The following is a 144,179-nucleotide window of genomic DNA, read 5'->3' on the forward strand; positions in this document are numbered from 1 at the left end:
ACTTCTTTCATTTGAATGAATTGTGTATGTTTTCAATTTTACAGCATTTGAAAATTAAGTTAAAATGGTTTCAAAACAGTATCCTGATTCAACTTTGACAGATATACCGGTCTGTGATCCACTTAACATCCTGTGATCTTAACTATTAGTCAAAAATAATTAATAATTTCTGCTTTTTTTTTTAACTAAAAAATGAGGTATAATTCCATACAAATGAGGTTTGTTGACCATGAATTGCAAAAAGAACTGTAAAACTAGTGGAAAAGAGTTGGTTTTAGTGGCGCATATAGCCTACTGGTGGTACTGAAGAAAAAGCATCGAAAAAAGGGACAAAATAGTTTTTTAAAAAGCGTCAAAAGTACAGAAAAGAAACGACATAAAAAGTGTTTTGATCAATTTTGACCCGGGAAGTCAAGTTCACGGTCGACAGGAAGACAACACAAGGGTTAATAGAATTGGTAGCAGTTTTGGTTGGTTAAATTGTTCTTTCAAAATATCAACATCTACACTGAAGACCACAGACATTGTTTTATTTCTAAACGTTCAGCCCTCTATAATATTACTCATCTTGAATTAAAAAAAAAAGAACTAGCTTGCAGCATTTGAGCGAATGAACTCGAGGGGACTACGTGGATGATTTTGTCCCAGAGCCAGTCTTCCAAACATGGTGCACCTTTTTATATACCTCCTGGGGCCAAAGACACAAAACGGATACCACATGAATCCAAATAAATATTCTTTTAATAGTGCTCTCAGCCAACATGGCAACAAAATGTCTATCCCATCAGTGTCCAAGTTTCCATTATTGTGAAACAGCCCAGGCTGGAGAACTCCAGGATGTTAAGCATCACACACAGCAGGGACATGACTAACAGGAACTACTTGTTTTGATGGAGAATGTGGAGTGTTTCATGAGATATAATGAAGTCAATGGCATGTGTTTGTGTATATACAGTATATACACTTACCCAAAGGATTATTAGGAACGCCATACTAATACCGTGTTTGACCCCCTTTCGCCTTCACAACTGCCATAATTCTTCGTGGCATTGATTCAACAAGGTGCTGGAAACATTCTTTAGAAATGTCGGCCCATATTGAGAGGATAGCATCCCCCACACCATTACACCATCACCACCACCAGCCTGCCCAGTGGTAACAAGGCACGACGGCTCCATGTTCTCATTCTGTTTACGCCAAATTCTGACTCTACCATCTGAATGTCTCAACAGAAATCGAGACTCATCAGACCAGGCAACGTTTCTCCAGTCTTCAACTGTCCAATTTTGGTGAGCTCGTGCAAATTGTAGCCTCATTTTCCTATTTTAAAATAGGCTACTTGTCTTAAATGTGCAGTAAAGGGAGGATTCTGATAGTTAGTGTAGGCGGAGCATTTGGGCCCCGGTCGCTACGCACACACTATACGCACTGCGCTCAGCGGGTCGATGAAAGATGAGAAAAGTCTCTCTGCATGTTCTGCAGCGGTAGTTTAGTTTGCTGTCACATTACTCGACCCCGTATTTGTGAATGCAGATATCTGAAGTGAAAGTTCTGTCACAAAACTATGGTTTTGCGTGTCATTGCACATTTTGAAGTGGGTACATGGAAATCCTGAAGATTTCTTAATAGGTAGGGTGATATCAGGTAAAATGGGCCATCAGGTAAAATGGGCCATTTAAGGTTTGGGGGTCCCAGCCCCTCTGGAATTTAGAGCCAATGACTGCAAAGGATTTCAAACTGTTGTCTTAACTGTACTTGACAAGTAACAGGTGATTTGATTGGTTTATGGTTGCTATGGTGGGCGGGGCAATAATTCAAATCAAGACTTCACCAGAAAGCTGCATGGTGAGTAGCCTGGCATACCAAATCTAACTAAACTATTATAAGGATGATAAATCTATATAAAAAAAACATGCACATAAAAAAACTATGCTTAATATCTGTCTTGATGGCATCAATCAGAAACAATGTTGTTAGTTTGGTATATGAACATATTTAAAAAAAAAACAATGTTTTTCTTGGCGGCCCAATTTACCTTAACCCACTGAGGTAAAATGGGCAACATGGTTTCAGCTAAAATGGGCCATCATCTGTGTCACTCACAAACATACATACACGTGTTTGAGTGAGTGAGTGAGTGAGTGTATGTGTACATACGTGCGTACACACACACTCACACACACACACACACACACACACACACACACACACACAACACACAAAACAAAAAACACACACACACACACACACACACACACACACACACACACACACACACACCATGACCTCCCCAACAGTAATAATGGTAGTAGATATTGTTGTGTTTTCATCACACACAAACATATCAGTTATCAATTTTGAACGTGAATTTGCACATTTCGTTCTAAATGTGTTGTTCACACACACACACACATACACACACACACACACACACACACACACACACACACACACACACACACACACACACACACACACACACACCACTGACATCAGTTCACTGATCTATGCTGTTCCATAATGGACTTTTTTTAATTGCACATTTGAATATGTGGGTTTCCACCCAAAATGTGTTTTTTTTTAATGGCACATATGAATGTTTGTTTAATGCAATTTAAATGTTATGTGGCTGTATAAGCAACTGTGTTTTAAAATTAATATTGATGATAAATTACTATTTCCCTTTGTAGTTTGACTGGCCCATTTTACCTGAACAGCTGGCCCATTTTACCTGAAACTGCTCATGCAAAAAAAGTTGGCACAGCTGATGTTTCAAGAACTGTAGGGCCTAAATAATTATATTTTATTACATAATTTCAACAAAACATTATCAAAAACAGTCATTAGTAATCATAAAAACACAAGGAAAAGGCATATATGGTATTGTATTATTGTCCCAAACTATTTACCAAAAAGTGGCCCAATTTACCTGATATCACCTATACTGCGTATACCTGCATATCATGTAGACTAAACCACTGATGTACATGCTTATACAGTATATATACACAGCACTGTATAGAGCCCATTGAGCTGGTGTTGACAGTTGGAATGACTAATAAAGAAACTACACAAACACACACACGCCTACACACAGACACATCCTATTCATCATTCTAGCTCTTGGGAAAAACACTGAGCACTAAAAATCTCTTATTTTGAGACGTGAATGCATCCCAACACCCATGCTCTCGGTGTAATCTGATCTACAACTGGGAAATAAATTGTTCCATGGTTTCAGATTCTGACAACAGCGATATAATGATGCAGCAACCCCGCCTACTCCCCTCCATCAGCAATTATTCTAAATCATATTAGTCACCAGCCAGTGACATTTATACTCCGCATTATTGTATCACTTAACAATTTCTGCACCATTAGGAGATCCAGTGCCAGTGGTAGCGTTTGGATTATATGGGTTATATATGTCCAAATTTACAAAAAGTAACACTTCTAAAAAAGGAGTGCATAAGACACACATTAAGAACAAACTGCAAAATGATTTAATAATTAATAGTAAGTTATAGTTCATGTATTAAACTTGTATACTATCTCAAAATCAAATCAAAAAGTCCCAGTTTGTAAATTCATCTTTTAGACATAAGTTTATTTGAAGTCCCAGGCTATAAAATATATTGTAGTGGGACCCAAAAACACACAGAACTTGGACACACACACACACACACACACACACACACACACACACACACACACACACACACACACACACACACACACACACACACACACACACACTTATTAGGAGAGAGATAGAGAGTGAGCGCTCCCTTCTTCGGTTTCCCGTGTGTACGTGTGTGTGTGTGAGTGTGTGTGTGTGTGTGTGTGTGTGTGTGTGTGTGTGTGTGCGCGTGTTTGTGTGTGTGTGTGCATGTCAGAGTGTGTGTGCGGATGGTTCAGCAGTGAGTCTCCAGCTGCTGAGCGGAGCGGAGTGGAGCGCACTGCTCGGCGGACTCGTCCCCCTCGTTACGGCGGGTTTCCTCTACACCTTTTCCCGTGAAGGAGACTCTTTGGACCGCAGGACGCAGAAACATGGAGGCACAGCGCGGCCCTTTATCTATCCGGGGAGCCGTATCTTTCTTGCTCTTCACTGTGCTGCTGGAGAACGGGACTCTCGGTGAGTTGCGCATTTCCTAAACTTTTAACAAGGCTGTGTTTGTTCATCGCTGCGAGCCCACTTGCACTCCTCTCTCAGTCTCTGGCTCAGTCGCACTGTTATTTGGACCAAAACGTGGACTGTGTAGTTGTAACGGGCCTGGGAAACGTGAGCGCAGAGCCGAGACGCAGCCAGGACAACAGGTGACTCACCCGGCAGCGGCTGATCCACCGCTCCGCTCCGCTCCGCTTCACTGTTCCGCGGCGCGCTCCCACGCTAGATTACCTGCTGCTGACAAGTGCTGTTCCACACAGACTATACACGGGAAATGTCTTTCCCACGTAGAGGCAAACCTTTTCATCCCCAACCCCATAACATGTTACCCTCCATAACATCTGATCAGATTGGACAACTTCATGGTTCTATTAGGCCTATAGGTGGAATCTTTTTCACCAATCTTTTCATTTTTCAGTGCAAAGCTCAATTTGAACATGATTTCTTTTAAAAGTCCTTTCTAAAAACGTTATATCAAATGTTTATATTAAGTGCAAAATCATTTCCTTGTAAAGCTATATTGTCCTGCATCTCCAGTGTCTTCTGCTGAACTTCTTACACACATGACAAATGCACTTGTCTTGTGCATCATTTTATACAATTGTCCTTATATTTGAAAAAAAAAATAAATAAAAAAATAAAATAATAATAATAATATATGTATATATATATACATATATTATTATTATTACATATATATACATACATTATTATTATTATTATTATTATTATTATTATTAATGTCCCATGTTGGCTAGTTCCTCAGTTCCTGCGTGATCATAGTGAAAAAGGGTTCTTCGGGGCAATGTTGTTTAAGTCTCCTTTTCTCACTTTCCCTCCCCTTCACTGTAGTCTCATGTGTTACCAATGGCAAGTTAAGAGACTTGGCCACTTTCCATCTGTCATACCAAACACCTGGGTGGATTGAACACAACGTGACTATGACAAGCACAGTTCTGCCTTTATTTGCTTTGGACACACACATCATGTCTCCATTCTCCTTCCCTTCTCCCCTTTTATTCTTCCCCCTCTCTCTCTTCTGTTTGTTTCCTGCCCTCCTCCCACGGTGGGGACCTATTTTGAACCTGGAAATCCCACATACCAGAAGGGCTGTGTGGCCCTGTTGCATTGTATGTATCACAAATAGACATGCACACCAACACACATGAAGAAGACGTGCACAAACATCCACCAGCATGCCCCCATGCTGCCCATCTATTACACATTAAAACACGCGCTCCCTGTCCCTCTGCCTTCTCCAGAGCAGCTCGGCCGGAGGAAGCTGCTCCCCACTCTCCCAGCACCGAGTAGCCTGACGTTGGTTATCCAAACACCAGGCCGGACTCTGTTGTTTTTTTTTTTATCTTTTCCTTCTTTGTTTGCTTTCAATTGATGCCGATAACCATCCGCTCAGTGGGCTGTCACAGGAAGGTTCCTTTTTCCTTCCTTTCCAGGGAATCTTAGTGTCTGGGCAGAGGCCACCGGGTGCTTGTACATTCCCCACCCCTCCTGCTGAGCCAAGATAGGGTCGGACACAAGCTGTTGTGAAGGTGGCAATCAAAAATCTAGGCTGAAAGGGGAACAGGAGGCTGTTTGAAAGCGGAACCGTATAAATATAACAGTTTATACACAGAGATTGTCTTTTGGGGCGATTCATTGACTTACAGTATGTGTGTTATTGAAGCTGTTTGAGAGAGCCATTCTTACTGTGGGAGATAGTTTGAGCGTGTGGCGCCTGTTCATGCCCGAACTTTGTACACTCTGACTTTATTTTGGCTTCAGTGTGCAGAAGAGGAGAGGAGGGAAGGGTCACCCACTTTAACCTCAGTGAAGTGTCTCACTTTGATTTTGACCATATTAGTCGACTTCCCCTCTCGACTCGCTTCACTGACTCCCGGGTCAAAAAGAAGAAGAGTGGATGGAGGTGGCGGAGGGGGAGAGGGAACCAGAGAAAGTCAAGGGAGGAAGATAAAGGAGTGAGGAATGAGAGGATTATGGGCAGGTTGAAGGGAGGTGGATGAAGAGGGAGTTGAGGTGGAGGATAACTTTCAGGGGCAGAGGCAGAGAGCTGAGCCCCCTGCTGCTGCAGTCATGTAGCCCTGCGCAGCCTCTTGCCAGTTAGTAAGTAGGCGTAAGTAGGAGCACACAGTAAGTCAGTAGTAGGCTATACAATGGGGGTTCAGGTCCATAATTGTATTTTGAGGTTGTACCAGAATAGGTTTACATGGTTCAATTTTCAAAAAACACCATATTTTTGTTGTACTGCACATTGCTGCAGCTCCTCTTTTCACCCTGTGTGTTGAGCTCTCTGTTTTAGCTACAGAGTGAGACATCTCACTTCTGTTCCATCTTTGTTGGAGTTGCACATGCGCAGTAGCTAGGTAAGGACTACTAGCCAGTCAGAAGCAGAGTATGAGGGCGTGCCACGCTAGCAGCTAGGCGAGCATTATAACGTGTGTTACAAAGTGACCCACGTTGAAGTAGAGTCTGGACTACAATAGAGCTGTTTGGAGCAGTTTGGGAACAGTGTTTTCTGCTGGAGATGGTAAGTCCCTTTGGGGGGCTTTGGGCTTTTTCACTTTGTAAACCTATAACGTGCACAAAAAAGATATATAACACTATAAAGGAAAAGGAAAAAGCCAAAAAGCATAATATGAGCACTTTAATTAAGTGTATTGTTGGTTAAATCATCGCTTCCCTTTATGTTGGTGGCTTTAGTCTATATTGTGTCCATTTTTATTTTAAAAATTGCATTTTTTGTTTTTAATAATTAGCTAACCTACTCTTTCAAAAAAGGTTTGACAATGAAGAAGTGTTTATGCTCCTTATGATCTTAGCCAAAATGTTGTTAGGGTAAACAGTTTAATTTTTTGCCAAATAAATAAATGAAAAGTATGATGAAACTGGCAATGCTCTGTACTAAAAAGATGCCGAATTGAATTGAAAGAACCGAACCGTGCATAACGTGTACTCCTTTCTCTAGTTCATCTTATCAGTTTTAACTCAAACACACACACTTTGTCCATTAAAACGACGGTGGCAGCAACATCAGCTGTGTATGGAGGAGATGAATCAGCTGATTAATGGTGACAGCGAGGCAAAGACATCAGCAGCTGTCGATTCATTTCATTAGTTAAGAGTACTCTCAGTCCCTCAAGGATTTCGCGATGTCGCCATGGCAACAATTCACGCAAATTCAACCAATCTCCGTGAATTTGGTGCGACTCGCAATGTTGACCAATCACCGCAACCTTTCCGCAAAGTTGACCAATAACCGGAGTTTCCCGCAACTTCAACCAATCCCAGCAGTACCACGTGCCAGACTTTGTATCGGTATGTGACTCTGAGAGCAAATGACCAAGCGCGAGTGAGAACGGGTTGACGTCACACACGTACGCCGCCAAATTAATTTCCCTGTTTCTGATATGAAGACGAGACGTGTGTGTCTCGAACATCTCACATTTACCAACAAAACGTACAGCGAAAGAGCGTGCAAACCATTTCAGACCGTCCTGCCAACCTGCATACATTATAACATCAATGTACGCTGTAACAATCAATCCTCAATCCTGTTGATTCTCTGTAGGATTGCTCAGTTCCCCCCCCCGCGAATGACGCTCACACACACACACACACAAATACACACGGTGGACGCAGGAAAAACCGGAGATGAGACGTACACGATGACCTAAATTGAGGACAGCTACGCTCGTGCAATGATAAGTTAAAGTCCAATAAGTACTTTATTAAACCGTATGAATGTGTGTCCCAGGCAAGGATAGGAAATGAATGTAAAGATCAACAAGCCACTGACACATATGTAAAAATTTGATTAATTCAATCAATTATTAGTTTTTGTCTTAAATCCACCAGCCATTTTCATCTTATACCAACTTCAACATTTGCAGAATTCTGAGCCTTTTTGGTAAGGTTCCTAGGAAAACTCAGGCCAGGATAGTTTTATTCTCAATAAACAAGTTTACCTTTTTATTTTTAAAGAACTATACAACAACAAAAAAATCGCAATTTCACTGTCTCTCGCAATTTCATTGCAACAAAAATACAAAAGACATCGCAACTGTGATCTAAATTTTTTACAAAAGCTCCCGAAAAATCAGGCATTTTGGGCCGCAACAATCAACAATCCTGGAGGGACTGGAAAATGGAGCAGCAGTAAAACAGTACCATGCCAGCAGCCGCTTTGCTGTCACTCAACATTTCGGTGTTGAAAACTTTCAGTATTTAAACATGTTTTACAATGTCGATGAATAGAAAATAATTAGTTGGATTTTGATGTCTCCGCGGGCTCTTTGGAGTTAATTATAGAGTACGAGACCCCCTGTATTCCGCATCCCGAAACAACTCCACAATTCAGATCGTGATTCAGATATCGTTAAATCCTGGTTGACGTCACTTTATCCCTACCGAGCCTTGGCCACTTTCAACCAGGCAGAAGAGCACATACACATAATAATATATAACACATTATGTATAGGCCCATCACTCCTAGTGAAGAGGGACACTGACCTATACTACGCCAGCCTGCTGTGCAGATGTTTGACTTCTTTCAGTCACATTTGAGCAGTGTGGGGATTGGGGAAGTCTTTCCTGTACAGGGGTGATAAACTGCAGTCCAGTTTCCTGTCTCTCCTCCCATCCACTGTGAGCTCACATCCTCGGTGGATTTCTAAACCACTGAGGATGGGGGGGGGGGGGAGGGGGAGTTTTAATGCTGATAAACATAATTCTGCTTTACATAAGCTCCAGAAAACTAAGTTTGCATTGGAATTTGCTTTTGCGTTTCAGGACATATATTTCCTATTGTTCAGATGATGTTAGAGTACAGTGGATGTGATGAATAATGATTTTCATGTTACAGGCAAGGAGGAGAAAATGTCTGTAGGCCTACGCCGGCCTAAATATTTCAGGTTAAGATACACATACAGTACGTAGGAACAGTTTGACATTTTGGGAAATATGCTAATTCAGAGTTTTAGGAGAAGATTGATTCCACTCTCGGACATGCGTTTGGTGTCAATCTTCTCATCTAATGCTCGGCAACGGTTTAGAGTTATACATGGTTATGGTTTATTGATATTTTGAAGAGTGTCCGATCCACAGCGTCCACAGTGATAGGAAACTTTAATCGCTTCAAGTGCTTTTTTGTCACTTTGTAAAGTAGACACTTGTCTTCACCTCCTTTGGTGCTAAAAAGTGAAACATAGTATTTATCGAGGCTATTCATTGGTCTGCCAGCCAGCCAGAAGCAGCCACAGTAGCATGCAGTGACAGGAACACACAAAAAATCTCACATTTCAATTACAGCCCCTTCGAGGAGCCATCAGGAGCACAGTAAATGACAGACCACACTTTCCTCCTCCACTTTCCTGTGGCACACTGAGGTCACTTGTGTTTTCATACTATAATTCCTGCACAGGGACTTGCAGCAGGAAAAAGTGCAGTCGTAATAAAAGAGAAAGTCAAAGCGCTTTAGCAGCTGGAACAATGAGCCACATGCCACCACAGACCAGGCACACTTAGCCTTTAACTTTCTGCCCCAGCACAAGCTGCTGCAACTTCAAAGTAAAGGGCGTAAAGCTGCAGCCTCGAACTGTCAGATCGACAGTTACCTACTTTTTTTTTTTTGTCTTGGATTACCCTTTGAAACGAATGTCCCTTCTTCTCAGTGTCATAACTCAGTCGCATTTACTGGAATCAGCAGAACATTTCGCACGATAGCAGATTCTCATAGAAATGCCAAGTATTGATATCCCTGAACACACTGTCTACTATTCACGAACAAATATCTGCTGTGGTAAAAAAACCTGTAGACATATAGGTGGAAACAACCAAAACAACAACAACAACAACAGCAGTACACATGTCGTTAGCACTGTAATGGATGACAAGCTGACCCCTGAGCCTCATTTGGATGCTGTGTGTAGAAAAGCCCATCAGCCCATGCATTTTTACTGTAAGCGTCAAATTCATAATGAAAATCTGTTATTCCTGTTATTGAGTCAGTCCTCACATTCCCTGTCAGCCGGTTACTTACACAAAAAAATAGAAACAGATTGCAGCTCATCGTCAAAGTGTGCAGCAGAGTTATGAATGGCCTTCCTCGTGTGAACAGGGTTATCATCAGAATCAGAATCAGATTTATTGGCCAAGTATACTTACATACGCAAGGAATTTGACTTCGGTAGGTGTTAACTCTGTATACATAGACAAATAGTAATATAGACACATACTGTACAATAGAGACAACAATATACATATTATATAGGCACATATCAACATAATATACAAAATACAAATATACAAATAAGACATAATATCAAGACAAGTACACATGGAGTGGGATGTATAGTGCAAAAAGTAATAGTGCAAAGTATTGTGCAAGATGCATATTGGAATTATAAGAATGTAATGTGTAGAGAAGTGGGTGAGTGGCCAAAGTGGGGATGATTGGGTTAGGGTTAGGGTTACTGCCCCCTAAGAAGGCTCAGTCGGTCCTGGCTGTTCATAGCCAGCCAGTCCGCCCAAGGAGTTCAAGTTGCTTTGGTCTGGCTGTACTCGGGTGACCAGATGAGAATGGGTAAAATTTGGGACGAGACGGGGTCCATGAATTTAAAAACTCTGCACCAAAGTGATTTATTATTTTTATTGGCTGCCTGCACGTGCACTTTCCCTGGCCTCATGGCTGCGACTTGCGCTCTCTTCATTTACTCTATAACATAAAAAGGGGACTAAACGGTTGTATTTTTTGTAATTAACCTTTGGTTAAGTATTTCAACTCCAGACTGTGGTGTCCCTCAGCTGTGATGCCACCCCGTTGTCTCCGGGGGGATGGGGGCTTTTATTTTGGAGACGAGGAGGACTTTCGGAACGTTTCGGAAGTGGGTCGCAGGCAGAGCGCCCCGGACCATCTGCCGGACCGGGAGCTGGCTGCAGGACGACTCAATCACCATGAACAGTTTCTAATGTTCTATCAGACTAGAACTACTCCAGAGTCTGCTCTTGAGACTTTGCTCAAATTTTTGGGACAATTAGGGCAGGATTCGGGATTCGGGACAACTGCTTGGATTTCGGGACTGTCCTGAATTTGTCTGGTCACCCTAGGCTGCAGATACAATCTGCAAAGATGCAGGACAAATAGACTGAAGAACTCTTCTGTCCCTGCTGCCATTTCAAAAACCAAAAAAATCTACTATAAAGATCTATTAGTTGTATTTATTGCTTATTGTTTGTCTGATGGTTATGTGGTTACTGCTGGCTGTGCAACAAATTTCCCTGCAGGGATCCTTGATGTGCTGTTAATGAGTAATCAGTCATCACAACGGTGCAATAAAGATGAATCAACACCGTAATGGAATGACTGAGCTCAATGACTGCACAGTGCAACTCATTCACATGCATTCAGTCTGCTGCACTAAATCAGCAGGTTTTATTGGTCTCTGAGGTTGGGTGGGCGTTACACTCTGTCCTGCCCCACACTAGACTCTGTGTGACGGAATGTGTCTTGAAAGTATATTAACTGCTTTGTGCGCACAAAGACACACATCCACTCGTAGGAACACACAGTACACTTCAGCAGCGTAGTCTTTGAGAAGAATGCATAGAGATTGTGTAGCGATTGACGACATGAGGGAGGCTAATGAGAATTCATGCGAGTCAGACCTTCTCTGGTCGGCTTTCACAGTTCAGCTCTGGAGACATGCTCAATTGATTTAGCGATAGCACAGACTGCACTGCGTGCAGTTGTTTTGTCTCTGTCTTGGATGTCAGACGTGCGAGGGCTGCTGTTGTGTTTAGGCCTTCATCGTGGTGAAGTGGCTATATGTCGGATCAGACCTCCTCTGTCCTAACTCTATCTGTAGAGAGTCTTTTAAGGATATGTGGGCATGTTCTTTATCCGCATCTTTGTTATCTGAACGCTTTAATTGAACCGTTTGACTCCGATGATAATAACTAAAGTCATCTCTGTACAATGTACTGCCAGTCAGCTGACTAAAACCAAACTCGGTTAGTTCCGTCTATGGCAACCAGTAATGGAGCGTAGCGTTAGTTTAGAGTTGTGTTTGTGTTAACTGATGTCAACGGTTGTTGCTTCATTCATGCTTCACAATCACTGGCTCATTCACCGGCTCTGTTGCTATCAGCTGACAAGTCATGTCCAGTCGCGTCCATGCTATTGTACGGCATTGGCCATTAAACAGTAACTTGACACTTCTCATAATTACTCTGCTGATAAGCTCCCTCCACCACCTCACAACTAAGATTGATGATTATATCATGTAGTTGATGTTAATAATGTAATATTTCCTTGATCACAGTGTTGTTTGTGCTTTAATCACTAATCCTGCAATACAGGAATGTGTCTGAAATACACTTAAATTGTACTTACTAACACTGTAAGTTAGTAAGTACAATTTATTTATAGAGTGCTTTTCCCAGATAAAAATCACAAAGTGCTTAAACACACAAATGATAGATATTAAAATGTACACAAAGTAATACATAACAGATAAAGTGCAGACAGGTTAACCAAAAGCCAGTTTAATAAGGTAGGTCATTTAGGGATTTTTCAAAGAATCCCCAGAAACAGCAGAGAGTAAGGTAAGGTAGGAGGCAGAGTGTTCCAAAGTCTCGGTGCTACTGACTGGAAAGCTCGATCACCAAGGGGCCCTTAGCCGGGTGGAGGACAGTTAATAGAAGTTACATATTAGACCTTAGAGGACGCGCTGTCAGATAAGGCTGCAGTAGGTCGGCCACATATGCAGGTGACTGGAACTTCTTTTCATCTAGTGGTTGTTTTTGTTGTTTTAACAGCAATTTACTGGTGAAGTAAGTTATTGTTAAAGTTATTTTTAGTAAAAAAAAAATTAAAAATCATTTCATTTTGACCATACGGCCTTAGCAATAAACAAGCCGTTGTTGCAAACACCATTTCCCACAAGGCCAAGACCTTCACCGTTTAAATGCTACAGCTTAACAGACTGAGGTCCAGTAAGTGGGTAGATATGGAGGGCCGCACTGTTACATGATGGATAAGAGAGAAGCAGTTGTAACTCACAGTGATGTCTAATTTAAAAAAGAAATAACAGCGAGGCAGCAATGTGCTGGGAACATTTAATTTGACCTTTTTGGATGTTAATGTTAATTAATTGTTCCAAATCACACAGGTTCACATCGAAGTAGCTAGTGCTGTAGATAGTCGTCGATTTTAAGAACCAGAAGCAGTAACTCTGCTGCTCATTTCAACAAGAGGTGTAGGAAAAGCTGATATACTGTACAAAGTACAGAGCTGGAAGGAATTCAGTGTACTGCTCAGTGAAGCTGAACCAGGGCAGACGCTGAAGGAGGGTTTCTTCAGCTCTGAAACCACCCTTCTGCACCACAGCGCCTGGATACACACAGAGATCCAACCACCTTATTTGAACCAAAAAAAGCCAAATGGGGGACCTTCCTTTTTAGACGCATAAAGAGGGATATTTAAGCTGTGTAATCTTCAGCCTAACACAGGTTAACATGGATTACCTGGGTTTCTTACACAGCCTTACTAGGCCATAAATCAGGGGGTTTGGAGTCAGAGAGGCAGGTCTGAACAGGTCACGGAGCCCACGGAGATCACAGAGGCTAAGGGGAATGCCGGGTTAAGATTGTACTGATTGTTGATTGCTGATTGTACTACACTACCAGCCAGCCACTGTACCACATGCAATACCTTCCAACCAAACACGGTGATGATATCAAACAGTGTAACTGTATCTGTGGGGATGAGTAGTTCTTTAATATCAGGCTCAGGAACATAAATGCTGATTTGAGCTATAACCTGTTAAATGTGAACAGAAACGATCCAGTAAATGTGAAACAAGGTCAGTGTGTGCCTGTCTATAATTAGCCTTGTTTGTCATGTTTTTGGGGAGCTTGTGAATCATTTATCGGATGGATTTGACTTTCACGGTTGACAGATTTGTACATTCACCTCTTATTTCCAGGAAGTCACAGCCTCACTCCACATCCTGTCTTTAATGAGTTTAAAAAAAAGATGGGAAGAGATGGGATTTATTAATTCTTTCAGGAAATCCCTTTGCATAGTTGTATTTGAAGGTTTTTTGTCCGTGAGGTTTTGGGTTATGTATCTAAAGTGGTTTGATGTAAGAAGTGACTGTACCTTGGCTCAGCCTGCCTATTGATTCAGCTGTGGTTGTCTGTGTTGGTGGGTCACTGTGGTTTCCTTTGGCCAATCCAGCACATTTGAGGTGGTTGATGTCATCCCCTGCAGTGCATCCCGTTGGAGATCTTTCATTGGTTGTGGTTGTCTGTGTTGACAGTTGTGTGAAGTATGGTATGTATTTCACAGTGCCGTGTGTACCAGGTTCAATCTTTCCCTTTATTTATTTGCAGCAGGAATTGTCACTGATTTGTAGAGCAAGTTGCACAAAACTTCCAACCAATAAGCAACTTTGTGTATAACTTAGGTAACACAGCTAAAAGCTTGGGACTTGGACTTGAATCAGAATGAAGTCACTAAAAGGAAGTTGTGAGACTTGACTTGTCTGAAAGACTTTTCAGGTCCAATATGTCATATATTTACTGTGATAAATCCAAAAATGACCCCAATGCGTCATCAGATATGAACGAAAAACCTATTTCCTTATAAGAATGAATTTATTCAATACATCTCACAGTTATGTAATACTTGCAATGATAGTGTACAATGAAGAAAGGTCCCAAAACATATGTAGTGTCCCAAAAGGAAAGGATCATCCTCTGAAAAGAATGAATGTGCTAATCATGTTTAATGACAATGGCTTCATTAGATTTTGTTGTTTCCTGTGCATCACCTGAAATATTACAAGCCAGTCTCACGGCAGTCCGTGAAATGGTCACGTTATTTAATCTATTGATTCGTGTACACAGGCACGTTTTTCTCGTTTTTTTTTTTTGTGGTGGCCAGAACGGAAATGTAACTAATGTATTTCAATGGGAAGCATATTTCGTGATCACAGCACGACTACGGTAGCGAGTAGTATGAAATGCCGAAAGATCCGCGTAAGGAGGTTGGTTGGGGTGGTGGATGGGTCAAACAGCATAGGACTGTCCTGGCCAGGACACTGTTGAAAAAGAGATTTTTAATCTCAATGAGTCTCTTCCTGATTAAATAAAGGTAAAATAAAAATAAAAAAAATTAAACTTTCACCCCGGAGACCAGGGATCGTGGCCCGCGCGTGGCCTTTTGTTTCCCCGTTGTTGTGTTCCTAATCACAACCGTCACGTTGCTTCATCATCTGGGGACCATGCATATCCACAACACATTTCATTGTTGCTTGCTGTGAACCAAAGACCAACACTGCCATTGTTTTGTGCTGCAACATTGAAAAGTTACCAAACCCATGGGCGTACTATTGGTGTCATGTAGCAGTTCCATCAATACATGTGTTTGATGACTATTTGTTGCGTAATTTATTCATTAACCTACCAACATTGTTCTGCTTCAAGCCAGAGCGTGAATTCTGCACACTCCGAGAGCTGCCATTAGAGGTTGCATGTTTTCAGTGTGAAGCCAACCTGATGGCGATGTTTCTGTCTTCTGCAGGTATGCCCCCTTTTATAGGTCGGGAGCAGCTTTGTAAGTTCTGCGATGTGGAGCCTTCCTCCTGCAATGGTACGGGAACCTGCACGACCAACTGCTCCATCACATCCATCTGTGTGGAATACAACGAGGTCTGTGTCTCTATCTGGTAGGTACCTGAGCGCACAGAGCTGCCTTTGGCTCTTACATATCATTTACTAGATAATTATAGATAGCTTCAATGTATACAATTTGAATCATTACATTACATTACATTACATTCATCTGTCTGTCTTTCTGTCTGTCTGTCTCTTAGGAGGAAGAATGAGACCGGCTTTTCCATTGAAACTCTGTGTCATGACCCGTCCGTGCCTCTCTATGGAGTTCTGCTGGATGACTACAACAGCTCCACCTGTGTGATGAAGGAGAAGAACACGACGAGCGGGATGGCTCACTTCTGCTCCTGTAACTATGAGGAGTGTAACGACAACCTCTTATTCTCCCCCAGTGAGTACAGTGCATATATAGGGGTCACTTTTAGTGATGAACTCCCAGAGAATTATCTCTGCGGTTCCCCTCGGCTCTACTGAGCATTGAAGCATCTTTCAGCTGTGTTCTGGGCAAGTCTCTCTGCTCTCATCAGTCTCCAACTACAGCAGGAAGATATTTTATATATTTTCATTTAAAAAAAAAAGAAAGAAGAGAAGCTTAGTAATTTCCTAAAATGCTGGCAACTGTAGGTTTTGTTAAAAGTGAGTCAAACAGGAGGAAATACCATCTTTGTTGAGGACTATTTTCAGCGATGGATGAATCCACATGTGGTGCTGTTGTGAGTATTAGTGTCAGCAGGATGGTGTGTGTGTGTGTGTGTGTGTGTGTGTGTGTGTGTGTGTGTGTGTGTGTGTGTGTGTGTGTGTGTGTGTGTGTGTGTGTGTGTGTTTATGGTGATGAAAGAACAGCAGAGGCTCACTGCTGGTTTTTATGATCCATCAGCTGTGATACACACACAAAACTTGTTAGGAGATACACTCACAGCTGGTTTGGGCCTTTTTGTGAGATTTGTTACCAATAAGAACCATATATATTATGCCAGCCTCATCCTTTGAAGACATGTTTGTCTAGGTACGGCTGCTCTGAATATATTTGATGTGACCGCTACGGGAAGCAATTAGACAAATCAGCCCCGAAAAAACATTATTCAAAGGGAAAAGATTGTGCGTTGAACCCCCCTGTTGTTTGCAAAGGTATGCTGTGTGCAAAGGTACAATGTGTTTTTAGTACAGCGTCGCTGCTGATTGGGTAGCACTTCTTACACACCCACCAGATGAGAGAAAACTTACTTCAAAGCCCATTGCACATTGTTGCACGTTGTTGCACGTTGTTGCACGTTGTTGCACGTTGTTGCACGTTGTTTTCAATGAAACATGTCATTCGGATACTGTAGCAAAACGGTGCACACTGTCTTCAGATTGAACATTCCCCGGGTCATCTGTTGACAGCTGGACAGGGTGAAGGCTGTTTTATGCTTCCGCGTCCACACCATAGCTTTTACGGCGTCGTGACCATTTCGGAGTTCTGCGTCGGGGTTAAATGCGTTTCTTTGCATCGCGGTGCATTTCACCGCCAGGACGCTATAGGGGTTGTGTGGTTTCCGGAGGGTCAATCGCGAAACTCTTTGTTTACTTGTGCGTTGGTGTGTGCCTCGAGCCGGCGTGCGTGTGTGTGTGTGTGCGTGTGTGGGGAGTGGGTGCTAGAGCGAGGGAGAAAGTGAGAGAGTGACGCCGATTAGCTTCGGAGCTAATCGGCGTCGATTAGCTCCGATTAGCTTCGGAGCGAGTTGTGACTCTAGAGAGAAACAAAGGGTCTCCCCTGTGCTTTCTGACCAAGGTGGTAAATCTGCAGCAGGAAAAGTTAACCCTCTCCTTGATTTCATGTTGTTTATGGAGAAGGAGAACCAGGAAATGAGTCGGGGGGGAAATGCAATGCTACCAAGCCACGGCCGAGCAACGTGCTGTGACAGTTTGTCTAAATCCGTTTTGTTTTGTTCTTTTCTAAATGGGGTGCCAGCCAGGTCTCTCTCCTGACATCTAAGATAAGATGGTTCAAGGTTTAGGTCAGTTGTATTTTGTATGTTTAGTTTTGGGATCTAGATCAAACCACACAAGCGCGCACATATAAAAATGTACACCCTATACACATTAAACAACGAAAACATAAACCCAACAAAACACAATGCACATTCCAAGGTTCAAAACAAAGATCATACATATTAACAACCAAAGGTAAGCCAAGCACAAAGGAAGTGTATCGTCCAAATGTCCAAAAATAGAAATCCAAAATAGAGCAATCCACAAAGAAAATCCAACAAAAGAAATCCGCCTCAGGTTTTCTTTAGTACTTAGTTCAGTTTTAGAGCACAACAAGTAATTGGTCAGTTCCAATACAGTCTTGAAGTCTGCTCGTGGTGCACAGCAATAAACACAAATAAAGACACTTTCAAGGTAAAGTAAAAAGGTTTGTTGACTTACAACGTTTATACCAGTCAGTCAGTCAAGTAGTCAGTGCAGTCAGTCCGTGAATCCAGTCCGGAGTTTAGCAGGAGTTTTGGGTGAAGACTGCTGTCGGTGAGCTGCTGAGAGGTGAAAGTGAAGTGATCCGGAGTTTTAAGGTAGGCCGTTCGTTGATGAGCTGTCAGTGGCGAACAACGTTTTTAAGGGATTAAAACGACCTTAACTGAATCTGCCGCGCAACTGAGCTGTAGCTCCGCTGACCCTGTACACTGCTTCCCCTCCGACACGTTCCACTCAATCCCGCAACCAGGAAGTGCTCTCTGTCTCCTCCCTCTCAAAAACACCGGGGCTCATCATCTGTTTAAGGGGCGGTCCCACTGCACAGCTGATTGAAACTTTTAAAGTTGTCACACTCCCTCCCCCCTGAAAGAAGCCGCATCCTTGGAAGGCAATCTCCAGATGCAGTGTCTACACATCTTTACTTCGTAGAAAAGCCTGGGAAGTCTCCCTCATCGCTTTCCTCTTCAAAGATATCAAGGATCCGTCGACGTTGTTCTCTGTCCATTTCCTCAGCCGTGGGATAGCATGGCTTGAGTTGGGCCACGTTAACAACACGTAGATCTTCTCCTGTATCTTCCAAAACTACATCATAGTTTAAGGGGCCTGTTTTTCTGGTGACTCGATAAGGACCTTTCCACCGTGGTGCTAGTTTTGCTGAAAACGACTTATCAGCCTTTGAGTAAGGGTGAGTACGGATCCAGACACGATCTCTGTCAGAGAAATCACTGTCTCTCCTTCCTTTGTCATAGTTCTTCTTTTGCCTTTGTCTTGCCTTATCCAGGTTGCTGTTTACGAATTTCCTGAACTCCGCTATCTGGCTCGCAGTAGCATATGCAGGTGCATCAGGGTCACAGAGCTGTGGCTTGAGCTCATCATCCAAGGGGCCTTTCAGAAGATGTCCAATGTTGAGCTCTGCAGGTGTGACTCCTGTAGACTCATGTACTGCTGAGTTCAATGCAAAGCGGAATTCTGGTAAGTATTTGTCCCAGTTCTTGTGGTTTTCCTCCACGTATGAAGCGATCATGGCCTTCACATTTCGATTAATCCTCTCTGTCAGGTTAGTTTGAGGATGATAAGACGGACTGATGACGGTGCGGGCCTTGGTCAGAGAGGATGTAAGTTGGCACACCCCAGTGAGTCAGAATCTCCTTTCGCAGGATTTGGGAAACTGTCTCTGCTGTTGCCTTGCGAAGGGGAAACATTTCCACCCATCTGGTGTAATAGTCCACAAAGACAATGAGGTAGAGGTTGCCGTTGGAGCTTCGAGGGAAAGGTCCCATGAGGTCAACTCCCAACATCTCCCAAGGTTCATTTACCAGAGTTTGTTGCAGTTTTCCAGGAGGTTTCCGGGTCTCAGGTTTGTGCAGCTGGCAAATATGGCAACATTTCACATGTTCTCTGACATCTATGCTCATCTTAGGCCAGTATACAAGGGCTTGCAACCTCTTATACGTTTTGTATCTCCCAAAATGACCAGACAAAGGATCATCATGATAATAATGGAGAAGCTGTGGGCGGAGTGATGATGGCACATATACTTGGTAGAGTGTTTTGTGAGGTAATTGCACCACTCTGTAAACCTTGTCCTCCAAAACAGTAAACTTGGTTGTCGGATTTTTCATCACTTCTCCCGTTTCCATGATTTTATCATACAGGTTTTGGATGACTGAATCCTCCTGCTGGGCTTTCCAAATATCCTCATCGGTTACTTGAAGGTTTTTAGCGGTGTCCCTCTTGGATCGCAGCACTGCTGCACAAGTGGCATGTTGGTGTTGGTGGTCAAGAAGGGGAGCTCTTGACAGCGCATCCTGCACTGTATTATATTTTCCTTTGCGGTATTCAACAGTAAAGGAGAACTCCTGGAGGCGGAGTGCCCACCGGATCAGCCGAGTGCTGGGCTTTTGGGTTTTAAAAACCCAAACAAGAGAAGAATGGTCCGTAACAACTGTAAAGTGCCTGCCCTCCAAGTAATACCTCCATTTCTCCAGGACCCAGACGACAGAAAGGCATTCCTGCTCCGTTGTGGAGTAGTTTCTCTCGGCCGGATTCAGAGTACGGCTGGCGAAGGCGAGGACTTGTTCTGCACCCAATCCAGTCTGTTGAGTCAAGACAGCCCCCAAGCCGACGTCACTGGCATCAGTGTAAACAACTAATTGAAGGTTGAAGTCAGGATGTCCCAGGACTGGTGGAGAAACCAGATGTTGTTTTAGGGCCTCAAACGCTGACTGACATGGAGGGGTCCAAATGTACTTGGCTCCTTTCCTTTTAAGAGCGTTGAGTGGTTCGGTCAATTGTGAGAATTGGGGCACAAAGCGATGATACCATCCAGCCATCCCAAGAAATCTTTGCAGTTCTTTGAGGTTCTGAGGAACAGGGTAATCCTGTACTGCGTTTGTCTTCTCTGTGTCAACTTCAACTCCAGCAGAGGAGACGATATGGCCCAAAAACTTCAACGAGGTCTGGAAGAACTGACTCTTTTTCATGTTCACGGTCAGGTTAGCCTCTCTTAGCTTGTCCATCACTGCCTGTATGTCCTGGTTGTGCTGCTGAACTGTATTGGAGTAGATAATGATGTCGTCCAAATACACAAAACAGGTTTTTCCCCCCAGGTCCCCAAGAACCAGTTCCATCAGCCGTTGGAAGGTGGCTGGGGCGTTTTTGAGTCCGAATGGCATTACCCTGAACTGGTAGAGGCCAAAGGGACAGATGAAAGCAGTTTTTTCTTTGCTGTCCGTATCCATCTGAACCTGCCAGTAACCGCTATTGAGGTCCAAGGTAGTGAACACCACAGCTCCAGCCAGCGACTCCAAAATTTCTTGGATGTTAGGTAATGGATAAGCATCGGTGTGAGTTGCTGCATTCATTTTCCTATAGTCCACACAGAATCTTAGTTTTGGGTCATTTTTCTTAGGTACCAAGACGACTGGAGCAGCATACGGAGAGAATGATGGCTCGATGATGCCTTTGTCCAACATGTCCTCTACATGCTCTTTGATTACTTGAAGTTTTGTTGGTGATACACGATAGGGCTTCTGTTTGATAGGCACTTCATGGGTAAGAAAAATTGTGTGTGAGAACACGAGTGCATCCCAGTGTTTCTGAACAGACGTCTGAGTTTTCCTGTAGCTGACACAACAACTGATTTTTCCCAAATTCATCCAGATGAGCATTGTTGCAGGCGGTCTGTAGGAGGTCATGGCAGGGTGGCAGAGGAACCAGGTCCACAGGAGCCACAGCAGAGAAGAAGGCAAGCTGCGAAGGAAGAACCGCATTAAGTCCTGCTGCAGAGTCTCTCAAAAACTGGTATTGCTGCTTTTTGTTGGATTTAAACCAGTAGCGGTGCTCAGAGACGTCAAACTGTAGGCCGGAAATGAATATGAAGTCCAGTCCCACAACTGCAGTGAAAGCAAGGCTGCGAGCAGGCAAGATGACACAAGGTAAGGCCACTGGGTGTAACTGCAAGGTGAGGTTCATTTCACACCAACCTAAATGTTGTCTTCCTTCTCCATCTGCAAGGTACAAGGGCCCTCTAGTCCAAGGCTTTAGTACGTCCTGCTGTCTTTTGATTCCTGACCACACATTTTCATTTATCAGGGTGTACGATAAACCAGTGTCGAGGATAGCGGTTCCCTTCCATGGACCAATGTTCAAGGGAACCCTCAACTGACAAGGAAGCAGGCTACCAAGTGGGGATGAGGAGGTGTTTCCAAATGTAGCGTCTCCCAGGTAACCTGAGTGTGTGAGGGAACCCAGTGTGGAATGACCATCTTGGCCATGAGTAGTTTTTGCAGCTTGCTGTTGTGAAGGTCTAGAAGAAGCTCTGTTACAGGTCCACTGCGGACAGGAAGCTGGTGCATGACTTTCTTTGCAGCGCCAACAGTACACAAGGGAGGGTCGGTTTTGGCTGGGTTGGTTTGTTCGGACAGGATTTTCTCTGGTGTTAAGAGACCGGGCAGCAGATTCAGAGGTAGCAGGCTTGGGGGTTTTCCCCAATAAGTTCTTTTTCTGTTCATATTGCAGCTGGTTTTACGTGCTCCTTCTCAAGTTGCTGACCAAGGCGGACAAGTGCGTTGACAGAGGTGACTCTGCTACTTCTCAGCTGGCTGGCCAGTTGGGGGTTAATGTTTTTCAGAATCATTTTTAGGATTTCTTCTTCCTCAATTTGTGGTTTCCAGCGTTTGCACAGTGACTGGTACATGTAGGCAAAATCTCGGATGCTTTCACCATCCCCTTGAACTCTGTTGCGCACCCTCTCTGCCAGTTCATCCTCATAGTCCTCTGACAGGAAGGCAGCACGGAACTGGTGTTGAAATTCCTTCCATGTGTGGATTTTATGGCGGCCCACATCCCACCAATCTCGTGCAGTTCCATGAAGTACATTACGCAGGGTGGCAAGGAGTTCCTCATCTGTGAGCGGTGTGAGAGCAAGGAAATCGTCACACCTTTCCAGGTATTGGAGCGGGTCAGGTGCATCATTCAGTCCCCCAAATGTCGGAAATTGTAGCTTTACAGGGCTCTTACCCATGACTCTGTTTTTTACCTCTCCGTGAATGGTGGATCCACCTGGTGACCCAAAATTGACATCGGCCATGCCAGGATGTACGGTGGATTGCAATCTGGGGCGTTGTGAAATGAGCAGGGGCTTTTCCCCTTGTAGACCCTCAGAGGAGGATTGCCCACTTGCAGGGGTAATGGTGGTGGTAACTTTGGATGCTGTCAATTCCTCAGACAGTGAATGTATGGTGTTTCTGCAGTGGGACAGCCCCTCCTGCAGATGGGCTACTGCACCAGACATCGGGGTGAGAACGGAGAAAAGATCCTTCAGCAGGTCAGTATGATAGTTTTTTAGTCTCCAGCCAAGGGATGCATTGAATTGTGATTGCAGATATTCAAGCCGTTTATCCACATGCTTGATAATCTCCTTTTGTTGTTCCTGAAATAGGTCTGTCAGTGCTTTGGTTTCTTGTTTAGTATGATTTGTAATGTCTTTTATCATTTGCGCCATGTTCCCTTTTAGTTCCTGCCGGTGGTGACGGTGTTCCTCCACAATTTCCTGAAGGTGTTGCCTAATCCCATCGCCAGGATATGTCTCCTTTAAGGCGGAAGTTTCAGGCTGAGGTCCTCCATGACACTCGTCTGTTTGGACGGCTCTTTGTGGAGCTAAGGGCTGAGCAAGCTCAGAAAAAAAAGTGAGGTCCATGTCCAACAGAGAATATGTTGTAGGAGGTAACTCCTCTGCAGGCATGCCCTTGGCCATTTCCAGTGGTGACTCTGCTGATCCTCCTTCCATTTTACTCCACCATGACTCTGAGTCAGCGGCCATTTTGTTTGGATTTTTGTACCAGAAAATAAAAAAGGTTGTATCTTCACAACGGTTGTGGTTTTATTTTGTTGAGTTATTTGGTTTGTCATTCAATGGTAATTTTCAAGTCCCATCTGGGGTGCCACTTTTATGTGACAGTTTGTCTAAATCCGTTTTGTTTTGTTCTTTTCTAAATGGGGTGCCAGCCAGGTCTCTCTCCTGACATCTAAGATAAGATGGTTCAAGGTTTAGGTCAGTTGTATTTTGTATGTTTAGTTTTGGGATCTAGATCAAACCACACAAGCGCGCACATATAAAAATGTACACCCTATACACATTAAACAACGAAAACATAAACCCAACAAAACACAATGCACATTCCAAGGTTCAAATCAAAGATCATATAATTAACACAAAGGTAAGCCAAGCACAAGAAAGAAGTGTATCGTCCAAATGTCCAAAAATGAGAAATCCAAAATAGAGCAATCCACAAAAGAAAATCCAACAAAAAGAAATCTGCCTCAGGTTTTCTTTAGTACTTAGTTCAGTTTTAGAGCACAACAAGTAATTGGTCAGTTCCAATACAGTCTTGAAGTCTGCTCGTGGTGCACAGCAATAAACACAAATAAAGACACTTTCAAGGTAAAGTAAAAAGGTTTGTTGACTTACAACGTTTATACCAGTCAGTCAGTCAAGTAGTCAGTGCAGTCAGTCCGTGAATCCAGTCCGAGTTTAGCAGGAGTTTTGGGTGAAGACTGCTGTCGGTGAGCTGCTGAGAGGTGAAAGTGAAGTGATCCGGTTTTAAGGTAGGCCGTTCGTTGATGAGCTGTCAGTGGCGAACAACGCGTTTTAAAGGGATTAAAACGACCTTAACTGAATCTGCCGCGCAACTGAGCTGTAGCTCCGCTGACCCTGTACACTGCTTCCCCTCCGACACGTTCCACTCAATCCCGCAACCAGGAAGTGCTCTCTGTCTCCTCCCTCTCAAAAACACCGGGGCTCATCATCTGTTTAAGGGGCGGTCCCACTGCACAGCTGATTGAAACTTTTAAAGTTGTCACAGTGCGTCGCCGCGACGTGTGGTTACATTTTTCGAGAGGTGCACGTCAGGCTACGGCGTAGGGTCCGGCGAAGGTTTGTGTCTCCACACCTACGCACGTAGCAACGGCATAGATTTTTCGCAGAAGTATAAAAGAGCCTTTAGGGTAGTAGAATACATCTCTAACCCTTCCTCAACTGTAAATGATGAGACGAGTGCTGGCGTTTGCTGTTCTTTGCCCCTCCATTTCCTGCTGCTCTCTATAATGGAGTAAGTCGTTATTCCCCTCTTTACTGTCATCTTCTCACCCCCCTCCCCTTCGGCCTTGTTCTCTGACTTTCTCTCCAACCACCGACAGGGAAACTGTTTTACGTGTTTTGGCACGTAAAACTGTGCTTTTCAGAAGTTGTTGCTGGTTTTAGGACTTATTTAGAACACTGTGTTGTGGAATGACTGGATGTTGCACCGTCATCACAAACAGGAAATGGAAACGTGGTCTTTTGCATCACATGTAAACATGAGTCGGGGAATCCTCAGTGTGGTCGCAGACATGCAGCTGGGTGCGTACTGCGCTGTGATTGGCTGGCGCCCCTCACTGCTCAGAAGAAAATGTGGGTGTCTGTCTCAGCCTGTGTGTGTGTGTGTGTGTGTGTGTCTGGAGAGCTCAGACATATGGTTTCCTGTCTGTGTTTAACTCAAATCAGAAACATCTCCAGCCCACAGTGAACCGCCCAGAGACACAGAGCAGCGCTGTAGGGAATGACAGTGAGGTAGACTCAGTCTGCTGCTACGGGCCAGCTCATGGATTCTCTTCTTATGTGCCAGAATCATTAAAGGCGATTGGATTGCTCTTTTTCCCACCTCACTGACTAAACGGTAACTTTTATCTGCTGTATACTGCATAAAACCTCCCACGTAGTCAAGTGTCGAGACTGACAATCCTTCACCTGAATGAGCTCTTTTAAACCGGCTGAAATGTCCACAGATAAGACCTTTTGACCTGAATTCACTTCCATTGCTCTTTTTTCTCAATGGTAGTTATATTTTATACTGATTACCTATGTACATACATAACCCTAACCCATATTAGAAACATCTACCAATATAATATTTCAGTAGAACACCACTAACTATGACCTTTGTGGTAAAACAAATATGACGGTTCATTTATTGACATTCTACAACACAGGGTTACACAGCCAGATGCAGTTCTATTACTTTTATGCTACTGTAGAAGAGCTAGTCTTACTGATGGAGTGTGGAGTATGAGACAGCAGACTGGCACTTAACTAAAATTGCAAAAGTATTATCATCACAATATACTACTTAAAGTGCTCATATTATGCTCATTTTCAGGTCCATACTTGTATTTAGAGGTTGTACTAGAATAGGTTTATGTGGTTTAATTTTCAGAAAACACCTTATATTTGTTGTACTGCACATTGCTGCAGCTCCTCTTTTCACCCTGTGTGTTGAGCTCTCTGTTTTAGCTACAGAGTGAGGTATCTCACTTCTGTACCATCTTTGTTGGAGTCGCACATGCTCAGTACCTAGGTAAGCACTGCTAGCCAGTCAGTTGCAGAGCATGACGGAGTGCCACGCTAGCAGCTAGGCGAGCATTATAACGTGTGTTACAAAGTGACGAGCGTTTGTCTCTGAAGTAAAGTCTGGACTACAATAGAGCTGTTTGGAGCAGTTTGGGAACAGTGTTTTCTGTTGGAGATGGTAAGTCCCTTTGGGTTGGACTTTGGGCTTTTTCACTTTGTAAACCTATAGCATGCACAAAAATATATATAATACAATAAAGGAAAGGGGAAAAGCCAAAAAGCATAATATGAGCACTTTAAAGTAAAAGTACTCATTATGCAGAATGAAAATACAGGTCTAAGGTCGAGAGTGTTTTCATGCGTTCGTCACGTAGCAGACAAGATTAAAGTCCTGATTGGCCCATCGAAATGCCTCAGAAATTGGACAATCCAAGAAGGTCGATGCCGGCCTGGGTCGGAGGGAAGGATGATCTCATAGCAAAGACAGATAATGCGCAATCGCAGTGATGATTCACGGGATTGACCTGGTTGATACTATAAACGGCGATTGTCGTGTGATGGTCAGGTATGACAATTTTGCCAAAAAGTGAACATGACGAGCTTTATAAAGGCAGATGTCATGACAGGGCTGTTGTATTGGATTGCATTTGATTGTACAGGTGTACATTTCTTTGGAAATGGATCTTTGGGAGAATTTTTTGCATTCCAGAGAAGACAAAGCAAGAGCATGCATGTTGCTTTCTACTCATCATATATCTAATAAAGGGGACACTGAGTGTATGGTGGATAACTACCTAGCCCAAGCCTGGTTCCAGACCCTTGAATTACGACCCACATCTGGAATTTGTTCAGATAGGTCTGGTGTTGTTCACATCGATGACTGTAAAGCAGGCAACCAATCAGAGCTTTATAGGTGGGATCATTTGGCTAGCAACCTGCCTACCCATAAACATGAAATATTGTGGCAGAAAAACAGCCACAGAAAAGGCAACAAGCAAGGAGGATATTAACGCAGCTAGTCAGCTGATGCAGCACTCTGATCTTCCTGTTATTGATCCCTACAGTGACCAATACGCATGAGACAACGCCATTCTGCATCATTATAACGGGAAGACGTAACGTAACAGGCAAGCCCGGGAGCGGAAACCCTAATACTAAATCTGACAAGTTCAGTAGCTCCATCAAAAGAGTAGTTTGTGTAAAAAATAATACACACACACACACACACAGAGCACTGAGGGTCAGGGTTGTGGTTCCTTCCTCCCATTGAGGACATATGCAGCAGGAAGTCCCTATTTGTTTATTGGAGCACTGCCATGGCTTATTCCTCCACAAATGCCTCACATTGTTCTCCCCCAGCATTGCATTCTTATGACGTGCCTGTAATAGTGGTGTGCATGTGGTTTACTGCTTGAGAGTCACACTCATGGATTCTTATGTATGTGTTTGAGTGAGTGTTTGTGTATTCAAACGTGTGCTACAAATGTCATAGTGAGGGAGCGGACATTGTGACTCCCCAGCTGCAAACACTAACAGGGCTGGTTGGTTTAATGGGCAGCTGAGTGGAGGCCTGTTAGAGGTTTGTCAGATAGGGAGATGAGTGCTCTGTTGTCACTGGCAACGTGATAAAATAGTAGATCAGAGCTTCTGTTTATCTTCGTCTCAAAGGGCGACGCACAGGTGTGTCTGGATGCTCTCATGCAGCTGTTGGAAAAGCTGTCATAAACCCACGGCAACGGTACACTACCTGCACAGCAGCAAGCAGTAATCAGTATGCAACGACTATAGATTTTGTTGTTATGATTATTGTCTAAAAAATAATCAAGGTTTCATGATTATCACAATTATTATGCATTAATTAATTCCACTGCTAAATTACATGAACACTCTAGATTTGAATGTGTTATTTATTGCTGCCTTTTGAAACAGAGATAACACAGTAACAGTTTTGAATGTTTTGAAAATGATTATATGATCAATCATCAACCTTTTTATTTAAATTCATCTGAAAAGATTAAAGAATAGAGGTGATAGAGTCACACCACAAACAAAGGCCAAGTTGGAAACAACAGTGCTGTCCTTCTTAAGAAGAAGTTGGCCCTTTGTGGGTCCTGCTAGCTTGTGTTTCTAAAAGTTGGAGGAGCTGCTAGACAAGATGCACCTGTCACAGGGAGATGAGCCAATAAATGTGATGGAGAGATCTCTTTGCAGCCTTATGTCCCATATGAGATGAAGAGAAGTAAGTCAGTAACGTTAAAGTGGTAGCGTCAGTGACATGTTTTAAGTAACGTAATGCTATCGTCAGCTCGCTCACTATAGTCGGCTTCTGACTCGTTAGCTGTTAACTGTAACGTTACCGTTATAAACAGGCTAACGTTAGCTAACAGTCAATACTCGCGGTAGATGAAAAGTAGATGAAAAGATTGTGGTTTGGGTTAACGGTCCCATGGCATGAAAATTTCACTTTATGAGGTTTTTTAACATTAATATGCGTTCCCCCAGCCTGTCTATGGTCCCCCAGTGGCTAGAAATGGCGATAGGTGTAAACCGAGCCCTGGGTATCCTGCTCGGTCTTTGAGAAAATGAAAGCTCAGATGGGCCAATCTGGAATCTGGAAAGGGGAGGTAACCTTGCTCCTTATGACCTCATAAGGAGTAAGGTTACCTCCCCTTTCTCTGCTTTGCCCGCCCAGAGTATTTGGCCCACCCATGAGAGAGAGAGAGACATCATGGCTTTCAAACAAGCAAAGTGGCAGTTGGTCAAGGCCACACCCCCACCCTCCACCTTGCCCCCCCTCTCTCCTCCTCAATAGCTACAGTCACAGAAATGGCACATCCTAAGGAAAGCTCATTGTGGGACTGGCTCTAGTGGCTGTAATTCTGCACCAAGGCTGAATTTTGGGAAAGAGACTTCAGATACAGTATTAGGGGACCACTAAGGCCTATATAAAAGCATCCAAAGAGCACCATGTCATGGGACCTTTAAAACAGTTTCCCCTAGTCTTCTTCCGGGACACAAACTCTGTTCCCCGAATGAAGGCCCTTTGCCCCTTCGCGCTCTGCACAACAATTACAAGAAGCAGTTGCTGGTTATTCACTTTTTACATCATCAAGGAGGCAGGTGACCACATCTACTCTGAATGACTCCATAAAATCACACTGGAAGAGGATTCTGACGAAGACAAAGACTGCTTCCCAAGTCTTTTATCTGATATCTCCTCGCTTGAGCCAGAAGTAATTCTGGCCCCCTTTTTGAAGGCTGTCTCAAAGCTCTTATTCCTGCCACAAGGATAGATGGGGGAGGATAGAGGATGGAGGATGGAAGAGTGAGGATGGAGGATAGAGGATGGAGGAGTGAGGGTGGAGGACGGAGGACGGAGGACGGAGGACGGAGGACGGAGGAAGGAGGAAGGAGGATGGAGGAGTGAGGATGGAGGGGTGAGGATGGAGGAGCGAGGACGGAGGATGGATGAGTGAGGATGGAGGGGTGAGGATGGAGGAGTGAGGATGGAGGAGCGAGGATGGAGGATGGAGGAGCAAGGATGGAGGATGGAGGATGGAGGATGGAGGATGGAGGAGCGAGGATGGATCTAGATATAGATGGGATCCATGTGCTCTCACTCTGACAGGCTCTGTGACAGAGCACTTGTTTGTAATTAAGATCCTGTACAGATGATTGAGAGCAGACTAATGCCACATCTCAGACAGTGTCAGATACACATTTGGCGCTTGTGAACTAGTTTCAGTGGGACGGGAGGCATTGATATTAAATACCGCCTTGTCATAATAACATGCTATTTGTTTTAGTGCTATATTTACAGCTGTGCTCTTGTGAAAGTCCGTTTTATATTCTTTGAGGCACGCTATGTGAGGAATGAGAAGAAGGTAGAACTAATTCATGTCTGACATGGATTCCTTTCCTGGTACAGTCTGCGTTTTTGCACAGATGTCCCTGATCTCCTCCAACTCACTTCATGGGTTATTGTGATCTAGTCCTCATAATGAATGAAATCTTCCGCATGACATTTAGTGGGGATTTTTGAAGTCAGGGGGGTGTTTCTATTTTGATGATAAAGAAGAAGAACAAGAGATAAAAATAAAAAAGGGAAAAATGATTAGTATGACTTCTTAATGCAGCCAACCAAGAGGAAGAGGAAAATATGTGGAGCGATAGTGGAAAAAGTGTCTCTGTGCACGTTCCAAGATCTGTATTTTTGTATTCTTATTTCTTTTATAGTTCCTCCTTAACTGTGGAATCTTGGCTTGCTTTCAGTGAGTACACCAGTCTTTCAGTCACATAGTTTGCTATATAGAGAAAAGACTCAACTCTTAGGTGCATGAGGAGGGAAACAAGAAGGCCAGGTGAGGCACTGAGATGGGGCGAGGAAGTAGATAAGCAGCTTTATCAGGCAGTTTGGGTTGTAAAGGCAGCACAGTTACCATAACAAGTAAATAGTGAGTGTGATATTCAATTTTAGTCAGTGTCACCACCCTCCACGCCCCACCATTACACGATGCCCGCCTGGATAAAGGGAGATTTGTATACATTTATGCGAGGGGAAAAATGGGGAAAAAATGAAAAACTTTTTTAATACAAGGTCATGTCGTGACATGTAACACATACATAATGCAAACATAACTTAAACCTGGGAGCCCTTTTGTGTGCTTCACAACGATAAACTGGAATTTAACGGCAAATATTTACAAATTTAATTTAAAGTTACCTAAACCCTGCACAAACAGATTATTTGACAGTTATGGTGAACATTGATGACCAATAAACATTCATGGATTTAGGCTTTTCACAGAGCTGACATCCATCTGCTACGTGTTGTAAAGGTGATACGTATGTATATCTTTGATAGTAGAAGGCAGTGATTTCCAGTTTTGTATTGCTGTTACAGAAAATGATAATTGACCAAATGTGCTTTTCCTGAATGGGATTAGAAGCTCACCTTGTGTGGTGCTTCTGGTGATCTGACTGCTGTTGTTGCGTTGGATTCTGAATGAGTTAAAGGTGCCCTGCCACACGTATTTCATTACTTTGTGGTAATGTCTGAAGTTCTACCATGGACTCTTTAACATTTGTTGTGGAAAAAAATGCCTTGGTTACCTTGTTTCAAGCCATTCTAGCGTGGTATAAAAAGCCTGCTGGAAGACTCAGCTCGATTTGTGCCAGTTCTCATTGATATTCAACGAGCTAAGCTGCTTGACTCTGATTGGCTAACAGCTAGCCAATGGGAGCCTGGCTATCAGCATCCTTTACCCAGCGCAACTGGGCGAGCTCATGAATAGTAATGAGCTCAGGCAACACCACGTCAGACTGCCCAGCTTTTGTAATTGGCCTGATTTCTCAGCGTATTTCCTTTCAGTGGCTAGAGCTGACAGAGGAGGTAGCAGTTCACTTTCACATTCACGACATAACACAAAACACATATGGACCTAACAGATTTCAAAAAATACAAGGAAAAACGGTTTTGTGTGTCAGGGCACCTTTTAAAGGAGGAGCGGTGTTATGGAGACTGTTGTAGACCAGGCAGATGTTTTTGTATTAGATTATAGCTTTGTCTGCTATACAATGGATCAAAGTAAACACCTGATTGTCTTCGGCCAAATGCTAAAGGTAGCGTAGGGTGTGTTAGCATTCTGCTGGCTCCTTCCCCCACTCCGTTAACTTTTCTGTCCCCGTGTAGTTTCACAGCACTTCTGACACCATGTCGTGTTTGCAATGAAACAAACTGTGTGTGACTCTTTATTAGATCACAGCTCTGTAGGAACATGTTACTGTTCCCCATGGATGCACCCAGCCCATGATGCACTGCATATTCCAACCTGGTTCCTGTTGATACCAAAGCCTTCCTATTGTCAATTGTCAAAGATATAACATATTATGTACCATGCAATAATACCGTATACCACGTGCTGAAAATTTTTATTTGAAATTAATAAGTATTAGAAACATGTTGAAATTGTCTGGCAGCTCTAAATGCTGATGTGTTAACTGAAGAATCCATCCAAACTGGGCCCTGAGAAATGCTTTTACTTTCCTCATAATGTAAACACACTTAAAACTCTTCTTAATATTTGGTTGTAAGAGCTCGATGACTGACTGCATGAGAAATCAAAGCGCCACGAGGTCAGTCGTGGAGCTAGCGTTAACAGCTGGTGAACGCCACGTGTCAGCATCAGAAGTTTATTATATTTAGAAAGATGCAAGGAGAATTCACAACGCACTTCAGGAAAACGTGCAAAAATGTGAATCTGATTGATGTATTTAAATTATGCCATTGAGTAATTAACAAAATTATCATTTATCAATTATTATTATTACATCAGAAAGTAACCACTATGGCTTTAGTTAAATGAGAATGTTTGATCAAGTCAACATGAATAATGCTATTTAAATACTCATTACAATTGTTTTTCTGGCGCAGAATACAAACTGGCACAGTGAAGTGTGCTTCAACCTCCTCAGTGTTTAGAATTGCTTCCATCTATTCACCCATCAGCTGTTTCCAACATGAAATCATGTCTGGCTCTTTCATTTTCCAAAGAAAACTGTTCCTTTTTAATATCCAACTCACAACTTTGTTATTCACCAAACAGTGTGAGGATCCAAGTAATTAGCAATGGTCCCCTGATGGTTAGACATAAGAGTGTGAGTCAGAGATGGCAGCGTTTGAAATCCCAGCATACATACACATCCTGAAACACAACACACACACACACACACACACACACACACACACACACACACACACACACACACACACACACACACACACGTGTACAGTAATTGCATCCTGGAGGCAAGGATCTCTCTATTAGTTGGAATGATGTGTCAAACCTCCATGAGCACTGCATGAGAACACTCTGGCATACTGATTGGAAAAGGCAACATGAGTCAGATTAGCAGCTTGTCTTGGCACCGTCTGATTGGTTGTTACTAGCTTGAATGAAGACACTCGTGCACTCTAATCATGGCAGAAATACAGCAAGGAAATAAACGTAAAACCTCAAAAACCTCCAAGCAATCTTAAAAGACTTAAAGCATGCACACATGTACAGAATCATGGAATTCAAGTAGTAGTGTCTGACTGTCTGGTAGTTATTACCAGACTTTAAAGTCTGTGTTCGGTAGCATTGATTCATTTCATCTGCGAATTTGCCCAAAGCTATTTCAGAAAGATATACTGCTTTACACACACACACACACACACACACACACAAACTATGTCAATCAGACTTACAGTTAGTGTAATCATATGAATGTTACGACATGATATAAAGCCATATAACAGTAGTTCAAGGATTTCAATACTAGCAACGTTAACTGCACTAATTAGAAGTCCAAAGACACCTTGTGTATATCTTCATAACTTTATCTTTTTTATCAAGTGCATGTGTCTTTATCAAGAATAACATGTGTGTGATTTAGTGTCTCCTTCCTCATAATGTCAATAACCCAATTAAATACTTCTAAGTCGCATTACCTTTCCAGCTAAAAGGCTGTTGCTACTTTTACAATACATTGACACTACAGCAGTATGCACAACACTGGACCGGACATGCACGAACATGCTTGTGTCATTGTCATATAAGCATTAGGTAAATGGTAAATGTGGTAAGGAAAATATGAAATATTTGGAGTGGAAAATAGGAAAAAGATGAATCCTCCCACTTAGCAGCCAATTGGATGGGTGTTGTATCACTACCGTTAATATGAGGCAATATGGCCATATTACTCAGTGGGCTGTTATCATCCATGGGTAAGTTGGATCACCCATCCATGTCAATTTTCAAAGCTTAGAGCTTAAAATGACTTAGTGTGAAGAGCGACAATACATACATAAGTTAAGTTCCTTAGGTAACTTTCTTAACTAATGGAAATGGAATTTTTTTGAACCCAAAACACAATCTTTTACTGAAGTAGTTTTGTTGCCTAAACCTAACCAAGTAACGTTAATTTTAGTTTGAATTCACGGGACTCCCTGAGCAGAAAGTAACGCCAAGGGGTCCTGAATGCAAAATAGATGCGTGGTGGTGCGACTTCTTCAAGGGTCAGACCAGCTCCTTCAGCCAGCCTATGTGGCAGCTTCGCTCAGGAGGTTTCCCCTGAGCGACTGAGTGAGAAACTCTTTGAAAAGGTGCCCAGCTAGAGCAGAGCAGTCCGGCCAGGCCCAAAATCAGGCAAACAGGCTCTCCACTGTTTTCTCCCCGCCGCTGGAACTCTGGTGGTTGGCTGCCGTTTTGTCCGAGCTGGCAGTCCGAGTCAAAGGAGGTAGTTAATGCTATAGCTCATGAAGCCGTAAAGGCTACTCATACCAGAGGACAAAGTCAGCTCCCTGCTGAGATCACAATCCTAAAGATACACACACTGTATAAATAGTGGCAGGGAATTGCAGTGTGCTTGCTGCTGCTGCTGCTACTGCATGCAGCACAGCAAACCTACAAATTAGTTGTTCTCCAAATACCTGCCTTTACACCACCACCTTCGCTTTTAGTTAGTTTTCTGTGGAAATGGTGGATTTCTGAAGAGGAAGAGGAAGATGTATGGATGCTAGATACAGCATGACATAAAGGGAATCCAAAACGTTAGAGTTGTGAAGCAGTCGCCGCAAACGCAACATATTTGTCGGCGAGGTTAGCGCTGATCATGATCGTTCATCAAAAATTTAAAATATATTACAAATTCTGACATAGTAGCTGCTTTAGAAGTGTTCGCCAAACCTGCTGTCACCACCAGTAGGTGTCAGGTGTCATCCAATCAAACAGGACCCAAATCTGAAGGATTGTAAATTTGAATTTGGCTAATACATGCTACAGATTTAATAGCCATGTTCTAGGAACAGAGTTGTTTTGTTGAAAGTTTAAATTCACATACAATTGCTATAAGCACCTGCCGCTCTCTTCCTAAGCAGTTAAACTTTGAAACATACTGTAGATTTCAACCAACTTGTAAATACTCTGGTTAACCCTAACCAACCTAAGCTACGCTACCGCTACGCTACTTTTCACTTCGCTTCAATGGAAGGCTAGATGGCAGCAGTCACAGCGGAGTTTGCATTCACTTTTAACAGTCCCAAAATGACCACTATCCTACTCTTGTTCTTTAACAGTTCTTTATCCCCATGTTGGCTGTTACAAAATGCCTGTCTTATAGTTTCAGATAGGCAGGGCCAACCCTGAAAACCACCGAAAAACAAATGGGATGACAGCAAAATCCTGACCCATGTTTGCAGCTTTCACCACAATCTGCACACGCTACATTACAAATCTCCATGGCTGACTCAGTCATAATTTCACAAGCAGTTTAGCTCTTCGATGGTTGAATTCTATAACCTAATTGTAGCTAAATAAAATCCGGGTATGTCATAAATACTGTTGGGTTTACCCTCCGTATTTTGCTGATTGTGCATAGTGTATCCCATAGTAAAAATCTTGTATTTAATCCAACATCAGTTGTCTCATTTGATTTCTTTTCAGTGTTTTTTTGTCCCTGATGAGACTCTTGGTCTTACGCCATATACTCTCCACCTTTTTGTATTCATCTCATCTTCTGTCTGCTTTTTCAGTTGTGGATCCAGCTCCGGATGATCCCTTGGTGTCGGTGATTCTGGTGAGCCTGCTTCCCCTGCTGGTGATGGGCGTTGTGGTTGTGGGAATGTTCTTCTGGTACCGAGCCTACCGACGACGCCTGAACCAAGAATGGGAGAGCAGCAAAAAGAAGCGCAAGCCAAAAGCTGGTGGGCTGGACTGCAGTGATGCCTGCGCCATCATGATGGATGACGATCGCTCCGACAGCAGCTCGACGCATGCCAACAGCCTGAACCACAACACTGAGCCACTGCCTATAGAGCTGGATCTGCTGGTACAGACCTAGTGGTATTTCCGAGTTGTTTTGTGGAGCAATTCTTCTCTAAGCCACCCTGACTAATATCCTACCTTTTTGATCCTGTCTCAGGTGGGAAAGGGTCGCTTTGCCCAGGTATACAAGGCCAAGCTGAAGCAGACCACCTCGGATCAGTTTGAAACAGTAGCTGTGAAGATATTCCCGTATGAGGAGTACGCGTCCTGGAAGAACGAGAAGGACATCTTCTCCAACACAGATCTCCGACACGAGAACGTCCTCCACTTCCTGACAGCTGAGGAGAGGAAGGTGGAGAAACAGTACTGGCTCATCACTGCCTACCACCACAGAGGAAATCTACAGGTGAGACGGCTACTGTCGTGTAACCCAGCATGAGAGGACCAGTATTACTCCATGTTATGAATTGCTGTGGTGAAGGACATATTCAGAGCCTTGACTGAAGTAAAGGTATCAATACCCCACTTTAAACATATTCCATTACAAGGAAAAGTCCTGCATTGACAATGTTACTTATGTCAAAAATATAATAAGATAAATGTCCTATGTGTCTGCTATACATATCATTATTTCTCAAACAGGATTTTACTGTTGTAATTGGAGAGCTGGAGCTCTTTTTTTTTTTTTTTAATGGATTCATCCGCAAGTTTGCTCTCCATTAATCAATTGAGTCTTTGGCTTGTAAAAATAGAGAAAATAGTAAGAAATGTCTTAGCAATTACCCAGAGCCAAATGTGACACCTTCACAATGTTTTTGTCCAACCAACAGTCCAAACCTCTATATTATTACCAATACATTAGTCTCGCATCTCAGACCTTCCTCCACAGCACCGCAGAGGAAGGTCTGGCTAGTCCACATCATTCCGGCATGGGAGAAAAACGTGCTCTGGTGTCCTGGCATTTCTTTAAACCGATCACAATCATCTTGGGTGGTGCTAAGCGCCGGACAGAACAACGGTGCCGCTGCTAAATAGTCTCGGGAAGGAACTAGTTTTGGTGGAACGTGTGTACGTTCAAAAGTTGTTTTAGTCGTGCGAGAGAAAACTCTGATTGGACAGATAGTCTAGCTAGCTGTGTGGATTTACCCTGCAGAGATCTGAGGAGCAGTTAACCATAGTCCTCACAAATCCACCGGAGGTTAGAACACCAACACACAGACAGAGGAAGGAGACGGATATCTGGCGGAATTTCCGACGGCACTGGAACAATCCCAGAAATGAATCGTCGTAACATTATTACCGTATTAACATTATTACAAAACATTAACATTATTAACATTATTACTAATACATTAACATTATCAAAAGAAAAGCAGCAAATCTGGAACCATTAACATGACTTAAACTCATTTGTACTTGTACATTTTCATGTTTTGTTTGCAAAAAATCTTAATTTTGTAAAGTCCCTAATAACTAAATCTGTCAGATAAATGTAGTGAAGTAAAAAAAAAAGTACAATATTTCCTTCTGAGATGTAGTGGAGTACAAGCAGATGAAAAGCACCGCAAATGTGTACTAAAGTACAGTACAGTACAGAACTTCGTTACATTCCACCACAGTTGGTAGTCTTTTTTTTTTTTATATTCATACATTTTAAATTCGCAATTTGACCAATCCCATCATCCCTCGGCCCACCAGGAGCACCTGACGCATCATGTGATCAGCTGGGAGGAGCTGCAGGTGATGAGCATGTCTCTGGCCCGGGGTGTCGCCCACCTCCACAGTGACCGCCTCCTCTGTGGACGCCTTAAGGTAGGACTGTGTGACTATGTGACAACGTAGCAGACAAAGCATCACATCTATGGAAGGGTTGATGTTGTCCAGTTCAGAGGACGAGGCACTGAAGGACCTCACTCAGTGTTGGAAATAAGATATTCAGATTTTTTTTCCTGATTTTTAGTGCATTCATTTGGAATGGTAAACAGTTAGTTTTACCGGAACTACTTATTAGGTGTCCTGTATCACGTATGTTTTCAATGGACACCCTGCAGCCAATCAGAATCGAGTGTTCACCCAGACCACGATATAAACAGTATTTATTTTATGTTTAATGTTTAGTTTGGATAAAAAGTCTAAAGCCTTAATGACTGTTAATATGGCATTTCTTTATGTATAATGTGCTCTTTTTAAAATGTAATTAGTTCTTTTGACCCCCATACTTGTACTGTGCCTAAAGGTGCCCATAGTCCATCGAGACCTGAAGAGCTCCAACATCCTGGTGAAGAACGACCTGACGCTGTGCCTCTGTGACTTTGGCCTAGGACTCCGTTTAGACAGCACTCTGTCTGTGGATGACCTGGCCAACAGTGGACAGGTCAGATTAAAAGTCTTTTTTTAATGACTTTTTCTTATTTATTGTGTGAGTTAATAGTCTTCCTTTTCATAGATTGTTTTATCCAGAGACTGAGTTGAAAGAGCACATTTGCTCTTTTGGATTTCAACTTCAACCTTCAGACTTCTAGTTCGGAATGGCAGCAAACGACCTAAAGAGTACCAGACTATCTACTGCAACTTGTCCACAGTAATCATTTATGACCTAAGACTAAATGGCTAAATGGAAATGTGGTTATGTTTTGTTATGTTATGTTTTTAAATATACAGTATATCGGATTTTTAAATCACCAAATAAAGTCAATATCACTGATGGCTTGTGGGAGGGAATTCTAGAGGGGGGGGGGGGCTGCACAGCTGAAGGCTCTGGACCCCATGGAAGATGGCCGTGCAGGAGGAGAGATGAGGAGCATGGAGGAGGAAGAACGGAGAGTACTATGCAGTGTTTGATAAGGGGAGCAGTGCGGTTGCTGAAAGACAGGGGGTTGATTATCCGGGCAGCTGCATTCTGGACCAGTTGAAGTTTATGGAGGAGTTTGAGTGGGATGACCAGAGAGGAGAGAATTGCAGTAATCTAAACGGGATTTTACCGATGTAGCGGTTCAAGCCTTTTGACTCGATATCCTCTCCTAAGCCCAACGTGTGGGCCAATGTGTGCTTACACTACGAATAAAAGCCAAAATATAAATTTTAAAGCGGGTTCAGGTGTAGGTGTGAAGCACACTGCCACTTTATTGCAACGAATAAAAGCAACTTCAGAGTTTAGATCGTGACCTACACGTTAAGAAAACCTAACCTAAGTAAACCATTGCAGAGATGTGACCTTCAGCTGTTACAGGTTCAGAATGTGAGTACAGAAGTTACTGACCAGATTTGACCATAACAGTATTTGCTCAGGTGTCATGTATTTATGTTTTTTTTTTTATAATTTGTGGAGAGGTGGAACAAGCATGTCTAGCTGGAGGAGCATAACCTTATTAGTCTTGAGTTGGGACATGACTTAGGACTTGTTGGTCCTTGCTCGCTACTTTTACCTACTTTATATACAGTAAAGTACATTGGTTTTCATTCAAGGCGTAAGTAAAAGTTCCTATAAAGGGCACTCAATTACAGTTCTCGGTGAATACGTAGTTACTTTGCCCTGTTTTACACCTGTTTGAAAAGAAAGTGTATTAACTCTCTTTGTTTGCCCTCAAAGTATGAGTATATGAGCTGACTGTGTGGGTCTGTGGGTTTTGTTGGCTGAAGAAGGGATGAACGGAGACGTGAAGGCTTTGTTGTGACATGCAAGCTCCCTAAAGGCAGCTCTCAGCTCTTTCTCAATCTCTCTCTCAGTCTGTCTGAGTGACCATCCTAATACTAATTTATGACTGATCATTTACTGGCTCTGAATGCAGCAGGGACAGGTGACAGGGAGTGTTGACTAACTTATAAAACAGACACCTGTGAAGCCTCTACTCACACAAACGCACACATGCGAACACACAGAGAGATACTGGCTATGACTCAGCGCACCACCACCTGCCACCCCCTCAGTCTCTTCCTGGTCAGCAGCAGAACGTACACAGAGATTCTCTGCAGTTGTTCTCCGTGGCATTGCTTCATCCATTCAAATGTTCAAATTATGATCTGTGGCCGTCACCTTGTTTTCCATTTACGACTGGAAATTCCCAGCTAGTATGTTGTAATTATAACCTCCGTGAGCATTCATGTGGTCCACCTGTATAAAACCTGTGAAGAAACATGGGCATCTGCAAAATGTTCTTTGTTCTGCATAAAAAAAACGAGTTCGGCATGCAACAGGATATATTAATGGCAGCAATATTTTCGCAAATATAAGCCAGAAAGCTTGTTCACCTTCACAAAGGTGCTGAAGAGTTCATTGAGGGTTATTAAAGTAGGGGTAAAAGTGACGCTGTTTCCTACTTTCCTGATTCTGATATGCCATCATTAGTCACAGATTCCTGGTTAGATAATGTTGATAAAACCCAGCAGAATTCCCGCACCAGTATGCAAATCAAAACTGATACATGCACTAACATTACTCATAACGTTGCAACACATCATCAGCTGACTCCTGTGGTATGCGAGCAGCATCTGATTACTTCAGACTTGACAAAATCAAAAAAGACTTGTACTCGACTTGCAACACCAATAACTCGTGACTTTGCTTGAACTTCAGCCTTTTGATTTTAAAGGACTTTATAGCCTCCCTAAGCCCAAAGTGGGGTCAAGTGCAACCAATCACAAGCCAGAAAATGGAAGAGGGTCAACATCACGCTCCTCTAGGCTCATAGAGGGTTTGATGTGTGAGTGATGTGCCAGAGTAAGATTGTGTGTGTGTGTGTGTGTGTGTGTTAACCCCTCCTGTTATGTCTGTACTGCAGGTGGGTACGGCGCGGTACATGGCTCCGGAGGTGCTGGAGGCCCGGCTAAATCTCGAGAACACAGAGTCCTTCAAACAGACCGACATTTACTCCATGGCCCTTGTGCTTTGGGAAATGACGTCGAGGTGTGAAGCTATTGGAGGTCAGTGCACACACTCACACACATCCACAAACGCACACATTCAGTAATTACATGTATTATGTCATGTAACACACACGCACACACTAACATAGAGAACAAAACAAATCCTGCTGAGGTGAAGTGTCAACCACTGAGAAGACTCAACAGTGACAACTTAAGTCATGGGTTTCAGGTTATCACAAGTTCAGTAGGCAGTCCGATTGGCCGGTAGTGATGACATCATGCTGGAGTTCATCAGTCCTCACATGTAGCAGCATGTAAAGGCGTGTATCACATCTGCCATGTAATCTGCTTAGCCTCTTCTTCTGTTGGTACTTCTTCCGTTACCTTCCACTCTCTGTGTGTTGCCGTTAACAAAAGCCCTACGCTTCAGGAAAGAAACTTCAAGCTACATGCTAAAAACAGCAAGTTTTGAAGTAAATGTGGATGATGCAAAAAGGCAGGCCTGCTTGGTCCTTTCAGGGAATGATTGTAAAGATTTACAAATAATATTTGTATGGTATTTACTATCTAACTGGGAAATTTTGGGGCCGATCGGTGGGATTGCTGCGGACGAAGTATACATGACAACACACTGGTAAGAGCCAATTATGTTTAACCATTTATCCAGCTAATTTTACAACTGGAAAATTGCCAGATCGCCCACAATCTTTCCTGCCCGCCTCAGCATCCTGGAGAGACGGCAGATTGCAGCCAATCACCTTCTGAGCAGAGCGGATGATAGGCTGCAGTCTGCACTCTTCCTTAGCAGTGGCAGCAGCGTACCAGATGCTGCTAGAGGAGATGAGGATGGACCCAGTGATGTTAGTGTAAAAGTGCCCCATCATTGTCTTTGACGGGTTTAACTTCTTCAGCTGCCGCAGGAAGTACATCCTCTGCTGGGCTTTTTTTTGATGAGGGAGCTGATGTTCAGCTCCCACTTGAGGTCCTGGGAGATGATGCGTCCTTACGAAAACCCACCACCATCTCCACTTTCTTCAGAGCGTTTAGTTCCAAGTTGTTCTGACTGCACCACATCACCAGGTGGTCAATCGTGCACCTCTAGGCGGACTTATCCCTACCAGAAATAAGTCTAATGAGGGTGGTGCGGCCCGCGGACTTCAGGAGCTTGACGGACTGGTTACTGGAGGTGCAGCTGTTGGTGTACAGGGAGAAGAGCAGAGGGGAAAGGACGCGGCCTTGAGGGGAACCAGTGCTGAAGGTCAGAGACGTGTTTCCCCAGCTTCATGTGCTGCTTCCTGTCAGACAGGAAGTCTGTTATCCACCTGCAGAGGTGGAGTCAGGCTCTGCCACTGGGTCAGCTTGTCCTGCAGCAGAGCCGGGAGGATGGTGTCGAAGGCAGAGCTAAAGTCCACACACAGGATCCTGACGTAGGATCCTGAGGAGTCCAGGTGCCGGAGGGTGAAATGAATGTTGACTGCGTTGTCCAGTAGTGGTTCTGTGAGGGTTTTGAGGTGAGCCAGAAGGCGCTCAAAAGACTTCATAACCACTGAGGTCAGGGTGATGGGTCTGTAGTCATTCAGTCCTGGGATCCTTGTTTTTAGGGAACAGGGATGATGGTGAAGGACTTGAAGCAGGCTTCAGTGAGGTGTTTAAGATGTCTGTGAATACAAGACAGACGATCAGCACAGTGCTTCAACGCCTCTTCCTTCAGCAGCTGTCTGAGTTTGGCTGTGTAGCAGGGCTTGTCATTGTTGTACCTCAGTGTGGTACGTGATGGTACAAAGCTGCCCTCACAGAAGCTGATGTATGATGTCAAAGCCTCTGTGTACTCATCCACACTGTTGGTGGCAGTCTTGAAAACATCCGCTACAGCTTCACTGGTCCGCTTGTTAGATGTCCTCACGACAGGTATAAAAAGTTAGTATTTTTGTCTGTAAATCAGTTTTAATTTTTGCCTGTAAATCAGGCCAACCAAAAAGTCCCTCTCCATGGCTTCTCCAAACTTCGCCCATGCCTGATGCTTCTCCAGACGTTCCCAGTTCACCCCCACTACACGTTTGGGCTTACCAGGTCTGTCCAGAGTCTTCCCCTATACCACCTGACCCACCTTGAACATGGTGTTTGTCATAGACAATCCATGACTAGCACAGAATTATAACAACAGCAACCACTCGGGTTCAGATCAGGGAGGCCGTTCCTCCCAATCAGGCATCTCCTGGTGTCTCCATCCATTCTTTTCATCCTAATTATCATACATGATTTGTGCACACTGTAATCTGAGAGTCCGTATACATCTACTGCCTACTGTCTGTGACCTACATAGCGCAGACAGGAGGTTCAGGCTACTATTTCCTGCGGGTTTGTGTGTCAACAGGGAGTCTGATGGTCATGTCTGTCGGACTGGATCTCGACCTCAGCTTCAGGTCTGCAGCAGGAATCTTAGGAATGTCTGATATGTAAGGGAGACAATCTAAACTCTGCTGTTGCCCTTCTTTGGGTAGGAAACCAGGGAGAGATAGAGAACAGCAGTGGATACTGTACCTGTTTCAGCTGGGTGTGTGTGTGTGTGTGTGTGTGTGTGTGTGTGTGTGTGTGTGTGTGTGTGTGTGTGTGTGTGTGTGTGTGTGTGTGTGTGTGTGTGTGTGTGTGTGTGTGTGTGTGTGTGTGTGTGTGTGTGTGTGTGTGCGTGTGTGTGGGAGGGACTGTACCCAGCTGAACTTGAGCTTCCCCTAAGTGATAAGTATTACAAGGCAGGTGTGTATTACGAAATCAACAAACACATAAACAGTGCATTTTAGGAGCCCACCCAGGGACCACAAGGCACAGCCTATTTTGTTTATACATACAGAATATTAAATTTGTACAGAAGATTATAGATTGAATATTAAATTTTTTTTCACATGTGAAATAAAAAGTGGCAGCACTACTAAATGATGGTACAGTATTTCCTTGCGTTGCCGCAGCAGAGGGATAAACCTCTAAAAAAACACTTGCAACTAAGTTACATGTGACTGCCAGGATAAAGATACCAACTTGAATTTACACAGCCAAACTATGGAGACTGTGGACTTTTTTTAAAGAGCATTCCTGCTACAAAGGAATTGTTTCTGTCAGTCTAGAGAGCGGAATGATTGTAGCAATGAATAACTCTTTCCCAATATGGTGTGAAAGTATTTAATTAAGATAATGTTGAAGAATCTAAAACCTAAATCTTTCAACTCTAAAACTAAGTCTAAACCCTCAAACAATCTTTTGGGCTGAACAAAATGTCTTAACTTTCCAGAAACGTCCTCAGTCTATAAATTACATGGATGGAAGTACACGCACACAAACTCCACTACGCGCCTGAAAGTAGAGAGCGAGTCTCTTTGGTCCACTTCATTACCTCTGCCCAGTGTGCTTTTCTAGACAGTCTGAGACATTTAGAATGAGACAGTCACATTCCAACGTGCATGAGTTTGTCTGCGTGTCTATTTCAGAGAGAGAGGTACATAGAAACAGAGCACGAAAGAGGGAGGTATTACACAAACACCCACATCTAGTCCTGTTTCTGCTGCATGTCTCAATATGTGTGTGTGTGTGTGTGTGTGTTTTCTGTCTCTACCCCAACAACAGGGGGCAGCATGGTGGATAGAAATACTACCCTGCATTGGCACTGTTGTTGTGGTCAGTTATAGTACATTCTCTGTGTGTCTCTGAGCATTTTAAATAAGCCTGCAGGGCGCGGCAGGGCCGGCATGTTCTGTTTCAGCTGAGGGTTCTGCAGGGTAATGGAGCGGGGCAAAGAGTTTGCAACGTGCCAGGCAAAAGACTTCTTTGCCTTTGACAACAGCTGGTGAGGGGATGATCGTTAAACCCTAATGGGGCAAGGGCAGATGCTGACTGCCTTATGCCATACGCACAGACAATGATATTGATCCTTCATCTCGTGTGTACTAGAAAGCAAATACATTTATTTCCCAGCCTTTTTTTTTTTTTTACAAGAACAATGCAAATAATCAGCTTCAGTATATACGAGTCATTGTAAACTAAGTGGCTAATATGTTGCCTCTTGGCCTGATGTGAAATGATGTATTTAAAAAAAACAATGACACAGACAACATGTTCTATCAGAACAGAACAAGGCAAGTGAAGGAAAGCAAAAAAAAATGAAGAGGGACGGCTCGGCCGCAGCCTCGGGAGGGCGAAAAGTCCGCAACTCCAATCGTAACCGCAAGGCTTCAAGCGGCGAGCTTTGTAACGATCAATAGTATACAGTTCCAACTATAGCTAATGCTAACGTTACCACAGATGGTAGATGAACTGCTTAAAGTGATGGTTCGGAGTAATTTCACCCTAGGGTCCTGTGCACCATGACCTCGAGCCAAACACCCCCCCCCCCAGAAGCTTTTTTCACCCACAACACTTGCCTGCTGGCTTCTTCTCTCTGCTGCTGCTGTTGCTGCTGCTACCGCAGTAAGACGAGTGCTTAGGGACCGTCTACAAATTACAACACCGAAAAGAGATACAACAAAAATATTTATTAAATTCCCTTTTTTTTTTTTTAAGTAAGTGCTGTAGTATAACTAGCAGGAGACAAGCTATAATTGAGGTAAGTTTGGAGACATTACCTTATTTAATCATTAAATTTATAAATATTTTTGTTGTATCTCTTTTCGGTGTTGTAATTTGTAGATGTCCCTAAGCACTTGTCTTACTGCGGTAGCAGCAGCAGCAGCAACAGAGAGCAGAAGCCAGCAGGCAAGTGTTATTTACATAAACTTCTGGTGTACTTACAAACTTTCCAATCCATTGTTTTATGAGTGCATAACTTATTTGTACTAGTGTAGAAGTTTGGTATCATTTTGGGCATTATTAGTGGGGTAACTTACGAGATACATCACTGGATCCATTAGCCCCTGCGCTAAGCTATTCAGCTGATAACGCTACTCTACGCTAACTCTCCCAATGTTCGACCCAGGTGAAAAAAGCTTCTGGGGGGTTGTTTGGCTCGAGGTCATGGTGCAAAGGACCCTAGGGTGAAATTACTCCGAACCATCACTTTAATACCTTGGCCAGGGGCCACCCCGAGGTCACAGGTGACTTTGTTGAAATAAATACTCGACCTGCGCAAGCGCGATACAGAATATGTTCAGTGTTAAGCCCTGCCTCTGGCGGTCAGTAAGGATGAAATAGGACAGGGGTGACAACATACAGCATGCAGATAGTATGCATGATAGCTGATTGCTTATCACCCAAATTTGAGGAAATATTAAGCCTCATCAAACACCACTCGCAGTATTATATAACAGCACCCTGAGGTGCTAGCCACAAACCTGCCACAGCAACTCAGCCCACAACTATCTCTGGAGATGGGCCAGTGCTTGGTTTGGACAGAGAGAGGATTTGTTTTGATGAGAGGGTGGCAGTGTTGTGCCTGAACGCGTTCATTGAACTCGTTGATATTTTGGGGCGAACGTGAACTGAACATACTCTATTACTGCCTGATTAACGTTACTGTGAACTCGTTCATTCTGGTGTCCGTGAACGGAACGCAGCGTCGGTGAGGATGCCAAAAATCGTACATTTCTGTGCAAACTTTGCCCGCCGGCTTTCAAAAAGAAAATTCCTTCACTTCATTCCCATCCACAGCAAACCTGAAACGGCACGTTGTACTGATTGGATATGAAGATGCAATCTGACGCATGGTTTCAGTGTTAAAACTGATAAAAATAATTGCTGTCTGTGGTTCTATACGGGCTGTGGCAATCATTTTGAAAAATAATAGCTCGCGGCAACGTATGGGGAAAAAAGAACTATGAACTAGTTCATTTTTGGAACTGTGAACCTATGCTGCGTTCCAGACACAGTTTTTAGCTCGTAAGTTACGACTTCAAGTCACGACTCACGAGTTGGTAGCGTTCCAGGCAAAGTCACCACAAACCCTTCTAGCTAGCGGCTACCTTACGTTGACGTTAGCTATCTAGGTTACTTTACGTTGCCTATTTATGTCTATTTATTTCTACTTATCACTGTTAATAAACGGCGTCTGTACAGCATCAACGGGGGTCGCCATTGTTGTTTATGTGTGTGTGACGTCAAAAACTGTAACTGGGAGTACAACCATCTGGTACCAGTTCACGGGGAGTAAGTTACGAGTTTGACTGCCGTTCCAGGGCACTTTCACGGGTAGAAGGTTGTGAAAACACGAGTTACGGTTTGCCTGGAACGCAGCATTAGTTCAACATTTTGAAGTATGAACTATGAACTGAACTAGGTCATTTTAAGATTTGTGAACTGAACTTTGAACTAGTTCATGTAGAAAGTGAACTTTCCCGACACTGGAGGGTGGGCTCCTTAGTTTGTGCAGTTTCACTTCTACTTCTTATGATGTAACTTTTTTGATCGTATCCGTGTGGGATCGGTCTCTGTTATTGGACTGGCGAGAGTCTGAGGTCTCTTAAGCGGCAAACATAGAGCTGTGTTTCTTTCGAGATAGCAGATCCCAGACAGTGTAGTCAGCCTCCGAGGTTTCTGCGAACCTCCAGGCCACAAAGGTTTCAGACGGATAATCTGAAAAGGAAACTGTCGTAAACCGCTTCCCAACCCTTAGATTGAATGCACCAGGCCTTTAACCATGGGCCCCCAGACAGTGAAGGCTCTGGTTGCAGTCTCTTGTGAAATATGTTCTCAAACCACACGCGAAATTCTTCTCATAGCTTTCAAAAGTCCAGAGCCGTTCAGGGGAAGGGCAGCGTTCTCGTACAGACTGCTGCGATGGTCTCTCGGTCTGTCTACTTCATGTCCCAGATACGATTCAGAAATATGAGGACTATTTTTTATTACAGCATGAAATGACACCTTTTCCCACTACAGTCATGTCTTGGACCTTTTCGAAAGTGCTCCACCTCTTTTTTTAATTTCTGTTTTCAACTTTCTCCTTTTAGGTCAGCTCGCTCTCTCCGCTGTTCTGTAGTTCAGCTGTGTCCAGTCCAGAAAAATGTGCGGTATTTATTCCAGCTCTGCGGCAGGAGATCTAAACAGCAGAGAACTGAACGCATTACCAGCCCTGGCATAAACAACCTCCAAGGGAATGGGCCGGGCCCGGCTGGGTCCTGTTTTAAAAAAAAAATAAAAATAAATAAAATTAAACGGGGGAAGTACCACAAGTCAAAAACAGGAAGTGTGGGCCTGTAGAGTCAGCTTCTTTCCTCGCAGTCCCAATCCCAGACCTCCAACTTCCTGTCTGGGGGGGGTTCAACTCCAACCTTCCTACTTCCTTTGTTTGAGGACACAGCGGCAGAGACCGCGGGGGGGGGGGTGCTTGATTTACATTAAACCACTGCAGCCTTTCCTAGATTTCATCATACCATTCTGCTAATTAAAATGTACATATGCTATTTAAATTAATATCTGCAGCTGCCGGAGCCAGATAATGGGCAGTTGGAAGACTGCGGAAAAAAATAACCTCAACACAAAGGGCAATTTAGTAGCTTTGGGTTCTTTGATCATATCACGTGATCCTAATCAGGAGGTGGAGTACGTTCAGTTGTCATGGAATTGAAGATAAATGCATACACGTCCTTAAAGTGCATAGATAAAAGCGGAAATTCAAATATCTACATTTGAGTGTAAACTCTGCCCTCCGTATTTACTTTTGCTACACCTATCAGGCTTTACATTCTCACAATGCAGATTCAGTTTACAGTACTGTAACAGTGGAAGATTTAGCACTTCAAGCGTAATCATTTTTGAAACAATGGGTCCTTGATTTCAGACAGGTCGGACTGATCTCATGAAGTATGTATGACACGGCAATTCGTATGCCATTTTGGCGTGTTACCCCAAGTGAAGGAGTTCAAATACCTTGGGGTCTTGTTCGCGAGTGAGGGGACAATGGAGCGGGAGATTGGTCGGAGAATCGGCGCAGCGGGTGCGGTACTACGTTCAATTTATCGCACCGTTGTGACGAAAAGAGAGTGGAGCCAGAAGGCAAAGCTCTCGATCTACCGGTCAGTTTTCGTTCCTACCCTCGCCTGTGGCCATGAAGGCTGGGTCATGACCGAAAGAACGAGATGGATGGATTTTGGCGTGTTATCAAGACGCATAATCGCTTTTTGGCGTGTTTATCAACACCGTTCGGCCGCCATTTACCTACATTACGTGTGAAATTTCGGCGTAGCGAGTAGTATGAAAGGACGTAAGTCCGCAGAGGGACGTAGGCCGGGGTGGCGGATGGGTAAAACAGGACTTTCACCCAGGAGAGCTTGGATTGCGTCCCGCGTGTGGCGTTTTTCAACCTTTTGTCAAGCGTTTTTCAAGCGTTTTTCAAGCGTTTTTTATTTTTTATTTATTTCTTTTTTTAAGCCTTCCCCAATGTTTCTTTCCTAAACCCAACCGTTTGTTTTCCTAACCGTGTGACGTTGGTCACCATCGTGCTTTTGTCGTGTTTTTGTCGCGTTTGTCGTTTTTTTTTTTTTTTTGTTACTAAAGCCTTTCCCCAATGTTCTTTTCCTAAACCCAACCTTTTGTTCTCGCTAAAGTACAGTACGGCACGTTCTCGCGATATTGTCATTGTTGTACCTAGTGGTACAACAATGACAATATTGCGTTTATGTTATGTTTAGGTTTACATCCGCTGTATACAGCGTCGACATACACGGGGATAGCTCAAAATGCGTACAGATAACACGCCACTTGGCTTTAGGAAAGTGCCGTGTATGTTTACGCCAAGTCATGATCCCACGTTGGACAGGTAGAAAAAAGCAGCTACGGATATCTAGCGCACGACTGCTAGCTGAGTTATACCTAATGTTATCTCCATAAAGAGGACTTTTTTTTAGGATTGTATAAGGAGTCTTAAATATAGGCTGGATACACGACATGCTAGAGGACAGGCTAAAGTGGTATTTATGCTTCTGCAGGTGCTCTACGTAAGTGGCCTGAGGTTTATACTTGTGTGTGCGTAGATCTCTTTAAGAGAATAGCAGAGCCGGCATTTGTGTGTGTGTGGAGTGTGTGGTGGAGCGAGTGAGAGAGGGGTTAGTTTCAGAGCGAGTAGTGACTCTAGAGTCATAGTGAGAGAAACCTAGTGCCTCCCCCATTCTTTCTCACCACTTTCATGGTTTTGACGTTACCCTCTCTCTTTTTCCTGCTAGTCTCTCCAACACGAAATACTAAACATGACAAAATGACAGATTGGTACAGTACGTCCGGGAAGTGTTGCAAATAACCGAAACATCACGTGGCATAAGAGAGGATACTTTCTGCAGCTGATGATGATGATGATGATGATGTGCAGTCCATATCTGATCCAGTGGTTGTGCTTGTGTTTGCAGAGGTGAAGGACTACGAGCCTGCGTACGGCTCTAAAGTGCGAGAGCACCCCTGTGTGGAGAGCATGAAGGACAACGTGCTGAGAGACAGAGGAAGACCAGAGATCCCCGACACCTGGCTCAGGCATCAGGTCAGACACGCTCTGAGCGGCTATATTGAAATGACATTTCCATACTGCTCACACAGATACTAACTGTAGCATGGATACGCACCATTATTGATCTTTTTCTAGGAAATGTGTATTTATTTTTTTAGGGCGCATACGTTCCACAGTAGTTTTGTAAACATGATGGAGGCCGATGAGAAAATGTTGCTCAGCGTAGGCTGCTGAATGGACAGTTCACATTCAGTCAGGCAGGCTCACCACTTCGATGGCTCTTTAATGCCTGCGCTGCCCTCTGGTGTTCTCAAACGGACGTTGCAGCTATAACGTTCGTATTTGATTTGAATCGCTTGGCAGCCATATTATTTTTACCCGAACGAAGCACAGAAAAGGCAGAGGAAAGGCAGCTATCGAATACATGCTGAGATAAATGGTTTAGACTTTCTTTAGATTCATCTTAATATCTATTCAATGCATGAACATACTTCAATTCCAACCAAAAATCACTTATGCTAATTTGTACATAATACATTAAATGATACATTATTCTGACCGCATTAATATTCAACTCCATGTTGATTATTACACCCTGACACCCTTGAACACTGTTGTAATATCATACAAATGTGTCTGTCACTTCCAAAGAAACATCTGCATGTACTGTATTTCACTTTCTGTTTGGGACATTTGTTCCAGCAAAGAGGGTGAACTTAACACATTGTGAAATCAATGGTAACTGTATGCTGGGGATACATACTGTATGTTGTTGGTAAAATGCAGCCAACAAACTCAAATTAAATTGCGTAATAGAATGATTAGCACAGGAGCAGAACAAGGCTGTCATATCATGTTTTGTTTTTTACACATTGTTCACACATCGGGACGGCTGTGGGTCAGGAGGCCGAGCGGTCGTCCACTAATCAGGATGTTCGATCCCTGGCCCCCGCAGTATACGTGTTGAAGTATCCTTGGGCAAGATATTGAACCCCAAATTGCTCCCAATGCTGCGCCATTGGTGTATGAAAAACGTATTGCTTCATATGAGCAGTAGCCACCTTGCATGGTAGCCTCTGCCATCACTGTGTGTGTGTGGAGGAGGAGGATGATGATGATGATGATGATGATGGTCATGATCATGCAGAAAAGGCTAGGTTGTTCTTATTACTATTTATTGCCTGGATTTGTATTTCTTATTACTGTTTGTATGCAGTTGGTTTTAGTCTTATTATTGATTGGACTGGATTAGATTTGTAGTGATTGGTTGTAGTTTTATTTTGGATGGTACTTGTTGCTCAGATTTGATTAGTGACCGATGACAGTTTTTATATATGTGTGGATTTATGTGGATTTTGTTAATTTTGCACTAGCCTTTATGATGGGAAACTGACACTTTAACTATGGAATGTAGGACTTTAATTATTTTAAGTTACGTGAATGTATGGTTGTATTTCATGTGCTTATTACTAGGGCTGCTCCCTCTTAGTCGACTAATCGGTCGTTTTGGTGTTAGTTAACTTAGATTTCTTTAGTCGATTAGTCATGTTTTATGCTTTTTTTTTTCATGCTGAATGACTTATTTCCAAGAAACGTACGAGCACACCTCTGGTAAACACAAGAATTAAAGTGGTGCTTTTGCATGACTCTTTGCGGAGAAACTCCGATTTACAGATCGGTCGATTAAATCAACTAATCGATTAGTCGAAACAATTGAATGAGTGTTAGTCGACTAAGAATTTCTTCAATCGTGCACAGCCCTACTTATTATTCAGTGGCCCACTTCATATGGATCTCCTTATTTTGTTGTCTTTTGTTGTGCTGTGTTTCTTATTGTGTTGTCTTGGCATGTACGCCTTGCTGCACCACACATTGCTCCTCAGGGACAACATCAATAAAGTTGAGTGCCAGTGCCAACATGGACCAACAGAGGACTTTTGTAGTATCGGTGGTTATGTGTAAATGGTCATATTGCATTAAAATAACTTGAGAATGGTTGTGAATATGCTACCTTTATGCACACAGTGCAGTGCATGGTATTTGGTATGGAGTCTAACATCACTGCTCTCTGCCTACAGGGCGTGGCGGTGATCTGTGCGACCATCATGGAATGCTGGGACCACGACCCAGAGGCCCGACTCACCGCCCACTGCGTCGCCGAACGCATCTCCGAGTTGGAGGACGAGATGGACAAGCTGTCCAGCCGCAGCTCCTCGGCAGAGAAGATCCCTGCGGAGCTGAAGATCCCGATAGAGGTGGAGATCCCGGGAGAGGAGGTGAAAATCACAGAAATACAGGACATCATAGCTGTGGACTGCTCCGTGAGCGATGAGAAGTGAGACCAAGTTTTACATCTCCGTGGACTCTGTGGGAGATTTTTCTGCTTTGATGAAATTGAAGACTCGGCCGTGGTGTTCTGGAGCTGAGCTCCTGCATCCAAAGACTTTGAATTGAGTCCCTGGGTCATATCATATTCTAGCCCAGCAAAGTGGGTCTCTGGGTGAGGCTTTTGGTCTTCACCGCTTCTAAAATGTAACAAATTGCCTTAATCAGCTAAAGAGCCAAAAAGTTAACTGGAAGCTTCCAAAGATGTGCTGAACATGGAGACAGTATTTCGTTAATAGTCAAACAGGCTCTCTAAGTCACTGTCTTTATGAGAAATGAACAGGGCAATAACTATTAAACCAAAGACATTTGATGTGCACTTTACAATGTGATACTTATGCATTACAGACTTTTGTTCATGCAGTCTAACATTTTGGAGTTAGGGGCAGTTTGTACCAAAAGTGTCTTTGTGTGTCCCACTTTGAGCCAAAGTGTCAGCAGAGATATTGCCTTAACACTAATGATGCTGTGGACTTCATCCTTGCCAGCAGGAATCCAAAGGAATGTATGAGTGTGTGTGTGTGTGTGTGTGTGTGTGTGTGTGTGTGTGTGTGTGTGTGTGTGTGTGTGTGTGTGTGTGTGTGTGTGTGTGTGTGTGTGTGTGTGTGTGTGTGTGTGTGTGTGTGTGTGTGTTTTACCCAGCTATACTCAAACCTTGTTTGCCAGATGAACAAGCACAATGTACATAGAGACAATAACTGTACATAAGAGACTAATCAACCAACAAGGGAATGTAATCCAACTACTTATCTTTCAATATCGACAGGGAACTGAGGAGTGTGCCAAAGTTGTTTTTTTACCCTGCCTTACATACAGTTTGTGTCATTTGTAAAATATTGTAAATCTTATATGAATTAAAGATATTTCTGCATTCTATATGAAGCTGTTATTTTCTCATTGTGTGAATGCTGATTTACCATCATACACAGTATTGTTATCCGATCCTTCCGTACAATTTTCGGTCACCTCCTACTTCTACTTCTACTTCAAACCATTGAAATATCAAAATGTTCAGCTCAACATTTGCGCTTGTATTCAACTTTTCTCCACTATTTATACTTTTTAAAATATTAAGCTTTTTTCTTTTTTACATTGAAAGTCAATGGAGCAATCTTTAAAGGTCCCATGACATGCTGCTCTTTGGATGCTTTTATATAGACCTTAGTGGTCCCCTAATACTGTATCTGAAGTCTCTTTTATATAGACCTTAGTGGTCCCCTAATACTGTATCTGAAGTCTCTTTTATATAGACCTTAGTGGTCCCCTAATACTGTATCTGAAGTCTCTTTTATATAGACCTTAGTGGTCCCCTAAATACGAAGTCTCTTTTATATAGACCTTAGTGGTCCCCTAATACTGTATCTGAAGTCTCTTTTATATAGACCTTAGTGGTCCCCTAATACTGTATCTGAAGTCTCTTTCCCAAAATTCAGCCTTGGTGCAGAATTACAGCCACTAGAGCCAGTCCCACAATGAGCTTTCCTTAGAATGTGCCATTTCTGTGTCTGTAGCTTTTGAGGAGGAGCGATGACCTCATAAGGAGAAGATTCCAGATCGGCCCATCTGAGCTTTAATTTTCTCAAAGGCAGAGCAGGATACCCAGGGCTCGGTTTACACCTATCACCATTTCTAGCCACTGGGGGACCATAGACAGGCTGGGGGAACTCATATTATTGTTAAAAAACCTCATAAAGTGAAATTTCCATGCCATTGGACCTTTAGGACACCACACTGTCTACATTCAATCCCTGACTGATTTCCCTACAGAGCCTCTCACCCTGTCTCTTAGGAGCAGCGAGCTCCCTTTAATCTCTTTTAACGTGCGCACGGAGTTAGTTATTACCTGTAGTCTTCTCACATAGGCTATGGACTAGTGTCTCTCATAGACCGTAGATATTTATTTTCTTTTACCTATCGACTACTTGTTATTGCTTCGTTTCTCTGATTATCTTGTCACTAGGTGTTTACCTAGTGATATTTATACTAAATATTCAGAATAAGTTGTACGGGGCTTATAATGTCACTAGAAAACAATGTATCCTAGCGGAATCAAGACATCATCACCGGTTTGTCTTAAACAAGTAGCCTTTCCGGGTAAAGAAATACATTTGATTTCACGTAGGAATCTGTTAAAAAAAAAAAAAAGATTTCAGGACCCAAAACCTGGAAGGGGAGGAAGGATGTTGGGCCCCGGCGTCGAAGGACCAAGTTGTAAGGATAATTATTGATCAAAGAATGGACAAAATCACTGGAGTTCTCTTAAAGTTCTTTTACTTGCAAGTAGAGTCCGTTTTCACAGCACCTCAAGTACAGAAAAATGAGTGTTCACAATGGTGGCTTTTTATAGGAGTTGGGAGTCAAGTTAGTTATTCAGTTCATGCGATCAGTAGCTTTTCTTCTTATCTTATTAAGGTGGTGTGGACTAGTCCCAACCGGCCCCCTGCAGGGACCTCAGGCACAAAAATTGACACACTTTTTGCCAGCACGGGTCCCTATAACTCTAATAACATACACCACACCTTCAAAAACCTTATACGCGTTCCCTGAATTTAGCCGAATCTATAGGCCACGCCCATTTCCACCTATCATTTTGAACTGCAGCTCATTTCGGACCAAACTAGAGAGTAGTAAACAAGCCTGACCGAAAACAGAACAGGCATCCTAAATCCGACCTGAGCTCGACGCAGTAAATGTAAACTGAAGCACTGAGTTTGCTGCTGTGAGACAGCTGTCAGAAAGAGACAGACATATTTTCACTAAAAAGAACTCGAACAGCATAATTGGTATTAAAAATAGGCCTAACAAAAGATTACAGCTGTTTAGAATTCTAAAATAAAAACACGGGTTTCAACTTTTCAACTGAGACGGCACTGCATGTCTCCTTTATTATTTAATACACAGTCAAAATAATTCATACAGAATTCAACACTTCCTCTCCCCCTTCACAATAAAAGCTACGGGCAGATACCCTCTATGAATTAACATCCTCTGAACATTACACTGAAAGGTTGCACACATAAAATGCCTTACAACAGTTTACTTAACTTTTCATTTGGTCACTGCTCCCCTGAGGGATGGGTTAAATGCAGAGAATGAATTTCGCTACACGTATGTGTAAGTGACAATAAAGTACCTTTACTTACCTGATTACATTTTATTTAAATGTGACAATTTCATTCACTTGAAAACATGATTTTATTTAGAAATGTTTTAAAACAGCCTACCTTAGTTTATTCAATGTTTGTTAATATAATTATTTTTTCAAATAAAATGATTTTAATATGAGTCTTGAAAAAGAGGGGGTTGTCTTATAATCAGGGTTATCTTATATTCTGGTCAATGTGATATACGTTTATTTCACTTTTATTGTTAACTGGGTCAGGAAAGTAGTAAAAACGACCACGAGGTCACGGCCTTTTTAATGGTTGTTGCAGTTGTGTTTAGCCGACAAAAGGTGACTGTCAGCCGTGTACAGAGTAAGTAAAGTTTATTTGTATAGCACCTTTCACAGATAAAAATCACAAAGTTCTTCACAGTAAAATGTAATACAATACAACAAATTAAAATACAAGAAAATTGAAATACAAATAGAAAACAACCATAAAAACCCTTTGACTTACTAAAAGCCTGCTTGAATAGCAGAGTCTTCAATTGCTTTTTAAAAGATTCGACAGAATTCACACAACGCAGAGAGGGAGGGGAGTCATTCCACAGCCTAGGAGCCACTGCTTGGAATGACCGGTCCCCTCTAGTTTTCAAACAAGTGCGGGGGAACCACTAACAGCCTCTGACCCAATGACCTCAGACTACGGGTGGGGGTATGAAGCTGTATCAAGTCAGAGATGTAGGGAGGAACTTGACCGTGCAGGGCTCTAAAAGTAAGGACCAGGATTTTAAATTGAATTCTATACTAGACTGGTAACCAGTGAAGTGAGGCTAAAACAGGTGCGATGTGTGCTCTTTTGTTAATGTGAGTTAAAAGACTTGCAGCAGAGATGGTAAAATGGTCTCGGAAAAGTGTTTTGGTGGAACATTTGAACCTCGCCAAAAGAAAACTCCACATACAATATTAAATGAAGTTAACTGTTCACAAAATACAGTAATGTGAGCTATTTAAATTAGCTGGATAAATCAATAAACGTAATTGTAGAAGTGTATCTCAGTGTGTAGTTTCGTCCATAGAAATTCCCACCAGTCGGCCCCAAATCGTCCCAGTTAGATAGTAAATGACATAAACATAATCTGGGTATATCTTTACAATCATTGCCCGAGAGAACCAAGCAGGCCACTCTTATTGCACGATCCAAATTTTCCTCAAAACTCGCCATTTTCAGCGTTTAGCTTGCTAGCTCAAACAAGAGTTTGAGAACGGCAACACGCAGAGAGCGGAAGACGATGGACATCCTGCAATTCAGGCAATTATCCGGGAAATGTACTTCCGTTGACCCAGACTAAGCTAACATTGACATTGTGGGATGTTGGGTTAAGTCTTCTAAATCTGGCAATCCGCGTTAGCTTTGAGTCTGGGCAGAAGGGGCCGCGGGCAGACGACTTGGACTACAGTAACCATTTTAAACACTGAATGTCAGTATTACCTATGCTCCTTTAAGGAATCTTAAGAGTTACTTTGTTCACGATATGTCCTTTAGCTTACTCCCACATAAAACAAACTTAAAAGGACCGCCTTTTTTCACCTGCATAACATTGCAAAAAATCTGGCTCTTAAAAAGATGCAGAAAATCAGCCATGCATTTTATACTGAATTATTGCAATTTTTTTATCATCCGGCTGCCCCAATAAGTCACTTAAGACTCTCCAGTTGATCCAGAATCAAGGGCGTAGGTTTGCATATGGACTGTAGGGACATGTCCCTACCAATATTTTTGGAGGACAGAATCGTATACTACGTTAGCTTCAGTGTAACCTAATAGCTTCACTTAATGTGGAGGAACTAGTAGCTTAGCTCTCTACGCTTTCCAAGTAGCTTGCCTTGGTAAGCGATAGGACTAGGGGTGTCCCCGACTAAGAACGTACATAGTCAAATCAGATTAGTCAGGTTTTGACTGATCGTCGAATCGGGAGGGGCTGCGATAAGGTTGTGTGTAGAGCTCCTTTTGCATGAAAACATGCAACCGATTATGACACAGACATAAAAAGGTGGGGCTGTGAATTTTCACTGGTCTCACGACTGGATTACGATTATCCTGTCAACGATCCGATATCCCGATGCATCGCGATGCGTCACCTATCATCATTATATATTACTGCACATGGTTTTCATCATCAAATTCAAGCAGTCCGATGTATATGAACTCCCCTTTTTTATTGTATCTGCTCTTAAAAAGGACACTTCCTTAATATAACAGTCTGAACACAGCAGACATACTAGATTTTTAAATGAAAATGAGAATAAAGTTGCAAAAATGATAATTCTTATATAATGAAACATATTGCAATTGCAGTATCTGGGAAAATATTGAAAATTTGATTTTTTTTTCAAATCGTTTGCAGGAGATTTCATCGATCTTACAGGATTCCTACAAAGACAGTCTACAGTCTACCATCACAACCTGAGGCACATTAACACCTTTAAATATCTCCTATCATACACGACGGCACGTCATATCATCCTTTTTTGATTTGCAGGGACCGGTATAGCTCATAGTGTAACGTTAGCGTAATTATCGGTACTCGTGGACCTAACGTTACCATTTCCCACAGTCAGTGAATATAGCGTGTTGTGCACAGAGTAGGCTACAGTGTTATATTTGAGATGAACTTCTATCTGAGGAATAAACAGTTGTAAATATCAGCTTTAACATACTGTAATGAATAAATGGTTATAACAGTCAGCTAAAAGTATGGTTGAAACAGATAATGCGATAAACAGTAACAGATAAATTGTGGGGCTGCTAAACAAGTACCGTGGTCTCTGCCGTGATGTGTCGGGCTGACGATAAGACATCTATGGGCTGAAGTGGAGACGGAGGTGGGTCAGTTGAACAGGTGGCTGTCGCAGGGCTGTGGCTCTCTGCCGTGTCACGCTGATGCTCAGGTCCTGGATGATGCTAGGCTGGTTAAAGTCGTCGAGGTGGGACAGCTGAACTAGTAAGTTAGTGGCTGTTCGCTTACTGTCCTCTCCGCTAGTAACGTTTACGTTATTCATATTCCCCGCCGTCGCCAGGCTCCTTGCTTGCGAGCCGACTTTTGAAAAAAGTCTAAACGTTACATAGTTGGTATGTTTTTCGGAAGTACAATGTCTCTGCTATCCTTTTCTTTTTAATCCCTTGGCTTTGCTGCGCCAACATTTTTAAAGTGCCCATATTATGCTCATTTTCAGGTTCATAATTGTGTTTAGGAGGTTGTACCAGAATAGGTTTACATGGTTTAATTTTCCAAAAAAATATTTTTCTTGTACTGCACATTGCTGTAGCTCCTCTTTTCACCCTGTGTGTTGAGCTCTCTGTTTCAGCTACAGAGTGAGGCATCTCACTTCCGTTCCATCTTTGTTGGGAGTCGCACATGCTCAGTAGCTAGGTAAGGACTACTAGCCAGTCAGAAGCAGACTATGAGGGCATGGCACGCTAACAGCTAGGCGAGCATTATAACGTGTGTTACAAAGTGACGCACGTTTGTCTCTGAAGTAAAGGCTGGACTACAACAGAGCTGTTTGGAGCAGTTTCTGTTGGAGATGGTAAGTCCCTTTGGGCTGGACTTTTTCACTTTGTAAACCTATTACATGCACACAAAAAGATATATAACACAATAAAGGAAAGGGAAAAAGCCAAACAGCATAATATGAGCACTTTAAACAATGTTTGTGGTCTATTCTGTTGGTTAGTCAGCGATAACGCCTCGCTCTTGCATTTGGCCCTCCGCCGTGTTTAGCACGTATGCGACGAATGACGTCAGTCAGACAGCCGTCAAGCCAAAAATAAGCCGCGAAAGGAAAATCAACAAGCAACAGCAGTAGGCTATTAATAATGGATTATGGTCTGTCACTGCTTCGATGCAGAATCGTACGCTTCGCGATGCATCGTCAAAAAATAATTAATTTCGACACCCTAAAAAAAAAAAGAGCAGCTTCTTATTGTGTAAGTGTCGCAGGGGTGTAGAAGATGAATTGAAAGAGTTTATGGAGCGCTCGCGTGTCACTCAAGCAGTCAGCTGATGACACGCGCCCCCCCGGTGACGAGAAGCGGAGCGCACAGAGCAAAAGTCTGCTGTCCTGCAGCGCGTGCTCTATACTTCTTTTACAATCCTATTGTCATGTTTACTCTGCCACCAACGCAAACATTGCCTTGTTGCCGGTCTGGTGTGCAGGATTTGGCGATCACTGGGACGGACGGATCATGTCGTGGGCTGCGCGCTGGATCGCAGCTGTGCTCCCGTATATCGGCCGGTGGCACGCAACTCGGCATCTTACGTTGGATCATCTTTTACTATTTCAAAGTGCACCCACATTTTAAATTTTCTTTCCTCTGACATTTTCAGTTAAAAAAGGTTTAAATCCCTGCCGCCGAGATGCTCCTCCATCCATCACGGATCATGGAAAGTTGGACTTAAATCGGTTATGGGGCAGTCGGATTTATTCACACACACACACACACTTTAAAAAGATTTATTAATAGCTTCTTTCTTTGCACACTTTTATTTACTGCATTATATGTTGATATTTATATCTTAATATGCTGTATATTAACTAACTGGGAGAAAACGGGTAGTTAGATGTAAAATCCGACATTGAGCACCCCCAAATAGCCAAAAAGGCATGATCCTCATTTCATAACGCCTCTGCGAAGATTCGACTGTGAGATTGGCAATTGGCTATTTGGGGTCACCCCCTAAATATGAAAATGTGATTAACACGTTATCTTTGTTTATAAACAAACTGACTGAGCTGCTAGTCTGACTGGCCAGCCCGGTCTCACGGCAGCTCGTGTTATGTCAACGTTATTTTAATCCATTGATACGTGTTCACGGAGACGTTTTTGTCAGTTTTTACGTGTCGGACAACACGAAAATGTGAAGTAATGTATTTCAATGGGAAGCATATTTTGTGGCCACAGCACGAAAATGGTAGGGAGTAATATAAAAAGCCGAAAATTTGCGTAGGGAGGTTGGTCGGGGTGGCGGATGGACTCGCCCGGACTTTCACCCGGGCGAGCGGGGATGGCGTCCTGTGTGTGGCGCTTTGTTTCCCGGGGATGGTGTCCCTGCGTATGGCGTTTTGTCCCGCGTGTTACTGTGGCGCGTCGCCCGGCGTTTAAGGCGCCCTTTCCCCGTAAGGTTTTTCCTAAACCCAACCTCCGCCAACCCATTATTGTGGCGCGTCCCCAGCGGGCCGCCTCCCGGCTTATGGAGCTTCCTTTTTGGCCGCCTCCCGGCGTCCTTTCCCTGAGAAAATAACGTGACATTTACACGTAAAAAACGAGAAAAACGCCTCCGTGAACACGTATCAATAGATTAAGAATAACGTCGACATAACACGAACTGCCGTGAGACCGCGTTGGACTGGCTGGCAGCACTTTACTGCCAAGTGGCGCAATGCGGAGATCACATTTCAGTAGCTTTTGCGTAGCATGTGAACTGGAGCTGCTAAAATCTCATTATGGGCACCTCTAATCAGTCTCACCCGGCAGTGGCTGAGACAAGTATGACACCTACAAGTAGTGGTAATTCGGTATACCAGTCCGGTTTTTGGCTTGATATCAAAATCGGTTAAAAATTGTTTCACCGGCCCAAGCCTAGTATCTATCTACCAACATTTGAGTAAACTCGTTCGCATTGTCTTAGCTGCTCAGAATGCTCCGGTTATTTTGACTTGTAAAAAGTTTAGACTGCGATGTTGTGTCTTTCCCCTGACCGGTAGCTCTGCGTCTGCGGTGTCTGTAAAAAATAAATTAAGATGAGCAGAAGCGCCTGGCTTCTGTGGTCAATGGAGCAGCTTCAGTTGATTATAATGGTCTACTGTGGGCATGCCGCGCCAGACGTGTCACACTGTTTCCATGCCCCAAGTATTTCAGCCATAGTTTATTAGTTTATTTTTTTTTTTAAATCACAGATGAAGAGCAGCGCACAGCTGAGCTGACTCGGCCAGATGGATCGCTTCGCATTCGCTCGGCATATCCATCTGGGAACTTTCCGTTGGAGAACTTTTGGGAAGGGGCGAAAATACTGTTTAGCTGATTGGATAAACCATCTGTCTATCACCACCTATGTTGGTGATAGACAGGCCAAATCAACCAATCAGATCATACTCTTGCCAAAACCAGTCGGGAGAAGAGCAAAAAACATCTTTTCCTCCGAGAAAAGCCTCCAGTGCTGTTTTTTTGCTCTTCTTTCAATGAAGGAATACTTTCTAATTCGGATAAAACTTGCGCGATAGCTACGCTCATCTCATCCGTGGAAGCTGCCACGTTGTTTAGACTGAACAGTCGCTTCTCGTTGCGTCACACCTAAACCCGCCTCAAAACCAACGCTGATTGGTCGGTCGTTTGGCGAACGGCTCCAAATTTCCTCTATCTCAAGATGCCAGACTGATCTGCGAGTAGAAAACTGGAGATCAGGACGCTCTCACGAGGCTAGCGCACAGCATCTTCTCTAAACTTTGTTTCATTCAGAGTCCCAAACGGGGTTCTGTCAGACAGTCGATGCGTCACCTCCGCCATATTAATATATATTTCTACACATGGTTTTCATCAACAAATTCAGGCAGTCAGATATATATGTCCCCCTTTTATTGTATCTACTCTTAAAAAAGACACTCCCTGAATATTGCGGAGTTTAAACACAGCCGACAGACAAAAACAAAAAAAAAGCAGCGACTGGAAGATCAACAAGTAGGTCGATAATAATAATAATAATAATAATAATAATCGATAATGGTCTGTCACTGCATCGATGCAGAACTGTCTAGGTCTGCGTCGCGATGCAGTGATTCATTTCAACACCCCTACATGCCACTACTGTTGTTCTTTTATAATGTTCGACTGTTAAAATATGAATTGTATATCTATTTTGTAATTGGTTTTTATTATGCAACTGTTTAAGTATTATTGTCCTTTTTTGTTTTTTCCACACCGTGGTAACGAGCATCGTGTACTTTTGATGGAATCGGTACCGACTGCTAGATTTCGATTTCGATTCCCAACGAAAACAGTTGGGAATCATCCCTGTACATACAGTGATAATAGAACTTTGAAGAAACAAAAACAGGGTAATCAAGATATTCATTCTGATGGATTTTGTTAAATTGAATATTGGCAAGTTGATTTGTACAGTGTACTAAATTTTTGAGTTGTCAGTATTACAAAGCATAGATTATTTGGCTCAGACATTCAAAAATACTGGCACTGTCCTTAAAAAAGAACTACAGAATGGACAGGCTGCAACATGTTGATGAACTCCAGACAGTATATTTTGAGTACAATGTCTGTTCATTTTACCTCTGTTTCTATTTGTCGATATTTTGAAACATTTGACCATTATTCAAATGTCACTTTGATTCCTTGTTGTCACAGGGGGTTAAGTACAGACTTACATTTCACCAGTAACATTTAGTCCTCCTCTTCCTCCTCATCCCCTCCAAATGACAGAAGGCTATTATTTTTTACTTTCTTTCCAGATTTTCTCTCTTCTGACTCCTCCTCTCCTCCATCGCTCTTCTTCTTTTTGCTGGAGCTGGCAGTGATGCCCTGGAATTTATCGGAGGAGGAGCGCTTGGCTGGTTTCTTGAACAGGATTTTACCATCGGGAGGAGGTTCATCGTCTGTGGACGAGATGGATGTGTACGATTCATCAAAACACACTTTTCACACAGTTTGCGCAAAGGCAGTGGTTCTCATTTTAGATGCTGACAGTTGCCTTGACAAAACACATAATTAAAATGTTTGTAAAAATGATCTCATCCACCCTGTGTAGGCTAAATCGAACATTTAGCTGGAGAGAACCATTCTGCATGTCTAGTAAAACAAAGAGACCCTCTTGACATATAAAAGATAGTTCATGCCTTTCTCTGCGCCGTCACCAGTATGCAGTTCGTCCTTGATCTTCTTTACGTCCTCTGCGGTCAGGTGTCCTTCTTTTAGAACCACAACTTGGGGTAACTCATCCTCTCGATCGCTCCCGTCGTCGTCGAGGGTTGGCATCACCTGGCGCTGAGAGAGGAATATGAAACACAGACAAAAAAGGTTTTATTTACCAGAAACCCATCCAATGAGAGAAATGACCCAGTTTAAAAATGGTTCATTCACTACGCTCAGTGGTGTAGTCTACGTGATACGCAGGTATACGCAGCATACCCACTAAGAAAGCTCCAGGATTCCCACATACCCACTTCAAAATGCCCAATGACACGCAACAACATACTTTCCATTATATTTTTGATATACTTTGAATTGTCATCTGTGTTCTTTTTCTTCGCATAGGCTAAATAAAAAAGGTATTTCCACCGTAAATTGGTGCATTAAAGCATATCCAAATGCAACAAAAATGAAGTTGCTGACGCTCAAAACTTCCCTGGGGGAGGACACCCAGACCCCCCACTATGATAAACCCCCCCTTCCCCAAAGGCAGATTCTGGCCCATATATATATATATATAGGCCAATATAAAGTACAGTGTACCCACTATAGGGCTGGGTGATATGGAGAAAATCAAATATCACGATATTTTTGACCAAATACCTTGATATCGATACCGCAACGATATTGTAGTGTTGACTATTGCTGCTTTCACTAAATATTTACACAATGAGATCTTTGATAAATAATCATCAGTAATGTGGATATAATGACTAAGTGGGTAAAGGCAAATAATAGAACAGTTACAACAGTCTGGTAAGTTCAGAAAATGACATCACTTTACTGTAATGCAGCCTTTAAAACCAGGAAAAGACAACACTTATGTCATATTACGATATCCAAAATCTAAGAAGATATCTAGCCTCATATCACGATATCGATATAATACCAATGCGCTGGATGAACATGAATGAGATTAACGTTAGGTGAAGGAAAGCGGTGTTGCGTGGTTTCAATGAACGGGTCGGGGTCCAATACGCAGGTTGTGTTTTAATGAACAGTAATAGTAATTAATCAGCACACTGTACGTTACTTCAACCCAATACAACATAAAGCTGGTAAAAGAGATAGCTAGCGCTAACATGTCACTCAAATGGGCTAACGTTATTCGGGTTCTGTGCTGCTAGCTTAACTTTAAGTAACGTAACGTTACAAAACCAACGTTAACTAAAATAAAATAACGTTAGCCAAACCACGTAACGCTAAACGTTACCTTAGTATCGACAGTCGGTCCTTCTTTATAACCAACATCTTCTTTAAACTTCTTCAGAAAGGACGGTTCCGCTGGTTTCACCCACGACACGCCACTGGCCTTGTTTTTGTTCATTACAAAGAAGTAATACAATACAATACTAAATAGATTTTTGGGATAACCAGTTCCACCAAAAATGCTAACCCGTCTCAGCTTTCACCAAACAATAGCATAGCCTACGTCATTAAGATGTGCCGCTGCGAATTTTCTTCCTCTTCTTTTTGTAGAATTCCGGCAGTGTAGACGCTGCTAAGGGTAATACTGCCCTCCCCAGGTCACAGTTTGAACTCGATTTTTACATACAGTCATGTCATGTGTACTGAAGAAACTGAAGAACTGCCTTGGATATCCGTTGATTTTTCTCAATGTGTTCAAAAAAATACGGACTAAATTAATATATCTGTAAAATTGTCAATTGATAGCACTTTAAAAAAACGCTTTAATTAGTTTCATATTATAGATCATACTCAAAATTTGCCTTTGTTATCGCTGCTATCATAGAATTTAATGCATTCAAATTGCCTGCTTGAAACTATTTGGTGGCCTATGAACCACGCGTTACCCTTAGGAAGATGACAGATGGGATTGGTAACACATCCCCTTCTGCTCAGCTCAATTCATTTCCGTAAGTGTCAACACGCTTTAAGTCTTGTAGTGAGACAAGATGTTACAGCTTACAGCCAAGATACATTGAATGCAGGAGTTGTGTGAATTAGACAAATACACAGAACTCTGCATGCCTCAAAGATGATCAGCCAGTGTTGAAAATTCATACTGCAGTGAATATTGCAATGCAGCCGTTTGAGAGGTGTAGTGAGCGTGTGTTTTAAAGATGAAGTCACCTTAGTCATTTACTGTGGACGGCTCTGAAATCCCCTGCTGGTTCTTGCATACCTGCAGTGCGCACACACACACATACACACACACACACACACACACACACACACACACACACACACTAAAGAAATATGCATATGAGCTAACATTTACTGAGGAATACTACACACACACACCAAGAGAAGTAAGCAGCTAGAAGGTAATGAGCGTCACTGTGTGTGGTGCTGTCATAGTAAGAGGATTCACACACTCACACACACACACACACACACACACACACACACACACACACAGGGGAAAGGATTAGGGGATATTGCATGTCACGTCTACTATCTTTCTCTCTCTCTCTGTCAAAGAGAGTAGAGGTAGTCCAAATTACTTTACCTTACTTTACACTCAAACAAACTAAACAGAGAGAGTGTGAGACAGAGAGACAGATCATGAAATAGTCTGATTTAATTGGCCAAGAGAAGAGTGTGAACTTGTGAGAGCGGGAAAACCACGGAGAGAGAGAGAGAGGATGATAACCTTGGTGTGTATGGGAGTTTTTCATGGGAGAAAGAATGCAGTCAGGAATTCTTTTAATTGTCCAAACTCCGCCTTGATGCTCAGCCTACTCACCCGTCCTAGGACACAAAACACACGCACACACACGCACACACACAAACAGTGTAGACACATACCAGTCCGTCTGTCCATTGCCAACCTCCATAAGACTCCATCTCTCGCTGCTTTTCCTGGCCAAACTGCACTCTCAGCTCAGGACACTATTAACAAAAATGACTTTTTGATGCATGACTTCAGGAAATATTTTTTCCATGTCCAAGTGTAGTCTTCTGGATTTATGTAACTCTCCTTACACACGAGAAGCTTGCTGTGTGTGTGTGTGTGTGTGTGTGTGTGTGTGTGTGTGTGTGTGTGTGTGTGTGTGTGTGTGTGTGTGTGTGTGTGTGTTGAGACAGAGAGTTTCTTAAACTATGAGGATGCTTGTATGTGTGTGATAATGAGTGTGTGCTTGTTTGTGTGTGTGTGTGTGTGAGACAGGGATGGTGAGAATCTCGTTATTTTCCTATCTTCCTGTGTAAAGCCTCCTAATTCCACCTCACCTTCAACACTGCATGACCGCTCAAGGTGATGGGCCGGACAGACCCGGAGTCCAAACTCACACACACACACACACACACACACACACACACACACACACACACACACACACACACACACACACACACACACACACACACACAAACACACACAGATCCACACAAATCAAGAGTGCAATTACAGGTCAGTCTGCCAAAGGAGAGGCTGTTCTGCAACATTGCAGGGCAAACCTGAGCATTCGAGGAAGAAAGAAGAAATTAGGAAGTACAGGCAGAGTGTGTGTGTCTGTGTGTGTGTGTGTGTGTGTGAGTGATATGTATAGAGTTACCGAGGGGCCACTGAGTACAGCTGTCATTATACACTCAGTTTAAGGCTGAGTGTAATAACATTTACTGTTTTTAAGATACAGTTTGAATATAAATTAAAAAAATTGAATTTGGTGAAAGAAAACAGATTCAATTGCCTGTAAGTCAAGATACCGGTCTGATATATAACACACACACACACACACACACACACACACACACACTACAGACACAGAAGCGACAGTCACAGAAAACCTGACATCAGCTGTCACCTTGTAATGTCTTTCTCTCCTTTGTGTCTGTCTCTTTTGCATTTTCTGCAATACACCCCTCCTCTATCTATCTCGCTTTGTTGCAGGAGTTCGTGTTTCAAAAGAGAAAATTACCTTATTCATACACAAGACACACAATACCAACAAACCAACCTCTCCTTTTGACCTGTCTCTCTTAGTTACGCTGTCATAGTTCTAGACTGCCGGGGGACTTCCTTCCTTTGACACACTGAGCTGCTCTCTCCTCTCCCTTTCTATTACCATTTGTGTGCATCCCGTCCCAGAAATGCTTGTTATTAATCCCAGCTGTGTCCATATGTTTTTTCACCCAGCGTATTTCCTTGGAGAACGTTGCCACCAAGATCTTGGTGGCATCTCTCGCCGTGGTCCTGCTGCACTCCCTGCTAAGCTCTGCGGTGCCCTGCAGTGTCACGCTGCGTCCCGCTGAGCCCTGCTGCTTCCTGCTACGTCCATCCATGCTCTGCTGGGCCACGCTACATCCTGTAACGCCCTGCAGCGCCCTGATGTGACATGAACTACTACGACTACCATTTGAAGTCACTGTTCCATTATTAATGTGACTATTACTGCCACTGTTCATCACATCCCCAACCGGCACCGTCAGACACCGCCTACCAAGAGCCTGGGTCTGTCCCAGGTTTCTTCCCAAGAGGGAGTTTTTCCTCGCCACTGTCGCACTGCTTGCTCTTGAGGGAATTACTGTAATTGTTGGGGCTTTGTAAATTATAGAGTGTGGTCTAGACCTACTCTATTTGTAAAGTGTCTCGAGATAACTCGTGTTATGATTTGATACTATAAATAAAATTGAATTGAATTGAAACCATCAGTCATGCCCTACAGCGCTGCTTTTCCCCTCCCTGTCTCCAAACCTGCGCTCCCTTCCATAATCAGAAGAGCTCCACTGCTTGGCACTGATCTCCAACAGTAGCAGGGAGGAGGAGGTATGAAGAGCGAAGGAGAGATAACCTAAACAAAGGAAGGACATTCAGAGGAGGAAGTGATGTTTAGTTTCAGAGTTGAACAAGCTGCACTTTTCTCTTCATACGTCTTGTCCTCTTCCTTCCTGTGTTTCCTTCTCCCATGTTTTCCCTCTCCTCCTCCACCACTCTCTCTTCTATTCTTGCCTCTCCTCTTCCATTCGTGTACTTTCTGTCTTGTATTTTCTCTCTCTCACTTGTTCTTGGTGCTTTTATTATTTAGCACCTGTCGACCATAGAACAGAAAAGCTTGTCATGCGAACCACACACACACACACACACACACACACACACACACACACACACACACACACACACACACACACACACACGACAGAATGCTGACGCACACAGACACAGGGTTCCAGATACTGTATTCATGAAGACACCATGCAAACATAGACACTCCTGATATTTCTGATGCACATTAGCTAATGTGGAAAGACGACTACTACACCTAATGACTATTTTATGTCAGGATGAGAGGACGAGCAGAGAGGATGGGAGGCCAGAAACTAAACAGGGTTGGATTCAGCAGGTCTGACTCTCCCTACTTCCTTTCCTAATCATCCTACTTATTTCTTTGTCTCTTGTCATAATAAATAGTCTATGGCTGGAGTTACAGTTTTTACTGACATTCTTGAATTGTTCTGTTTGGATTCAATCAGAATATAAATATTAGTCCTTAGAACTGCAACATATACTGCTTTTTTATAAACTGTCAAAATTGCTTTAGAGCATGATTTAGAACACCAGCTTTTTCACAGAAAAATGAGAAATACTTGGTGGACCCGGATTTTATAAAATATTTACCATATCGGTAACAATTTCTACGACGCCCATGTCTATAATGCATTATAAAAACATACTTATAATGCATTATGCGCTTGAACCACTGTATAATTATAGTTATAAGCACTCGTAAATATCCATAATGTTTTATAACAATAATAATGACACATTAAAAAGCATTTTATAGTGACTTAAGGTCAAGTATCATAATACTTAATAATTGCTGGTCACTCACTGACATTTTTTTCACGGATCATAGTGTATTACAATTCTCATAGTAACACATTGTAGCCTATTATCGAAAATCAATTTAGTGTTTAAAGTGAGTAAAGTTTGGGGGGGGGGTACATCACATTAGTGAAATGTAAAGGTCTATCATTCAGTAGCGTCAAATTGGAGTATCTTACCTGTACTATCCTATAAACCATAAATTATCCTCTCCCCTTTCACCTTTTTATTATTAATATTTGAAGTGCAGTTTTATCTCACGTTTGGTCAACTTTGCACATTTAATAGGACCAATGTCCCCTGTAAAAGAAAATACCTTAAGTACCTTACCCTCAATCATTAAAATATACATTTTTAATTAGAAAGTTTCTTAGTAACTCAAGAGTATACTACTTTATGGTTTTTCTGATGCATTCCTTTGTTTATTCTTTGTGGATGTAGTAAAAACTTTGTCACCTTAATAATTTCTCTGCACTTCAAAGTGCTCATTTCTTACGTCTGTTATTACTGCTGGCTGTTTGTATATCCTTACATAAAAATAAATGTTATGATTTTGCACACTTGTCTGGCACTGAGATAAGACATGTTAAACCTTTATAAAGACTCGTAACATCTTGTCTTGTTGCACGAATTCACAACACATTTAAATGAAAGCGAGTGATGTGGACTGACTAATATGCAACAATGAATTTATTTTCAACAGGAATATAAACAATACGAAAAAAGAAATAATCAAACTGAGGAATAGTCTCAGGGCCAGATGTACGTACATTTGCTAAAAGTAGCGTTATCTGGGCCATGGCCAACCCGTAGAAAGCACACGCTGTGATACATCAGCTTATGTCGGATTTACCAAACCTGCAGTTCATCGGGTAATCAGCACCTTTTTCTGCCCACTATACCGTAAATTGTGCGCATTTAAAAGCGCAATTGAATGGGCCTCCTTCTCTCTTTCTATCATGGATCAGCCACCAAGTCAGTCAAAACAGTGAAAACTAAGATTTAGCGATAACAAAGTTTATCTGCTTGTTTATGAGGTAACAGCTTGATGCATGTTATTTCGGCATTAGTGGTGGGGAAATGTATGTATTTCTATGTATGTAGATTTGATTACACCTGCGCTGTCACGGGCGGTTTTTGTACATACCGCAAAATACATAATAAGTCATGACCTGGCTCAGGTGGTCATAACAAAGAGGGAGACAACACCATGTTAAATGTTTAAACAATACTTTATTAAACCAAATTGAACCAAATTAGACCAAATTAACTATATACAGAATGGGATGTGGAAATCAGTAGCGTCAGTGGTGTAGGGTGTGCATGAGTGAAATAGGTGTGTGTGTGTTGGTGTTGTAAAGTGTAAACTCAGCAAAAAGCAAACCTAGGACAACCTAACCAAACATAACCAAACCTTGGTGTGCCTGTGAGTACAGCCAGAGCAGCGAGAAGAGACAGAGGATACTGCAGCTTAAGTGGCCTCAGCACACCACACCCAGAGCTGAGCTACTCTAATTAGTAACCTGCAAACAGGAGGCAGAAGTTAAGACACACCTCCTCAATGTAGACAGCAAAAACAATTAAATGACACCGAAGGGCATCACATCTCTTCCTCTCCATGACATATTCTACTATAGGCCTACCCAGCACGAGGGAACCTCCCCAAAACCTGCATTGTCTTGACACCCTTGTCACACCTCAGTAACTGGATCCTGAAGAAAATTCAGAGGAAGAGAGAGAGAGCAAAACAGAATGGGGCACTGATGGAAACCCCAAGGTTAGCATAGACAATTAGCCCACTTGCCTTGGAACAAAATGTCTGCCACAGCGTACGCAGAGGCACCCAACCTGGCCCCGACCAAAGGACCAAAGGACCAAAGTCTCAGACACAGCCGGCCTCCCGGTGAGCTGAAAAACGTTACGCGCTCTGATGTAAGTAGCAACATTCCGTTTCAACCGAGGCCAAAAACAATACTGTAAAATACAGTAGCACATTTTACGCACTCCAAGATGTCCCACTTGGTCATGAGACACTTTCAAAACCACATCACGCAGTTTGGTGGGCACCACCACCTGAACAATTGGGTCCCCAACAAACCTGTCACCATAGGGCTACCATTTCCTTACCAGCAGCTCTTCATGAAGGAAATAACAAGCTTTTCTGCCTGCCGAAGTTTCTCCTCGCCTGCGATGCGTCTCCTGCTCAAACTGCAAAGCTAACAGCTCCTTCTGCTGCTCAAAAGTTAAACTCGCTGCCTGCACCCTGTTGCTACAGATACGGACATGGGCACAGACTCAGTCTCAGTTTTATGTAACACACCACATTCAAATAAAGACATCAAAACTCTCCTTTTAATCTTATCCTTACGACATTTCCCTGCAACAGCAATGTCATAATGATCATCTATCTCCAACAACTGATCCTCTTTACAACCATTTACAAAATCTACTGTGGAAGCCATCATCACAGAGGACAATACAGAAAACTATACATCAACCATCACAGTCGACTTTAGCAATTGTCAGCCCAACGACAGAGAATGTCCCCTAACTGCCTAGGCCAAAAGCTAAAGCTCAACCCTAGGCTTTGTGTGGTACTGCGTTGGGTAGTTATACACGGTATTGACTGCATTAATAACCATTATATGCATTCAATGATATTAGCCCGGCGGCCCGAAGAGCAACCAAAAATTGGCGACCCTCCAGCTGCAGCGGATGTGCCCCTGAGACAATCGCTCTAGCCACTTTCCTACCACACTGATAGAAGAAAACAAACGGACACCATCCCTGGATAAAAGCACCCTACAACCTGGCGGAAACGTCTGTCCACAGGGCAACAGACAGTAACAATCATTCTCTGAATTAACCACAGACAAATCACCTCACAAACAAAGGCTTCCAACAAAACCCATCTCCCAACAAAAAAACAAACCCTGCGCGAGCACAGCTAAAATCAACCTTTAGCTGGACCAACCAATTAACACTAAACACACCACTACTAATATAACTTCATTTAACGAGAACCCACTTGTCATGACCTGGCTCAGGTGGTCATAACAAAGAGGGAGACAACCATAGATATATATCTATGGACAATACCATGTTAAATGTTTAAACAATACTTACCCAATTTGAAACAAATTAGACCAAATTAATTATATACAGAATGGGATATGGAAATCAGTAGCGACAGTGGTGTAGGGTGTGAAATAGGTGTGTGTGTGTGTGTGTGTGTGTGTGTGTGTGTGTGTGTGTGTGTGTGTGTTGTGTGTGTGTGGTGTGTGTGTGTGGTGTGTGTGTGTGTGTGTGTGTGTGTGTGTGTTGGTGTTGTAAAGTGTAAACTCAGCAAAAATACAAACCTAGGACAACCTAACCAAATATAACCAAACCTCAGTCTGCGTCTTGCGGCAGGCAACAGCAGCATAGGGTTTTCCTGAACCAACTGAAGAAGCGGACTCCACTCTTCTTTTCAACCTTAACCTGGCTGATTGTGAGGTCATCCGCTGCGCATCATGGGTGATTGGAAGAGCCTGTAGAGCCGCAGTCACATCTGAGTCCGGTTCTCTGCTGAGCTCCTTGATCACATCCTCACCATTCAGGACTAAAGTAGTGACTGGGGGTTCAGCAGGGGGAGTCATGGGAAGTGGTGGAGATGTCCTCTCAGCAAAGTCGGCCTTTGGTGCAGGCTGCTCAGCTGGTTCAATCTGGCTGATTGTCAAACCATCCTGCACAACAGTGATGGTAGGAGGTTCATCAGCAGGGGTCAAGGTAGGTGTTGGAGCTGTAGCCACAACAGAGTCTGGTTCTCTGGTGATCTGCTCGCTCAAGTCCTCACTTTTCAGAGATGATGTAGCAAAGTCGGCCTTTGGTGCAGGCTGCTCAGCTGGTTCAATCTGGCTGATTTTCAAACTATCCTGGACAACAGTGATGGTAGGAGGTTCATCAGCAGGGGTCACGTTAGGTGTTGGAGCTGAAGCCACAACAGAGTCTGGTTCTCTGGTGATCTGCTCGCTCAAGTCCTCACTTTTCAGAGATGATGTAGCAATGTCGGCCTTTGGTGCAGGCTGCTCAGCTGGTTCAATCTGGCTGATTGTCAAACCATCCTGGACAACAGTGATAGTAGGATGTTCATCAGCAGGGGTCAAGGTAGGTGTTGGAGCTGTAGCCACAACAGAGTCTGGTTCTCTGGTCATCTTCTCGCTCATGTCCTCACTATTCAGGGCTGATGTAGTCACTGTGGGTTCAGCAGGAGGAGTCGGAGGGGGTGGATGAGCTGTAGCCACAGGAGCTAGGCTGGGCGCGCAGGAATAATCCTCTGTTTCAACCAAGTCAATGTTTGCAGAAGATTTAGAACGAGTCAGAGAAGCATGTGGAGGAGACAAGACAGAAGAGTCAGGTTTTCTGGTGGTCTTTTCATTCACATTGTTACTATCCAGGACTGATGTCGTGACTGGATGTTCAGTGGCAGGGGTCAGAGGAAGCGGTGGTGATGACACCTCGTGCGGGCAACCGTCTGTCTCTGGGGTAAACTGCTCCGCTGGTTCAATCTGGCTGATTGTCAAACCATCATGAATGACAGTGATGGCAATAGGTTCATCTGTAGGGGAACAGAAGATGGCAGAGCTGGAACCACAGCAGAGTCAGCTTCTAGGCGGGGCATAGAGGCAGAGGCTACTGTTTCATCCAAGAAAATATTGGCCGCAGGTTCAGCATTGGGAGTCAGAGGAGTGGGTGGAGAAGACAAAACAGAAGTTTCTGGATCTTGGATTGGTTCACCATCTTCCTCCAGACCAGGCTGGGTGTGCTGGGTGCAATTGTTTTTGGTGCTTGAATTTGCAGGCACATGAGTATCAGTCTGAGGCTGAAAAAGCACAAGGACCTCTTTCACTGCAGCATCAACAATAGCGTTTAGCACCTCTGCTGCAAAGCAGTTAAGCCGTCTCCTCAGGACATCTTGAGGGTACATCTGCCTAACCGTTTCCTGGATAGACAGGACCATGCTGTCTCCGGATGGACCGGGAGAAGTTGACCCGATGGTGCACAGTGGACAAAGCAGTGGAGACCGGGTCCAAAACAAACTTTGTGACACCAACAGCCATTTTACTGAGCTTCTGGGAGGGCATGTTGAGGAAGGTTCTTCGAGGAGGTAACCAGAAGGCCTGCAAGACTTTTGGAAGCACCTCCATCACCACATCTCTTGGGCCAAGCAGTTTGGAGCGGGGGCCCGACTGCAGTTGCTGTGTCAGGCTCCTGCCGTACTCCTGAGCCAAATTAACAAGCTTTGGATGTTGAAAACAAGGAGGGATGTCTTCTGGCGACTGGAGTAGCCTTCTGGCTTCAAACTCAATGTCTCTCATTTTCATGCTGTTGATCACCTCCCAAACCAGCATGAGAAGAGGCTTGGCATCTTCCTCATCAAAGTCCTCCAATTCAAACTCCCAGAGCTGCACTCTCACCGTAGCTTTGCTTTGCTCTACCAGCAGGTCTGTCATATCTTCAACAGTCACCTTAGACGGGATACTACTTTCCGCTGAAGCCTCAAAAGTTCAATCACCAATGCAATATTGGTCTTGTAAGACTTCATATGCCAGCAGAGCTGCAAAGCGCGCTCATATATGGGCGTGTCGAACAACACCCTGATGGGTCTGTAGATGCCTCTGCTTCCTTCGACGAACTCCATTGGTATGTTGTTGATGTATATCAACATGCAGAACAGGCTGAAGTGTCAAAGTGACAATGAGAAATTTCCAACGATTTCTAACAATAGACTAGTAGAGAGTACTCAAACACAGTTAATTCAACAAGCACAAATGAACAGTACGTGTTCAGGCTGAAGAGTGTATTATGAATGATTCTGATTGAATCACTGGATATGGCTTGTTTTTAAACGCCACACTATCAAATCAAAACCATTGCCATGGTAACGTATAAACGTCAGAGTGTGTTAAGAATGAAAAATTATTCTGATTGAGTCACTGGAATTGACTATTTAGAACTCTTGTCTTTAAGAACTCTAAGTGTTCTAGAATTTTTTTTTTTTTTTTTTTTAAATTTCAACACTACAAAACCTCATACTATCACCTAAATACTCATCAAACATTTTCACAGAAACTATGACAGTTATTAATTATCCTGAGGTCAATGTGCTGTGTTTTTACATTTATATGATATTGCAATACAACTCCAACAATAACACTGCAGTTTTCAATTATCATGACAGGGTTTATATTTCCAAACCATATTGGTGTTTTTTGGAGGGAGGTGACAACAACAATATTAAATGCACAGCATTACACTGAGTATTATATATATATATTTATATTTTTTTTATATATATATATATATATATATATATATATATATATATATATATATATATATATATATATTATACATACATACATATGTTAATCTACAGGACCCCATCTCTCTATAAAATCTTGAAATTGCAATGCAGGAGAAAATACATTTTATCCAACTTAATATAAATTGCCTCATTAATCAACTCTTTGCAGGTATAGGAGTCAAACCAGGTGTTAAAGCAGACATATTATGCTTATTTTCAGGTTTATAATTGTATTTTGAGGTTGTATCAGAATAGGTTTACATGGTTTAATTTTCAAAAAACACCATATTTTTGTTGTACTGCACATTGCTGTAGCTCCTCTTTTCACCCTGTGTTCCTGTGTTGTTACACCATTAGTATTTCAGTTATCCCTTTGTTAAAATTTAAGTTATAACCACTAAATCACAGAAACACACTGATCATTTTGCTGATTGTAGTTGGTCAGTAGAAGTCCTCAGTCATTAAGCACATACATTCAGTTTGGCTTCAAAAAAGTTTTGTACCAAAGAGTATGGCAACAAAAATATTTATAAAGCACTACTGTGTAATTCCCAAGGGGGTAAGCTTCGCTTCAGAACTCGAACCTCCTATGGCGCCATTTTGATGCTACAAAGAGATCACCTCCCGTTAGCATTCCACAAACTAGCATTCATTTTGACGTCACTTGACAGCGAATAACTTTACATCTGAAGCGTTTAAAGACTCTATTTGTCCATTGATTAGTTCTAAAGAAACACGACAATGTATAAAAGGCTCCATTACCTTGTATCTCACGTTATGGCTCCGTAGCAGACGTTTTGTAAAAATAGGCTAACGATTGTGTCACATAGTAGAGGAATTACCGTATAGTACAGGAGAAGCTCGCAGGCAGTTTCCACTTACATGAGCTGTTTAGGTTTAATTACTAATGTTAACTAGCATTTTAGTTAGCAATAATTAGCCTGTGCTTATGTTATCTCCTTACATATACCTACGCTCTCCGTCTCTGCAAGATTGGGAATGATTGAGATTTCTCTTGGCACAGCTACCAGAAGACTTCCAACTTTCAGACAGGTTGCTCACGTCACATTTATGGTGTCTCTCTCAGTTGGAGGCTGCGCAGTAAAGCAAGAGATCACCAGAAAAGTGCTTCTAATAGCCTTCACTGGTATCCGTCAGAGCAACGGGATCTGTTGGTCCATTCTTATATACTGTCTATGGTAATTCCAAGCCCAATGTATCTCAGTGACAGTGTTTTATGCCAAGACCTCACAAAAGCACACTGAGAGATCATAACACACAGCATGGGATGGTAGTGGTTTTACTTTTACACCCCCACACGGTTCATTGGCTTTCCAGAGAGGTCTCGCTTACTTGGCTAATAATTGTGTTTTTGACTTCTTTTTTTTCTCTGTTCAGGCAGCGAGCATCAGCTTGTCAGTGTGTAGCTATAACCTGCTGCTGGTTAAACCTCTCCTGCACTGATGACAGGGATTTTAAAACACTGTGTGTGTGAGAGAGTGTGAGTGTTTGAGTGTGTGAGTGTGTGTGTGCGTAGCAACTGAAGGAACCCACCTCCCATGTTGGGACACAAAACGCAAAATACATAATTAGTCATGACCTGGCTCAGGTGGTCGAAACAAAGAGGGAGACAACACCATGTTAAATGTTTAAACAATACTTTATTAAACCAAATTGAACCAAATTAGACCAAATTAACTATATACAGAATGGGATGTGGAAATCAGTAGCGTCAGTGGTGTAGGGTTGCATGAGTGAAATAGGTGTGTGTGTGTTGGTGTTGTAAAGTGTAAACTCAGCAAAAAGCAAACCTAGGACAACCTAACCAAACATAACCAACCCTTGGTGTGCCTGTGAGTACAGCCAGAGCAGCGAAGAGACAGAGGATACTGCAGCTTAAGTGGCCTTAGCAGCACCACACCCAGAGCTGAGCTACTCTAATTAGTAACCTGCAAACAGGAGGCAGAAGTTAAGACACACCTCCTCAATGTAGACAGCAAAAACAATTAAATGACACGGGGCGGTACCACATCCTCTTCCTTTTCCCCAAAGACCTGGGCCACAAAGTGATCCACAAGGGCCACAAGTGATCCACAAAACACCGAAAATTGTAACAACCACCAAGCACACAAACAAGAAAAACACATTTACCAACTGGGGCACATGACATATTCTACTATAGGCCTGCGATGCGTCTCCTGCTCAAACTGCAAAGCTAACAGCTCCTTCTGCTGCTCAAAAGTTAAACTCGCTGCCTGCACCCTGTTGCTACAGATACGGACATGGCCACAGACTCAGTCTCAGTTTTATGTAACACACCACATTCAAATAAAGACATCAAAACTCTCCTTTTAATCTTATCCTTACGACATTTCCCTGCAACAGCAATGTCATAATGATCATCTATCTCCAACAACTGATCCTCTTTACAACCATTTACAAAATCTACTGTGGAAGCCATCATCACAGAGGACAATACAGAAAACTATACATCAACCATCACAGTCGACTTTAGCAATTGTCAGCCCAACGACAGAGAATGTCCCCCTAACTGCCTAGCCAAAAGCTAAAGCTCAACCCTAGGCTTTGTGTGGTACTTGCGGTGGGTAGTTATACACGGTATTGACTGCATTAATAACCATTATATGCATTCAATGATATTAGCCCGGCAGCCCGAAAGAGCAACCAAAAATTGGCGACCCTCCAGCTGCAGCGGATGTGCCCCTGAGACAATCGCTCTAGCCACTTTCCTACCACACTGATAGAAGAAAACAAACGGACACCATCCCTGGATAAAAGCACCCTACAACCTGACGGGGAAACGTCTGTCCACAGGGCAACAGACAGTAACAATCATTCTCTGAATTAACCACAGACAAATCACCTCACAAACAAAGGCTTCCAACAAAACCCATCTCCCAACAAAGAAAAACAAACCCTGCGAAGCACAGCTAAAATCAACCTTTAGCTGGACCAACCAATTAACACTAAACACACCACTACTAATATAACTTCATTTAACGAGAACCCACTTGTCATGACCTGGCTCAGGTGGTCATAACAAAGAGGGAGACAATACCATAGATATATATCTATGGACAATACCATGTTAAATGTTTAAACAATACTTACCCAAATTGAAACAAATTAGACCAAATTAATTATATACAGAATGGGATATGGAAATCAGTAGCGACAGTGGTGTAGGGTGTGAAATAGGTGTGTGTGTGTGTGTGTGTTGTTGTGTGTTGTGTGTGTGTGTGTGTGTGTGTGTGTGTGGGGTGTGTGTGTGTGTGTGTGTGTGTGTTGGTGTTGTAAAGTGTAAACTCAGCAAAAATACAAACCTAGGACAACCTAACCAAATATAACCAAACCTCAGTCTGCGTCTTCGGGCAGGCAACAGCAGCATAGGGTTTTCCTGAACCAACTGAAGAAGCGCTGGACTCCACTCTTCTTTTCAACCTTAACCTGGCTGATTGTGAGGTCATCCTGCGCTGCATCATGGGTGATTGGAAGAGCCTGTAGAGCCGCAGTCACATCTGAGTCCGGTTCTCTGCTGAGCTCCTTGATCACATCCTCACCATTCAGGACTAAAGTAGTGACTGGGGGTTCAGCAGGGGGAGTCATGGGAAGTGGTGGAGATGTCCTCTCAGCAAAGTCGGCCTTTGGTGCAGGCTGCTCAGCTGGTTCAATCTGGCTGATTGTCAAACCATCCTGCACAACAGTGATGGTAGGAGGTTCATCAGCAGGGGTCAAGGTAGGTGTTGGAGCTGTAGCCACAACAGAGTCTGGTTCTCTGGTGATCTGCTCGCTCAAGTCCTCACTTTTCAGAGATGATGTAGCAAAGTCGGCCTTTGGTGCAGGCTGCTCAGCTGGTTCAATCTGGCTGATTGTCAAACCATCCTGGACAACAGTGATGGTAGGATGTTCATCAGCAGGGGTCAAGGTAGGTGTTGGAGCTGTAGCCACAACAGAGTCTGGTTCTCTGGTCATCTTCTCGCTCATGTCCTCACTATTCAGGGCTGATGTAGTCACTGTGGGTTCAGCAGGAGGAGTCGGGGGGTGGGATGAGCTGTAGCCACAGGAGCTAGGCTGGGCGCAGAGGAATAATCCTCTGTTTCAACCAAGTCAATGTTTGCAGAAGATTTAGAACGAGTCAGAGAAGCATGTGGAGGAGACAAGACAGAAGAGTCAGGTTTTCTGGTGGTCTTTTCATTCACATTGTTACTATCCAGGACTGATGTCGTGACTGGATGTTCAGTGGCAGGGGTCAGAGGAAGCGGTGGTGATGACACCTCGGCCGTCAGCACGTCTGTCTCTGGGGTAAACTGCTCCGCTGGTTCAATCTGGCTGATTGTCAAACCATCATGAATGACAGTGATGGCAATAGGTTCATCTGTTAGGGGAACAGAAGATGGCAGAGCTGGAACCACAGCAGAGTCAGCTTCTAGGCGGGGCATAGAGGCAGAGGCTACTGTTTCATCCAAGAAAATATTGGCAGCAGGTTCAGCATTGGGAGTCAGAGGAGTGGGTGGAGAAGACAAAACAGAAGTTTCTGGATCTTGGATTGGTTCACCATCTTCCTCCAGACCAGGCTGGGTGTGCTGGGTGCAATTGTTTTTGGTGCTTGAATTTGCAGGCACATGAGTATCAGTCTGAGGCTGAAAAAGCACAAGGACCTCTTTCACTGCAGCATCAACAATAGCGTTTAGCACCTCTGCTGCACAGCAGTTAAGCGTCGCCCCTCAGGACGTCTTGAGGGTACATCTGCCTAACCGTTTCCTGGATAGACAGGACCATGCTGTCTCTGATGGACCGGAGAAGTTGACCCGATGGTGCACAGTGGACAAAGCAGTGGAGACCCGGTCCAAAACAAACTTTGTGACACCAACAGCCATTTTACTGAGCTTCTGGGAGGGCATGTTGAGGAAGGTTCTTCGAGGAGGTAACCAGAAGGCCTGCAAGACTTTTGGAAGCACCTCCATCACCACATCTCTTGGGCCAAGCAGTTTGGAGCTGGGGGCCGACTGCAGTTGCTGTGTCAGGCTCCTGCCGTATTCTGTGCGCCAAATTAACAAGCTTTGGATGTTGAAAACAAGGAGGGATGTCTTCTGGCGACTGGAGTAGCCTTCTGGCTTCAAACTCAATGTCTCTCATTTTCATGCTGTTGATCACCTCCCAAACCAGCATGAGAAGAGGCTTGGCATCTTCCTCATCAAAGTCCTCCAATTCAAACTCCCAGAGCTGCACTCTCACCGTAGCTTTGCTTTGCTCTACCAGCAGGTCTGTCATATCTTCAACAGTCACCTTAGACGGGATACTACTTTCCCGCTGAAGCCTCAAAAGTTCAATCACCAATGCAATATTGGTCTTGTAAGACTTCATATGCCAGCAGAGCTGCAAAGCGCGCTCATATATGGGCGTGTCGAACAACACCCTGATGGGTCTGTAGATGCCTCTGCTTCCTTCGACGAACTCCATTGGTATGTTGTTGATGTATATCAACATGCAGAACAGGCTGAAGTGTCAAAGTGACAATGAGAAATTTCCAACGATTTCTAACAATAGACTGGAGAGTAGAGAGTACTCAAACACAGTTAATTCAACAAGCACAAATGAACAGTACGTGTTCAGGCTGAAGAGTGTATTATGAATGATTCTGATTGAATCACTGGATATGGCTTGTTTTTAAACGTCAACACTATCAAATCAAAACCATTGCCATGGTAACGTATAAACGTCAGAGTGTGTTAAGAATGAAAAATTATTCTGATTGAGTCACTGGAATTGACTATTTAGAACTCTTGTCTTTAAGAACTCTAAGTGTTCTAGAATTTTTTTTTTTTATTTTTTTTTAAATTTCAACACTACAAAACCTCATACTATCACCTAAATACTCATCAAACATTTTCACAGAAACTATGACAGTTATTAATTATCCTGAGGTCAATGTGCTGTGTTTTTACATTTATATGATATTGCAATACAACTCCAACAATAACACTGCAGTTTTCAATTATCATGACAGGGTTTATATTTCCAAACCATATTGGTGTTTTTTTGGAGGGAGGTGACAACAACAATATTAAATGCACAGCATTACACTGAGTATTATATATATATATATATATATATATATATATATATATATATATATATATATATATATATATATATTTTTTCATACATACATACATATGTTAATCTACAGGACCCCATCTCTCTATAAAATCTTGAAATTGCAATGCAGGAGAAAATACATTTTATCCAACTTAATATAAATTGCCTCATTAATCAACTCTTTGCAGGTATAGGAGTCAAACCAGGTGTTAAAGCAGACATATTATGCTTATTTTCAGGTTTATAATTGTATTTTGAGGTTGTATCAGAATAGGTTTACATGGTTTAATTTTCAAAAAACACCATATTTTTGTTGTACTGCACATTGCTGTAGCTCCTCTTTTCACCCTGTGTTCCTGTGTTGTTACACCATTAGTATTTCAGTTATCCCTTTGTTAAAATTTAAGTTATAACCACTAAATCACAGAAACACACTGATCATTTTGCTGATTGTAGTTGGTCAGTAGAAGTCCTCAGTCATTAAGCACATACATTCAGTTTGGCTGCAAAAAGTTTTGTACCAAAGAGTATGGCAACAAAAATATTTATAAAGCACTACTGTGTAATTCCCAAGGGGTAAGCTTCGCTTCAGAACTCGAACCTCCTATGGCGCCATTTTGATGCTACAAAGAGATCACCTCCCGTTAGCATTCCACAAACTAGCATTCATTTTGACGTCACTTTGACAGCAATAACTTTACATCTGAAGGCGTTTAAAGACTCTATTTGTCCATTGATTAGTTCTAAAGAAACACGACAATGTATAAAAGGCTCCATTACCTTGTATCTCACGTTATGGCTCCGAGCAGACGTTTTGTAAAAATAGGCTAACGATTGTGTCACATAGTAGAGGAATTACCGTATAGTACAGGAGAAGCTCGCAGGCAGTTTCCACTTACATGAGCTGTTTAGGTTTAATTACTAATGTTAACTAGCATTTTAGTTAGCAATAATTAGCCTGTGCTTATGTTATCTCCTTACATATACCTACCGCTCTCCGTCTCTGCAAGATTGGGAATGATTGAGATTTCTCTTGGCACAGCTACCAGAAGACTTCCAACTTTCAGACAGGTTGCTCACGTCACATTTATGTCGTCTCTCTCAGTTGAGGCGGCTGCGCGCAGTAAAGCAAGAGATCACCAGAAAAGTGCTTCTAATAGCCTTCACTGGTATCCCCGCCAGAGCAACGGGATCTGTTGGTCCATTCTTATATACTGTCTATGGTAATTCCAAGCCCAATGTATCTCAGTGACAGTGTTTTATGCCAAGACCTCACAAAAAGCACACTGAGAGATCATAACACACAGCATGGGATGGTAGTGGTTTTACTTTTACACCCCACACGGTTCATTGGCTTTCAGAGAGGTCTCGCTTACTTGGCTAATAATTGTGTTTTGACTTCTTTTTTTTTCTCTGTTCAGGCAGCGAGCATCAGCTTGTCAGTGTGTAGCTATACCCTGCTGCTGTTAAACCTCTCCTGCACTGATGACAGGATTTTAAAACACTGTGTGTGTGAGAGAGTGTGTGAGTGTTTGAGTGTGTGAGTGTGTGTGTGCGTAGCAACTGAAGGAACCCACCTCCCATGTTGGGACACAAAACGCAAAATACATAATTAGTCATGACCTGGCTCAGGTGGTCATAACAAAGAGGGAGACAACACCATGTTAAATGTTTAAACAATACTTTATTAAACCAAATTGAACCAAATTAGACCAAATTAACTATATACAGAATGGGATGTGGAAATCAGTAGCGTCAGTGGTGTAGGGTGTGCATGAGTGAAATAGGTGTGTGTGTGTTGGTGTTGTAAAGTGTAAACTCAGCAAAAAGCAAACCTAGGACAACCTAACCAAACATAACCAAACCTTGGTGTGCCTGTGAGTACAGCCAGAGCAGCGAGAAGAGACAGAGGATACTGCAGCTTAAGTGGCCTCAGCACACCACACCCAGAGCTGAGCTACTCTAATTAGTAACCTGCAAACAGGAGGCAGAAGTTAAGACACACCTCCTCAATGTAGACAGCAAAAACAATTAAATGACACCGAAGGGCATCACATCTCTTCCTCTCCCCCCCCCCAAAGACCTGGGCCACAAAGTGATCCACAAGGGCCACAAGTGATCCACAAAACACCGAAAATTGTAACAACCACCAAGCACACAAACAAGAAAAACACATTTACCAACTGGGGCACATGACATATTCTACTATAGGCCTGCGATGCGTCTCCTGCTCAAACTGCAAAGCTAACAGCTCCTTCTGCTGCTCAAAAGTTAAACTCGCTGCCTGCACCCTGTTGCTACAGATACGGACATGGCCACAGACTCAGTCTCAGTTTTATGTAACACACCACATTCAAATAAAGACATCAAAACTCTCCTTTTAATCTTATCCTTACGACATTTCCCTGCAACAGCAATGTCATAATGATCATCTATCTCCAACAACTGATCCTCTTTACAACCATTTACAAAATCTACTGTGGAAGCCATCATCACAGAGGACAATACAGAAAACTATACATCAACCATCACAGTCGACTTTAGCAATTGTCAGCCCAACGACAGAGAATGTCCCCCTAACTGCCTAGCCAAAAGCTAAAGCTCAACCCTAGGCTTTGTGTGGTACTTGCGGTGGGTAGTTATACACGGTATTGACTGCATTAATAACCATTATATGCATTCAATGATATTAGGCCCGGCAGCCCGAAGAGCAACCAAAAATTGACGACCCTCCAGCTGCAGCGGATGTGCCCCTGAGACAATCGCTCTTAGCCACTTTCCTACCACACTGATAGAAGAAAACAAACGGACACCATCCCTGGATAAAAGCACCCTACAACCTGACGGGGAAACGTCTGTCCACAGGGCAACAGACAGTAACAATCATTCTCTGAATTAACCACAGACAAATCACCTCACAAACAAAGGCTTCCAACAAAACCCATCTCCCAACAAAGAAAAACAAACCCTGCGAAGCACAGCTAAAATCAACCTTTAGCTGGACCAACCAATTAACACTAAACACACCACTACTAATATAACTTCATTTAACGAGAACCCACTTGTCATGACCTGGCTCAGGTGGTCATAACAAAGAGGGAGACAATACCATAGATATATATCTATGGACAATACCATGTTAAATGTTTAAACAATACTTACCCAAATTGAAACAAATTAGACCAAATTAATTATATACAGAATGGGATATGGAAATCAGTAGCGACAGTGGTGTAGGGTGTGAAATAGGTGTGTGTGTGTGTGTGTGTGTGTGTGTGTGTGTGTGTGTGTGTGTGTGTGTGTGTGTGTGTGTGTGTGTGTGTGTGTGTGTGTGTGTGTGTTGGTGTTGTAAAGTGTAAACTCAGCAAAAATACAAACCTAGGACAACCTAACCAAATATAACCAAACCTCAGTCTGCGTCTTCGGGCAGGCAACAGCAGCATAGGGTTTTCCTGAACCAACTGAAGAAGCGCTGGACTCCACTCTTCTTTTCAACCTTAACCTGGCTGATTGTGAGGTCATCCTGCGCTGCATCATGGGTGATTGGAAGAGCCTGTAGAGCCGCAGTCACATCTGAGTCCGGTTCTCTGCTGAGCTCCTTGATCACATCCTCACCATTCAGGACTAAAGTAGTGACTGGGGGTTCAGCAGGGGGAGTCATGGGAAGTGGTGGAGATGTCCTCTCAGCAAAGTCGGCCTTTGGTGCAGGCTGCTCAGCTGGTTCAATCTGGCTGATTGTCAAACCATCCTGCACAACAGTGATGGTAGGAGGTTCATCAGCAGGGGTCAAGGTAGGTGTTGGAGCTGTAGCCACAACAGAGTCTGGTTCTCTGGTGATCTGCTCGCTCAAGTCCTCACTTTTCAGAGATGATGTAGCAAAGTCGGCCTTTGGTGCAGGCTGCTCAGCTGGTTCAATCTGGCTGATTGTCAAACCATCCTGGACAACAGTGATGGTAGGATGTTCATCAGCAGGGGTCAAGGTAGGTGTTGGAGCTGTAGCCACAACAGAGTCTGGTTCTCTGGTCATCTTCTCGCTCATGTCCTCACTATTCAGGGCTGATGTAGTCACTGTGGGTTCAGCAGGAGGAGTCGGAGGGGGTGGATGAGCTGTAGCCACAGGAGCTAGGCTGGGCGCAGAGGAATAATCCTCTGTTTCAACCAAGTCAATGTTTGCAGAAGATTTAGAACGAGTCAGAGAAGCATGTGGAGGAGACAAGACAGAAGAGTCAGGTTTTCTGGTGGTCTTTTCATTCACATTGTTACTATCCAGGACTGATGTCGTGACTGGATGTTCAGTGGCAGGGGTCAGAGGAAGCGGTGGTGATGACACCTCGGCGTCGGCAACGTCTGTCTCTGGGGTAAACTGCTCCGCTGGTTCAATCTGGCTGATTGTCAAACCATCATGAATGACAGTGATGGCAATAGGTTCATCTGTAGGGGGAACAGAAGATGGCAGAGCTGGAACCACAGCAGAGTCAGCTTCTAGGCGGGGCATAGAGGCAGAGGCTACTGTTTCATCCAAGAAAATATTGGCAGCAGGTTCAGCATTGGGAGTCAGAGGAGTGGGTGGAGAAGACAAAACAGAAGTTTCTGGATCTTGGATTGGTTCACCATCTTCCTCCAGACCAGGCTGGGTGTGCTGGGTGCAATTGTTTTTGGTGCTTGAATTTGCAGGCACATGAGTATCAGTCTGAGGCTGAAAAAGCACAAGGACCTCTTTCACTGCAGCATCAACAATAGCGTTTAGCACCTCTGCTGCAAAGCAGTTAAGCCGTCTCCTCAGGACGTCTTGAGGGTACATCTGCCTAACCGTTTCCTGGATAGACAGGACCATGCTGTCTCTGATGGACCGGGAGAAGTTGACCCGATGGTGCACAGTGGACAAAGCAGTGGAGACCCGGTCCAAAACAAACTTTGTGACACCAACAGCCATTTTACTGAGCTTCTGGGAGGGCATGTTGAGGAAGGTTCTTCGAGGAGGTAACCAGAAGGCCTGCAAGACTTTTGGAAGCACCTCCATCACCACATCTCTTGGGCCAAGCAGTTTGGAGCTGGGGGCCGACTGCAGTTGCTGTGTCAGGCTCCTGCCGTACTCCTGAGCCAAATTAACAAGCTTTGGATGTTGAAAACAAGGAGGGATGTCTTCTGGCGACTGGAGTAGCCTTCTGGCTTCAAACTCAATGTCTCTCATTTTCATGCTGTTGATCACCTCCCAAACCAGCATGAGAAGAGGCTTGGCATCTTCCTCATCAAAGTCCTCCAATTCAAACTCCCAGAGCTGCACTCTCACCGTAGCTTTGCTTTGCTCTACCAGCAGGTCTGTCATATCTTCAACAGTCACCTTAGACGGGATACTACTTTCCCGCTGAAGCCTCAAAAGTTCAATCACCAATGCAATATTGGTCTTGTAAGACTTCATATGCCAGCAGAGCTGCAAAGCGCGCTCATATATGGGCGTGTCGAACAACACCCTGATGGGTCTGTAGATGCCTCTGCTTCCTTCGACGAACTCCATTGGTATGTTGTTGATGTATATCAACATGCAGAACAGGCTGAAGTGTCAAAGTGACAATGAGAAATTTCCAACGATTTCTAACAATAGACTAGTAGAGAGTACTCAAACACAGTTAATTCAACAAGCACAAATGAACAGTACGTGTTCAGGCTGAAGAGTGTATTATGAATGATTCTGATTGAATCACTGGATATGGCTTGTTTTTAAACGTCAACACTATCAAATCAAAACCATTGCCATGGTAACGTATAAACGTCAGAGTGTGTTAAGAATGAAAAATTATTCTGATTGAGTCACTGGAATTGACTATTTAGAACTCTTGTCTTTAAGAACTCTAAGTGTTCTAGAATTTTTTTTTTTATTTTTTTAAATTTCAACACTACAAAACCTCATACTATCACCTAAATACTCATCAAACATTTTCACAGAAACTATGACAGTTATTAATTATCCTGAGGTCAATGTGCTGTGTTTTTACATTTATATGATATTGCAATACAACTCCAACAATAACACTGCAGTTTTCAATTATCATGACAGGGTTTATATTTCCAAACCATATTGGTGTTTTTTTGGAGGGAGGTGACAACAACAATATTAAATGCACAGCATTACACTGAGTATTATATATATATATATATATATATGTTAATCTACAGGACCCCATCTCTCTATAAAATCTTGAAATTGCAATGCAGGAGAAAATACATTTTATCCAACTTAATATAAATTGCCTCATTAATCAACTCTTTGCAGGTATAGGAGTCAAACCAGGTGTTAAAGCAGACATATTATGCTTATTTTCAGGTTTATAATTGTATTTTGAGGTTGTATCAGAATAGGTTTACATGGTTTAATTTTCAAAAAACACCATATTTTTGTTGTACTGCACATTGCTGTAGTCTCTCTTTTCACCCTGTGTTCCTGTGTTGTTACACCATTAGTATTTCAGTTATCCCTTTGTTAAAATTTAAGTTATAACCACTAAATCACAGAAACACACTGATCATTTTGCTGATTGTAGTTGGTCAGTAGAAGTCCTCAGTCATTAAGCACATACATTCAGTTTGGCTTCAAAAAAGTTTTGTACCAAAGAGTATGGCAACAAAAATATTTATAAAGCACTACTGTGTAATTCCCAAGGGGGTAAGCTTCGCTTCAGAACTCGAACCTCCTATGGCGCCATTTTGATGCTACAAAGAGATCACCTCCCGTTAGCATTCCACAAACTAGCATTCATTTTGACGTCACTTGACAGCGAATAACTTTACATCTGAAGCGTTTAAAGACTCTATTTGTCCATTGATTAGTTCTAAAGAAACACGACAATGTATAAAAGGCTCCATTACCTTGTATCTCACGTTATGGCTCCGTAGCAGACGTTTTGTAAAAATAGGCTAACGATTGTGTCACATAGTAGAGGAATTACCGTATAGTACAGGAGAAGCTCGCAGGCAGTTTCCACTTACATGAGCTGTTTAGGTTTAATTACTAATGTTAACTAGCATTTTAGTTAGCAATAATTAGCCTGTGCTTATGTTATCTCCTTACATATACCTACGCTCTCCGTCTCTGCAAGATTGGGAATGATTGAGATTTCTCTTGGCACAGCTACCAGAAGACTTCCAACTTTCAGACAGGTTGCTCACGTCACATTTATGTCGTCTCTCTCAGTTGGAGGCTGCGCAGTAAAGCAAGAGATCACCAGAAAAGTGCTTCTAATAGCCTTCACTGGTATCCGTCCAGAGCAACGGGATCTGTTGGTCCATTCTTATATACTGTCTATGGTAATTCCAAGCCCAATGTATCTCAGTGACAGTGTTTTATGCCAAGACCTCACAAAAAGCACACTGAGAGATCATAACACACAGCATGGGATGGTAGTGGTTTTACTTTTACACCCCACACGGTTCATTGGCTTTCAGAGAGGTCTCGCTTACTTGGCTAATAATTGTGTTTTGACTTCTTTTTTTTTCTCTGTTCAGGCAGCGAGCATCAGCTTGTCAGTGTGTAGCTATACCCTGCTGCTGTTAAACCTCTCCTGCACTGATGACAGGATTTTAAAACACTGTGTGTGTGAGAGAGTGTGTGAGTGTTTGAGTGTGTGAGTGTGTGTGTGCGTAGCAACTGAAGGAACCCACCTCCCATGTTGGGACACAAAACGCAAAATACATAATTAGTCATGACCTGGCTCAGGTGGTCATAACAAAGAGGGAGACAACACCATGTTAAATGTTTAAACAATACTTTATTAAACCAAATTGAACCAAATTAGACCAAATTAACTATATACAGAATGGGATGTGGAAATCAGTAGCGTCAGTGGTGTAGGGTGTGCATGAGTGAAATAGGTGTGTGTGTGTTGGTGTTGTAAAGTGTAAACTCAGCAAAAAGCAAACCTAGGACAACCTAACCAAACATAACCAAACCTTGGTGTGCCTGTGAGTACAGCCAGAGCAGCGAGAAGAGACAGAGGATACTGCAGCTTAAGTGGCCTCAGCACACCACACCCAGAGCTGAGCTACTCTAATTAGTAACCTGCAAACAGGAGGCAGAAGTTAAGACACACCTCCTCAATGTAGACAGCAAAAACAATGAAATGACACAGAAGGGCATCACATCTCTTCCTTCCTTCCCCCCAAAGACCTGGGCCACAAAGTGATCCACAAGGGCCACAAAGTGATCCACAAAACACCGAAAATTGTAACCACCACCAAGCACACAAACAAGAAAAACACATTTACCAACTGGGGCACATGACATATTCTACTATAGGCCTACCCAGCACGAGGGAACCTCCCCAAAACCTGCACTGTCTTGCCACCCTTGTCACACCTCAGTAACTGGATCCTGAAGAAAATTCAGAGGAAGAGAGAGGGCAAAACAGAATGGGGCACTGATGGAAACCCCAAGGTTAGCGTAGACAATTAGCCCACTTGCCTTGGAACAAAATGTCTGCCACAGCGTACGCAGAGGCACCCAACCTGGCCCCGACCAAAGGACCAAAGTCTCAGACACAGCCGGCCTCCCGGTGAGCTGAAAAACGTTACGCGCTCTGATGTAAGAAGCAACATTCCGTTTCAACCGAGGCCAAAAACAATACTGTAAAATACAGTAGCACATTTTACGCACTCCAAGATGTCCCACTTGGTCATGAGACACTTTCAAAACCACATCACGCAGTTGGTGGGCACCACCACCTGAACAATTGGGTCCCCAACAAACCTGTCACCATAGGGCTACCATTTCCTTACCAGCAGCTCTTCATGAAGGAAATAACAAGCTTTTCTGCCTGCCGAAGTTTCTCCAACTCCAACTTTTCCTCTCTCTCTCTCAAAATGCCTGCGATGCGTCTCCTGCTCAAACTGCAAAGCTAACAGCTCCTTCTGCTGCTCAAAAGTTAAACTCGCTGCCTGCACCCTGTTGCTACAGATACGGACATGGCCACAGACTCAGTCTCAGTTTTATGTAACACACCACATTCAAATAAAGACATCAAAACTCTCCTTTTAATCTTATCCTTACGACATTTCCCTGCAACAGCAATGTCATAATGATCATCTATCTCCAACAACTGATCCTCTTTACAACCATTTACAAAATCTACTGTGGAAGCCATCATCACAGAGGACAATACAGAAAACTATACATCAACCATCACAGTCGACTTTAGCAATTGTCAGCACAACGACAGAGAATGTCCCCCTAACTGCCTAGCCAAAAGCTAAAGCTCAACCCTAGGCTTTGTGTGGTACTTGCGGTGGGTAGTTATACACAGTATTGACTGCATTAATAACCATTATATGCATTCAATGATATTAGCCCGGCAGCCCGAAAGAGCAACCAAAAATTGGCGACCCTCCAGCTGCAGCGGATGTGCCCCTGAGACAATCGCTCTAGCCACTTTCCTACCACACTGATAGAAGAAAACAAACGGACACCATCCCTGGATAAAAGCACCCTACAACCTGACGGGGAAACGTCTGTCCACAGGGCAACAGACAGTAACAATCATTCTCTGAATTAACCACAGACAAATCACCTCACAAACAAAGGCTTCCAACAAAACCCATCTCCCAACAAAGAAAAACAAACCCTGCGAAGCACAGGTAAAATCAACCTTTAGCTGGACCAACCAATTAACACTAAACACACCACTACTAATATAACTTCATTTAACGAGAACCCACTTGTCATGACCTGGCTCAGGTAGTCATAACAAAGAGGGAGACAATACCATGTTAAATGTTTAAACAATACTTACCCAAATTGAAACAAATTAGACCAAATTAATTATATACAGAATGGGATATGGAAATCAGTAGCGACAGTGGTGTAGGGTGTGAAATAGGTGTGTGTGTGTGTGTGTGTGTGTGTGTGTGTGTGTGTGTGTGTGTGTGTGTGTGTGTGTGTGTGTGTGTGTGTGTGTGTGTGTGTGTGTGTGTGTGTGTTGGTGTTGTAAAGTGTAAACTCAGCAAAAATCCAAACCTAGGACAACCTAACCAAATATAACCAAACCTCAGTCTGCGTCTTCGGGCAGGCAACAGCAGCATAGGGTTTTCCTGAACCAACTGAAGAAGCGCTGGACTCCACTCTTCTTTTCAACCTTAACCTGGCTGATTGTGAGGTCATCCTGCGCTGCATCATGGGTGATTGGAAGAGCCTTTAGAGCCGCAGTCACATCTGAGTCCGGTTCTCTGCTGAGCTCCTTGATCACATCCTCACCATTCAGGACTAAAGTAGTGACTGGGGGTTCAGCAGGGGGAGTCATGGGAAGTGGTGGAGATGTCCTCTCAGCAAAGTCGGCCTTTGGTGCAGGCTGCTCAGCTGGTTCAATCTGGCTGATTGTCAAACCATCCTGCACAACAGTGATGGTAGGAGGTTCATCAGCAGGGGTCACGGTAGGTGTTGGAGCTGAAGCCACAACAGAGTCTGGTTCTCTGGTGATCTGCTCGCTCAAGTCCTCACTTTTCAGAGATGATGTAGCAAAGTCGGCCTTTGGTGCAGGCTGCTCAGCTGGTTCAATCTGGCTGATTGTCAAACCATCCTGCACAACAGTGATGGTAGGAGGTTCATCAGCAGGGGTCAAGGTAGGTGTTGGAGCTGTAGCCACAACAGAGTCTGGTTCTCTGGTGATCTGCTCGCTCAAGTCCTCACTTTTCAGAGATGATGTAGCAAAGTCGGCCTTTGGTGCAGGCTGCTCAGCTGGTTCAATCTGGCTGATTTTCAAACCATCCTGGACAACAGTGATGGTAGGAGGTTCATCAGCAGGGGTCACGTTAGGTGTTGGAGCTGAAGCCACAACAGAGTCTGGTTCTCTGGTGATCTGCTCGCTCAAGTCCTCACTATTCAGGGCTGATGTAGCAATGTCGGCCTTTGGTGCAGGCTGCTCAGCTGGTTCAATCTGGCTGATTGTCAAACCATCCTGGACAACAGTGATGGTAGGATGTTCATCAGCAGGGGTCAAGGTAGGTGTTGGAGCTGTAGCCACAACAGAGTCTGGTTCTCTGGTCATCTTCTCGCTCATGTCCTCACTATTCAGGGCTGATGTAGTCACTGTGGGTTCAGCAGGAGGAGTCGGAGGGGGTGGATAAGCTGTAGCCACAGGAGCTTTTAGGCTGGGCGCAGAGGAATAATCCTCTGTTTCAACCAAGTCAATGTTTGCAGAAGATTTAGAACGAGTCAGAGAAGCATGTGGAGGAGACAAGACAGAAGAGTCAGGTTTTCTGGTGGTCTTTTCATTCACATTGTTACTATCCAGGACTGATGTCGTGACTGGATGTTCAGTGGCAGGGGTCAGAGGAAGCGGTGGTGATGACACCTCGGCGTCGGCAACGTCTGTCTCTGGGGTAAACTGCTCCGCTGGTTCAATCTGGCTGATTGTCAAACCATCATGAATGACAGCGATGGCAATAGGTTCATCTGTAGGGGGAACAGAAGATGGCAGAGCTGGAACCACAGCAGAGTCAGCTTCTAGGCGGGGCATAGAGGCAGAGGCTACTGTTTCATCCAAGAAAATGTTGGCAGCAGGTTCAGCATTGGAAGTCAGAGGAGTGGGTGGAGAAGACAAAACAGAAGATTCTGGATCTTGGATTGGTTCACCATCTTCCTCCAGACCAGGCTGGGTGTGCTGGGTGCAATTGTTTTTGGTGCTTGAATTTGCAGGCACATGAGTATCAGTCTGAGGCTGAAACAGCACAAGGACCTCTTTCACTGCAGCATCAACAATAGCGTTTAGCACCTCTGCTGCAAAGCAGTTAAGCCGTCTCCTCAGGACATCTTGAGGGTACATCTGCCTAACCGTTTCCTGGATAGACAGGACCATGCTGTCTCGGATGGACCGGGAGAAGTTGACCCGATGGTGCACAGTGGACAAAGCAGTGGAGACCCGGTCCAAAACAAACTTTGTGACACCAACAGCCATTTTACTGAGCTTCTGGGAGGGCATGTTGAGGAAGGTTCTTCGAGGAGGTAACCAGAAGGCCTGCAAGACTTTTGGAAGCACCTCCATCACCACATCTCTTGGGCCAAGCAGTTTGGAGCTGGGGGCCGACTGCAGTTGCTGTGTCAGGCTCCTGCCGTACTCCTGAGCCAAATTAACAAGCTTTGGATGTTGAAAACAAGGAGGGATGTCTTCTGGCGACTGGAGTAGCCTTCTGGCTTCAAACTCAATGTCTCTCATTTTCATGCTGTTGATCACCTCCCAAACCAGCATGAGAAGAGGCTTGGCATCTTCCTCATCAAAGTCCTCCAATTCAAACTCCCAGAGCTGCACTCTCACCGTAGCTTTGCTTTGCTCTACCAGCAGGTCTGTCATATCTTCAACAGTCACCTTAGACGGGATACTACTTTCCTGCTGAAGCCTCAAAAGTTCAATCACCAATGCAATATTGGTCTTGTAAGACTTCATATGCCAGCAGAGCTGCAAAGCGCGCTCATATATGGGCGTGTCGAACAACACCCTGATGGGTCTGTAGATGCCTCTGCTTCCTTCGACGAACTCCATTGGTATGTTGTTGATGTATATCAACATGCAGAACAGGCTGAAGTGTCAAAGTGACAATGAGAAATTTCCAACGATTTCTAACAATAGACTGGAGAGTAGAGAGTACTCAAACACAGTTAATTCAACAAGCACAAATGAACAGTACGTGTTCAGGCTGAAGAGTGTATTATGAATGATTCTGATTGAATCACTGGATATGGCTTGTTTTTAAACGTCAACACTATCAAATCAAAACCATTGCCATGGTAACATATAAACTTCAGAGTGTGTTAAGAATGAAAAATTATTCTGATTGAGTCACTGGAATTGACTATTTAGAACTCTTGTCTTTAAGAACTCTAAGTCTTCTAGAATTGTTTTTTTTTAATTTATTTTTAAATTTCAACACTACAAAACCTCATACTATCACCTAAATACTCATCAAACATTTTCACAGAAACTATGACAGTTATTAATTATCCTGAGGTCAATGTGCTGTGTTTTTACATTTATATGATATTGCAATACAACTCCAACAATAACACTGCAGTTTTCAATTATCATGACAGGGTTTATATTTCCAAACCATATTGGTGTTTTTTTGGAGGGAGGTGACAACAACAATATTAAATGCACAGCATTACACTGAGTATTATATATATATATATATATATATATATATATATATATATATATATATATACATACATACATACATACATATGTTAATCTACAGGACCCCATCTCTCTATAAAATCTTGAAATTGCAATGCAGGAGAAAATACATTTTATCCAACTTAATATAAATTGCCTCATTAATCAACTCTTTGCAGGTATAGGAGTCAAACCAGGTGTTAAAGCAGACATATTATGCTTATTTTCAGGTTTATAATTGTATTTTGAGGTTGTACCAGAATAGGTTTACATGGTTTAATTTTCAAAAAACACCATATTTTTGTTGTACTGCACATTGCTGTAGCTCCTCTTTTCACCCTGTGTTCCTGTGTTGTTACACCATTAGTATTTCAGTTATCCCTTTGTTAAAATTTAAGTTATAACCACTAAATCACAGAAACACACTGATCATTTTGCTGATTGTAGTTGGTCAGTAGAAGTCCTCAGTCATTAAGCACATACATTCAGTTTGGCTTCAAAAAAGTTTTGTACCAAAGAGTATGGCAACAAAAATATTTATAAAGCACTGCTGTGTAATTCCCAAGGGGGTAAGCTTCGCTTCAGAACTCGAACCTCCTATGGCGCCATTTTGATGCTACAAAGAGATCACCTCCCGTTAGCATTCCACAAACTAGCATTCATTTTGACGTCACTTGACAGCGAATAACTTTACATCTGAAGCGTTTAAAGACTCTATTTGTCCATTGATTAGTTCTAAAGAAACACGACAATGTATAAAAGGCTCCATTACCTTGTATCTCACGTTATGGCTCCGTAGCAGACGTTTTGTAAAAATAGGCTAACGATTGTGTCACACAGTAGAGGAGTTACCGTATAGTACAGGAGAAGCTCGCAGGCAGTTTCCACTTACATGAGCTGTTTAGGTTTAATTACTAATGTTAACTAGCATTTTAGTTAGCAATAATTAGCCTGTGCTTATGTTATCTCCTTACATATACCTACGCTCTCCGTCTCTGCAAGATTGGGAATTATTGAGATTTCTCTTGGCACAGCTACCAGAAGACTTCCAACTTTCAGACAGGTTGCTCACGTCACATTTATGTCGTCTCTCTCAGTTGGAGGCTGCGCAGTAAAGCAAGAGATCACCAGAAAAGTGCTTCTAATAGCCTTCACTGGTCTCCGCCCAGAGCAACGATATCTGTTGGTCCATTCTTATATACTGTCTATGGTAATTCCAAGCCCAATGTATCTCAGTGACAGTGTTTTATGCCAAGACCTCACATAAAGCACACTGAGAGATCATAACACACAGCATGGGATGGTAGTGGTTTTACTTTTACACCCCACACGGTTCATTGGCTTTCAGAGAGGTCTCGCTTACTTGGCTAATAATTGTGTTTTGACTTCTTTTTTTTTTCTCTGTTCAGGCAGCGAACATCAGCTTGTCAGTGTGTAGCTATACCCTGCTGCTGTTAAACCTCTCCTGCACTGATGACAGGATTTTAAAACACTGTGTGTGTGTGAGAGAGTGTGTGAGTGTTTGAGTGTGTGAGTGTGTGTGTGCATGGCAACTGAAGGAACCCACCCCCCATGTTGGCACACAAAACTTGGTCCCCACAAGGTAAAACATTTATTTTTTTGAATTGGTTTTAGTGTTAAAGGCTGTGAACACACACATAGGTGGCTGATTGGACCTCTTCCCAGGACTGTGTGGGTGTGCTTATACTGACTGACATCTTCCTGATTCTCCTCGTAGCTTTGTTGGACCTGTCAGGGCAGGACAGCTTTATCTTTCTTATTGGTAGAAAAGATTTGTGACCTAATAAATTCCCATCTAAGCTCCGGCCCCCCTTCAACCTGAGCAGAGTCCACTCAGCCCTAATAACTGAAATCATCGGTGTAGGTGTTTGGAGGCTTTAAGGTTGGAAGGCTAGTGTTGGGAAACGTTCTTGTAATTCATTTTAAGTTAATAAAATGTCTGTTTTGTGTGCGAGTGTGAAGAGGTTTACTCCCGTTTTAAAGCTTTAGTGCGTAACGTTTTTATATTATTGAACGTCCGTTACAATTTACAATTTAAGCCGTTGCCAAATAGAGTAGCAAAGCTAATTAAAACTATCAGTGCCACACAACTCTCTCTGGGCTAGATTTATCAAGCCGTTTGCGCCTGTTTCCAGGCGCTAATTGGTCGCAAAGACGGACGTAACCGATGCGGGCTATTTACAAACAGGGCGCACTTGGATAAAATCGCAGATTGTCTGCCACATGAGCGTGAAGAGACAAGTTGCGCTTTCAATATGCGCGTTCGTGGGAAGGTCGGGGAAAGTGGGAGTTCCCCAAAAGGTGTGGAGGATAAGCCGCAAGTGCGCTAATTATATATTCCGTGGTATTTACAAAGCCTGTCAGTAAGACGCGCCTCTATTCTGGCGGGGGAAATTCTCCGCCCCCTTAAAAGCAGGTCTAAACCAGCCGCAGTCGAAGTTTCCTCGTAGACCTTTATGCCGCTGGTGAAATGGCAACAGTAATTTGAGCAAGACGAAGACATAGGCGAGGCTGAAAATATTTTTAACACAAGAATCACACTTTGTCAGTGAACACAACATCATTTAGCGTTACAGATCAAGCAGCCATGCAATATTAGAGTTACTGGAAGAAATCAAAGATGAAATTGAATCTCCCACTCAGCGTTCACATCCCATTCCAGCAGTTGTTAAACTCCTCGCTACATTACAGATATTGGCATCAGGATCATTTCAAACAGTCCTAGCATCAGCAGTGGGAATATGGCAGTCTGCACTCAGCCATATCATAGCACCAGTACTGCTTTGCTACAGCGCAATTTACGGTCTAGTGGGCGGAGAAAGACGCTGATTGCCTGATGGGTGTCAGGGTTGATAAATACTACGCAAACTGTGGAAGCATAGCGTGCGCTATTACCGAACTCGCATAAACGGACGCAGCGCAAACTGCCCTAGTGTTAGTAAATCTAGCCCTCTGTATTTCTCAGTATGGCTATGTTCAGAAGATTGTGGCGTCCGGTGGCTTTCCCGCTCAGAAGCTCGAGTGAAGATAATGGCCTCTTCTGAAGAGTCCATGTTTTTTTAATCCTCCGTGTCCTCCTTGCATACTAGCAACTGCGTGGAGGAGGGGTGGGGGCATGTACGCGATCACGGAAGGCTTGTATCATGTGGATGTGCCGACAGTGTTGTCATTTTCTTAGAATTCCTCATGGGGGGGGACAGAAACTGCGCACTAAAGCTTTAAACTATTAAACATTACTGGTGCCTGGTTAGCTCACCTGGTAGAGGGTTCGACTCCGACCTGCGGCCCTTTGCTGCATGTCACTCCCCCTCTATCCTCTTTCAAGTCTGAACTGTCCTATGCAAATAAAGGCCCAACATGTAATAATCTTTTAAAAAAAAACAACTATTAAATATTACTAACAAACTATTCCAAATAAGTTTTGTACAAAATCTATACATCAAAATGAACAATGAAAACTAAAAAGCCCACACATACCGATTTTACATTATGCATTATTCATTATGTTTTCATGCACTTTGAAGGTTTTTCTATTTAAACACGTGGATTCATAAGAGTTTACTGAATGTATAAGCACTGCCAGGTATACATATACACATTATGTGTGTGTGTGTCCAAGTATGTAGGTGAAAACAACTGTTGTTTAGCATGTTACAGCCTGCTCTTTTTTCCATCTACTTATATTTCCAACTAAACGCCCTGCAGAACACTGGTCACCTATTGTTTCTGCCTTTCATCTATCACCATTAATGCACACAAAGCAGTGGTGGCCTACAGCAGTGGTTCCCAACCTGGGGTCCGGGCACCCCTCAGGGGGGGCAGCAAAGATCACAGGGGGTGCGCAAGTCTTTATCTGGTTTGAGGTTGAGGTAAAAACAATATATATTTGCACGTTAAACAAACTATGATAATACACTAGAGTATATAATGTGTACAAAAGTCTGTATGAAAACTATATATTTTTGTTCTCGTAGGCAGGCTACTTAGTAGGCCAAACCTCCAGGACCTCTTAACCTGGGACCCTTACTGTCATCAGGTCAGCTGCTAGCTGCTATCATCCTCGTTTTTCCTCGCGCCAAGGCATCACTATTTAATGAATGAAACATGGCGGAGAAACGTCAAAGTGCTGATAACTCCTCTGTATCAAAAAACAAAGTAAAGCTCCATCTCGAGAGTTACCTCAACTTTGGTTTGGGGGGTTAGGCTCAGCTTTTCTTAGACTCGAGTAGGGGGCCAGGAAAAAAGGTTGGGAACCACTGCCCTAAGTGGATGCAATTCTCTCTTAACGGCGCTGACCCAGAGTCCAGCAGGGGGCGGAGCCTGTGTGAGATAGAACATAGCAATAACAATGAGGGAATAATTAAATTTTTTAATGTGTTACATGCCTTTGGTGTGGAAGACCTGGGTTCAATTCCCACTGCGATACATCAACCAATGTGTCCCTGAGCAAGACACTTAACCCCTAGTTGCTCCAGAGGTGTGTGACCTCTGATATGTAACAATTGTAAGTCGCTTTGGATAAAAGCGTCAGCTAAAGGACATGTAATGTAATGTAATGTACTTTTTATTTTTATTCTTTGTTATTTTGTGTATGTTGATGTTGTGTTGTTGGCAATCTTCTTTTCAAATAGAAATTATTTAGGGGTAGGTAAAAAGAGAAAACCAGGAATAAAGAGTGGAAGACGGCAGTTTTTTTTTCTGTTTTGTATGTTAATCGAAAATATATGGTAAAAGAAGGCATGCACATGTGCTGATAAAAAAAATGATACAAATATTCTTTAAAAAAAAAAAAAAGTCAATGTTGTGCTCACAATTTGTTGTTTTTGTTACCCACAACTTTTCTTTTTTTGTATTGTTGTAAAGTTTGTAGTGCAAAGACTGTAAGGATCATAAAGCATAGAGACCAAGTGTTTTTTTTAGCTACCTATTTTATTTCTCTATCATTTCATCAAGTTAGTTACAATAATATAGGCATTTAAAAAAAAAAAATCATTCACATTTTTTGTACATCTGCTGGGCACCATTTGCAGTCAGAATGTTTAAATTAAAGGTCTTCATAAAATATCCATCTTTTTCTGCAATAACTTTTTATCTAGGTTTACACATCTCCCTGCTTCTGATATGCTTAGAGCAAATTCAATTATTCTCTTTTCTTGTAATAAACTGATTCTCCATTTATATAAGGTTTGCACCTTTGTGTTGAAATGTTTAGTTGACACTTGGCAACCCTGTCAGAGTCAAAACATGTAGCTGTAGGTTTGAATTCAAAAATCCCATGCACTGAGACAAATTGATGTTTCAACAAGCTTAACATTTTATCACCAGGGGTCTCATTTAGAAAACTGTGCGTGGGATCCTTACTAAAAGTGTATGGACGGCCAAAAGCCAATTTATGCACATTTTCAGCCCTGTTTTGTGCGTACGCCACGTTTATAAATGAGACCCCAGTTCTTTACCAGAGGACTGCAAAATCTGGTCTCTGCTGCCAACTAGTGGATAAAATGGAAAACACATAAAAAGCAATTATTCAAAGAGGCTAATAGGTAATTCAAAGTGTCCATGTGTAAACAAAAAAACAAAACCAGACACATTGTGCCAATCATTTATATATTTTTTACATTGTTCCTTAAATATGTCAATAAAAAGATTCCACCCTTTAAATATTCACGAACCTGAGCCCGTCAACTCACCAACATGAATCCAAAAAAGAAGAAGAATAATTGATAGAGATCAAAGCAAATGCAATCGTCTGTCCTGGTTTGATTCCACTGTGTTTACAGGTCTGAGAGGAACAACCCTGAGTAATAGCTGAGGAGGACAGTGTCAGGGAACCATAAAAGCGGTTTAGAGTCAGCGCTGTAGCTGAAGAGCCTTCAATAGCTCAGCTGGGAGTTGTGATGCAGCACTGGGGAGGTGTGGATGTTGGACTGAGCACTGCTGATATTGACAGCAGCAAAGCAAGTCATGTGAAGATGTGAAGTTCCATCAACCATGACCTGGGACAACATTTGCATGATTTAAATAAATCCTGGAAAGAGGTACTGTAGGAGGAGAACGACTCCCACCACCATGAGGCCACAAAAGAACAACACTAGCCAGATAGGAAAGGATCCTAGAGAAAAATGGAAAACAACGGGACAGATGAGGTCAAGTCTGAAGTCATGATACATGGTCTTCAGTGTGTTCTTTGAACGATGATGAAGGACTTACTTCGGTTGGGGACAGCATGAACCTGACAGCGGCTGTCCACAGCTACACTCAACATGGCGGTTTCATTATTTCCTTTGATATTTTTGCCTTTCAGCGAGTCAGGCAGGAAGGCCAGGTCTGTCACAACAATGCCATGGGACTCCTGTACATAATACAGCTTCTGCACACACAAAGAGTTAAGTACACGTTATCGTCAGCACAGCAGGGATTGCTTGGTTGATTTAGGTTCCTCAGTTTGAGATACGAGTCTTTACCTGTAGGGAGAAAGCAATGTAGATTGCCACTGATCCTGTTACAGTTCCAAGGCCAAGAAATGTTCCAGAGTCACTGTCAAAGACAAGGTTCAAGTTAAATTACGCAGCAAGAATTTATTGTTCTTATCCTAAGAAGTCTGATTAACCTTTTCATACAAAAAAACCTATGCTAAAGTACTTTTAAGAGAACAAAGTACAGTATATGAGACCATCCTTCCCCTACTGATGAACTGAAAAAGACTTCGGCCAGAAATTCCTTTTTTCACTTGCCTGGTCAGGTAAACACTGTGGATCAGAAATCTACTTGCCCTTCAAGGACCATACCAATGGTTTTGCACAATCAGACCGATACATCCAGTGCACTTACAACTTGCATCATAAATGACTGAAAACCAGAGATGTGGACTTGAGACTTGGTGACTTGGACTAGAGGACTGTATTGGGGGAGTGGGTGGTTTTAACAGGGGCTGCGGCTTGGAGTGGGCGGTCCAAAAAAAAAAAAAAAAAAAAAAAAAGACAGCGGGTCCCAGTGCTGTAACCAATTGTTAGGTTCGCCTAGCTTGGTTTCATTAGAAAATCAGCAACGCACACGGTGCATCCAGTTAAACATCAGCCAAACGCTTTATTAACAATCCTCTACTCCCCCTCTCTCGCTTCTAACCCGGGGGCACTGTGCCCCGCCCCTTTCTCCTTGATCCAATCAACAGGGACTTTAACATGAAATCGGTTAGAGAGTGAGTTAAAAGACAGGGAAACAAAAGTAAATAAAACAACCTGAGCAAAACGAAGCACAGCCAACAACACGTTCTAAAATGAGTTAAATAAATAAAGCAGCAGGTAATGTTGGAACCACTGAACTAACCTATCCAAGCCATAACAAAGAGGATTAGGTAAGTTCAGGCTTCAACACACAAACAATACTTGTGAGTAGGATCCGTTCATTGTTGTTTTTGGTCTTCACTTCGGATGTGTTGTCTAACACAAAATATAGAATATCACCAGACTTATCCTTATAGTGATAAAAATGTATTGTTACAGTATTATTACCAAAACTGTATTGACACCAAATTCAGAAAAGTTTTAAATGTTACACAGCACTACTTTTTTAGTTGACCAGTTGTAAATGCAGGTTGTTTTTTTTAAACAATAAGCATTACAACTACAGTTTTATCATTTAGATCTAACCAGGAGTACTTCATATGGGCTAGGAGATACCAGCTACTGAATGAGAAAGTGTAGTTTTGACAAAGATACAAACAGCTTTTCTTTCACCTGCCGCCATGTTTACTTACTACAGGGTTAGGTAGCATCCAATTTGACTGTCAGAGAGGTGAGCATAAAAAGCCACATAAGATGTAGTAAGACTCTGAGAAGTACCCTGACTGAGCCTGGGCCATCAGGCAGTCCTGACCAAAACCCTAACTTCCTCATGTCTAGGGCTGGTCTCTCTAGCATCCATGGTTAACAAGGTATAATATAAGATCAGTAACCTGACAGCCAGACTGGAGATGACCTCGGTGCCACAGGGAGCCGTCAGCATGGGCAGAAAGCTCTTGCCGTCCCACTTGGTGAGGTAGCAAGGAGGAGGTTTTCTGTCTCGTTTATGGGGGATCTGGACAGTGTAAAGCCTCAGGGCGCCTTTTTGGTCGGCTACCTTTCCAAACCTGAAATACATGAAAATATAACCATCTATTAGTGACTGTCACATCATTCAGATAGATATGGTGATGTCAAAAGCTGGGATGCTGTTTTGTAAAACAATAAGTCAATTTTTTTTTTTTTTTTTTAACCTGCAAGCCATATATCGATAGGTCTTCTCAGCTACTTGAGGCATGGTTTCAAGCCATTTCAGACCCATAGCCAACTGGCTGCCACTCCATACACTGCAGGAGAAGTCCCGGCCAACAGTCACCAGGTGCTGCATGAGAACACAATGAATAAATACCACACAGACACAGACACACACAGACACAGAAACACACACACTCTACCAAGAGGTGTCAATTTTTCACCTTGTTCCCTGGACTCATATCCAAGTCTTCAACCTCCCCTTCATGTGCTTTAAAGTCAAACCTCTTCTTTAGCGATGGAAACTGTAAAAAGAATCAAGAACGTACAATAAAAGTCACGACATAAATGCATATGTCCAGTGTCTAGCTTATTATATATGAATGATTTTCCCTAGAGGGAAAATATGATTTGGTGTGGTTAAGGTTAGTGTAAAAAAAAATACTTTACCATGATAAAACAGACCACAATAAAGAGCATTTTCACCAGCTGGTTTTCACACATCAAGATCCAGTTTACATCAATACTAAAGTTTAAAAGCATTGTCCCAATATCCCAAATGAATCAAACTAAAGCAGTCCAGAGTCTAAACACACCAACCAAACACGGCTGGTCTAAAGATACTCTAAAATTGAAGAGAACAACTCGACATCGTTTACCTCCCAGACTCGTATGTGTCCGTCTGTGCCTCCTGTCAGCAGAAGGCTCAGGTCTGGACTGAACCTGACTACTTTCTGAAGCGGGTCCACGGGGTTCAGGTCTGACTGCACTTCAGCCAAACCAGTCACCGAGATATGAGCCGTCTCATCCTTCATAGGTGAAATATCTCCAGATGCTGCAGCTTCATCCGGACCACCTTTGTCTCTTTTCCCAGCTCTTCGCCTGGCATTACCCTGCTGCACGCTGTTTTCTGCTGCACAGATGACACCAAATTTTTAATGGATCACAAAGATGCCTGAATGGGAAACGCATGGGTTTTTGTAAACAAAGACACAGGTTTGACTTTTTTTGTATAAGGCGGATATCTTCCTTTTCTTACACTCAACACTTTAAGTCATTATGTAGCTGTTATAGAACAGATGATAGCAACACTTTGATGCTAGGGGAACTCCTTATCCTCCTAGTTCTAATGGCTACTTTGGTTTAAGTAAAGTTAAAGAAAGGGATGCACGGACATGATTTATCTGATAACCACTAACTTATATGCTCATTTTGATCAATAAGGTTTACAAATGTTCTTATTTCACCAGCTTGCTTTCAACTCATGAAGCTGTGATAGTGCAACTGTAACGCTTGGTACAGGGGCAGATGTCTAAACCTATAGCTTCATCGGCGCCGGCCTTATTTTAGTACTTAATACATCACTACGAGTGTCAGAAGTAGTGATCGACATACATTCAGGATATGCAACATCAAGTTTTGAATACATTAATTCATCAGTAGTGCTATACTTTTTATAAATGGACGTTTACGGTTGTTAAATTTAGTATTTTTTGTTTGTTACAATAACATTTACTTAATGGATTTAATGCAGGACATACTTCTATCTGATCATTTTTACACTGTGGCATTGCTACTTTTCAAAATAATCTGGACTCAGCTACATGGAATGCTGTTGTACACATTCATCTAGTTTAGTAATAAGGTAGCTTAATTTTTTTGAATACCAGCTTGTGAGGCTACTTGAAGGGCTTATAAGGGCTAGCTCTCTTGGCACTCAGTGTTTTGCATGTAATAAATGAAGCTAGTCCTGAGTTCTCTAATGACTACAGTTTCAGTTTGATTTAATAATTGCTTAACGCATTTAAACAACGTTCCGTGTGGGAGTTTGTTACATTCCAAAATACAGTATCAGTCGACCCCTAGTCTGAAGTCACTGAAGAAGAAGAATACAAATTACTCAAGTTAAATGTAGAAAAGCTTGTAATATTTAATCAAGTGAAGCGAGATTTGGGTTAATTCCAGCTATCTTTGGGTTTAACTCAGGTTTTTTTTTCGGTATAATAAAGCTGTCTCACTTTTAACTAAGGTAGATCACCATGCTAACTAGGGTAGATCACCATGTTATTCTATGCTGCACAGCTAACCCTGCTCTGGAGCAGTTTAATTTCAGATCAAATATCTCAGCATGCCAACCACTCCATCAGTATCAGCTAACTGGAGAAATTAAATCATCATTCCTAAAGGCTCATGACAGGAACAGTACTGACATTACAATTAAGTGACCAGTACGGAGCAACTTTATAGTTATATTTTATCAGTAAGATCACTTTTTGGGTTTATAACAGATCTAACAAACAAGAGACCTCAGTTTGGTTTCCATTCAATTGTCACAAAAGTCACAAAAATAGAAATGCATTGGTAATGAATTAGATGCGTTTCTATCAACTGGTTTGGAGCTAAATAAATTAACTTAGCTAGATACATGGTTAAATGTCATTTGCCTTACAAGTGTATCGCCGTTTGTATTTTCTCCATAACAAATCCCCACCAATCAGTCGCAAAACGTCCCAGTTACATAATAAATGCCGTAAACATATTTTTAGTAAATCTTTACAATCATTCCCTAAAACAACCAAGCAGGCCTCTGCCAGGTTGTTGTTGTTTCACCGTAGCGAACAGAGTTTAAAAAGACAGTAGGTATACTGTATTCCTGATTGTAGTAGTAAGCCTCACCATCCTCAGCAGCAGCTTTGCCTTTCTCTTTCTGCGAGCAGTGTTTAAACCTCATCAGAGAGCAGGTCCCGTCCTGTCCTGCAGCAATCACACCATTGCCTATAGCCATGTTCATGGTGGCACGTGTGTCCGTGTCATGAGAGTGAAGGAGACTGGCACTGTACTGGTGTTCTCCAACCAGCTGTAGATCCAGGAATTGCTGAAACACACAGTCATGAGTCTGCTTCTGCTGATTGTTTACACACTCTCATAATGCATGTAATCCACATTTCTATTCATACACTCGGACTTAACATGTTCTGGTGTGGACAATACATGTTACAGACAGACAGACCCTGTTCTGCTGTAGTCTATGGTGGCTCTGAAAGCGCAACACACTACAACTTAAGAAGACATACAAAATGACAAAACAAAAAGGCAAATGAAGTCAACTGCTTCACCAATTTGACAGCATAGCATTTGGGATAAAAATGCTGGAGATAAAGAATTTGTTGTAGAATAAGATTCCAGTGGTCGCTGCACAGGATTGTTTCCGACTCTGAACGATCCAACATTTCCAATAACTCTGAGCTTTGTAAAGTCCAAAAGTCAAAATGTATAAAAAATAAAATAAATAGATGTACTTATTTCCAAAGTTCACTATGTTTTTATCTAACAAAATATTCTGCTTCAATCCATATTTGTTGGTGTTTAGTCTTTCAAAAACAACATTTTTATAGCAGCCAAACAACAGTTTGCTCTCCTGGAGGCAGGAACTTGTATTCACAAGGCAGTGTAGCAGCAATCCAACACCACCATAAATAACATTTATATAACCCCAATGACAAAAAAAAATTAATATTTTCACTCAACACAATTATAGAAATAGTGAATGACTTACGTCATTACAAAAAAGATCATGGATGTAATTAACAGGCATGCAAACAGGTCAGGGGTAAAAAAGATGAGAAGGATACGGTGGACCCCCCCTATGTTGTAGCCTACATTTTAAAGTTAAAAGCGTCAATCTGGTGCACTTCGAGAGCAAAATTAAGAGGCTAGATCTATGTAGAATCTGTGCTCTTGTAAACAATGTGGTGTTCTTGTAAGCGATTTAACCATAAACACATTTTTGTAAAGCATTGAGTCGGTGGATGTCTGGTTCAATGTTTGTGTTGTGGATTATGTGTCAATATGCCTGTACTGTACAACAAATTGCCTCTCGGGGACATTAAAGTTTTCTAAGTCATAAAAAGAAATTAAACAAATGGGATTATCTGTGTTGAACTGCTTTATTTTCTATTTATTACCGGAAGGCTAGAGGTAGGGATCAACTTGCCAAATAAAAAATGACAATGTATTCAGTTCTAACACTCCCTACATTAAAAAGGACAAGCTTTGCACGCTAAATTTGGACCTTCCATTTTTTAAATACATATTACATATAGAGCATCCAATCTGTACATTTAATATTAATTTGTGAAACAAGGACCTTAAGCACTCATTCTTTGAAAAGTACACAACAGGTGTCAAAGGATGAAATTCTCATTCTGAAGGAAAGCATTTCATGCTCACGTTATTAGACAGTTCTGTGAGACAGCAAAGGCAAGATGATCTGCAGCTTAAGTATCACTTAAAGCTAACAAACATCCATTGGACATCATTTTTAATCTCAGTCTATTGAGCCAAAGTGCAGCAGATCAAATAAATTAACAGCAATAAACAACAAACGTTTTTGAAGGGGACACAAATAATACAGCCACAATTATAGGCCTACTTGTAGAGGACATGTGTACACAGAGGAAAGCCTTAATACTATCATTAGTGTAGCATGGAGACCGTACCATTATCCTTCTTTTCAGTGTTTCTCTTGATTCAATGAAAAAGTTGACTATTCTTCTTTAAAACCATTTATTTACTTTTTAAGTCGTTTACAAATCAAGCCAGAAAAATACCTTAAAACATAATGACTTATTTTGAAAAAGTGTCCCCATATAAAAGACATACAATGCTTTTGTAACAAACCCATGTATTAGGTTAGTCACTGCTCTAGAAGTAGAAATGAAAAATAGCTTTAACTTAAAGCAAACGCTCGTCTGCCACAGTGGATCTGCAGCAGACGAGCGAGTGAAGTCTCTCCTCGAGCTCAGGGTAAAGCAAATCCACAACAAAGCCATTCTTTCACTTCTGAAATAACATACAATGTTCTGCACGTAGCCCAGCAGTGTTTCCCACACAGACTAATTTGTGGCGGTGCGCCACACAATCAATTTTTTAACGCTATTTAAAACACGCAGCGTATTCGTTCAGCTGTATTTCCTTTCCCTGCTCTCCTCAGTCTCACGGTCACTCACACGTAGGGGACACGGACACCCCACACACACACACAACACCACCCCACACACACACCACGAGAGAAGACGGCTGGTGAAATTCAAAAGTTCACGAAAGGTTGGTATCTATCTCGTGAACACCTTTACACAATCACACTTTAAAAAGTGCTATAAACATATTTTATATTCTGAATACAATGTTGTCAGTGTGTTAATGTTGGAGTCCCGACCCGACTATTTTAGCAAACAAGTGATTGCATTAGAAAGTTAACTAGTCGTAAGTTTGCGGTAAAATGCAGTTGGGTTGTCGAGGTCAAAACACTATACGTAGCAGCTGTGAATCAAACAAATATAAATAACGTTATGTCATTTTTTTACTCTTATACTGAATGTTTGTTGCTTCAATCCAGATGAGTATTGAAAAGTATATTCCGCGACTGAGAAAGGCCCGTGTCGAGGATGAGGACCAGCCTGAACCGGAGGTATCAGTCTGAAACAGAGCTCAACAGTCCGACCGGTTATTAATTTGTTTACAATATTTTCAGGCTTCAACCAGTGCTGCTCAAGCACAAAGACAGGGTCAGGGAGAGAAAGAGATAGATTCGTTAGGCATTGAAGAAAGACGCATCTCCCCACCCCCAAACCCGTATATTAATGATAAAAGTGTGTCTTGACTAAGGGTGTCAATTCGAAATCGACCAAAATTTTGTCACAATCTCGAACTTCGAATTAAAAAAATGTTATCGTCAATGCTGCCACGCCCTCACGTCACGTCCGGTCGGCTTGTCAAGCGGACAAAAACACACACGTGTCGAAGTGCTGCGAGTCAAAGTCCTCGAACTCAGCTACAGCCAGTCAAAAGACAGCATGGCAACTGCAGATGCAGGAGACCCACGGACAAAACTTGAACCACCTCCTCTTTCACTGAAGTTGCCCGTGTGGAAGTATTTTGGATTTTCAGTGAGTTATGTTGACATTGTTTGCGTTGTCGACAAAAAAGCCACAGTCTGCAAGCTCTGCTATGTGCGTGTACCATATTCTTCCACTGGCAGCACGACTAACATGGCAGCTGTAGTCTCAGTAACGTGACAAACTACAAGAAACAGGTTTGCTTATAAATCACTAAAACAGCAGTGACAGCACCGTTTGGCTTAGTTATCAATGCCGTTAACACTTTTGTTACTTTATTTGATGACAAACCGTGTCTGCTGTGCTTTCTAACAGGATGTCATTTTGCTAACCGAACACTGTTAGCCTTTACAACAGAGCCGCTTCACTACACTTGTTCGATAGTGTTTCATTACAGAGTTCTCTGTTGATTTGTGTTTGTCGCTGTGTGCGTGGTGGAATATAATGTAAACAGAGAGCGGCAGGCCAGAAATGCAATGCCCCATGACGTAGGTCCCCTTCAAGGCCAGGCTGATGTTGGAAGTCCCTCTAGTGGACAGAACGTGTAACAACAACCACATGCTGATAGTGGCATTGACAATGCACAAGCCTGAGTAGTGTAGTACATACTTAACAGGCTGCATTTGAGCATTAAATATTCAAATATTTAAAAAAATAATAACAAATGAAATTTGAATGGTATTATAGGAGGAAGACTGACTACGTTCTAATCCGTACGGACTACGGATCAACTATGGTGTGTTACTCCACTAGTGTGGAACAGTCCGCAGTCCATTTACTATTCGCCAACTGACGTGGTTGCTCGGGCTTACACATAAACACACTTGCATACCCACAACACAACCAAATACAGAAAAAACAACCAAATGCAGAAGACAACTAATTTCACACAACCAAATACACAAAATGTTGTCAAATTGGATGTGTTAAGCAGATTTCTTCATTATCTATGTGCATATATTTTGAAATGTTGCATTGGGTTAAGTTTTCAGGGCCACCCTAGTATTCTATTAAACCGTTTAATTTCCAAAACACTTGATCCTCAGTACTTACCACAGCATTCTTTATGCCGGTCTTGGAAGCCCCCCCTCCTCCTGCTGTGATTACAAGCCCAGTTTTAGGATCCACTTTAATGGAGTATAAAGGAAAGGGGGCTCTGTACAGATCTGGCACCTTCCTCTTCCCCATTGTTGTTGTATAAGTCACCTACACTTCTTCATACATCTGCTGCATTCAATACCACCTGTGGAAAACAGATGCTGCGTTTCAATAGTGGTTCAACATATCCTCGTTCATTTCCCCTCAGCCCTTGATATTATGTAACAGCGTACGTCACACGGAGGCCACTTGGAGAGCAGAGGGAAGGTATGTGGGGCAGGAGCAGAGGATTCAAATGTAACGCACCTGCCCTTGTTCACTTTCAGCCCAAACTACATGGATCCACCACCAGTTGTAGGCTTAGCTCTGCTGCTTCAAGTGAGTTTCATTATCCATTAATTATGGCATTCTATCGCCGTTTTTGTTTATCCTATGTCTTCTTATGTCATGCAATTTCCATTTCTTGTATGAAAGGCGCTATATAAATATTTATAAAAAAGTATTATTACTGCCTTTTACACCTCAAATACCTGCTCATTTCAATGAGACTTGGTAATCAGCTGCATAAGTTTCTGATTTATAAAGTTTGTGATCTGTATGAGTAATCATATTATTGCTACGTATTTTATCTTGCAAAAATAGTTCCATAATAATTTCAAGCTTGTTGGGAAAAATAAATCACACAAGAACAACGGTCTAGTAAATATAAGCAAATTAAAAGTATAATTTAGGCTAAATATTAACTGACAGTTATATTACATGTTTTAGTTAAAAAAAATAAAATAAAGCTATCAATGAGGTTTTCTAAAGACTACTAAAAAGCCAAAATGTATTCATTCATCTTCTCCTTACTTCTTTTGTGGTCAGCAACCGAGTTTTACCGGTTGTACATTACTGCCACCTAACCATGGATGAATTCTTGCACCAAATGAATAACTGCAAAGCATTGTGGGTAATATCCTCCTCTGGAGTGACCATCGTTCACTTTCTCCCTCAGCCCTCCGAGGGTCCATCTCACCAAGTTCACTTCAGTTTTTTTTTTTTTAGACAAATGGAAAGACAGTTACGATGGCAGCGGGGATTCCCCCAAGGGCAAGTGCTTATGGGAAGTGAACAAGGGCATGTGGAACCACTATTGAAACGCAACTAGAGTGTTAGTTTATCTGTGGCATGCTCTGTCCGTCACCTGCTGGCGTCCACTGAGGTTGCTACACCCCTGAACACCTAGTTTTTAGGTGTGTCGCTTGAGGGCACGTAATCAAGTTAAAACACACACGGCCATCCATTTGGGTAGACAACATCCCATTAGGTTGACTGAGACTGGGTGCTTTTAGCAGACAGCGAATTGCTGACGACCACATCCCATCACTTTAAAGATTCTGCATTAAAATGTCTAAAAACGACGACACAACTATATACACGTTATATATTTTGTTGTTGTTGTGCATTTATATTATCCCAATTGTTCAAACCTACAGAAATCTTTAATGTTAATAAATGAAAAGAGGCGTGTTGTTTGGTCGGCTGTTGATGGCCTCATATAACCTTTAAACCCCTCTAGTTGCTCTAACTTCCGGAGAAACATAGGAAACTTCCGGTAAACACCAGATGATATGTCAGGAAGAACATGTAAATCATACAATGTTACAGACAAAATTATACTAAAATTATACTAAATTATACCACACAGGATTTTTTTTTTTAATAACTGTAGCTACATGCCTTTGCAAGAGACAACAGCATGTAAGATATATTTATGAATGAGGCCACATGATTCTATGAACTGCAAAAAAAAATACAAAATAAAAAAACGTCTCCACTAAAAAGCTGAAAATTGTCCTTTATCAGTTCAGTCATCGAAGTCGGCTGCATTTACCTTGGATGTGTGGGGCTCAGCACTGTTACGTTAGCTAGCTATATTAGCACTGTGACCGATGTTACGTTAAATGTCACGTTATCACCTATAAATACCAAAACGTTTGTTTTCAGCAATAACGTAAGACAATGTCAATTAACTACAATACAACCCCTTATAAGCTAATGTGTTAACGACTGTGTCAATATCATTTAACTGTAACGTTAGCTAGCTAACGTTAATAACTAAGTTACAGTTAGGTAGCTAGCACTACAGCCTGCTAACTTTAGCTCGTCGTAAATTTAATTAGGAGTCCCCTACCTGTGCAATTGGCCCGGTTTGTCTTCCGTTGTTATTGTACCAAATAGCTAACTAAGTACCAAAGCAGATAATTTCATAGTGATCTGTCTATGACACAGGCTTGTGATAAAGAGGAATACTAAGTGCTAGCTTACAGTCACTTCCCTTACTCCACCATGGATGTGTACAACTATTCGGTTATTAAACTGATAAGAACAGATAGCTAATACACCTGATCTTAGCCAAAAGGCCGATAACTATTCCACAGCGTACGGTCTCCCTACCTAGCTAGCTAGCTACACGTCAGCATCGCAGCATCGTACTGTTCTTCCTCTTCTGCTTTTAAATTGGCGGTTGGCAACCAGCTTTAAGGCGCATTACCGCCACCTACCTACCGGACTGGATCGTGGAGCAGTAGATTGGCAGGGGGGGAAATCAAACAAATAAGACACAACTAAACAAAATGCTCTCTCTAACAACCATGTTTTACCGAATGACACTTAATGACAACAGTCATGAATACTCAAAATGACTCCTAAGGTGTCATGTCACTTATGCACACCCCTTCAAATAGTGTTACCAGCAGGAGTTGTGGTACAGTAAATAAAAGCAGGATGCACCATCTAATTCCGTATAAAGATAGGCACTCAACAGTATATTACCTCTTTTTGACCTTTGTCCTTGTGTTGTTTGCTATGTGATTTATGTAACTTTACTGCTGTAATGATACAATCATTGAGATAAAGTGCTCTCTCTCTCTCTTTTTCTTTTCAAAGCAATGAGCTAATTTCATTCAACTTGCACGTGCAAAATGAATAAATTCAGAGGCAAAATCAAAGAAATGCTATGATAATAGAGCTTTTGCCTTACACTTTATTACACTGAAAATGTTTGAATGATTTATTAGCGGATGCTCTTGCCACCCTTTTTGCTCAGTCAACCTGCAGAGATGCTGATGATCTCTTCCCGAATCAATGTGCTGTTGTTTCCACTTACCGTGCAGTAAACATGACACTGAGGCATCTCTTTATTGAATTATTTTTAATCAACTCACCTTATAATGACAACTAAAATGAAAGAGGGTACACTGAATGAGAAATTGTAACAACTTAAAAACCATAATTGGGATCTACACTATATCAAATCACAAAATCTGTGAAGAGTAAGCAGAGTTCTGAATCAAATTCTGACAAAAGCAAATGGTAACAACTACAACCACAAGATTTAATCATGTTGTTTCCTTTTGATGCCATTAGCATGGCCCTAGTGGTGTGGGCTCTCCAGATGGCATTTCTGTGCTCTTGTGTTTTGCTAAGCACAAAAAAATTCTGTTGCGACCTAGACCTGAAAACATGACACATTATTCAAATTTAGTTCCCAAGCCTGAGATTCTTTTAAAATACAAATACGTGAACAGCCATGGTTTAATTTAAAGCTATTCCTTTATTATTGGCACTTTCACAACTGTGTAAGAAAAAAAGAAATGTCCCTGTAATTTCCAATAAATAAATGTGACTAATAAACACTGTCTGAACTCTATGTACAACTAGGACACATTCAGTACTCGTTCCCTTTCTTTAAATAGAACAAAGCTTGTACATTACATGATACAAATGTGAATTAAAGGTGGAAGGAATGAGCGTCAGGTTTGTAGAAGAAGAAACTATTGCACATTCATCCCATTCTACAGATGTTAATGGTCTTTAAAAAGAGGAAAAGAGCAGTATACTGTACATATATTTATCCCTAAAACACGCATACAGTACATCTGCTTCCTGCCAGGTGGGTGTGCTCATTCTCCTGCATGTCACTGCTCTCATGTCAAAAGCCTTGTACATTTGAAATACAAACTTTGGGGCGAATGTCAGAGGTTTACCCCAAATTCAATCAAATTCAAAGCAAAATTATGTTTGTAATTAAAAAGAAGCCCCCTGATGGGCTTCAACCCTTGCATGTGCACAGACTGGCTATTCAGACCTATTGATAGCCTTGAGCACCTCCTCCCAATATACAATTTGCCTTTAACTGGTCCAAAATGTCATATAATTAGGTCAATTTTTTGTTTTCTTAGCTTCAAGTGACCCTTGACACACTTTTCTAGTGTGCCTTGATTTACCATGTTGATTTAGGCATCGAGCGTTTCCACCTTACTTCCACCATGGGTAGAGGGAGCAAGATGACTCAGTTAGTAAGACCTCCTGAAGCTGTAAGAGGGTAAATTAGGCTGTATGTGCCCACATAGCCACACAGATTCGAGTGATGTCAATTTTTTCACCTGCCCAGGTCTTTAAGGTGCCGGGCGTACAGTACTTCTTATAGAGTTCCCCGTGTATCAAAAACTTTATTCGACCACACCTGCTAACTGCACGTTTAAACACATTAGCATATGCGTCCGTGTCAATTTTGAAATTTGTGGCTGTGCACGACCAAGCAAGCAGACAAACAAGACACAGATGGTAGCCAACTTTAGGCCAGAATTCACTAGAAAAGTGAGACCCCATTTTCACCTGGTATTAACATGAGGTCTGTATGCGGATACCTTATCTGGATCAGGGAGTCAACATGTTAATGCAGATGTAACTAACATAAATGTAGAATCCACATCTGGAGGTGGTCTTGCTCACATTTTGATCAGATCTCTTAGTCATGTGTAAACAAGGCCTATATACTGTATTATGACCTCATTCTGTAGAGAAAAAAAAATCCCAAAGCAAGTTGAAAGGTCACCTAAAGCTAGGTTTATGGCCGCTGCGGTATTCCTGGCGCGAGGGAGTCAGGCATGGCTGCAGCCTGAGCCTCCCGTCTCATGATCTCCCGTCTCATGCCTGGGCGTGTCCAACGGTAAATTCAAAAAAAAAAAAATCACAAATTATATTCTAGATGGAGTCACGGTTAAATCAGTGAGCATGTTTGTTGCAATTAATTGAAAACCATTTAAACTTTTTTTTTTTATAGATAAATTAACAATTTAAACTCTTGAATTAACGATTTTAGCCATACATACAGTTTTCTGGATTTTACTGTTGTATCCCTGATGACTTATATTTTTTATTTGATGAAACCTGCGATGACTTTACCCTTTTTTTTAATGCTTTATTTGCAAATTCACCACAGTAAAAACAAAGTACAAACGTAACCTAAAAACGTACGCCAGGGCAAAAACATATAGCTCAACAATGAAGCCACCCACAACACTATGAATAATACATATTTACAGTTCTACAATATTATGAGACCACAGAAGAGTAAAACTAGACTGTTTTCATGCCTTTAGAATTTATCTAAAAATAATGGTCAAGCTTGTTTTTAAATGCAACAAAGGAAGGTTTAGAATTTCTAAACCTGCATTTATGGATATGAAATTTGGCAAGAAAAAAAAAGTATAATAAAAAAAAGGGTTAACCTCCATTTTTGTGAAATCATAAAAACCAAGAACCAGAAAGGACCATTTAAAACTGCATCAGCGTTTAACGTTGATCTTTGGTTAAGCCATATTACACGAGAGGGTTTGATTTAAGGAGGTCTACAAGCATCACTGAAGTGTACCCTCGAGTGTAATATTAAGATTATACAACAATGATTACCAACTAAATAAAAGTGATAGTCCAACTGTATTCATATTGTGGAGCAATTCACTCTCAAAATAAAAAAAACATTCTTGTCCCTCCCTGTTTATTCAACCAGCCAACTTGAGCTAACGTTAGCTTTGTAGAGCTTGTGTGTGAATAAATCCTGCACATATAAACGCAAAACTGCTTTGCTAGCTCAATCGTGTTGTAACGGAGACATCTACTGAATTTTTTATTTTTCTATCGACAGATTTAGCTAGTATATGGCCAGGAAATTCATATGAAGTAGCTATTATGGCACCAGACACCAGGCGAGAGGGCATGAGTTGGGAGGCTCCAGGCTTCAGCCATAGAATGGGTATTTAGTTTGTCTTTTAGTTTGACATATTTTGAAGTATTGTATTCAATAGCATTATAGTCTGTATTTATCTTTATCTTTTAGACATATCTTTTAAAGTATTCATTCATTAGCATAATTGCTGTACTGTTTAGTTCAAAAGCACCCAAAAACTCCATAGTACGAAGACATAGCGGACCAGACATGAGCTTTTATTTTGAAAAGCAGAAGCTCGGGGACAGCACCAGGCGGAAGGGCACGAGACGGGAGGATGATGAAGCTAGGTTTAGGCTCCATGCTGCCATGGATGACACTTGTCCATGAAGCAAGGTGAAAACCATTGCTTAATAGCACTGTGGTAGGAGCGGTGTCAAAGCAAAAGTGGGACATGCCACGGAAAGTCAGCTGGCTCACCCACCTAAATTGTGTGTTGAGGTTCGACCTCAGCGCAAGCAAAGATTGAGATAGTGAGAATGTTTATTAATCCCAGGTGTAAATGCAAAGGCCTCATTATCAGATACCATTATCCAGATACATACTGGATGTTGATACCAGGAGGAAATAGGGTTCCAAAGCTGCAACAAGTTCAATGCCATGTATTTGAACTTTGTGTTGCCATTGTCATTTGACATCATAAAATATAATGCTTTCTCAATTTATTTAAACGTATTCTGTTACGGCCTTCTTTTTCCACATGACTGCCGTGCAGTTAAAAGGCAAATTCAAGTTTATAACAGATTGTGTCCCTTTTGGCTTTTCTTACATTTCACTCACCGAGTTCATTGTCGAGACAAATGTCACGGTGACATCACTGAACTAGATCTAAGAAGATCAAAGAGGGTCAAGAAACACGAGCGGTCAGACATTCAGACAGGCTGGATACAAACCATCACTTTAAATCAGATTATCGAATTTCTTTTATTTGGAAATTAAACGGAAAGTGAGCACACCTTAAAAAGGTTGACAATAATTCCAAGCAAACTGTGCACAGCAGGCACAGTAGGTCAAAGTTGAAGCAGGGGGTCTGAAAACTATGATGGATGTTTACAATAGAGCGTTTGGGTAACCATTTTACCGTTTGCCTTCTTTTTCTGTTTGACTAACCTTTTGGTTTGTTTCCAAACCCTCTGCACCTCTGACTGCTAGGGTTTCTTGACCCCTTGGAGCTATTCATTGCACAATGTTATTATAACTGATAAAATGTGTGACCAGAGCAAGTTGAAATAAACTGGAATTATCCTTTCACAGCATTGCGAAAGGACTCAAATATTTCCCCATGCACGCAGAGGGCCACGAAATCCTTCAACTACATTAAAACATGGTGATCACAGCTGTGGTAGGCACTTCCATCGATCCACAATCAGTTTGAAAAATACTTCTGCCATGTGTGCTACCCTCTGGACACCGTCACCTGTCCCTCTCCTAAAACCACACAGTACACACGTCTCTGTTCTCCATTATGTCCCAACACAGCTCCGAGGCACAAAAAAATGTCCAAATGCCAGCCGTGTAATGTGCTGTACGAGGTCCAGGAGCAGAGAGGAGAGCACGGTAGATCTGACCTGTTCCCAAATCAGAATCAAAGAGAAAAAAAATACTTTGACTGTGGAAAAATACATTATGTGCGCACACTATTATACACACCCGCCACCACACAATGGCAGCAGCAGGTGGCAGTTCAGTCGGCATCGTCACACTCTGGCCTCTCATTGGTCCACTTCCAAATCCTCTTCCTCATCAGAGACAGGAAACCTAAGCTCCGATCAGTCTGTCAGGTTTCCGTACATGGAAGTATTTTGTTAATGGGGAGCGGTCCAGAAATTTGGAATCCAAAGTGTAGTGTTACTATGCTGAGCAAATGCATCAAAACTGGTGTGTTTGCAAAACTGCTGTGTGCGTGTGTGTGTGTGTGTGTGTGTGTGTGCATGTTCTATTTTTTTATCCCAGAGAGGTTTGTGGAAAGAGATACAGCCCATCATTGTGTTTTAATTAAATCACATTAGTCTGAATTGGTCATTTTCATGCTGAAAGGTTGAATTCAAAACAACATTTATAATATGACCGCGTGGTAAAGCTATGAACCTCATATTTAAACATGTACAAAGGATCAGTCCTTGTCAAGTCCGACCTGCGGCCCTTTGCTGCACGTCATTCCCCCTCTCTCTCCCCTTTAACATCTCCACCTGTCCAGTACAATAAAGGCCTAAAATGCCCCAAAAAATAATCTTAAAAAAGAAAATTAGAACCGACATAAGATCATTTTTCAGTGCGCCAAAACGGAGGACTTCTGACACAACAACTCAACACTACTCAACCCAACATAACAGTAGATCTACAATATTAGCCTAATATCAGTTCACACGGGCTTTTTGGCGTGTTCGTTATAGTGGGGGACTTACTATCCAACAAGCTATTACCAAAGCAAAATACCAAAAGAACTTAGGTAATGTTATAATCGATAACATAGAAGACATTATGGAAAAATACATCCTTTTTGTCATGACCAATATATTAATGACTCAACATCATCTGATTGGAGAAAAGAATCACTTCTTCCGACGTATAAAGTGAATAAAATAGCCTTGCCAGCCTAGTTACTGGAGTACCAACTACACATATCTCCCCAGTTACTGAGGAAACATGGCGGCACTGTGGGAAAGACCCGTTCCCCATGTAGATAGGAATGGCTCATTTTAAGCTAACGAAAACCCCACGGGTTACCACCACCACTTAGTTATAGGCGATTACACTAATGAAAACATAGTATTATATTCCATTTCTGCCAATACATGCCCCTAAATCCTACACACTGGTCTTTAGTACGGGGTGCTTTGATAGCTGAAGGGTTAAAGTGCATACCACAGAACCACAACGTCCCTGGTTTGATATCTAGCTGCTGAAACCGATTCCACTTTTTCTGATTTGCCCTTCAGAAGAGGCTACTGTGTTTGTGTACGAAGGTCTGACAGATCTGCAGCATCAGTCGACATGGAGGCTGTTTTCATTCATAGTAGACACTGTCAGTGTGGGGGAGAACGTTGGAGAAGCTGGTCCATATCACTTTTGTTTTGTTACACGAGAATATGAAAACATTCTAAGGTTCTCCAGCTTAATCTACACTCCAGTTACTAATGGAATAACATTCACCTCTAATACATTTGGATGGGGGCAAAATCCAGGATTGATTTTGAAGAATTTCAGCATTGCAAGCAATTACAATTTCTTTTTTTTTTTACAGCTGCCATAAATGAAAGAAATGTGGACACTTGACCTTGGATTTTCTGCTGCCGGCCTATCTAGACTTGCCTTCATGTAGTCTTATTATTTTTTATTTGTAATGTTTTAATCTTACATAGAGTCTGTATCTAGATCATGTCAATTTCTAATCGTTTCCGTTAATTTATTAATTGATCTAGTTATTAATGCTTTAAGGTCTGTTGTTCAACTTGAACATGACAAATTTAAATACAATCTCTACTGGCCCATATATCTTTCCACAGGCAGTAATGAGTAATGAGTGGTGTGTTGTCACAGGTGTGTATGAAGTGTGTCAGTGGTATTCAAATGTGACTTACATTTAGTACAGGTGTCGGACCGTTTTTAGACAAATGACTTCTTATTCCAAAAACTCTCTCCTCTGCCTCGCTCTGCAATTATCGCACACTAACTGCGATTGCTGGGGTGTGTGTGTGTGTGTGTGTGGACCTTAGCTGTCCACCACCTGATGTGGCAGGGTGACAGAGGAGCCGTTGATAAATGAGCCTTGTTTGTCTCTTCCCTTCAGAAAATAAGTGAGCAGTTCCCCTTTCCCCTTCACAAAGATGGGCCCCCTTCTCACGAAGCGGAAGCCGTACTCCTTTAGGATGTTGTAGCAGTCCTCCACTACCTAGGGGCAACACACACACACACACACACACACACACACACACACACACACACACACACACACACACACACACACACACACACACACACACACACACACACACACACACACACACACACACACACACACACACACACACACACAAATAGGCTTTCAGACGGAGTTTCAGAAAACACAAATTTTATTTGTGATTGCAAAACAAGATTAATTTAAGCAGCATTGAGAAGATTATGAAAATAGTGTTAGAGTACAGTGGGTTTTTAGTGCTTTTAGTCTGAAAACAGCTGCATGCTGCTACTGGAATCAAGCTTGATGAGAGCTAAAAGTTGGGTTTGTCACAAAGAGTGACTCCTTTAACATTACACTTAATCATTACATCCGTCATTGGTATAAAAATATTCAGTAAAGGTTTCATTTGTTGTGCAGCTTTTCAGTTAATTCAATTAAGAAGCCATAGGATTATCTGTACTTCTGATGCATACTAATGGCAGGATTGTGGTTTGTTTTGTGGTGTGTTTTATTCTTTGAACTACACAAATTGGAGTCAGTATCTTCTTTAGTGGCAGCTGTTTTCTTCACTATAGTATACAGGGAGACCTTGAGAGACTCATAAGTCATATTTGTGCTTTACTAAAGTCAAATTTCATCCTACCATTGCCTCATGGTGATTTATGAAAATGTGGTTACTTTTGCTAAGTTTATTTTTCCTTTGATTTTTCTGCATCACTGTAGTTTATACTAATACACTCTTAAACTCACACTAGCACAGGAAAGTGTGCATGTAGTAAAATGTAGTGGGGGTAAACACTGCCTCTAGATTATATGTAAACATAGACAGTGTCTTTTTAAAAACATGTTCGCTAGATGAAATGAACAGGAATAAAACATGGTTCATCACAAAAGCTTTAACGCTACTCTTCACAGTATTCATTTTGAAAGTTGTATAAAGCAGTGGTAAGTAATCTAGAGATCTGTAATACAGTTTAGTGCTGTACCTGAATGTTTCCCATAACCCCTGTGGACTCCATGCGACTGGCCACGTTCACAGTGTTGCCCCAGATATCGTAGTGGGGTTTTCGGGCACCAATCACTCCTGCTAACACTCCACCCTTATTCAGACCTGGAGGAGAGTGTTGACACATGTGACATGCAAGATTAAGACGTAGAAGATTAAGATATGTGAGATTACGGACTGCTAAAACTATACCTGTGAGAACCTGGCTCATCATTAATCCCACCTGAATCTTTATTCTAATCTAGTTCTCAATTTTATTCCGACAACTAACTAACCTTTAAATAAAATCCCCTTCTTTTTTTCAACCAACATCTTGTTTCAATATTGTTGTCCAACTTTCCTTTGTATTTTTATTAGTTATGGTAGCATTTTATTCAGCAGTTTTACAGTGGAGTTCTGGTGAGGCAGTGACACAAGAACCCACAGTTTTATTACAAAATCCAGTAGGACTAGCAACTCGAGCAGTCAGACTACCAGACAGGTTCCTTTAAAGGTGCAGTAGGCAAGACTTATAAAACTATCTTTCTGTCATATTTGCTGAAACTGACCCTATGTTCCAGTAGAACTACATGAAGCAGGACATTTAAAAAACAATCTGGCTCCTCTGGCACCACCTACAGCCTGTAGTGCAATTAGGAAAAATCCACAGCTCCCTGTTCAGATGCACCAATCAGGGCCCGGGGGCACTTAAATAATGTTACCCTGCACTTATAATGTAACTCTGACAAAAATGAATACAATACTGATGCTCACTGTGATGGATTACAAAACTCAGTCACTTATTTGGAATAAGTTTCATATTAACATAAAAGAATGAAACAAATGGATATATTGAATGGTAGGAAAAAATAAGTATAACAATTAAAAATATACAGCATGCATGCAATGTTTGGCAAAAATGAAAAAAAGAAACTTGATTTGTAGTTACAATAAAGTCAACACTAATATAATTTAACCCTACCCATTTGGAAGTGCAGACACAAACAATGTGTGCATCTTTGCACTGTAAATCTGCATGTGCATACAAATTACAGTACAGTAGGTCAAAGTAGAATAAAGGGCTCTGAAAAAGTTAATGCAACATTTCAATCACTATTTATAACTGTGTCACCTTCATTTTTACAAAGAAAGAAGTGGTCAAGGTAATATGAGTAAAGTGTGGACTTTAACACCTCTCTGTTGGTTAGTTAGGTTGCCCTTTATACTCTTTGTTTTTACTTGACAATAGTCATCAGTCCCCATCGTTCAGCACTTAAATTGGTAAATAAAACGTGTTATTACAATAATGCGCAAAACCATGGAAATAAGACCCAATTTGTAAAAATAAAAAAAACTTTCCTTTAAAGCTGCACAGTGTTATTAGCACACTGTGATAGCCCCAAGTTGAAGCAATAGGTTGAGTAAATATTTGAAGGCTTCAACAGCTATAAATGATGTGACCTGTCCACAGATTGCTGGCTGATCAGTGATGCATTTTACAAACACATATCAAATAGTAGGAAAAGTTAAAGATCTACTGAGGACAACTTGTATTTGGATGCATGCAAATAAGTACAAGTACATATGCCAGCTGAAATGGATCACATTATATGTGGAGTACCTGTTCCTAACCATACTGACACCAGAGGGTGAATCCATGGTGTCTAATTCCTAGGCCACACAACCCGTGTGAGCAGCTCGCCTATTGCTTTTTCTTCCGGCACCCGTGTTTACAGGTTGGAGCGGACACACAGCCCACCTGAGCAGCGTGGCTCAGGTGCGGCTCAGCTGCATGCCGGCTGCGGAACATCTAGAGATTTGAGGTCTAACATTTTTTTCGCCTCACACATACAGCTTTGCAACAAAAAGTCCAGTAAAATGATCCTTTGACAGTCATACTGATTGTAAAAACACTTTAACTACATGTCCAATGTGTATATGTAGGATATGGTACATCCACAAAAAAATTGAAATATTTATATTTAACTCAACACTTTCGGTTTCCATTTGAAATTAAAACCGTGTAGCCTTTCTGTGGACACAATCTTAACCTTTTATGTCTTAAACAAAGATACATGACAATTATAATTGAATTAAATGAAACATTATAATCACTTATGGCTATTAACATAGGCAAACCTAATGTGGAAACGCACGAGCAGAGCTTCAGCAGCAATGGCGCAGCAGCAATGGCGCAGCAGCAACGGCGCAGCAGCAACGGCGCAGCAGCAACGGCGCAGCAGCAACGCGTCTGTGTCGACACCACATGCATATGAGCCGCAGCAGTTTCAGCGAGGTAGCCGTCACACACTGCTCATGCAGGCTGAAGTGAGGAGGACAGAAGTACAACAGCACACACGCACGGAAAATAATAAATGAAGGAGTTAGCACGTACCAATGCGTAGCATGAAGTTGTTGAATGACTGGTAGTTGATGTTCATGAGCGTGACCTTCATGGCCAGAGCAAAGTCTGCCAGGTCTGCCAGGTGCTGCCAGCGCTCTCTGTCAGACTGCTCCTCCTTCTGTCAGACAAAAAAAACATCTCACCACCATTACCATGACTGGTAGAAACAGTCAGCATTTTAGCACAACTGAGATGATCATATGTGAAGTCCAAGAAAGACCAAGGGCCCTATCTTGCGCAACGCAAAGCCCGACGCAAGTGTCTTTGCTAGTTTAAGACCGACGCAGTTGTCAATTTCCTGTCCAGCGCCGTGTCGTTTAAATAGCAAATGCACCTGGGCTCATCTGTGCGCCCATGGGCGTGCTGGTCTCACAAGGAGGTGTGTTCAGGTGCATTCTGGGCGTATTGCTATCTTGAGGCAGCGGGAAGTGATCGCGCCATTGACCAACAAAAACTTGGTCTAAAGTCAATAACGCAGCATTTCATTGTTATTTTAACAGTAAATTAGTAAAATGTGCCTAGGCTCGTGCACAGCACGCGCACTATTCTTGTTACAAACACACACACAGGGAAGCGCAGCAGCACACAAACATGCAAAAGATTACAAATAAAAATATTATGGTGCAAATCGGCATCATAATAGCAATGCGCCAAGGTCCAAACGCTCCTGGCTTTTAAAAGGTCCCATGGCATGAAAATTTCACTTTATGAGGTTTTTTAACATTAATATGCGTTCCCCCAGCCTGCCTATAGTCCCCCAGTGGCTAGAAATGGTGATAGGTGTAAACCGAGCCCTGGGTATCCTGCTCTGCCTTTGAGAAAATGAAAGCTCAGATGAGCCGTTCTGGAATCTTGCTTGTTATGAGGTCATGCAAGGTTACCTCCCCTTTCTCTGCTTTGCCCGCCCAGAGAATTTGGCCCACCCATGGGAGAGAGACATCATGGCTTTCAAACGTGGCAGTTGGTCAAGGCCATACCCTCACCCTCCACCTTGCCCCCCCTCTCTCCTCCTCAATAGCTAGAGACACAAAAATGGCACATCCTAAGGAAAGCTCATTGTGGGACTGGCTCTAGTGGCTGTAATTCTGCACCAAGGCTGAATTTGGGGAAAGAGACTTCAGATACAGTATTAGGGGACCACTAAGGTCTATATAAAAGAGACTTCAGATACAGTATTAGGGGACCACTAAGGTCTATATAAAAGAGACTTCAGATACAGTATTAGGGGACCACTAAGGCCTATATAAAAGAGACTTCAGATACAGTATTAGGGGACCACTAAGGCCTATATAAAAGCATCCAAAGAGAACCATGTCATGGGACCTTTAAAGGGAATGGGAGATGACACTCTGATTGGTTTATTGCATTTTCCACCCAAAACACACCTATGAATTAATGAAGACACTAAGTACAACCCTTTTGAACCATGCGCCCGGACCCTTTAATTCGCCGTCAAACTAGCAAAAGTGGATTTGGACACGCCCTAAACACACCTGCGCCACGCGCTCTACCGAGTTTTCTCAAACCGTATGTTTAGAGTGAATTTTCATTTTGGTTCAATCATTCAGAAACACACTGAAGCCTGGACAAGTCACGTGACCAATCTAACCTTCACGCAGCTATAGCCGTTGCTGACGTCTGGGGTGACACCTGATGCTGCCATGTAGGTACTGCCGATGGTCTTGATTTTGGTGATGCAGCGGAACTGAGGCTCATCCAGCAGCTGAAATGGATACAGGTGAAAGGTTACGTTTACACGGACTGAGGGTGTAAGTACAGGGACTCAATCACTGACCACTTCAAATCACAGCTGCAGTTCTTTTTTGTCAAGAGGAAATCCTAATGCTCAGCGGATGTTTGACAGGCAAGACAATGAATAGAATTGTAATATCCACGCACATATCGCCAGCACTAAAGCTAGCGACATGTTACATGACTTTTATTTTATACTCAACGTATTACAGATCTCTGTAACCGTCAAATGTGTCAAATGGGTGTTATTACAGTCTCTGCTGTGATGCTGTGTAACAGATGCAAAATGAGGAAGGCAGCTTACACTGTCAAAGTCTGAGATGATCTCATTAAGGAACCGTAAGCATTCAATCCCTCCATTATTGATGCTCTCCTCTGTGTAGAAGTCAGAGAAGTTGGGAATTGAGGCAAACATGACTCCAATCTCATCGTAGGACTGGCTGTACAACTCCTGGAAAAGGTCAGATTAACAAGGTGTAGAGTTGAGACATGAGGAAGTTTGTGCAACAAATGAACCAAACGTTGTTAAATGTTGATGAAATACTTCTTGAAAATACTACAATATGATTTTATGAGATACAACTATAACAGGAAGACTACAGATACGCTTTCTGGGTTTCCTGTTTTTTTTTAGAAGTGTAAACTGACAGGCAAGATGAAATAACATGACTTTTGGGGGAAAAAAAGCAATGCGTGAAATATTTCTTTTACACAAACACAGAGAAGTAGGTGCCTAACTGGTGAGGATCTTACCTCATCCCTTTTCTTGGAGCCCAGGAAGTGTCGAGCAACATGTTCAGGTAGCATGTTGGTCACCAGTGCTTCATTCCAGCGCCTCATCTCATACACTTTCTCCTTCTGCTCATGGACCTCAATCTTCCACAGGAAAAGGGTGCGGGCGAGCTTCTCCACCTTCAGGCAGCAACATCAGGGACTGATGTTAGCATTTGACCAGCATATGGATTTGCAAGTTCAGTGATTCCCCTTTTTGTGAACTAATCTTTATTTGCAAATGGCACTTGACTGCTTGACCATGATTCATTAAGAAAGGTGTAATGTAGGGCTGAAATGATTCCTCGAATAATTCGATTACAAAAAATCCTCGATGCAAAATTACTTGCCTCGAAGCTTCGTTAAATCAATGTTACGTGTTATGTTGTATCGCTGACGGACGGTGTTTCCGCACGGAGCATTGTTACTGTCGCACAGACGCGGCTCAGTCTGCTGCTGGCGACACATGCCAGAGCGTAAATAGCGAGGGGCTAAGAGAAGAGACAGGCTGGAGAAAACGACAGAAAGTGTCCAAAGTTTGGAATCAGTTCAAACGTAATTAAAACTAAAACTCTGTACAGTGTGTCTACTGCAAAATCAAACTAGCTTACCACGATAATAGCACGACGTCAGTGCTTTAGCATCTCAACAGAAAACACTGAGTCTAACTTAATCATCCATTCCACGAAGCGGACCGACAAAAGTAAATCACAGAGTGGTATGGACGATGAAACTACACCAAACACAACAACTACCAAAATCAAAGACAAGAAAATACGTAGTGGTGACCACGATCTGATCTGATGAGTCGACGCGTTGACTATCCCTTCAGAAAAACAGCTGGTTGTTGCACATCTCTCTCTCTCTCTATGGAGAAACAGCTGATCAATGACCTAATAGCATAAGTGTAACAGAGCTGTGTGATATTATAATCAAATATATAAATGAAAATAGGTTGAGTATAACTAATATTTACATATAGGCCTACTGTATATACAGATCAGTCTCAGGTTGAAACTTGTAGTTCTGAAAGTTAAGTTGCACAACTTAATGTAATGTTTGTGTATGTTTAATGTATGCCTTAGTTTGAGGTTGATATCATTGGAAAAAAAAACTATGTAATATGGCACTTAAAATGCACTTAATATGTTTAGATTTTGAGAGATGATATTGTAAGCAATTTAGGCAATACAAATGTTGCTTTTTTCCGAAAATTTTGCTTTTTTCCCTAGTTTTGTTGTTTTGTAGGTTTCATTTGCACAGCTAAATGTGAAAGATTTTGCCTTAATAATTCAGGTTTTGGACAACTCCAGTAACACAATGTCAATATAGATCAATAGAATATTTCTACCCTAGGTCAAGTATATTAATAATCAATAAGTTAAATCAAACTGTATCATCTAAAGTGAATGACAATGGCCCCAGTAGGTACGAACAGATACATTCTTAAGTGGCACATACGAGTGATTTAAGCGAATTTGTGGCATTCACCAAATGTATTTGGATTTTTTTCTGAGGTACAAACAAAATTCATGAGTCATAAACAGATATCTGCCTTTCTCCACATGGGAAAACCCTCCCAACATATTTCCAATTTAAGTTTCCTGCTACTTAAAAAAAAGAAAAGAAAAAAAGACCTTTTTTTAGCATTTAACATTTTTTCTATCACAGTACATGTATGTACGATGCTCTGATGACACAATCTTGGCAGCTGTACTAATGATACTTTCTGATTGTTTTGGGTAGTAACACCATCACTAAATTGCAGAATGTGTTGTGTATACTGTTAAAGGGTAACTACTGTTTTTTCAACCTATTTTCCTATGTTTTTGGCTGATGGGAACAACAATCTTTTACAGTGGTCCAGTATTAAGCGAGATGGCTGCAGTCGGCAGCAGTGAAGCAATCTACAATGTAAGTAAATAGGGCAATTGTCCACCTTGTATTTACCTTCACAAAAGTGCTCGTTTTGCCACTGATAAGCTCAGATTGATGTTCTAAGTGTCTGACAAAATTATGGAAAGGATCCCTTCAGAGATAGACCTTTAAAACCTCTTTGAGACCTTTCTGTTTAACCAGAAACAGCTCTGAAGTCGCTAGCGCTAAACCCACCAGACTCCATTTAAAAAAGCGATACTTTTAGCGTGTATATAGCATATATTCACATGTAAATCGGTAAACTATGTGTTTATTTCATCCAAAACTAGAGTTGTGATGGTTGAAATAGTGGAAAGATGACTCAAAACGGCTTCTCATGGTTTTATTTTGTTTCTGTCGACTTTGAATGAAGTGTATTCTACGATGCTAAAATTACAGTTTATTTACATGGAGTCTGGTGGGTTTAGCGAACGCAATTTCTTTTTTTTATGTTTTAAAAAAAGGATCTTACTCTTTAACAGAAAGGTCGACCTCCTTTCCATAATGTTGTCAGACACTTAGAATATTAATCTGAGCCTGTCAGTGGCAAAACAAGCACTTTTGTGAAGGTAAATACAAACTGGACAATTGCCCCATTGACTTACATTGTAGCTTGTTTCACCACTGCCGACTGCAGCGTTCTTGCTTAAAACTGGACCATTGTCAAAGATTGTTGTTCCCATCAGTCACTTAGACACAAAAACATAGGAAAATAGGGTTGAGGGTCCAGGTTGAAAAAACAGTAGTTACCCTTTAACAGCATACAGAAAGACAACACGTTCTGCAATTTAGTGATGGTGTTACTACCCAAAACAATCCGAAAGTATCATTAGTACAGCTGCCAAGATTGTGTCATTAAAAACAGTAGATATGTACTCACATGTCGGGAGAAATAATAGAAGCTGACCATCATAATGAAGATCATAATTGTCATTGTGAACTTGGAGGGCACCAGGTATGAACTGCAAAAAAGAACATTCACATATTGGCAATTTCTGCTGTGACACTAGTGTTAAAAAAAACACTGCAATTCCTGTATGTTAAGTGATCAAACTCATGATGACCTACGTCTAGAACATGCATTCTTTAGTTGATTGTGCTGTTTTCTACAATTACACAGAAAGAGCTACAAGAGGTATACTGATGTCTGCTTTACACAGATGACACTGTCTTATATTGCCTTACCTGTAGTCCTGGAAGCGGGCCATGTCATAGCGGTCGAAGATGTCCCTCCAGCTGTAGATGTTAACAATGCCGGTGGCCACTGTAATGAGCAGCATCAGTGTGAGCTTGACCATGTGACTGACCTGAACCAGCATGGTGGTGGCCATCAGTGCCAGCACAGCGATGTAGCTGTAATATTTAGGGTTGTCCAGGCAACCGTCAGGGCCAGACCAGGAGGAGGAAGAAGAGGAGGAGGAGGAGGAGGAGGAGGAGGAGGGAGCCACTGTGGTGCTGACTGAGTCTGGGGCTCGAGGCAGACAACTCAGCTAGATGGTGGAAAGACACAGATTCATAAGCTCAGTACTATTATTACTATTATTTCTAAGACTGCACTCTATGATCTATACTCAGCTGTCCTTCAGCAGCAACATTCAGAATGTTGATGATTTCTGTTTCAATTTCCTGGCTCTGGTTTTTCTGTGGCATACAGGTAGCCTATATATTACATCCAGCTCAATGAAAATTGGGTGCAGTTGGCGTCGGCATTCACCCATGGAATAAATACAAATCTTTACACTGGTTTTGCCTTTTGCAGTTGTAAGAAACAGTAGATAGCAGCTCACCATGTCCGTGATGTCGGCCATGGTGAGGATGAAGATGGCAGCCATGGCCCAGGTGTTACGAGCCCAGCGGGTGTGGTCGATCCAGGTGGAGAAAGACACCAGCTTCTTGGGAAAGACCTAACACAAACACCATTCCGATTAGGAATGCAACAGCACATTTCTTTAATGAAAATGTTGCAGTTCAGTGAAGCCTATAAACCAAATAATTTCACTCTCGCTGTATTCCAATTCCATGCTTTATAGGGATGGTGTTAGATGATAAATGGTCTGCATTTCGCTGAGAAGTCAGAATCTCTTGAGTTTTTTGTGTTACGATACGACTTTATTATCAGTTTAGCCTAATTAACGTTTAGAGCCTATACCTACAACCTGAAATGAGCAGCATAATGTATGAAATGTTAATAAACAGCTGTATCCTACTGTATTTTATAGGCTACTAAATCCAAATACTTGGTCCTGATTCAGAACTGTTAAGATGATCATATTTAGATGTCAGTACACTAAAAAATTCAAATGTAACTGGGAGATTCTTAAACTGATGTGATGAGGTCAGATGATAATTTCCCTCGAGAAAGTTTAGTTTTTAAATAGTGACTTCAAAAGTCAACTGAAAATGAGAAGCCTGCTATGGAGGATATATTTATTCATAATTCAAATTGAAAGTCCAAAGAGAAAATGAAAAGAGATTAAATTAAAAATTATATTATTTTACTACGCTGCTAGGAATAATCATGACATAATTCAATTTCTTTCTTTCAAATAGTGGCTTTCTTTCAGCGAGTGGTTTGCAGCTCTCGTGTGTCTTGCTGCTTGAAGCCTCCAGCTTCTTCTTTCTGAATTAATCCCTCAATAAATCTCTCACACCTGTCCCTTGTGCTAAATTAAATCAACGTCATACAAACAAGCCCCCTCATGTGTCATATGTCATATCTCTTCTGACCCTTACCAAAACTAACCACATACACTTTCTGAAAGACCTCTCATACACTATACTAGTTAATGGTAATTAAACTAACTTTGGAAAGTTTCTGCCTATTCAAATTTGGAAGCTGAACAAGGGGAAACTTAAAGGTTAGAGTTGAATTTTAATATGTATCACTGTTTCAGTTTTAATGTGCATTCGTTTTACTAGAAAAGAGCAATGGAAAACCTATAGCAGGCTATGGAGGATATATTTATTCATAATTCAAATTGAAAATCCAAAGAGAAAACGAAAATAGATCAAATTAAAAATATTATTATTTTACTATGCTACTAGTAAAAATCATGCCATAATTCAATTTAAAAAAGAAAAAGGAAACTGAAAAATTTAAGTTGAAATGTAAAATGATAGTTTGAAAATGCAAAGTGACAATGTCAAAAGTCAAATTTAAAATGCTTAGCTTAAATATAAATGTTCAAACTAAAATCTTAAATTGAAAGATGACATTGAAAATCGCAATGGCAATGAGAAAAGAGAAATATTAAATATTAAACTCAAAATGTGAAATGGAAAAGCTTATGTGCTTATTAGATTATGTGCTCTACACAGTTGATTTCTTGCATAAAAAAAATTTCAGAAGTGAATTTAGTGATGAAATAGTAGACGGAAATTGTAAAACGTTTCCAGTTGTTGGCCACTACGACAAACCGCGGCTGTTGTGACTGTTCCAGGGCTTTGTATTCTGGAATACAGTAGGCGAGATAGACTGGTCCGAGGCATACTGGAGATTTTCTCCAATCCGACATCCAGGTATATTTTGGCATACTGCAGATTTTGCTTTTGTTTGCATACTGCATACAACATGCTACATTTTGGCCAAATCAGTACGCACTGCTAGTATATTTTGCAGTTTCGAAAACGGCCTCTGACGCTGCAGGTGCTCGTTAGGGTAACCTGGAACACCTGAGTGTTCCCAGGTTATTTAAGCCTGGCTGCAGTGCAGCTCTGGTCTCTCTGCCTGCTGCTGGTTGCTGCTGTTCCAGCTCTCCATGGTTCCTCTTTGGTTTGTTTATGTTGCCTTAGGTTGGCCTTTTGCTATGTTTAAACTTTACAACACCAACACACACTCACCTCTGTCACTCACGCACACCCTACCCCACTGATTTCCACATCCCATTTAGTATATGGCTAATTTGGTTATTTAATTTTGTCTAATTTGGTTCAACTTGCTTAAATAAAGTCTTGTTTAAACACTTAACATGGTGTTATCTCCCTCTTTGGTGTGACCACTTGAGCCAGATCGTGAAACTGGTGACAGTGTAAAGTGAATTTGATCACATGTATACACACATGCCACTGTTAATAGATGGAAAAGGTACTGTAGGCTTATATTGTGATATTGATTAGTACGGCTAAGCCCTGAGCATTATTTACAGTGACTGCATTTTCCAAGTTCATTCGATTGACTGTGTGCATGTTTCTGACCGACCTGAGCTGACAGCAGCAGTCAATACTGGCCTGCCTGCTGCATATCAATCTGAATTTCCATGACGAAGTGGGATCAAAAGTACAGCTCCATGCGCATCACCACCCACCCAGACAAAAATCAGGAAAAGATGACTCAGTAACTAAAATATTCAAGACCATTCAACAAAATAACTATATAGACAACAAACCATAAACCAAATAAACAAATGTATAAATGACAACACCATAAGCCCATCATACACGTCACTCCCCAGCACAAAGCTTCTTAGGAGCCCTCCAGAAAGCTCAGGTACATTCCGTATTTTCTAGTATGGACACCAATCACAAACCGTTTATAGGACATCTTTTCAAACGCCGCCACCCTAGCCATCTCACCCACTCCTGGATTGACAACACCCCTTCACTCCTCCATCGTCTTAAAATAATCTGTCTGGTTATCTTTAAACTAGTCTGGACCCAGCTTCTTATGTTCTTATCCATCCTGCTTAGGATTGACCCATCTTCCAGAAAAATTATCTTGGGCTGAATGGAACCTGGGTCTCTGAAGTCCAACATAGGTAATCATGTATCCCAGTCCAAAATTCCTGGACCTTATCACAGGACATGAAGTAATTGGCGGTCCTCTCTCTTTCATTTCCAACAATTCGGTGTGTCTTTCAGACCAATTCTAAACAATCTAGAGGGAGTCCAATAGAAGCAATGCACAGTCTTGAACTGAATGAGGCGCATCCTCACATCGCATTATATAGTTTTAATATTCCTACAGATTCTGTCCCACTCCTCATCATCCAGTTAATACTCAGATCCCTTTCCCATGTCTTTTTGAGGGCTGTACAGGCTCCATCCCCCATGTTCTGCATAAGCATAGAATGATACCCAGAAGCATCATGACCTTTTCCATATGTTTACAACACCTTATCTAAACATTCTGGTGCCTTTGGGGCTGAAGAACTGGATCCAAAAATCTCCACTAACAGATGGCAAAGTTGCAAATATCTAAAAAATTGCGACCTAGGGATTCCAAATTGCTGTTCCACATCCTCAAAGGATTTGAATATGCCACTGAGATACTGATCCCCCAGTGTGACAATTCCCTTTTCCAACCAATCCCGCTGCAGTGTTTTAGTGTTTGCAATTTATAGATTAGCCTAGCAGACTTCTGCTCATGGCCTGACAGAACACCACAGTGAATCAAGTGGTCAATGTGACCCGAAGTCAACACAAGGGTTAAAGTGATGGTTCGGAGTAATTCACCCTAGGGTGCTTTGCACCATGACCTCGAGCCAAACACCCCCCCAGAAGCTTTTTTCACCTGGGTCGAACATTGGGAGAGTTAGCTAAAGTAGCGTTATCAGCTGAATAGCTTAACGCAGGGGCTAATGGACCCACGTTTGTATCTCGTAAGTTACCCCACTAATAATGCCCGAAATGATACCAAACGTCTAAAAGTAGTACAAATAGGTTATGCTCTCATAAAACGATGGATTGGAAAGTTTGTAAGTACACCAGAAGTTTATGTAAATAACACTTGCCTGCTTGCTTCTGCTCTCTGCTGTTGTTGTTGCTGCAGTAAGACGAGTGCTTAGGGCCTTCTACAAATTACAACACCCGAAAGAGATGCAACAAAAATATTTTTAATTTAACTTTTTTTTAAAGTAAGTGCTGTAGTATTACGCAGGAGACAAGTAATAATTGAGGTAAGTTTGGAGATATTACCTTATTTAATCATTAAATTAATAAATATTTTTGTTGTATCTCTTTTGGTGTAGTAATTTGTAGACCGCCCTAAGCACTCGTCTAACTGCAGGTAGCAGCAGCAGCAACAGAGAGCTGAAGAGAGCAGGCAAGTGTTCATAAACTTCTGGTGTACTAGCAAACTCTCAATCCATCGTTTATAAGAGCATAACTTATTTATACTACTTGTAGATGTTTGGTATCATTTCGGGCATTATTAGTGGGGTAACTTACGAGATACAAACGTGGGTCCATTAGCCCCTGCGCTAAGCTATTCAGCTGATAACGCTACTCTACGCTAACTCTCCCAATGTTAGACCCAGGTGAAAAAAGCTTCCGGGGGGGTGTTTGGCTCGAGGTCATGGTGCAAAGGACCCTAAGGTGAATTACTCCGAACCATCACTTTAAATGCTTCTCGTGGCAAATACTGATATATGCTATATATTTATATAATAAGATCATTTTTTAAATCGCTTGACAGCCCTAATGAAAATGTGTTGTAACTTACTCTAGGGAAGATGGCGGCCAGAGAACAGATTGTCAGGATGAGCAGGAGGACTTCTCCCACTACAAAGGTGATGTAGTTTGCAATCAGCCTGTTCCACAACACATGAACACACAGAAAAACCTTCAGAGAAATATATCACTGGTAGCGGTCAACGAGTCCAGATTCTTTAACATCAGTGTCATTAGTCAGTTAATTAACAGCTGCATGCAGATGCGGCAGAAAACAATACTGAAGAGAGCAATACTGCAGTGAGTTGTGCAAAAACATTTAAGATCCCAAGAGTGTAATATCCCTCAAAGTACAAAGTAAATAATTAAATGAAAGGGATACTTTTGCCAATTTAGAATTTGTGTCCAAAGAGTGTGAGCTTAGGTTTGTTTCTTTTGCTTTTTGGGTAGGCGTTTCAGCCAGAGTGGGACACAAATGGAACATGACCACACTGTGAATAAGGGTGAGATTACTCCTGGCCTTGTACACTAACCAGGGGTCTATGAGGGCCTCCATAGCTGCAGTAAAGAGCAGGACCACACAGGAGCAGCAGAAGGCAGCTCCGCTCTGTTTCTCCTTCTCCACAGAGTAACGAGTCTCCAGGTCCGGATCCACAAACCTCAAGGAGAGCCTGTTGGTGTGTTTTCCCTTCAGACTGATGAGACAAGAGAACCTCAGCACTTACATCACATTTAAAAAAATATTGGTATTACATTACACACAACACATATAGTCGCAGTTTTGTTTTAGGAAATACTTTATCATGCTACAATGTATTGTTACACCATAGAAAACTGATGCATGATCTAATTAACCTAACATTGCATTTTGTGCAAATTTGGGAGTAAACTGCTACATTGCTTTGTGCGGCTGGGTATCAAACTTTACTTTGTACTAGGGATGTGACCAGACACTGAGCTCACGAGACACAAAGACATAAAATTGGGTTCACGATAACGAGATTAGTTTTTTTTATCTGAAAAACAATTTTTATCAAAATACAATTCACAACATGAACATATCCCCCCCCCACCCCTCACCCCCACACTAGTCCTCAACACCCACCCAGACGAAACCCAAGAAAAAGATAACACAATAACTATACACAAGACCATACAACAACAAAATAACAAAAAAGACAAACTGTAAACCAAATAAACATATGTATAATGACAACACCATAAACCCATCATATACGTCTCTTTCCAGCACAAAGCTTGTTAGGAGCCCTCCAGAAAGTTGAAGTACTTTCCCTATTTTCCCGTGTAGACATTGAATCTGGAAAACCGTTTGTATGCCACCTTTTTTTTTTTTTTTTTTAAATGCAGCCACCCTAGCCATCTCACAAGCCCACTCTTGAATTGACGGCACCCCTTTATTCCTCCATCCATCCTCTTAAAAAGATCTGCCTGGCTATCATTAAACTAGTTTGGACCCAACTTCTTATGCGCTTATCTATTCCGCTTAGGATTGATTTATCTCCTAGAACAAATAACCTTGGGCTGAATGGAACCTGGGTCCCACTCTGAAATTCCCAGACCCGTTCATCGCTGCTTGCAGCTTTAAAAGGAACACGCCGACTTATTGGGAATTTAGCTTATTCACCGTAAACCCCAGAGTAAGACAAGTCGATACATACCCTTCTCATCTCCGTGCGTGCTGTAACGCTGTCTGACGGCTCCAGCATTAGCTTAGCCTAGCACAGATCCTGCAGGTAACTGGTTCCAACTAGCCTACTGCTCCGAATTGTGACAAAGGCAAAATAGCGCCAACATGTTCCTATTTACGTATGTTGTCAGTTTGTAAGTCTAGCGTGTACAAAAACAACGTAACGCGAGACACGCCGTCTTCTATCCGTAAAAAAAACGGAGACTATATTCTCAGACAGGCTTGCTGTGAGCATATCACTCCGCCCAAGCACTATATTCTTCCGCCTGTGAATATAGTTCCGGTTTGTTTACAATTAGAAGATGGCTGTGTCTCATGTTGCGTTGTTTTACAACATAAATAGAACATGGCTGTCGTCATGTCTTAATCGGAGCAGTAGGATTACTGGAACCATTCACCTGCCTGTTCTGTTATGGGCTGATGCCGCTGGAGCCGTCAGACAGCGTTACACACGCTCGGAGAGAAGGGTATTTATAACTATTGTCTGAATAAGCTAAATTCCCAATAAGTCGGCGTGTTCCTTTAATTAAGATTAAAGTTCACTTACGCTTGGACTGTCTCTCTCTCCAGCAGAGCCTCGTTAAGCAGTTTGTTGAGCTCCTGTTCATTCTCCTGAGCATCAATCACCCTTTCAGCCAGGTCCCGCAGTCGCAGCCTTCTCCGAGGGTTAGGGAAAGATGGATTCACCACCTGAAGTCCCAGAAAGAAAAAAAAAAAAAAAAATGGAGAATGGTACACCCACATATTACATTTCTATGTCTAATATTTACTATATCAATGCCATGTCAGCAATTATGTTAGTTAGCTTGTCAGTCAGAACACTTCAATCCACAGTAAGAAACCTTTGCTAAACATTTACACTTGATCACCACCTTGCTTCACGATAAAGAACCCTACGTGCCAGATTTCCATGAAATTTGTAGTAGATGTTCATGTGTCCCTACAGGTTAATACCTAATGCTACTAGGAGGGCTGCACGATATGAGGAAAATATCTAATTGCGATTATTTTGACTGATTTTGCGATTGCAATATGATTCACGATATTGGAGGGAATGATCGTTTTTGTATCATTATTCTCATTTTCAGTGAAAATTATTAACATTGAAGGAAATTAAATTGATTATAGTGTGATTTTTGCAAGGATCTGTACCAAACAAAGAGGTTTTCTTTTTCTTGTCTGTAGGATAGGATTTGTAGGCCCAGGACGTCTCTGCAGCCCCACAATACTTTATTCAGAATGGTTTGACACATATTTTGCCATTATCAAATATTGTGTCCCCCCTGCGATTTTGGATATTGCACTAGTCTATATTGCGATTTCGATAAAATTGTGATTAATCCGTATATCCTCTATACGGACGTTATCGGGTTTGTGCTGTTCTGTGGGGGCTATCTTGGTAGGTCTCTTTCGGGAATAATGTAAAAGTAATCCGTAACAAATTATTTAAGTATCGATTTAGATTTTTGTTTTTTTGTACTTTACCCTCAGTGACCTGACCATTCTGTTCAGTTTCTTCAAAGTGTGCTTTTGCTTAAAACTTAAATTCATTCAAAAAAGTGAATTCACTAATCCAAGGAATTACGCTGAAAAGAACCGATGTTGGTCAGAAATTCACTCTTATACAGTAAATGCTGTTGTGACCGGGCCATAAGAATAGCTAAATAAGTATTTATATTTACTTTTACAATCTAACACTTTTGAATTGTGAGTTGTAAAAAAAGTGAGTTTAGCGTAAGTTAATTTAGGAAGACTTCTATGCTTTATATTCTCTCTCTCTCTCTCTCTCTCCAATTCAAAGGGGCTTTATTGGCATGGAAGGTTCAATAACAATGTTGTCAAAGCATATCCAGTTCTCATCATTCCCAGCACCCAAGGGTCCTTCATCATCAGAGGCTCCACATAAACATTCATCCAGATCTTCAGGCTCTTTCTTCATCACCACCAGGGTCTAGACTCCATCGGGGGGATATTACTGTATATACATAGCCTCTATACCCCTTAGAAATATAACATTGTGAGGGAGTCTAATCGCCAAAGACTCTAACATATCAACCTATATGCACCATGTCAATTACATCCTCCTTAAATGAAGTCTCTCCTGATTGAAATGTAATTCTAATCTAAGAAGTGATTTCTCGGTTACCCTCGTATCCAGTTCTTCAGGTTCCTCTGGTGTGGTGCAGGCTGTGTTAACACTGCCGTTACACTCTGTGGTGTTGATCAAGAGTGGGGAGTTTCCATTGGAAGAGGTAACCGACAACTTCTAAAAGTGAAACAAGCAAACAGGAAGTAATGAGTGACTATTATGTAATGTCACATTTTTCTTTATTCCTTTTTACATTCCTGAACATATCCGTGTATTTTGAATGCTGAACATACAGTATCTTACATTTGTAAATTATATTCAAATCTAGCTTTGAGTAACACGAATGTTTTTCAAATGTGATGTTAAATGCAACATTTCACTGGCTGAATAGGAGACACCAACATTTGAATATCCAAATATTTGCAGTGTGGGTGTGTGGCAGGGTTGACTCACTACACCATTGATGCCATTCTTCCCCACAGGTCCTTTAGGAACAACCACTAGGTAGGTCTCGATGCCCCTCTCTCTCAGGTAGTCACAGCGGTCACCTCCGTTCCCTGGCTCAGCATCAAACTCACCATGAAGACACTCCATGGTGCTCTGTGAGATGTGGACGCGACTGGTCCACACATACAAAGGTCATTGATCTACACATCATTGATCTAACAACTACCTACATGAAGTCTACAGAAAGTGCTTCTGTGGACTTCATTGAGCCGTGAATAGTCCTTATGGCATAATCATTTCCTAATCATTTGAATATAATATAATATAATATAATGTTGCTGGGGGGGGGGGTCTCCCAAAAATGCCAACAATGTTCGTCCGCATTGCTACTGAGAGATTTGGTTCACTGGAGTAAAGAAAGGTTTGTGGTACTAGTATTACCTGGGGACTTCTAGTAATTTGTAATAATTGTGGATGTCGTCTGTGATCTTAATCCCGTACAAATCTGCAATCTCTGTAATTTCTCATGTAAAAATCCCACCGCAAATTACCTACCATATTTCGACAGACGCAGGTTGTGTGATAATAATACTAATAAATAATACTAATAAAACTAATTATCGGCATCTCTGTGCTTCGGGTTGGCAATTATAGATGAAAGTTTTGGCAGAGCCTCGACATATTTGAGGAATAATGTCAGTATTTAGAGTAAAATACAGCCTGTGTGAATGTGCTGTATGAAACACAGACGTGGTGGGGTAATTTCTAAATCACATGAGGTCCCCTGGTAATACTAGTCCCGTGCGAATAGGGTTGTGGACATCATTTTAAATTTTTATAATAGAACAAATATTGCTCCAACAGTGGATTTAAGTAACTTTTTTTTAAGAGAGGTACCACCTGGATTAGACTGTTCTTACCCCGGTATCCCTCCAGCCTCCATTTTGTTGGCTACAGTGACATCTGTGGACCAGACGTCGTACTGCCAGCGTTTCTGACCCAGCACTCCCCCCAGGACTGTACCACTGTGCACTCCAACCCGCATGTCAACATCTGTCTGAGTTTTCTCCCGGACATACCTGTTTAAAAATCAAAAAAAAAAATGTATAAAAAGAAAGCAGGAACCACAACTCATTCTGTCTTTGTTGGAATCATCAATCCAGCTTTCTTTTCTATATCAAAACGCTGACTACCATGACACTACACATACATTCTCAACCTATGGAAAACACTGTCACTAATCTATATCTCATTTAGGGAAATCAAAACTAAAGTAAATCCATTCATACACACTTGTCTGGAGTCTGACCAAAATGTTGCATCAGAATCGATTTGAACTTACAGTAATGACCTCTCATTGTTCAATTCACTTTATTTCACAGATGTGGTCCACAGAAAGTCAATAACAGCCCACCAGAGTGATCAATTCCAAACTGCGGACCAAGTGACTAACCCTCTGCATCACATCAAAACATAGCGGACACTGACTGATCTTTAGAACAGGCCAGCATCATCCAGAGTTATCTCAGGCTGCTCTCTCAAGGTCCTGACCCCCTCATTTCTGTACTCACGAGATGGCCTCCACCATGGCCAGACCCATCATGATAGAGCATGCAGCGTGGTCCTCTCTGTAGTCCGGCAGCCCACAGATACAGTAGTAGCAGTCTCCCAGGATCTTGATCCTCAGTTGGTGATATTTCTGACAGGGTAGATAAGGTTTAGAGAGAGGGATGGACCCAAGAAGGTGCAAAGATTAGACTGGGATATCTACAGCAGTCTTTTTCAGCAGTTATAGAAATGAAAAAGGAATGACCTTTGAAACATTTTTTTATTGTTTTTAGGGATGCACAGATGGTCTGTTGGATTGTGATAGGAACAGATACTGACTTTAGCGTATTGGATACCGGCCAGACAATAGTTTTTTTTTTGTTCTGCTCCATTCATTTTGCTGTGATAAACTAACATAGATGAGTTGAGAACTGCTGTTACTTATCACTTCATGCATGAAGCATGAGCTTTGTAAAATAACTGAATTTTATTGTGAGAGAAGTGGTTGAATAAAATTAGCCTAGCATTAAGAAAACACGGGGGCAGTAGGCTGCTGAGAAGAAAGCTCTGCATTGCACTACTATATTTATCCTTAGATACGTAACCAGGGCGATTTGCGCTTAGTTTGGAGGACAACCATTGCTGAGGACAAGAATGTCGAAAGGCAAAAAGTGGCTTGTGGGGATATTAAAGTTGTGACTGATTGCTGTACTATTTTATTCTATAGGATCCCATAGAAAGTATTAATTATCAAGAGAGACAGGTGATTTTCGGAGATCTGTTGGGGTGTACTCATTTACGCTGAGTACTGTATGAATGGTATCTATTCAATTAAATTTTATTTATAGTATCAAATCATAACAAGAGTTATCTCAATACACTTTACAGACAGAGTAGGTATAGACCACACTCTATAATTTACAAATAGCCAACAATTCCAGTAATTCCCCCAAGAGCAAGCATTTAGTGCGACAGTGGCGAGGGAAAAACTCCCTTTTAGGCAAAAACCTTGAGTGGTGAGGAAAACTTCCTTTCAGGGAGAAACATCAGACAGACCCAGGCTCTTGGTAGGCGGTGTCTGACGGTGCCGGTTGGGGATGTGATGAACAGTGGCAATAATAGTCACAATAAACATAATGGAACTATGACTAAAAATAGTAGTTGTAGTAGTTCATGGCATAGAAGTGCACGGCAGGTTGTAACAGGGTGTAGCAGGGCGCGGAGCAGTGTCACGTAGCACAGTGGACCCAAAAGCAGGACTCAGAGCGGAGGGTAAAAGGTAATGGAGCTTTATTGTACAGAGTACAATCACAGGCGAAGGTAACAAAATCGGCAAGCAAAAGACGTGGTCAAAAAACTAGAGATCTACAAAAACACTGGGAAGGTAACACGAGGGATAACGCTGGAGAGTGATGCTGCGTTCCAGACACAATTTTTTGTCCGTAAGTTACGACTTCAAGTCACGACTCACGACTTGGTAGAGTTCCAGGCAAAGTCACAAGCTGGCTAGCTAAACATTGTGCCGTTGGCAGGGTTCAGGTTAAGCTACCTAACGTTAACGTTAGCTAGCGGCTACCTAAAGTTGATGTTAGCTAGCACTAGCTATTACTAGCGATTTCTAGTCGGCGACATATTTTGAGCTTCATTTAATAAACATAACCTGTAGTAGTACACAATCGTATGTGTATTGTTTTGCTTACAATGTGCGGAATTACATTACGTTGCCTATTCATGTCTATTTATTTCTATTTCTTCAACAGGGGTCGCCATTGTTGTTTATGTGTGTGTGACATCAAAAACTGTAACTGGGAGTACAACGATCTGGTACGAGTTCACGGGTAGGAAGTTACGGGTTTGACCGCCGTTCCAGGGCGCTTTCACGGGTAGAAGGTTGTGAAAACGCGGGTTACCGGTAGCCTGGAACGCAGCATGAGACACACAAGGCACTACAACAATCTGGCAAATGACAAAGGATGCAAGGTGAGCATATATGCACTGGGACAGGGGAAGACGATTACACACACGTGACACACATTAGGGAAGGGAAGGTAATCACACAGGCGGGAAGGGAAGACCTGAAACAGAGACAGACAGTGAGTTAACAAAAAAAAACAGGAAGTCAGGGAAACAAACAAAACATGAACAAGCAGGACCACAACGACAGCTGCAACCATGATTTAGGTGCCACCCTAATCTATAAGCCTATTTACCAAATGTCCAAGAATGGAAGGGTGTTTAAAGCTTCATGTTACTTTACACATGGAAATATGTGTATTCATCAATTTCACACAGATTTTACATTTGGGAAAAAGAAAGCACTGGTATCTAATCAGTATTCTGTGTCAGCAGATACCTAGTCTTGCATTGGCAGACCTTCCCCTATATGCTCTGGTTTATTGGCATTTCTTCAAACCAATCACAATCGTCTTGGGCGGTGCTAAGTGCCAGACGGAGCAACGGTGCAGCTGAAAAATAGCCTCGGGAAGGAACTTGTTTTGGTGGAACATGTGTACGTTCAGAGGTTGTTTTAGTCGTGCAACAGAAAACTCTGACTGGACAGATAGTCTAGCTAGCTGTCTGGATTTACCCTGCAGAGATCTGAGGAGCAGTTACCCATAGTCCTCACAAATCCACCGGAGTTTAACATTACAACACTAAGAAAGTGGAAGGTAACGGACATCCGGCCGAAAAGAGTGACTGGCGGCACTGGAGTAATCCCGGAAGTGGAACGTCGTGGATTTAGACAAGCAGATACCCTAAGTTTAGTTAAAAGGGTAAAAAATAAAATAAAATCAGCATGTTGATCCCTACTTGTTCTGGAGAGATTCATAAACAAATATCTAAAATACAGGTATTATTTATTTAGAACCCTCTGTGTGTGTGTGTGTGTGTGTGTGTGTGTGTGTGTGTGTGTGTGTGTGTGTGTGTGTGTGTGGGTTTTCTTTTAAATATCTCGAGAACCATTTGTCTGATCTACTTCACACTTGGCGAGGTTTATTGCTGGGTACTCAATAAACTTAGTGTTTGGAATTTGGAGCAGTTTGGACAGTAATAAATAATAATAAATATGATCGAAACTAAATAGCGAAGGTTTAGGAAAAAAAATGCTGGCATAATGCTGGCTTCGCTGCTTCTGTGTCTACCTTTTACAATAAAAGCCTAGCTTAAATTCACTCCGAGCATTTCGCTAAGAGGAAACTCAATAAAAAGGCATTTTTTTGCTGACACAAAAGCCAGACACTATATCGTATCGGGCAAAACCTGTCTTCCTCCATCTCGCTCAGAACCGGTCTGGTTGTGTAACGTTAAGTGCTGTGTGCTAACTTATACCTCCGCTAATTAAATCCATACTTTAACGTTTATAATGATCAAGCCACTAAGCCTGTTTGGAAAAATTACCTTAGCCGAAGTTAAATTCATTAACTGTAATAATGACGAAATGAGAAAGCAAGTCGTTAAACACTGACTGTGTCAACATGCAATATCATTGACGAAAAACATGACAATAAAATGTAGTTAAAATAAATTCTCTCTCTCTCTCTCTCTCTCTCTCTCTCTCTCTCTCTCTCTCTCTCTCTCTCTCTCTCTCTCTCTCTCTCTCTCTCAGCTGAGTTCGTCTTTTGTACTCTTTTGTATTTATCAACCACTTGAACCAAGTGGTTGATAAATTATTCAAATAAAAGATGGAGAAAAAAAAAAGTTAAAATGTCTATGTAACAGTAAGAATGTTTGATCATTTGATCATTTGATCAGGGATGCACCAAATCCGCACCCATCAAAAAGCC

The 144,179-nt window shown here is 42.1% G+C and overlaps 4 protein-coding genes and 1 long non-coding RNA gene across 11 annotated transcripts in view; 2 read left to right on the forward strand and 3 right to left on the reverse strand.

The window, feature by feature from the left end:
• Positions 1 to 3,857: 3,857 nt before the first annotated feature.
• On the forward strand, positions 3,858 to 53,546 carry LOC120562241 (TGF-beta receptor type-2-like). Its single transcript, XM_039805857.1, has 10 exons — positions 3,858 to 4,135; positions 15,771 to 15,915; positions 16,063 to 16,253; positions 35,779 to 36,074; positions 36,168 to 36,416; positions 37,709 to 37,822; positions 38,247 to 38,384; positions 40,789 to 40,930; positions 50,191 to 50,318; positions 52,364 to 53,546. The coding sequence occupies exons 1-10, from the start codon at positions 4,051 to 4,053 to the stop codon at positions 52,622 to 52,624; spliced, it is 1,749 nt and encodes a 582-aa protein (XP_039661791.1). The 5' UTR covers positions 3,858 to 4,050; the 3' UTR covers positions 52,625 to 53,546.
• On the forward strand, positions 22,364 to 23,685 carry LOC120562242. Its single transcript, XR_005639714.1, has 2 exons — positions 22,364 to 23,144; positions 23,334 to 23,685. It is a non-coding gene; the product is annotated as an uncharacterized LOC120562242 (long non-coding RNA).
• Positions 53,547 to 62,395: 8,849 nt separating the features above from the next.
• kiaa1143 (KIAA1143 ortholog) lies at positions 62,396 to 65,202 on the reverse strand. Its single transcript, XM_039806297.1, has 3 exons — positions 64,968 to 65,202; positions 63,682 to 63,829; positions 62,396 to 63,441 (listed from the first exon to the last, which is right to left on the reverse strand). The coding sequence occupies exons 1-3, from the start codon at positions 65,079 to 65,081 to the stop codon at positions 63,230 to 63,232; spliced, it is 474 nt and encodes a 157-aa protein (XP_039662231.1). The 5' UTR covers positions 65,082 to 65,202; the 3' UTR covers positions 62,396 to 63,229.
• A 35,569-nt stretch (positions 65,203 to 100,771) lies between these two features.
• preb (prolactin regulatory element binding) lies at positions 100,772 to 112,922 on the reverse strand. 6 transcript variants are annotated; one of them, XM_039805996.1, is made up of 11 exons: positions 112,607 to 112,921; positions 112,307 to 112,391; positions 110,386 to 110,575; positions 106,112 to 106,310; positions 104,095 to 104,348; positions 103,660 to 103,740; positions 103,438 to 103,565; positions 103,138 to 103,311; positions 101,648 to 101,720; positions 101,394 to 101,553; positions 100,772 to 101,295 (listed from the first exon to the last, which is right to left on the reverse strand). In XM_039805996.1, the coding sequence occupies exons 3-11, from the start codon at positions 110,518 to 110,520 to the stop codon at positions 101,201 to 101,203; spliced, it is 1,299 nt and encodes a 432-aa protein (XP_039661930.1). In that variant the 5' UTR covers positions 110,521 to 110,575; positions 112,307 to 112,391; positions 112,607 to 112,921; the 3' UTR covers positions 100,772 to 101,200. The 6 variants fall into 6 exon arrangements, with proteins under 6 accessions (XP_039661930.1, XP_039661935.1, XP_039661931.1 ...); XM_039806001.1 differs by lacking the exon at positions 112,307 to 112,391 and having other exon boundaries at positions 104,095 to 104,345; positions 112,607 to 112,922; XM_039805997.1 differs by lacking the exon at positions 112,307 to 112,391 and having other exon boundaries at positions 112,741 to 112,921.
• A 689-nt stretch (positions 112,923 to 113,611) lies between these two features.
• The window catches only part of adcy3a (adenylate cyclase 3a), a 47,711-nt gene continuing 17,143 nt past the window's right edge, over positions 113,612 to 144,179 (reverse strand). The window contains exons 6-21 of one of the 2 annotated variants that reach the window (XM_039805350.1): positions 140,418 to 140,545; positions 139,767 to 139,925; positions 138,853 to 139,018; positions 138,457 to 138,576; positions 136,858 to 137,000; positions 135,136 to 135,297; positions 134,655 to 134,742; positions 130,003 to 130,119; positions 129,401 to 129,705; positions 129,096 to 129,177; positions 126,281 to 126,439; positions 125,832 to 125,978; positions 125,385 to 125,498; positions 123,767 to 123,890; positions 121,373 to 121,497; positions 113,612 to 120,377 (exon numbers count right to left, since the gene is read on the reverse strand). In XM_039805350.1, the coding sequence (XP_039661284.1) occupies positions 120,198 to 120,377; positions 121,373 to 121,497; positions 123,767 to 123,890; positions 125,385 to 125,498; positions 125,832 to 125,978; positions 126,281 to 126,439; positions 129,096 to 129,177; positions 129,401 to 129,705; positions 130,003 to 130,119; positions 134,655 to 134,742; positions 135,136 to 135,297; positions 136,858 to 137,000; positions 138,457 to 138,576; positions 138,853 to 139,018; positions 139,767 to 139,925; positions 140,418 to 140,545 (2,319 nt within the window). In that variant the 3' untranslated portion in view covers positions 113,612 to 120,197. Of the gene's footprint in view, positions 120,378 to 121,372; positions 121,498 to 123,766; positions 123,894 to 125,384; positions 125,499 to 125,831; positions 125,979 to 126,280; positions 126,440 to 129,095; positions 129,178 to 129,400; positions 129,706 to 130,002; positions 130,120 to 134,654; positions 134,743 to 135,135; positions 135,298 to 136,857; positions 137,001 to 138,456; positions 138,577 to 138,852; positions 139,019 to 139,766; positions 139,926 to 140,417; positions 140,546 to 144,179 lie in introns of both variants that reach the window. The other variant, XM_039805349.1, reaches the window with a different exon arrangement.

This window comes from Perca fluviatilis, chromosome 7 (genome assembly GCF_010015445.1).
Source record: "Perca fluviatilis chromosome 7, GENO_Pfluv_1.0, whole genome shotgun sequence".
NCBI lineage: Eukaryota > Metazoa > Chordata > Actinopteri > Perciformes > Percidae > Perca > Perca fluviatilis.

Coding starts and splice junctions, on each gene's coding strand:
- LOC120562241 (XM_039805857.1), top strand. CDS start 4,051: ATGGAGGCACAGCGCGGCCCTTTATCTATCCGGGGAGCCGTATCTTTC. Junction 16,254..35,778: donor CAACCTCTTATTCTCCCCCA/GTGAGTACAGTG, acceptor CTGCTTTTTCAG/TTGTGGATCCAGCTCCGGAT. Junction 40,931..50,190: donor GAGGTGTGAAGCTATTGGAG/GTCAGTGCACAC, acceptor TTGTGTTTGCAG/AGGTGAAGGACTACGAGCCT.
- kiaa1143 (XM_039806297.1), bottom strand. CDS start 65,081: ATGAACAAAAACAAGGCCAGTGGCGTGTCGTGGGTGAAACCAGCGGAA. Junction 63,830..64,967: donor GACCGACTGTCGATACTAAG/GTAACGTTTAGC, acceptor TTCCTCTCTCAG/CGCCAGGTGATGCCAACCCT. Junction 63,442..63,681: donor TGGTGACGGCGCAGAGAAAG/GCATGAACTATC, acceptor TCTCGTCCACAG/ACGATGAACCTCCTCCCGAT.
- preb (XM_039805997.1), bottom strand. CDS start 110,520: ATGGGGAAGAGGAAGGTGCCAGATCTGTACAGAGCCCCCTTTCCTTTA. Junction 104,349..106,111: donor CAAAGCTGCTGCTGAGGATG/GTGAGGCTTACT, acceptor TCATCTGTGCAG/CAGAAAACAGCGTGCAGCAG. Junction 101,721..103,137: donor ATCTCCAGTCTGGCTGTCAG/GTTACTGATCTT, acceptor TGTCTTTGACAG/TGACTCTGGAACATTTCTTG.